The sequence below is a fragment of the Mya arenaria genome, chromosome 3 (assembly GCF_026914265.1).
Source record: "Mya arenaria isolate MELC-2E11 chromosome 3, ASM2691426v1".
Lineage (NCBI taxonomy): Eukaryota > Metazoa > Mollusca > Bivalvia > Myida > Myidae > Mya > Mya arenaria.
In genome coordinates this window covers 16403616-16521491 of record NC_069124.1, presented here as the reverse complement: position 1 = coordinate 16521491, position 117876 = coordinate 16403616, and the positions used below count along the sequence as shown (strand labels likewise).

At 35.7% G+C, this 117876-nt stretch overlaps 3 protein-coding genes across 16 annotated transcripts; 2 read left to right on the top strand and 1 right to left on the bottom strand.

The window, feature by feature from the left end:
• Positions 1 to 18818: 18818 nt before the first annotated feature.
• Positions 18819 to 34098, top strand: LOC128228153 (myocyte-specific enhancer factor 2-like). Of its 6 annotated transcripts, none has more exons than XM_052939306.1 (10): positions 18819 to 18944; positions 22524 to 22624; positions 23082 to 23285; positions 25065 to 25187; positions 25440 to 25611; positions 26220 to 26380; positions 29269 to 29353; positions 29944 to 30067; positions 30590 to 30791; positions 31154 to 34098. In XM_052939306.1, exons 2-10 carry the CDS (start codon positions 22571 to 22573, stop codon positions 31292 to 31294), a joined length of 1266 nt encoding a protein of 421 aa, XP_052795266.1. In that variant the 5' UTR covers positions 18819 to 18944; positions 22524 to 22570; the 3' UTR covers positions 31295 to 34098. The 6 variants fall into 6 exon arrangements, with proteins under 6 accessions (XP_052795266.1, XP_052795261.1, XP_052795263.1 ...); XM_052939301.1 differs by having other exon boundaries at positions 25410 to 25611; XM_052939303.1 differs by lacking the exon at positions 18819 to 18944 and adding an exon at positions 18997 to 19126 and having other exon boundaries at positions 25410 to 25611.
• Positions 34099 to 35141: 1043 nt separating this feature from the next.
• LOC128227171 (myocyte-specific enhancer factor 2C-like) lies at positions 35142 to 114709 on the bottom strand. Of its 9 annotated transcripts, none has more exons than XM_052937433.1 (13): positions 114611 to 114709; positions 102679 to 102738; positions 101961 to 102093; positions 96180 to 96248; positions 81753 to 81818; positions 78737 to 78875; positions 72517 to 72720; positions 54575 to 54718; positions 48701 to 48884; positions 46558 to 46745; positions 45411 to 45510; positions 41742 to 41892; positions 35142 to 41256 (listed from the first exon to the last, which is right to left on the bottom strand). In XM_052937433.1, coding segments are annotated over exons 5-13 (1536 nt in total). In that variant the 5' UTR covers positions 81755 to 81818; positions 96180 to 96248; positions 101961 to 102093; positions 102679 to 102738; positions 114611 to 114709; the 3' UTR covers positions 35142 to 40832. The 9 variants fall into 9 exon arrangements, with proteins under 9 accessions (XP_052793393.1, XP_052793394.1, XP_052793395.1 ...); XM_052937434.1 differs by lacking the exon at positions 114611 to 114709 and adding an exon at positions 104790 to 104913; XM_052937435.1 differs by lacking the exon at positions 81753 to 81818.
• Positions 109099 to 111605, top strand: LOC128225743 (uncharacterized). Its single transcript, XM_052935648.1, has 2 exons — positions 109099 to 109198; positions 110656 to 111605. The coding sequence occupies exons 1-2, from the start codon at positions 109099 to 109101 to the stop codon at positions 111603 to 111605; spliced, it is 1050 nt and encodes a 349-aa protein (XP_052791608.1).
• Positions 114710 to 117876: the final 3167 nt, after the last annotated feature.

Here is a 117876-nt window from a genome sequence, read left to right as displayed (position 1 = left end):
AACCAGTTTAAGTGCACAAACCTCTCTTATCCCAGCAATCCTAAATAAAGATAAAACGCAAAGGGTAAATCTTATCAAAGTATGCATTAACTTGAGGAAACTTAGCAATAAAACAAATAATAATAAACTTATAGGTAAACCCCAAGTACTTCTATGATTAGAGATCCCAACTCTATCTGCAGACGGAGGAATACAATTCAGAGCACCTATTGCAAAAAACTTTTCAAAGATACGATGCAGTCATTGTTTGAAACTATGAACATCACACACAGTCTGCCTAATAAAATAAAAGGTTTAAAACTGTGTGATCATAGAGTGTCATAATAAAAAAATAATTGTACTAAAACTGGGAACAAATAAAGAAAACATTATTAAAAATAAAAGCGACATGTATTAGCTAATCTTTCCTTCCAAATGATTTCAAAATGTAAAATATTTGAAGAAAATGAAGTCAGAAGCCAAAACACTCCGAGTCAGCCAAAAAAGTTTCAGCCAAAAAATGTTTTAAAGATAACATGAATTAGCAAAATCTTCATAAAATCAAAGGACTGAAAGCTTAGTTATGTAAGGATCTTATATTCAACCCTATATTTTGTTTCAGAAATTCATCTTCAAAAACTATAAGGCAAGTGCTCTTCAGAAGGCATCCACAACACAAATGTTAGATGACTATGTAAAGTACTAATATTGCATTATCAAAGGGCTATAGTCATTAAATTATTCAAGCATTATTCGTTTTTATTGTTAACTCGACTTCAGTGTCAGTGTCAACCCTAAACTAAAGTGCATAAACACAGCTTCCATGGCAGTGTTCTTGAAAGTCCAGAATTTCACGTGCAAATTGCTTCATCTTATCAAGATGGCCACCCACTTTACTAAGCCACACAACTTTATCTGCAGTCACTTCTATCACACTTTTGGTCGCAATCATTATTGTTCGCGGAGTTGTTTTATTAAAACAAGGTTTTCAACGACACCCGTGTTATTAGAATGAAGATGTCGTTGGATGGGCAAGCGAAAGTCTAACATAGGTTTCCGCCCAATGACATAGGTTTCCGTGCATTGCAGTTTAACTGAAAGTAAACAATTATTTTACTATAAAATCAGCTTTTCGCAGTTTCATAATGTTGGATGATAATTATTTATGCAATTGTTATTACATCCCTTAGATGAGCTCAGCCCGAGATTTATTTAAACTTAGTAAACAATCACATAATGATACTCAAATGAAGCATCTTCTTTAAATTTGTAATATTTTCTAATGTTATGATATTATATAAATTGATAGTATATCACAGCATTCAAACATGATGTATGTTAGTAGTATAGCTCTCCTTAATATACCCTCGACTATTATATTAAGAGTGAAATTTCTTAAGGATCTTTACTGATCTACTACTGAATGTTAATTAAATATTAATAAGACACGCTTATTCCAGCGTGAGCCATACAGTACAGTTTTTATTGCCATAATTATATGGTATGTTTTGAAGACAGGCTAACTGAATCATTTTCAACATAACATCAACAATGTAAAGTTTTTCATCAAGAACCCCTTCGGCGCGTTTCACACTTCTATCCAAAAAGACGTTAACACTAGCACTGATCGCCAAATCCACACACGAAAACATTTCCCTGGAGCCGATCTAGATTACCTCTGGCTGTTGTTTTATATTTTTTTCAAGGCCTTCACCAAGGAGGTGGCTTGGTTATGGACATTTTTCAACAAGCGCACACCTAAGCTGTCTCTTACGGTACCGACTACTAGTATACTCTAGTTTCACTGTATGGATGATGCCATAGTAGATGGTCTGAATCATGGACAAGCAATGCTTTGGGGAAAACTGCAACCTAACATAATGATGTGGTGGGCGTGATCGTATTCACATAGAAGAGGACGTGCACTGCACACAACTTGATGACATGTATAACTTCAATAATTGTACCTGCACAGCATATCTGCTGGAAGAATATGTTTATACAGCTGGTTGAGGGCAATATCCGAATAAGCTCGTTGGGCCAAGTGTCGTAGGTTATATCCCAAAATGGAAATGCTTTCACCACATGTACGACGTCGGCCTAAACTTAAGTAGCCAAAGGGTTTGGTGCCTACTTCCACCAAACCGGTCCGCAGCATAGAGAGGAAGAGCCTATATAGCCTCTTCTTTCATGTTTGGTCAAGGACATATATTGACCCTGGTGGCCAAGAGTCCGCAGCCTATGAGATCCATGCAAAATAAAATCATATTGACCGCCTTACAGAATTCAAATGTTCATCCTTGCCAGCCTGGCTTGTCAGCCTGAAAAGCACAGTTAAAAAAATAGTTTACCTAGGTCTAATGTTCCATGGGGAATGTTTAGTTATACTTACTCCTTCCTATATTCATCCATATATACGTATATACAGAAGACAGTCTGCTTAATCAGGAATTTGATATTGATATTGTATAGGTTGATATTTTCATTGCAATACTGTTGCAGTTATTCTGATCTGTAAATGTGTTCTTTTGGAGTTAAAAGCGTGCACGTAATTGTTTTGAAGCGCTTCACCTCGATAATGTGGGAGGATTGATCACCCCTCCGCGATTTGCTGTTTAAGTTGTACCGCCGAAGCCCGCTTGTGTTGTGCCGTAGTCCACAGTGCGGAAGCTAAAATATTGCATTGTTTTGATACACAAGCGTCAGCATTGGTACCAGATTTTTGTTTATAATCATACATGTATATTGTAAATGCATGTTATCAGATACAACATTATTTCCACTGACCCGTAGCCGTTCATCAATTTCCATGAAACCGAATCCGACGTCAACTCTCCATAAGCCCAGTTTGCAAATTAACTGCATGGTACGTTGGTGCAATGGCCGCACCCATGGTGTGAGCCATTAGATGGAGGGTTGAAAGTTAAGAAAATTTCCGGCTTTCACTAAGTCTAACTTCAAGCTTCCAGCCCTTTCTCCCTCAATTCAGTTGAATTATCAAATAATAATGCCATGATTTACCTTTCCTCCTCTGGATACCTGTACATAGTCCGGATAGTACACAAATCTCGTTCCAACTCAGGTGTTATCAAAACTAGCTGTCCTCTCTTCAACCCTTCTACAGAAGTTCATCTCTCCCACTCAAGCACAATTTCACCCCTGGTCTGACCAACAAAACATAGGGTATTCACTAGACATAGACCCCTGCCATCTGTCTGGCGTCTGGAGGCTTCATTACCAGTTTAAACGACTTCCGTCCTCCTCTACTGTACCAGACTTCCAAGCCGAAATTATTAATCCCCTAGCAACGACATCTTTAATCGACCCACAACCGTCACCAACCATCTCCACCACTCAGTCGTCTACATATGGCAAAACATTACCCATACATCAAACATCCACCAGCTACATCAAACGGTCTTCCATTACTGTTCCATCCATATTTAATATTTTCTTCCACAAAAGTCCAAATAGCCATCCCCTAAGAGGGTGTCACATGTACCAGTTCCCTCCCATGATGACATGAAGACACCTTCTCCGCTGTCCATTGGATCTACCAGACACGAAGATGGAGTACCCATTCTGTCATCATCAAACCTACCAACAACCTCTGCATCGCCACCATCCCGCATCGCGAATTCTGCAGCAGTATCAACATCCACAGCTTCATCATGAAACGTGAAAGGAAAACAAATATACGACATATATAATGAATAAGATTATGTGTGATTTAAACTACATTGTACTATGATAACTATTTAACACGTATCTTAGGTGTAAGTGTAAGTTGTTATCAAGGGCTATTTTATTCACCAGCTCTCACAGTGTTTTAGGATTTTTTTATCATAATATAGTGTTACCAAAGTTTATTTAAATTGAGGTATCAAATACCTAGGACGTGTGTTTTTCTACCCATCGGTTTGGTGCTTACATTTTTCTGAAAAGCAAATCACTGAAATACTTTATGGTGAAACAGATACATAGGTGGTATTATGATAACCTGCATTATATGACCACGGTGGAGAACCCACGTGACTTATTCAGGTCAAGTACACGGCAGCAGATGTTAACAAGTGTCGATTTAAGTTTTTTTTACTTTTTTACTTCGTGTACTTTATCAATTTGGTTTTTGTTCATTTTCACCTGTAAAATATCTATTAGAAATAAAACGATAGGCGCTGAAACCTATAAAATGCATACAATTTGCTTAAAATAAGATTATGATATAATTATTTACGAATTACAACAAGTTTAGTGATAGATTTGTCAAGAGCCGTGTACTTTGCCTAAATTTACTGCTCCGAGAAATCAGTTGGTGAAGATTTTCTGGAAAACTCTAGGATATTAGAGAAAGCTCTTTAAAACCGTGGAAAGTGCTCCTTATTGCAGTGTTTATGGTCTTTATTTCACAAAAGTTCTCCCAGTATTAAGAAAGTTATCTTTAAAAAACTTACCTGAATCGACACTTGTTGACATCTGCTGCCGTGCACTTGACCTGAATAAGTCACGTGGGTTCTCCACCGTGATGACTGTTCATTGGGATTATTTTTCGTTAATTGTTTATTCATTCTTATTGTCCTTACTAATTGTATGAAATGTCTAACAAATGCTTTCTACTCTATTGGATTAACTCGTAGTTTTGAGTGCCGGCATTTTGTAGGCTACAGCGAAGTAAATTATGCATATAAGTGACTCTAGTAATTTCCAAGATTCAAATGTGACATTATATTGTTTTAATATATACTACATTATTGTGTCAAATTCATATTAATGTGTCGTTTGTTATTGAATGTATCGCGTTAGATCTTCAATGCTGGGGAGCACTATTTCACTATTGTTCTTGCGGAATGCTGGTATAATGCTGGGCTCATTTATCTTGTAAGCATCACTGATTTACTTCAAAGTAGTTAATGTTACATAATTGGACTAGCTGCCAATTACTGATAAGCCCAACCCACTGTAGTAAAGGTGTATCGCCCACTAGCCAATAGCAGTCTCTCTGCTCAGAATACACTTGACCATTCATACATGTATGCACTCTGCTTGTAGCATCCATGCTGTTAAGAACTAATAAAATGTTGTCTTCTAACTGGAGTTAGTTGTTTACCTAAACCAGCCAACATACAAAACATGGTGTCAGAAGAAAAGTGACAATGACGTATAATTCGGATTAACGAAGTTCACTACATTCTGTGGACAATTGTCTTTGTGTTTTATGCCATTTTAAGAAGATGGATTCACAAAACAATCCTAGAATGGATTGGGAGTCAAAGGACTTGCCAAGTGCTTTTAGAAAGTTCAAGGAGCACGCAAACTTTATGTTTGGAGGACCTCTAAACAAAAAGTCTGAGGAAGCCCAGTGCAATTACTTAATGCTATGGGTTGGAGAAAAAGGAAGACAAATTTTCTCCACATGGAACTTAAGTGACGATGACAACAAGACACTTAAGAATTACTATGACGGATTTGAGAGCTACTGTGCCCCGAAGTCAAATCACATCTTCAGCCGTTACAAGTTTAAGTCACGCGCACAGGAAGATGGAGAACCATTCGAGTCGTTCGTCACGCAGCTGAAAATTCTTATAAAGGACTGTGGTTACCCAGTCGGGATTCAAGACGAGATGATCCGAGATCACATTGTGTTTGGGATTAAATCAAACAAAATCCGTGAAAAGCTAATCAATGAAGGATCAGAGCTCACACTGACAAAGTGTATAGACCTAGCTCGCACCCATGAGCTCAGCCAGTCCCAAGTGAAGGATATCACTGCAAATGGACAATTTGTAAATGCAGTCGGGAGTCGGAAACCAGGCAGGACCAAGCCGCCACAGAGGGAGACGTTCCACAGACAGCCTGAAGCCCAGAACTCCAAATATGGACATAGTGAAGCCCGGAGTTCCAAATATGGACAAAGTGCAAGGACTAACATTCAAATATGTGACAATTGTGGTAACAAACACCAAAGGAAAGACTACTGCCCTGCCAAGGGAAAAGTGTGTCTTTACTGCAATAGACTGAACCACTTCGCAAAAATGTGTCGCAAGAAGGACAATGACAGCAAGAAGGTCAATGAGGTAAACAATTTTGATATAAGATCTGATCTCGATTGTTACTCTCAGAATGATTTCTTTGTAAATAGCATTGAACATGACTCATTGTCAAACCAAGCATTTGCCAAAGTAAAAGTAGGCACATCCATAATAGACATGAAAATTGACACAGGTGCGCAAGTTAATGTCCTCCCAAAGTCACTGTACTTGAAACTAAGCTTAAAGGGTCCATTACGACAAGCTCAGAAACGCCTCACTGCTTATGATGGCAAACCACTATGCGTGGAAGGTTACATAACCATACCTTGTAAGTACAATGGTCAAACTTACAATGAAGAGTTTTACATAGTTAAATCAGGTTCAAGCCCCATATTAGGCTTACAGACATGTTTGAGAATGAATCTGATAAATCTTGTACTTGCAATGAATTCTAGTACCCCAAGCAAAGATAATGTAAATCACACACCTCTCACAAAGGATAAAGTCCTCTCGAAATACGCAGACGTTTTCGAAGGTATTGGTCAGTTGCCAGGTGAATGTGAAATTCACTTGCATGAAAACGTCTTACCTGTAGTTCACCCACCTCGCAAAGTCCCTGTCGCAATTAAAGACAAACTCAAGGTAGAACTTGATCGCATGGAACATCTAAATGTCACTTGCAAAGTCACTGAACCTACAGACTGGGTAAACAGTTTGGTCACTGTAGAAAAAGCAAACGGTTCTTTAAGGGATATGCTTAGATCCAAAAGACCTCAATGACGCAATCAAAAGACCACACTATCCAAACAAGACGCTTGATGACATATTGCCAGAGTTGTCAAATGCAACCATTTTCTCAAAGCTTGATGCTCGCAGTGGTTATTGGTCAATTAAGCTCACAGAAAAGGCTTCATACCTGACAACATTCAACAGCCCCTTTGGCAGGTATCGTTTCTTGCGGTTACCATTTGGCCTGAATAACGCAAATGATTTGTTCCAAGAAAAAATGGACCATTGTCTTGAAGATTTGCCAGGTGTTAGGACAATTGTTGACGATATTGTCGTTTTTGGTAAGGATCATGCAGATCACGACCGCAATTTTGACATGCTCATGACGAGATGTCGTGAAATGGGTATAAAACTTAATGCAGATAAGACCGATATAGGCAAGAGCGAAATCCCCTTCTTTGGTCACATTCTCAGCTCTGAGGGACTAAAAATGGATCCTGCAAAAGTCAAGGCCATACAGGACATGCCACCACCAAATTCAAAATCAGAACTACAAACTGTTTTGGGAATGGTCACATACCTTCAAAGGTTTGCACCCAAACTCTCTGAAATCACACTGCCCTTAAGGCAACTACTTTCTAAGGATGTAGAATTTGTATGGGATATGCCCCAACAGGAAGCATTTCAGAAAGTCAAGAATGTCATAACTCAGAGTCCAGGTCCTGTATTAGCTTACTTTGACCCCAAAAAGGAAATAACTCTACAGGTTGATGCTTCCAAATATGGCCTTGCTGCAGTTCTCATGCAAGATGAGAAACCAGTCAGTTTTGCTTCGAAATCTCTCACTAAAACAGAGGTTAACTATGCTCAGATAACGAAAGAGCTATATGCCATTTTCTTTGGTTGCAAAAGGTTTCACCAGTACGTATATGGTAAACGAATCAAATGTCAGAGCGATCATAAACCACTGTTGGCAATTTGGAAAAAAGGCTTGCATTGTGCACCCCCACGTTTGCAACGTTTGCTGTTACAGTTGCAGAAATACGATGTAGAATTGATATTTGTCCCAGGTAAACAAATTCCTCTAGCAGACACGCTGTCTCGCAAATATTTACCTGACACATACCCAGAAATTGCAGAAGGTTTAGACGTGCATGTACACGCTGTCATGTCAAATTTACCTGTAAGTGATCAGAAAATGGAGCTGATAAGGACTGCCACAGAGTCAGATTCTCAAATGCAATTACTTGCAAAGGTTATTCTTGAAGGATGGTCAAATGACAGACCACAATGCCCCAGCACGCTTCTTGAATTTTGGAACTTTAGGGATGAATTGTCAGTAGTTGATGGCATTATACTGAAAGGAAACAAAATCCTTATTCCCAAGGAAATCAGACCCTTAATGTTGGAAAAGATTCATGAAGGTCACTTTGGTGTAGAGAAATGCACACAACGCGCACGCGAGGTTCTGTTTTGGCCAAATATGTCTTCAGAGATAAAATCACTAGTGCTAAATTGCCCAATTTGCCTAGAACACAGGTGTTCAAATCAAGAGGAACCCCTGCAACCTAGCAAAGTGCCCGATAGTCCATGGCAAATCTGTGCCACAGATCTGTTCCACTGGAACAATTCTGATTATGTCTTGCTGGTAGATGCATACAGCAGATATTTTGAGGTTAGCATGCTCCCAAACTCAAGGTCAGTCACAGTGATTGATAAATTGAAAGGTTACTTCAGCCGTCACGGCATCCCAGAAGTTTTACAATCTGATAATGGACCATGCTATGACTCTTTAGAGTTCAACAAATTTGCAGAACAGTACGATTTCAAACACATAACATCTTCCCCAGGTCACTCCTCGGGTAATGGACTTGCTGAAATTACCGTCAAGACAATTAAGTCTCTGTTCACAAAAACAAAACAGGCAGGAAATGACCCATACCTAGCACTGTTAGAGTATCGCAATGCCCCATTACAATGTGGTCAATCCCCTGCACAGCTCTTAATGAGCAGACAGTTAAGGTCAACACTGCCATTAGTAGACAAACAGCTTAAGCCACGAGTACATGATATGCAGACTGTTAAAGACAAAATGCATATTTCCAAACAAAAGTCAAAGTTTTATCATGACCAGTCTGCTAAGCCACTCAGATCTCTTGAAATAGGTGAAAGTGTAAGGGTAAGGCAAGGCAAACGTTGGTTACCTGCTGTAGTAGAAAAAAGGGTTAACAATAGGTCATATGTTGTCAAAACAGAGAACGAAGGATTATACAGAAGAAACAGGCAACATCTTTTAAAAACTAATGAGAAACCTTTTCCCACCAATGGTCAATCTTATCAGTCAAATCCATCCACCTCTGATCTAAATCCTAGCCCAATACCTTGTCCTGCTACAGAAAAGTCATCTTCTCTAGGTAATACAGTACAGCCACAAGTATCAGAGGAAACATTTAATTCCCCTTCAGTTGAAATACCTGTCAACTCACAAGCACAGACCATTTCAGATAGCCATTGTCAGACATCTGATGATAGGGTTTATTATACAACGAGATCGGGTCGGAATGTCAAAATGCCTCAGAAACTTTCATTGTAAATACATGCTGTATTGACTATGTAAATAATGTTTTCAGGAACTACTTTTTCATGTTTATATGTTTAATTCTTGTTAGATTTTAGATATAATAGAGAGTGTTCTTACATTAGCAGAAAACCACAAGACATGTAATATAAACTATGCAGTCATAAAATGGATAAGTCAAGCTGTGCATTTGTTGACATAGGAACTTAGCAAATTACTACAAGCTGTGAACTCCAGTACTGACTGTGAGAACCCTACTTCAAAGAAAGAGAGATGTTACATAATTGGACTAGCTGCCAATTACTGATAAGCCCAACCCACTGTAGTAAAGGTGTATCGCCCACTAGCCAATAGCAGTCTCTCTGCTCAGAATACACTTGACCATTCATACATGTATGCACTCTGCTTGTAGCATCCATGCTGTTAAGAACTAATAAAATGTTGTCTTCTAACTGGAGTTAGTTGTTTACCTAAACCAGCAAACATACAAAACAGTTAATGCTGCATTAGTGTGTTAAAGAATCCATACAAAATATGAGCCGCAATACACAGCCAGCGTTTTTAGTGAAAATATTCGATTCTGATTGGTTGCCAGAAACGCCAGCAGCAGCAACCACTATTTAACGCGCTGCATCATGTTCCGAAAAATGGTGCATTTATGGCGTATTTAGTTACCCTTTTTCTCCTATATTAAGATAAAAAGCGACGATTTTCTAATCTAATTAGTTCGTCCTGGTTGAAAGGAGGAGTCATTTTCGTCTTGATGTTATGACCAGAACTGTACTTCTGACGTTAAAAGGCAGACCCAATGCATGCTTTAATAAATCGTCAATTTAAAAAAAACTCACATGTTTTATCATGCGATTTATTACTTTAAACATCTCTGATAAACAATCTCCGTAAGTGGAGAATGACCTCGATTCGGGTCATGGCACTTTAATTTTAAGGGCACTTTAGTAAACCGGCGATTGTTTCCAAAATTTTAATCAAAGTTTATATAGGTTAACGAAGCTACAAAATTAAAATCCCAACCAAATAAAGTATAATAACCTTTTCCCTAGTACATTGCAGTGTAAATTACACTGAATATAAGCTATTATTTTATAATGAATTAAGCTTTTGGCAATTTAAAACTGTTGGACGATAATTTTACTATGATTGTTTTTATCTCCCTTGGATGATCTTAGACAAAGATGTATTTAAACTTAGTAGTCAATTACATAAAAATACGTTTTTACACACCTTCTTTGTAATTATATGATTTTTTATTGTTATAATAGTTTAAAATTATAGTATATATATTTGCATTCAGCTATTTATAGTTCGAGTAGTAAAGCCTCCTTATTATACCCTCGACTATTATAATAAGAGTGAAATTTCTTAAGGATCTATTTAGATCTACCTGTTAATAATCTTGTTAGACCAATGGTCATTCAAGCGTGATCCATACAACAACAGAAGGCGCAAACACTATCAATTATGGTGTTGCCAAAACCACATATACGAAAACATTTTCCGGAAGCCTATCTAGATTGCATCTGACTTATTGTCTCGTTCCAGGTCTTCACTAAGGAGGTGGTTTGGGGATGGACATTTCTCAACAAGCACACGCTTAAGCCGCCTAGCTCTCACCTCTAATGTCAATATATGGATGATGTACGTGGCCTTATATTTGATTCATGAACTAGCAGAACTTTGGGGGAAACTGCAGCCTAGCTGATGTTATTTCGTGTTATTTTGTGGTGGGCGTGATTGTGTTAAAAAAAGCACTTATACATAAATATCTTCTCTACACGCAGCCTGTGATCAAGCTACTTCACCCATTTCTCAAGGCACAAAGTTTTCATCCACGCTGTCACGTTTTAGTACATAATCGGCAGTCTGATAACAGGAAATACAGCTTCAGACTTTCTCATGAACATAGACACGTGTATAGCGCAACATTTTTGCAGAACTGAGATAAGCTGAAATGCACAAGAACAGTGCATATATGGGCTATACATTGCTGTTAAAGTTCACCCAAACTGTTTCATCTAGTGCATTCCACAGTACACGTACAGTATTGTTTCTTCTTTTTTTTGTGAAACAATGAAATAAAAAAGTGTTTATTGTGATTATCATAGACATAATTCCTATTCAGAGTCTAAAATATCTTTGGGGCCAGACTAATAAAGTCAGGTCCTATAAATGGGATTAAAATTCGTCAATAAATAAATAGCACATATTGTATTACCCGATGTATTACTTTGAACATCTCTAACAAACAATCTCCGTTAGTGATGAGGCGGAGCTAGACCTCAATTTTTGTCGTGGCACTTTTATTTAAAAGGCGCTTTAGTTAACGTTGTTTCCAAAATTTGAATAAAAAACACCGCTCCCTCCCAGTCCCAGTTATAAAGTTAACAATCATTTTATTATAAAATCAACTTTTGGCAGTTTTATACAGTTGGATGATGAAATTATTTATGTAATTGTTATTATCTCCCTTTGATAATTTAAGCCCAATAATAATTAAAACTTAGTAGTCAGTTACATAAAAATACTTGCTTACATTAATTTTTGCAATTTCATATTTTTTTAATGTTAGGATAGTTAAAATATCATAATATATATTATTATTAAAGCTTCATAATCGTTAGTAGTATAGCTCTCCTTAATATACCCTCGACTATTATATTAAGAGTGAAATTTCTTAAAGATCTATTCAGATCTACCTGTAAATAATCTACGATTGGTTCTCCGTCAGTCTAGCCGGACCATTCAATCATTTCAACGATCGTTAGATTATACAATAGGCGCGTCCGTGGTATATACATGAAGTAGTAACACACTCGACTGTCAATCCAGTCGTATATTCGATTTCCCGCCGCACCACTAAAATACTTGAGAATCGTCTTTCGAGAGGGACGTTAATCGGGGTGGCGGGTGGTGGGTCATGTGTGACAGTGTATAAACTGGTGCACGTAAAAGAACCAAGGTATCTCTAACCAGGGTAACATTGTCTGTGTACTTTGCTCCAAAAACCTAAAATAACTAACAATCTTATCGGAGCTCTCACCGAATGGGCAAGGCCCGAGTGCGAGTATAAATAAGCGTACACACACTAGATATATAAAGTTCATTTAGTAAAGAATTAGCATGTTAAGTTTGCATTTCAGGATATACCCACCCCTGTGCTGGGTTACCCGCTTTGAGGGACAATAATACCTATTTCTAAGGAAGATACATATTAAAGTTTGCTAAATTACACACATGTATATTTAAAGGGACAAATTGTTCTTTTTACATCACATTATTTATATTAAATAAATACTCACATGAAAAAGATATTGATAAAAGGTACAAAATGGCAGTTGGTCATTTAAGCGTGATTCATACAACCACTGAAACAACGTTGAACCTTAATGTGGCCCTCTTGAGCGCGTTACAAACTATTGGTCAGAAGGCGCAAACACTATCAGTGATATTGTTGCTAAACCCAAACAAACGAAAACATTTTACATCACATGAAAAGACATTGATAAAAGGTACAAATGACAGTTGATCATTCAAGCGTTACCCATACAACCACTGAAACAACGTTAAACGTTCATGTGGCCCTCTTGAGCGCGTTTCACACTACTATTCAGAAGGCGCAAACACTATCAATTATGGTGTTGCCAAAAACGCATATACGAAAACATTTTCTGGAAGCCGATCTAGATTGCATCTGACTGTTTTTGTTCCGTTCCAGGTCTTTACTAAGGAGATGGCCTGGGGATGGACATTTCTCAACAAGCACAAGCTTAAGCTGTCTCTTACCTATCAGTGCCGTAGCCAGACTTAAAAAGACACCGAGGCAGAACGGTCTATGGGGGTCCAGGGGCATGCCCCCCACCACCCGGATTTTTTTATTGCAATAAGCGATTTTGGAGTATCTTTGCTCGATGGTTTGTGTACATTGAGGTAAATGAAGTAAGTCGAAAAAAGTTATTTTTAGAGCTATAGAAATTGTTATATGCCCCCAAAAACACCGAGGCAGGTGCCTCGGTGTGCCTCAGTGTAGCTACGGCACTGCCTATACATTAATGTCAATGTATGGATGGTGCCAGAGTACTTGGGACTAACTCATGGACAAGCAGAACTTCGGGGGAAACTGCAGCTTCATGTTATTTCGTGTAATGTTGTGGTGGGCGTGATCGTGTACACAAAGAAAAGCACTTATATAAATAATTAAATATCTTCTCTGCAAGCAGCTTGCGGTCAAGCTACTTCACCCAGTCCTCAAGGCACAAAGTTTGCATCCACACTGTCAAGTTTTAGAACTTAATCGGCAGCCTGATTATAGACTTTGCTATAAAGCATCTTTAAAATATCGCTTCAGACATTCTCATGAACATATAAACACGTCACGGCATTGCACAACATTTTTGCAGAACTGAGATTAGTTGAAATGCACAAGGACAGTACGTGGACTATACATTGCTGTAAACTGGCGTTCATTCAAACTGGTTCATCGAGTTAATCATACACAGTAATGTTTCTTGTTTTGTGAAACAATAAAATAAAAAAAAATGTTTATTGTGATTATCATAGATATAATTCCAATTTAAAGGCTAAAATATATAGGGGCCTGACTGTTAAAGTAAAGTCCAATAAATGGGATTAAAATTCGTCAATAAATAAAGAGCACATATTGTATTACCCGTTTATTACTTTGAACATCTCTAACAATCTCCGTAAGTGACGAGGTGGAGCTAGACCTCAATCTGTGTCGTGGCACTTCTATTTTAAAGGCGTTTTAGTTAACGTTGTTTCAAAAATTTGAATCAAAGAAAACCCTCCCTCCCTGTAATAATTTTATATAGGAACACGGAATTGTTGGGATAAGAGTGAGGTTTGTGCACATAAACTGGTTTAAACCCCCAGTAAATTTACATTTTACTGACCGTTCCAAGGCGGTACCTTACAATTCTTGATAAACATACCAATTATTTATATATATATAGTATTGATGCACTGTGTTGTGTGTAGAGTTTTGTGCTGTTGTATGTTTCTTGTTTGTGATTTTGTGTTCTATGCTACTGAGCATGTTTCTGTAGCTTTTTGCATATATATACGAACCTACAGTATAGAAAAAGACCCAAACATAATAATAATAATAATAATAATAATAATAATACCCATTTCCCCTAGAACATTGCAGTTTAACTGCAAATAAACATTTTTTTATTATAAAATCAACTTTTGGCAGTTTCATACTGTTGGATAATGTAATTATTTATGCAATTCTTGTTATTTCCCTTTGATGATTTTAGCTCAATTATAATTTAAACTTGGTAGCCAGTTACATAAAAATACTTGTTTACATTAGTTTTTATAAGATTATAATTTTTTAATGTTATGATAGTTTAAAACTCATAGTATATAATATTATTGAAACGCATTGTACGATAGTAGTATAGCTCTCCTTAATATACCCTCGACTATTATATTAAGAGTGAAATTTCTTAAGGATCTAATCAGATCTACCTGTTTTACAATTGGTTCTCGATCAGCGTAGCCGGACCATACTATGATCTTTAGAATATACATCAGGCGTATCCGTGGTATAGTGGTAATATACTCGACCGTTAATCCTGTCGCTGGTTAGATTACCCGCCGCACTACTAAATACTAATCGTTTTTTGGGAGGGACGTTAAACGGGGGTCCCATGTGACAGTGTACAAACTGGTGCACGTTAAAGAACCAAGGTATCTCTAACCAGGGTAATATTCTGTCTGTGCACTTTGCTCCAAAAACCTAAAATGACTAACACTCTTATCGAAACACTCACCGAATGGGCAAGGCCCGAATGCGAGTATAAATAAGCGTACACACACATTAGATATATAAAGTTCATTTAGTAAAGAATTAGCATGTTAAGTTTGCACTTCAGGATATACCCACCCCTGTGCAGGGTAACCCGCTTGGAGGGACAATAATACCTATTTCTAAGGAAAATACATATTAAAGTTTGCTAAATAACACACCTGTATATTCAAAGGGAATAATTGTTCTTTTACATTACATTATTTAGTTTAAATTAATACATCACATGAAAAAGATATTGATAAAAGGTACAAATGACAGTTGGTCATTCAAGCGCGATTCATACAACCACTGAAACAACGTTAAACTTTCATGTGGCCCTCTTGAGCGCATTTCAAACTACTATCCAAAACCCACACATACGAAAACATTTTCCGGAAGCCGATCTAGATTGCCTCTGACTGTTTTTGTTCCGCTCCAGGTCTTCACTAAGGAGGTGGTTTGGGGATGGACATTTCTAAAAAAGCACACGCTTAAGCCATCTCTTACCTATACTCTAATGTCAATGTATGCATGGTGCCAGAGTACTTGGCCTAACTCATGGACAAGCAGAACTATGGGGAAAACTGCAACTTCATGTTCTTTCGTGTAAAGTTGTGGTGGGCGTGATCGTGTCCACAAAGAAACGCACTTAAATAAATATCTTCTCTGCACGCAGCCTGCGATCAATTAAGCTACTTCACCCAGTGCTCAAGGCACAAAGTTAATTTGCATCTATGCTGTCACGTTTTAGTACTTAGTCGGCAGTCTGATAACAGACATTGCTCTAAAGCATCTTGGAAATACAGCTTCAGACTTTCTCATGAACATAAACACGTGTATTGCGCAACATGTTTGCAGAACTGAGATAAGTTGAAATGCACAAGAACAGTTGGCTATATGTTAAAGTTCATTCAAACTGTTTCATCGAGTTAATCATACACAGTATTGTTTCTTGTCTTGTGAAACAATAAAATAAAAAAAAGTTTATTGTGATTATCATAGGCATTATTCCTATTTAAAGGCTAAAATATCTTTGGGCCTGACTGTTAAAGTCAGGTAAAAAAATGGGATTAAAATTCGTCGATAAAAAATAGCACATATTCTATTACCCTATTTATTACTTTGAACATCTCTAAATATCTCCGCAGGTGACGATCGAGGTGGAGCTGGACTCAATTTGTGTCGTGGCACTTCTATTTTAAAGGGGCTTTAGTTAATGTTGTTTCAAAAAAATGAATCAAAGACACCCTCCCTCCCAGTTTTTATCTTATAAATAAAGAAACATGAACCTACAATATAGAAAAAGACCCAAACATATATAATAATAATACTACTACTACTACTAATAATAATAATAATAATAATACCCATTTCCCTTAGTTAACAATTATTTTATTATAAAATCAACTTTTGGCAATTTCATACTGTTGGATGATGTAATTATTTATGTAATTTTTATTATCTCCCTTTGATGATTTAAGCCCAATCATTATTTTAACTTAGTAGTCAGTCAAGTGAAAATACTGATTTACATAAGTTTTTGTAATTGTATATTTTTCTAATCTTATGATAGTAAAAAAAATCATAGTATATAATATTATTGAAACGCATTGCGCGTTAGTAGTATAGCTCTCCTTAATATACCCTCGACTATTATATTAAGAGTGAAATTTCTTAAGGATCTATTCAGATCTACCTGTATAACATCTACAATTGGTTCTCGGTCAGACTAGCCGAACCATACAATCGTTACAACTGTCATTAGAATGTACACTAGGCGGATCCGTGATTTAGTGGTAACACACTCGATTGTCAATCCAGTCGCAGGTTTAATTTCCCGCCGCACTACTAAAATACTAATCGTCTTTCGGGAGGGGGTCCCGTGTGACAATGCTATAAACTGGTGTATGCTAAAAAAAAATTAAGGAATCTCTAAAGAAAGCCTTTTCTTGAAGCCGATCTAGATTTCCTCTGACTGTTTTTGTCTTGTTTCAGGTATTCATAAAGGAGATGGCTTGGTGCTGAATTTAAGATTCAATCAGTTTGGATGATGCCAGAGTACATGGTCTAAATTATGGACAGCGGTGCTTTGTGAAGAGCTGCAGCCTCACGTTATTTCGAATAATGGCGTGGCAGGTGTGATTGTGTTCACATAGAAGAGGACGTGTATCTATTCTGCACGCAACTTGCAGTCAAGCTACTTCACCCAGACCCTCGAGGTACTAGGTATGCATCTACGGTGTAACGCTTTACATAGAAATTCAACAGCCTTATAACCGACATTGATCTTGGACGTAAAGCTTCAACCTATCTTTTGAACATTAACACGTGTTTTAAAATCGTTTTTTGCAATACCGAGATTTGTTGAAATGCTCAATGACAGGAGCTATATACATTGCTGTTAAATTTCATTTCAACTGTTTCAACGAGTTCAATCCACATTACTAGTTGTTTTCTTGTTTTGTGAAATCGTGGTATATGGCGCTTCGGGCGAAATGCTTGTTGTTGGTCATATAGACGTACTAGTTGATTGTGAAAGCGGCGTTTTCGCTTGAATCTGGTGACCTCGCACACTGCTTCCATCTTCCGATACATTACTCCACTGCTCCAGATAGCGCAGTTTTTACACGTGCGTCCAGCCCTGTGGCTGTGGATGAAACTGGCTCTTCGGTCATGACATTTGATGTTGATTTTTAAAATAGCAGATCAGGACGTGATATGTATATGGTATGGTTTAGAGATTGCTATATCACTGAAATACATTTATTTTTTTATTACGGTTGGCTTGTCGCCACTGTTGCAACATTTTCTGATCCCGAACAGACCTATGTATTTATCTTCTTAAATTAACGTCCAAAACATTTTGCAAAATTAAAAAAGAAACAAGAGATGGGTGGACACGGCCAAGTTAAGTCGCCTAAGCACCTATTTCCTAGGACCAATAAAAAAAACCTACACGTCATGGAACATTTCAACTGATATCCTATCGGAGCACCTAAGCCATTTTCCATCGAAAACCATGTCTATGTTCACGGACTTATTTACCTGGTTTCTGATACGTGCGCTATGTTCAAATTGATTTCCAGTGAAGTGCATAATTAAGATTTCTAAGAGAAAAGTCCTAGGGCTTAACTGCTTAATTGAAATAAATACGCAATCAATTGCATCGTAGTTAAATGTTAATAATTCTGACATTGTCAACGGTGAACCGTTCATGGCTCTTTTCTAGAGAAAATGGCGTTGTTGTTCATTGGTTTAGCGTCCATTGTAGTTTAGTGGTCTGTAACCTGTGTTAAATAACAGGTGCGCGCATCACATCACATGACATCTGTTTAAAAAATAAATAAATGTAAAAAGCATTGAATTATAATTTTTCTCCCAAAAATTTCAAAATAATATGTACGATGTATGTTTAATATCTGTAAACTTGTTTTAGTAAAAAAAAAAAAAAATTTATATTAGACTAACAAGGATATTCATACGAGTGGCGATATAGTTCCAATGTGTTCCTAGTTTTTTCAAACAATGGAACCATTATTATATATCATTTGGTGTATTATTTTCGAACTACAAGAAATAGTTAAAAAAACTACGATATTTAACGCTTGATTATCGAAACGGTGCAAAATATAATTTTGAGGACTACTTTCCTACGCAAGGATCATCATAGCTATTTTTACCGACGCAAATTTCCAAGCCTAAAATAGATCTTAGCCAAAGAGTTTGCTGACAGAATTGACTGGACAGTAAAAATAGCAACTGGGGGTATTTATACACATCATCCAGCTTAACTTTGGTAAGAAATGGCCCTTAATCATATTTGTTTATTATTTCAAACTGTTTGCATCCGAGTGTGTCCGCTGTCAAAACCAGGAAGAGAAATAAACCGCGTTGATAACGCCCAAACATGATCCACCGACCTGGGGATGTCGCTCATACGTGCCATTTTTGATTTCAGCACAGATTCTAAAATTAAATGTTTGTTTTGTTTTTATTTATAGTAAGTTTATTATAGATATTTCTGAGAGTTATACTATTTGAAATTGATAGAAAGTGATGCTAGTCTCAAACAACTCTGTGTATAGTGTAGGGAATAGATTGCAGTGTTTTGTGTTGATACACATTTGCAGACATGATGAGGTCAGCATTCCTGTGGTAACCATTTCCCGGGTAGAGCTGCTAGTTAAAAATCTCTTTGTGGTTTGACAATAATGAATGTTAATGTTGTGTTTATGTCTGTTAGCAATCTTTTGACTAATATAGTGATTTACCTACTTGTATGCAACAGTGTTGATAGTGCCAAATGGATTTACCATGTAATTAGTGCGACTGACAGCTTTTTTATTTGGTGTATCAAAAGGCACATATCAATGTTATAATTATAATTGAGTTAAAAGTATTGGTCGTGTTCAGGCCACCGAGGTGGAAGGGGGTTTGTGTCCTTTATAAAGTAAATGATTAGATGATGGTTGCCATTGACATGCAAGATTTGAGGGTGTAACTTCCTTTTTGGTATGCAGTACTTCTTTTTGGCTTTTAAAGAAGTACTCGTGTCTAGAGAGTAGCTCATGTTAGACAGATAATCTCAGTTTGGCATTATTCAGCACTCAGACTTGTCAAAATTATTTAATGTTATTTTCACACAGGATCCAGTTAGTAAATGAAAAGTACTTCATATACGCGATCAATTAAATTGGATAACATAAGAGTGCATGATACAAAAATTACCTTATATTAGTTTTAAAAAGCAAGGGTAGAAACAACCATGATTGAAGCAAATGTGAACACGAAAAGACCCTTTAAGCTGTGCCTAAAATATTGAAAGCCACAACTGTCTTTTGTTGTGCACCAGTCAATTGTAACCATGCCCCCCCCCCCCCAGGTCCGGGGGTATACCGGGGATAGCCGGGTTTTACCTGCCTTCTCTGCAGTGCCGGGTGAATGCGGTAGTTTTGTCTTCGCAAAAATATAGCGGGGATTGGGCCTAACCTAGGGTCCCTAGGGTGCGGGGGCATTTAGCGGGATTTTACCATCTGTTCATTCCCGCAGGGCGAGGATTTCACCCGGGGTTGGCTGGACCAAAAGTCAAAGTCCCCGCTATTCCCCGGACTTGGGGGGGGGGGCGTGGTTACAATTGACTGGTGCATTATGACATCTCATGCTATTATGTCTAGCTAGCATGTTATCTCATTAAACCTCACATAACTATTCATATTAAATTCCCATATACACGACATAAGCCAATCGGTACTGTTACCCAGACACTACTCTATTCAGCCAATGTGACCCTCGCATGGGTAAAAAAATAGACACTTGGAATTTCCAGTAGATGGAGTTCACATTTTTGCTGAAAATAAACTTTCGGACCAATACCTTAAACACTCTTGTGGAAAAAGAATGACTGTAAACTGATCTGACAAACTTGTTATTTGATGTTTCGTTTATTTCAAAACGAATGAAGTTACTCATTATGAGTTTGTTGAGTTTCTTTATAAATGTACCAGTAAATTTGTTGAAATGAAAACCTGTGTTAGAAGATCTAAAAATCTGTTGACATTGATGTTCTCAGGTTAACATTATGTGCTATCACCCTCCATGGCATCTGATATTTATATTATGTCTGTTCTTCTGGTTTGCCTTATCGGAGCCAACATACTAAATAGGGGCATACCCTATTTTTTGTTTTGATATGTAGTTTAAAAATCTTGTAAACGGATGATGAATTTTACGCCATTCCCCATTGATGACAATAACGTTATTCCATAAAGCCAACTGTAGTAAAAATAAAACCTTCCTGTTTTGGGGCAAGATTTAATCCTAACCATACAAGTTTTTTAAGGGTAAGGCCTGATACATAATAACATGTAGGTTAGACATAATAACACAAGATGTAACAACATGGCGTTCCACACTAACACATGCCCCAAAATGCCCTGTAATGATGAGGAATAATCGGTCAAGTTTGTTGTAGTTGGAATATTATTTGTCATACACACAAGGTCTTAAACTGTTTCCACAAAATATCTGTAAATCGCAAATAATTTCTTTGAAATTGTCTGGTTGAAATGAACTTCAAAACTTGAGACATAGTTGTATAGTCATAATTTGAAATATACTATAAGTGAGTGTGTATTATCATACATTTATCAAATAAAATATGGTCAGGTGACCCCTTTAAATTGAAAAATGCATATTTAAAAAATGACTACCATCCCTTTGGACAAAATATAATTTTTAACTTTAAAACATGTTTTTATGCCCCCTTTTGAAAAAAGTGGGGTATATTGTTTTGCACATGTCGGTCGGTCGGTCGGTCGGTCGGTCGGTCTGTCGGTCGGTCGGTCGGTCGGTCGGTAGGAATACCAAATGGTTTCCGATCAATAACTTGAGAACGCTTTGACCGAGGGACCTCATACTTGGTATGTGTATTGGTCATCACCAGCAGATGAACCCTATTGATTTTGAGGTCAGTGGGTCAAAGGTCAAGGTCAGTGTGACCTTTACATGAAAAACGGTTTCCGATCAATAACTTGAGAACGCTTTGACCCAGGAACCTCATACTTGGTATGTGTATTGGTCATCACCAGCAGATGAACCCTATTGATTTTGAGGTCAGTGGGTCAAAGGTCAAGGTCAGTGTGACCTTTACATGAAAAAACGGTTTCCGATCAATAACTTGAGAACGCTTTGACCCAGGAACCTCATACTTGGTAGGTGTATTGGTCATGACCAGCAGATGAACCCTATTGATTTTGAGGTCAGTGGGTCAAAGGTCAAGGTCAGTGTGACCTTAACATGAAAAACGGTTTCCGATCAATAACTTGAGAACGCTTTGACCCAGGGACCTCATACTAGGTAGGCTTATTGGTCATGACCAGCAGATGAACCCTATTGATTTTGAGGTCAGTGGGTCAAAGGTCAAGGTCAGTGTGACTGTAAGCTGAAAAAAGGTTTTCTGATTGTCCATATTTTATTTTCTTATATAGTAGACAGTAGAAATTTATATGTCACTAAATGCATGAGTTGAAGTATCAGTTTTCAGTGAACATCTAGTTTAATTATGCCCCCCTTCGAAGCAGAGGGGTTATATAATTGCTTTGCACATGTCGGTCGGTCTGTTGGAAGACCAAAGCTTGTCCGAGTGATAACTCAACAATTCCCGGACCTATGGTCATCAAACTTGACATGAAGATTAGGTATGACCAGTAGATGACCTGCCTCATATGCATCCAATGACAAATCAGCTGTCATTTCAGTCCATGCATATTTCATTCAATTGTCCAAATATTTCTGGCAACTTGGCGCTCAGGGGGCATAATGTTTGACAAACATCTCTTGTTATGAATTATTTTAAGTTGAGTATGTTTTGTTTCAGGTCTATTTTTGTTGTTATTGTGAATCCTAGTCTGAATCAACACAAGTATGGGAAGAAAAAAGATCTCCATCACTCGGATCAATGATGAGCGTAATAGACAGGTACCATGGCGCCGTTTGTTTATTATTAAGTTCATTGATTCAACAATTATTGTAAAGTGTTTTGTATTGATATTTTCTCAGAAACTGAAAGGCTGATGACAAAATGCATGTACCTGTAGTGTCAACAATCTTGTTATATTTATTCAGCTGTCTTTGATTAAATGGTATTTCATTTGACAAAGACAAAATCTGTCTGTAATTAATTTTGATTGATAATACATGTACAGAGATAACAATATTAGTTGAATAGATTATACATATAGTTACATGTATATCTCGTATTATTTTCTGTTCAAACAATGAACTGGGTATTATGTCATTGTTCTATGAAATCAGTCAGTTAAAAAATGCATGACACATGACCAGTCAGCATTTACGCTGCATGTATTACATATCATTGTATTGACTGTCATTCAAACTTACTAAAAATTTGAAATGTATTTTCATGCTCGTCTAGGTCACGTTCACAAAGCGCAAGTTTGGCCTGATGAAGAAAGCGTATGAGCTGAGCGTGTTGTGTGACTGTGAGATAGCGCTCATCATCTTCACATCAAACAACAAGCTGTACCAGTATGCAAGCTCAGATATGGACAAGGTGCTCCTCAAGTACACCGAGTACAACGACACCGTTGTCTCCCAGACCAACAAGGATATTGTTGAGGTGAGCTGTTATCCAGTTGCATGTGTACTGGTATGCTTTGACTTTCCAGATTGCCACTTGTGCTATAGATGTTGCTCAAAATATGGAGATGGTCTTCATTCAGTTTCCTGGAGACTGATGTGTATTGATTTTAGACACAAATTTTAATTTTTGGGGGCATATTTTTCAATTTTGGCTTGTTTAACCTTTCTCAAACTGATTCCCCTTCCCCCAAATCTGATGTTAAACACACAGTTGTTTTTGCTTTGACACCAGGGCAATAAAGAGGGTATGCATACGATAAATGTGAAGTAACAAGACAAATATTCCTTAAACTAGGCCTTTATGCAATTATATCGAAATTATTTTTATGTCAAATAAAGCTATTAACTTCCCTTCCTCCACAGGTGAACATGAGTTTTTAGACGGATGACATTATTACATGTATAAATGCATAACGACAATCTGTCACACACAGCATGTTGCAGTAAACCATACATCTCAAATCTATGGATATACTGGTATCTTGAAGTCCGTAACACTGTGTTAACCAACTTACAGTTGAAATATTGGTTAATGTTAGGACTCTAATAAGGCAAAGATTTTCTAAAAGTTCAATATATATTCAAACTTTTTAGAAAATCTTTGTCTTTTAAGAGACAATTCAAGTTAGAGTCCTAACATTAACCAATACTTTTTACAAGACTTATAATAATTGAATTATTAGGCCACAATTCATAAAGTTTGTTAAGCGTTTCTTTAGGTAATTCCTTAATGAAAAACGAAAAACAAACTATTTATTAATTGTGGCCTAATTATTCAATCAGTATAAGTCTTATAAAAAGCTATACTGGGTGAGTACCTAAATCGGAACACTTTTGGCACTATTTTTGAAATATTTTTAGTTAGACTTACACCACAACTACAAAATTTCCATCAGCATACTAGAATTCAAGACCAATTGGTTGATTTAAATGGCATTTTTCAGGATACAACCAAACTGCATGAAAAGTACTATATTAACCTCACAGTCAAGGACTGCCATTTTTGTCCTCGGAGTACCTAAATATGGAACGGTTTTAATTCATTATATATTTTTATGTATCCTTTAAAAATTCTTGCTACATGTTTTGTATTAGTAAATTAATAATTTACTTTATTTCCAAGTTGGTTTTTTGTCATTTTTGTCAGTAAAATTTGACGATTTCAGTAAAAAAAATGGACTGTACCAATATGCTGTGATTGTTGCAAGCAAGAACTCATTCCCCCGCATGCCATGTATTGACATTTGAACATGAAAACCTTTGAATGATAGCAGTATTTGAAATACTGGAGTAGCGTGTTCTTTGGAGCTTGTATCTAAGGCAAGCGTCTATATTGATTAAAATTGTGAATAAACCGATCGCAAAAACGCTTTTATAAGGGGTGTTCCATATTTAGGTACTGTTCCGATTTAGGTACTCACCCAGTATAGCTAAAAAGCGATATAAAATCTATGGGTCCCAAAGCAAAACTGATGACAGCCAAATGTCAGTTAGTAATAAACTTCATGTTACATTCATTGGCTTAGCAATGTCAAATCCCTTTAACAGTAGTCGAAATGAGCACAAGCCAGAATACACTGCTCTGGTAAAATGATTTTCGGGCTTGCTCAAATTCTGGATTTTTTACAGCAGGGCTTCTTCGAAAATATAATGCCAAGCAGTAGTATATAAATTCGGGCTTAATCATCCAAAAGATTTATTTCGTAGACTGCTTTAATGTGAAATAAATACAATTATGTCATTTCATTGTTTGAAGATGTTGACAAAGAAAGGCGATGAGAAAGGAGATATGGATGACGATGATTACACCCTCACGCCACAGACTGATGCCGCCTACAAGAAAATAGATGAGCAGTACGCCAAGGTCATGAGCGGTCAGGTAATACCATTCTCGAGTCCTGTTTGATATTATGCTTATAAATGGTTGTAGATCTAAATGCTTTTTGATGAAGTATATATTTATTACATATTGAGACGGAAAATATATTTAAGGAAACTGTAATATGTGCTATAACCTTTCTCTAAATAATCAATTAACCCAACATCAGTCCTCACTCTGGTTAAAGTCTGTGAGAAGAAGTCATTTTGAAATTTTCTTAAGAACGTGCAGTTTGGAGCTGTTCATCCGCAGACTGGTGTGATGCCCGTGTCCATGCCAGTACCCAACATGGCAGCGTTCACCCAGGGTCAGACGTTCTCGGGCGACCTCACAGGTGGGGGGGCATCAAACATTGTGCTCCTCCAGCCATCGGGGACCACCTCGCTACAGGCAACCCATGTCAGACCCTCACCTAGCCCGGATGGTAAAATCTGTTCATTTTAAAAAATATGTAGGGCCCTCCTTATAAAATGTTGATTCTCTTCCCATTCTCTATCCATACTTTGTATATTTGGAATTGCTTCTGCAGTGCTCCAGCCAGGATTTGAAAAGGGCAGGGTGCTAGGTCAGTAAGGGCACTTTTGAGCATAATAGGCCACTAAGTGCAAATTCTTATTGCATATGTGTTGTAACTGCTCTCAATTCTAATAGTCTGTTATAAATACCTTAGCTGTTATATTTACTCTTGTGTCAAAATTATTTTTATTTATTATTTTTATGCTTACTTCTAAAAATTGACTCAAACAAAAGGGCACAGCAAGGTGTAGTAACAATGCAGCAGGATGCTGGAAAAGGGTAACTGGGTGCCCCAACCTGCTATTTAGGCCTAGCTGGAGCACCGCTTCTTTATGAGATATATAAATAATAATAATAATATGAACTATATATACATGTAGGGTAATGTTTTTTGTTGCTTTTTTTTATTTAAAACATAAATTTGACCTTTTTTTGCAATGAAAAACCTTTTTTTGATTAAAAAAACTGATTTAATTGCAACTGCTGATCTTGATTACTGGTACGTTTATTTTGAAGTTGGCCAGGGGCATCCCAGTGTGTCCCCCACCCCCCAGTCTAGAAGCCCTGCCCCAACCCCCGTCATGCTACACCAGAACCGAACCAGCACCGACTCTGAACCATCGTCCAAGACCAGACCAGCACTGCGAGTTATCATACCACCTAAGGAGACCACTCAGGTAATGAATGTTGATAGTTTAAGCTCTCAGAGAAGGGAATGTTCAGGATTAATTCTTCAATCAAGATTGAGATATGTTAAGTTATAACCTTTGGGGACATAAAAAAATCATACTGTGCGTCCTTCTGTTTATTTTCATTTCATGTCCTGTCTGTAACTTTGTAATTGAACATTGCTTTTTTAAATAAACTTGTACAGATGTAAGCACACAAAGAGGACTTGTCTTCACAAGAACATGTCCCTACATTGAAGGTCAAGGTCACAATTAGAGGTGAATCAATGTGGTATTCTGCATTTATGCACATAGAGAATCAATGGTCGAGTTCTGGCCTTAAACTGTCATGCGCATGGGGATTTTCAATTAACATGCCAGGTTTGTTTGGCTCACAAAGTGGATGTCTCGGACTAAGGGGTTAATTATAATGGAATGCTGCATTTTAATGATATATATGCAATCAGGGCTGTAACTTTGTATTATAAGTGTGGAGTTTGAAATAATATTTCACAGATGTTAAGGACATAAATGTGACATGTTGGGTGCAAAAAGAAGGTCCTTATATATGGATGTGTCACATGCAAGTCCCTGGTCCCTGCCTCTGTGTTCATCACTCCCCCACACTTGAAGTCAGTTATTATGGGGTTCCGCATATATGTTCACAGTTTATATTCAATCTTCCTGAATGTTGGCATATTCCATTGATCTGTCTAACACTTTGGGGTCAAGTGTCACTTACAGTGATAGCCCTTGTTTGCTGGACATGTACATTAGAAATGGTAAAAAGTGCCTAGAAATTAGGGATGCAAACGAATATTCGAATATTCGATCGAAAGTTTAGTATTCGAATGTTAAAATCGGTATTCGAATATTCGATTATTTTTTTCAAAAAATAATGATATAAACCTTGAATCTTTAGGGCAGTTGTTGTGTTTAAAATTATATTGTCTTGTTTTTACAACAATACGCATCTTGTGCCTGAGGCGTTAACGAGATGACAATCGAGTGTGCGTCATGTGTCAATTAGGGATCGATCGTAGGGTACTATAAACAGTGTCCATAATTGTAAAATAACTGGCTATTAGGAAGTGACATCAAACAAGTTTAATTGATTTTTAGTTCTTTTAAATGACCATGCCAATTAAGAATTTAAGGAAGCGGCCTTCACACCCTCTTGTCAGTTTGCCTGCCAATTAAGCTGAGCAATATTGCTCAAATCGGTGATTGATATTATACGCTGAAAGTAGATACCACTTCATTCCTTCAGAATATATGTTCGCAAAACATTATAAGTTAAACTTATTATTATTATATATTAGATTTGTATTTCTTAACAACGTAAAAGATGCCAGCCACATCTGAAGTATGGACTTATTTCACGCGCTCTGTTGACAAGAAATCTGTCACGTGCAAACTATGCAGTGTGAGGTTGTCGTACATGGGCACGACGACTAATCTCTGGAATCACGTGAAGGCTAAGCATCCGAGTTCTCAAAGTGAAAGCAGTAAACAGCAATCAATGAAAAAGTTTACCGTTTCTGGTCTTAAACATGATTTGTGTTCTGGGTGCTTTGGGCAAACACTGCAGCTGGCCATCAAGCCGGCATTTGCTCTCCCTGATGTCAACAGGGTCGTCTCCAGATGTCGTAAGCTGGTCGGGCACATCAAACACTGGACTACATTGACGGCCGAAATGCGCAAGCGCCACATCCACCCTAGTCCTTGCCGCTCTATTGGACCCCCGCTAAAAAGACCTGGACTTCCTGTCAACGGAACAGCGGCGCTACACGGAAGACGCGCTCGAGAGTAGATTGGACGATGTTCCATTTCGGTTGCCAACCCCGACGAGAGTGCGTCAACACCCTCCAAACGACCCCGTCTTAGCTTCATGGTTCCAAAGACGACCAAGACGGCTAACGACGAGCTGCGTCGGTACCGGCACGAACCTTCCGACGAGGAGGCCACTCCACTTGCATGATGGAAAAAGAACGAGGGACGCTTTCCTCGCGTTGCACATGTTGCTCGCCAACTGCTTGGGATACCTGCGACATCTGTGCCATCAGAAAGAATTTTCTCATGCGCCGGACTCATTGTTAACAAACTTAGAAACAGACTGTCATGTGATCTTGTTGATAAGATAATATTTCTGAATAAGAACAAGGCCATCATATGTGATGATTTTATTGATGAGTGATTTCATTGAATGTTATGTGCTTGTTATGTGCTAGATATGTACTTCATATGTCGATGTAATAATATTTGACACGCTGCTATGTATTGTATTGTATTACGATAACACTGGAAACATTCGACAGATAAAGAAAAGGGTATCATGGTTTATAACTAAAATTAATAGATAACTATAACTTTTTAAAGATTCAATTTTTATCGAATATTCGAATATTCGATCGAAAGAATTACCGAATATTCGAATATCGATTTTGCCATTCGTTTGCATCCCTACTAGAAATGGATATAAATGCTTTTGAAAAACATTCAACAGACCTTTAACTCTGCTTCCACTCTAAATCCCTCATACTCAGACCCAATGTTCAGGATTTAGATTTTTAGGCAGTGATCATCCCTAAGCTCTTCTGTTGTTGAGTAAGAATGCTCTTTTTCAGGGCTTGTAGGGGCAGATTCATGTAAAAAAATTGAACTTTAACCATCAAGCAAAAAGTTTAAAAGCTGTTTAAATTATTACCATTAGTTATTTGCATTCTTCTGGTGCGATTCTTTTGATGCTGTTGTTCAGTGTTCTTAGGTGTGTCTATCATGCTTATAAAACTGGAACATTATAACCAAACTGTCAATTAAATTGTTCAACAACTTAGAATTTCATGATGAACTTTGCCAAACTCTTTTTTTCACAAAACTGCCTATTCCATTCACAGAAACAGCCCAACACAGCTTTAGAGACACCGGTAGTTTCAATGCAGACCCCCAGCGGAACAGGCATCCCATCAGCCCTTCTACAAAGTAGGTGGCTCAATTATTGACTAAAGATTCAAAAGCAGAATAACTCCGGTTTTCTTTTTTTCCTTAATTTTTTAAAATGAAAGAATATTAATGTAAGTCAATACTCTTTTCAATTAACATGTACATCTCTACAAGCAATGTATGAGTACATGGCCTCAAATCTGCCAATATGTTCATTGTTGTTATTGAAACAATTTTTAAATATAACAATATTAAACTGTATTATGTACTTACTGGGTACATGTAGCATTATAATGTCTATGCTTTGAGGTGTGTCAGCCTTAAGTATTTGAGAAAGTCCTAGTTTTGGTAGTTGAGCCTGGAGATGTCTGCATGTGGAAAGAAGAAACTACCCGTAGGACCCTTGTTGAATATGTTATCTGTGCATGTAGATTGGTAATCATTTTCCTGAACAAATTGATCATCATGTTTTATGTACAGATGGATTGAACATCATCTTTTCTATGCAGGTGGATCAAACATCATGTTTTCTATGCACTGCAGGTATATTACACATTTTCTATGCAGGTCGATTGATCATCATGTTTCATCTGCAGGTAGATTAAACATGTTTTCTATTTTCTATGCAGGTGGATTGAATACAGCGGATCTGGAAAGGTTAATGGAGCCGCTGATATCGCAGATGCAGATGTCTGGACAGATGAGTGTGGGGCCTCTCACTGCAGCTGTACAGGCGTCAGGGCTCTTCTCTAAGTATGCTTATTTGCCTTGCATTTGTTTTTTTTATACTTTATTCTAATCTTCATAGTTTATTTTTAGCTTGACAATTCGACTCACCCTTGCATCTGTGGTGGCTCACAGTCACATCTTGGTTAAGTTTTTGCCTGTAAGTAATATCTCGGCATATACATTATGTATTGCATTGAAACATGAGACGTGTTCCCAACTATGCAACCTACTTAATTAACGAGGTTAGATAACACTAATTTGAAAATAATGCTGAAATTGTGGTTAAGGTTTTGCATGTAAGCACACAAATGTTAATATCTCAGTATTTGAATGACTACTTTACACAATGATACTCAACCATCTAACCTACTTAAATAGTCAAGTTTGATGACTCTATTTTGCATAAAATCTTAATTATGGCCCTTTATTATTGAACTAAGGAGGTTTTGTTAAGGTTATGAATGTAACCATATATCATGTCAAGAGAAAATAGATTTTCATTTTACAATTTATAAGAACATGTATATATAATGTCCTTTTCTGTAGTGCTGGATTGACCCTGACGCCCAACAGTTCTGGTCAGCTTCAGTTCCCACTGATCAACCTGTCCAGTTTGAAAGGTCAGCTCGATAGAAACGTTAAGATGGAACCAACATCTGCGGACACTATGGGGGGAGGGACGGCCACGATCTTCTCCACGGCAGGGGCAATGGGCGTGCCCACATCTACTATAACCCTGCCAGCCTCGGTAAGATTTCAAATTTTAAAGTACAAAATATCTTTAAAAACTGTGTGTTATTTCTCTTCTTTCTGACAGTGTTTTTGTCTGATATTTTCTTTAATCTTGTTCAGTTGTTGTGAAACTGTGTTACAAATTGCTTTATCTTGTCTAAATGAAGTAATTATTGTTACCTGTTCATTTGTTGCAAAATAACTTGAGAAAGTTCACAAAACCTGTCGGATCTACCTGTCAAGTCATGTGAGTAGTAAATATTTACTCCAGAAAAAAAAAAGATGGAAAATGGTCCGGTAAAACCTTGAAGACTTTGATAATGTCTGCTTTGATAAATTGTTAATATTAAGAAGCTCAACTTTTTCTTTCTTATTCAGATGTTACAGGGAATGCAGGTCCCAGTTATGTTGTCCAATGCCCAGACAATCCAGCTAGCTACGAGTACGGATGCTAACACAGATGAACAAGATGACGAGCCGTCGCCGAAACGCCCACGCACCAGCCAGGGCGACACGTGATAAGACGCCCCAACCACTAAAATACATCAGCACTCATTGTACATAGTTCTCTTTCACTTACTCACACACTGTACATAGACGTTTTTTTATGAAGTGTATTTTACGATGCCATGTTACGATCTTAATATTTATGTGTCTTTGAACCATGACAAGCAGATATAGGTCTTAATAGTTCATTTTTCAGTTTATGCTTCACACCAGATATGGTTTACATATACTTTTGATTGTACCCATGACCTTAAAATGCTGTCACATTATTGGAAGCACCATTTAATTTTCAGTAACAGGCAATAATGACGTCATATTTACTGCTTATATAATAATTACAATAAGAAGGAGACCTATTTTTGCTTGTTGCGGTTTGTTTGTTAAGAGATCGTATAGGCCGATCTGACTCCAGGCCCATGTGTGTTTGACAATGAAATGTTGTGATTGGATCCAAATAGAAGGACTCTGAATCATTTTGTCATCATTTACCAAAAAGAGATGCACATGTTTTACTTACAATTTTATCTGCTTGATTTTAACTTGTTATCATTCATTGCTGTACACCTTATGAAAGGTTCTTAATAGCTAAAATGCCATAGATTTTCATTCCTCATTACATAAAAACCATGTGATTTTTTTGTACCATATTTACAATTGATATATATTTACTTCAATTAAAAACTTAATTATAGTCATTAACATGATATTCATACAATTTTTCAAATATTTGTCAAAGTGTAAGGGTTAGAGGTATTAGTTGTAGAATTGGCCTTTTACATTAATATAAGCCTTATGAAAATAAGTTTCAGGTATGGAAGTACACCTTGCAAGAAATTGCAAATATTTTGGAAACAACATTGCCACTGTTTTGCATCGCATGTTTAAATTGATCTGCATTTTTGTAATTACATTAAAGCACTATGAAATCCACTCATTTGAGAACTGAAATTCACATTGGGTCGGTCATTTTAGAGATTTGTTCAACTATGATTTTAGACTAATGATTTGTTAATGTCTTGTTGTTATGGATAGTTATGTATGATACATTTATCATGATTGTGTCTTTTAATGTTACGTTTTTTTATCAATTGAGAATGTTTTGAATTGTTGTATAGAAGTCACATTTATAAGACTGTCCAAATCATGTACATTGTAGGTGTTGAAAGAGTTGATCAAGACTCGCAGTAACACACTCGTTTACTTGAAACACTGTTGTATTATCATTGAAATGATTAAGTATTACTTGTCCAAATTAATTACTTGCATCAGTTCAATGATCATTTTCATTGGCTTGTTTATCCTTTATGCTTATATTACCAAGATAATTTGATGATTTTAATAATAACGTGGAAATCTGTGTAGTGTCCATGCCATTAAAATAGATTAGATTAAAAGTACAAGTCCTAACACTTACACCACTGCTGGGCATCATATAATCTAATAAGCCCCAGACATGTAGCAAGTTCAGAAAGGATTTTATTAGTGCAGATCTTAAAACCTTGTGCTTATTTCGTCTACTGGAGCCCCAAAAGCTCTTGTCATGCTGTATTAAAATAGGCATCATGTGATTTGCCATATAAGTACCATCAAAACAATCTACAGTTGTAACATTATGTATAGTCTGAAAGCTTGTTTTCGATAGCAAAGTCCACTTGTTAAAGCCCACTTACTATTAATTCACCAACATTTCACCAATGCAATACAAGACCTTTCTGCCTTATTTCATAGTTTGTTTCATGGTTTGTTGACATTTTTATTGTGGTTGATCTCTATGCATTTTGAGTGAGTCTTGGCCTTTATATTTGGCATCAGCTTTGGTATACTTAAAAAAAGAAATATGATAGGACATCACAACGATGTAACATAGTATGTGCATAGCATGGAGTTATCAGAAAATGTGCTTCATTCTCTGTTCTAAGAGAATGGCTGTAATGTTTGATGGCAATAGGACCATAAGCATTGCTGGAAGATGCTTGATCTCACACAAATCACTACATAGTACTCCTTAATAGTTTTGGTTTTTCTTGATTTCAACATGGTTTTTGTTTAATGAGTTGTGGGTTTAATTTACTGTGTGGTGTATTCTTACTCGAGTGTAAATTGTTCTGTATTTCTTTCACAAAAAAATGCTGCTCTACTTTTCAATCAAAGTAATTTATATGTGGTTTCTCTCTCACCTTGTTATGCCTGTTGTCAGTAAAAAGTACACTTAATGATTTAAAACAAGTATATTTGTGCATACTTTCATCCAGTGGTATACATATCCATATTTAAACTTGTCTGGAGGTTTTAAGAAAATGAGTGTAGGTATTATGATAGCCTTTGTTCAGTTGTCATTTTTATTTTACCTAAACCAGAAATTAGAGAGACCTGACTCACCATCTTGTAGGTTATTGTTGAAATCTTACCAAGAAAATCTATATGGTATGTTTTGTATGTTAGTATCGAAGTGCTTCATGATCATTGCACCAAAATTGTAAAACTAATATAGGAAAAGCCTCTATCTGAATGATGACGGTAAAGTCTATTATACATTTCTCATCTATGACATCAAGGGCTGATTGTTCAGAACTTTATTACTATTGTTAATATATTTCTGAACATTCGGCCCAATATGAAAGTGCTTTAATCAATGTCATAAACATTCACACAATTGTACATTGATTTTCTGTATTCAAACTTTCTACAGCATCCAAGATTAATTATGTTTTTGAATGGATTGGTCTGTAATATAACATTTTTATCTGTACATTTTGACTGTTTTGTATATTTTATTTTTATGTAGATTCATATCATATTAAATTCTTGAGAAAGTTGAAATTCTTTCTTATATATAACAACATGCTTTTGTACCAGAGTTTACATGCTGATTTATTTGAGTTTTAGCTGAGTCTGTTTTTAGAAGAAAGAATGTTTGAAATTTTATCATAGCCCTGGTGTCATCGTTGACGGCAGAATCATGCCCACATTTTAACCTTTGATATTGCTTTAAACCATTCCAATGTAAGGTCCATCCCCTAGTTTAGAGATGCCCCTTTGCCTTAAGCCAACACCTTTTATAAGAAAACATTTTAAGTACATGTATTTTGTAAGGTCAATTCAAACTTCTCACGGGCACAATTTATCTGCATTTATGCATATTGTCTGAGGAGCATCATATTCAGTTCCAGTGTCTGCATGTGTTATTTTAAGACGAGAACTGCACTGAACAGTGGATTTCACATACATGGCAAGAGTGGCAACACAAACTGAAGTTTAATAGAAAAACTTTCCTCTAGTAATGGAGCAGACAAGATTCGGTCCATAGACAGGCCATTAACATATATGCCCCTATGGCCTGGGTAGCATGGCAGACACAGGGATATCATCTACGTCACACTTTACTAGAAAAATTACGGGAATTTTTGTCACTTGTCAATATAATTTTAATGACTTGCTGTAAAGTTCACAAACTTGGTATGTACATTGGCCAAGGTCGGCATTCACCGTCATCTCTTGAATTTGGTGTAAAAAGGTCAAGGTTTTATGACTTCCTAGAAAAATTATGGCCAATTCTGACAAGGGACTCATCCATTATGCAAATTTCAAGTTTTAAAACGGGATGTTTTCCATGTTTTCTCTTGACTAACAGTACTGCAGTTGTTTCAAATTTCTCATGAAGAGTGCAAGACAAAGTCAGCCCCCCCAGGCCAGAAATTGTGCCATTTTATATAGACCCATGAAACTTAGTACACCTGTTACCGAAAGCAATACACATAATTATGACTTTGAGAAGGAAGACCCATCACTTAGTCAAGCCTTTATATATCCATGTGCTGTAGCCTTGTTTACAACTTAAGAATATAAAACAATACTGAACTACTTTACCACAGACTTTATTTACCAATTCAGTACACATGTTGAAAACATTATATGATGAAATAATAAGCACACTTTGAAAAAATATATAAACATTTTCCAGTTTACAGCATGTGCATACAAACAGTTAATGACACCTAATTATAACAACAAAACAACAATTAAATCTTTGTTGTTTGTAAGTAAATAATTCTTACAAACAACTCCTATACAAGGCAGCTATGATTTAAACCTTTACTAATTAATACAATCTAATACGTGGATTTTTATGCGAGGTCAAAATGACCACAATTTCTTTAAAATAATGGACTTTATTCAGAAATTATGCATTCTGGGTTTCCGTGAATTCAGCATGTGCCATCACTTAAACATGTGTGTTTATTGATTTTTTTCAAACAATAAAAGTTAATTGAACTTGGAAACACCCATTATGCTTAAGTTCTCAAAAGTCCATTGTAGTCGGATGAAATAGAAAGCCTTGGTTTACCGATTATTTCTTGGGTTGCAGTTTTACTCTAACAACTTGCAATATTATTATAATATGCCTGATAAGTTATGGGTGATAAAAATTTGTGACAAACAAACGTTTTCTACTGTCTTGTAAGATAACAAGTTAAAATACTAAATTTTGCAATCAAACTTAGCAAAACATGCTTATCAATAAGGTTAAACTAATAACAATCTTAGTGCCTTGTAACATCCCAAAAACGACTCAAAATATCTAGTTTCAACACTTAATAATTTGTTTTTGCAGACAATTCTTGGAAGCCTTAATTTAACCAACAATTCATTTGGCTGGTTGGAATGAAACCAATGCAAACTGTTCATGTACGCATTGTGCGGGAATGAGGCCGCCTCTTCAGTAAGTAGTTCCACGTAATACATTAAAGTATACAACAGAACGTTGACAATAACAGTCAGTTTCTTTAATAAATGTGAAAAATGATCAACAACATAAATTTTGCACTCGATTTGAAATTCACTTGATGGATTTGGGCGGGTTGATTAAATGCTTCAAAAACTTGAAATGCTGAGTTGATTTGCAAACAGTAGTTAGATTCCAACTTCAAGACAAAAATATCCTGAAGTTCAAACACATAACAATCATTGAACATCGTTAAAACCTTACTATTAAGCAAACATCATTAACAGTAATAATATAACACCTAACCAATGTGCAATGGCGAACGTGAAAAACACTAAAAATGCAGAATAAACATGTTAAATATACAATATGAGAAAATGATTTACAAGATAAAACTTGGTGGAGCCAAGACAGTGTTATAAGATAAAATGCTATTTTGTCTAAAAAACATACAGTTATAATTTAAAATATATGTATTAAAAATGTAAAGTTAAAACCACCTTAATCTAAAAATGTGTTCATATGATTTTGGCCACAAAAAATATAGAGTGATTGGGTTTTCCATTTCATTTCCTATATAATTAATATTTAGAATGGTTATCATTAACTGTTCTCACTTCTACATGTAAGATAAACGAAATACATGTTCGATACAAAGCATTCATTTTATATACCTGTTTCAGTCTCCGAGAAGTTGATGGAGACATATAATCACATGTTTTCCCCTTGTTTGATGGCTTCACATGGAAGTGATTTTAGCCTCTCTTTTTTTTAAGTGAAAAATAGGAGTGGCTTAATTGTTTAAAAAAAATGAAATTTTAAATCATCTTGCAATTTCTGAAAAATAAGAGAGATTAATCCTAAAAATGAAACGTCATTTAGTTGTGGCCTGTGGATTAAAACAACCATTTTAGTTCTGCCAATATGTGTTGCATGAACGGCCATTTGTAACAGCCAGGAAGTTAGAATACATCTTTACATGTATAAAAGAAGCATTTTTGTAACATAAATATTTAGAATGCCACTCTAAAATATACAATTATGTAAATGTAATCATTAAAATGGAACAATTACAGAGAATACTAGAAATACACGCATTGAGATCATTATGCTGTTCAGACATTCTATACATGTGCACAACTTTATTTTACAAGCAAGGCGTGAAACATTTCTGACTATTATTACTTTGTTTTTAAATTAAGATCTACATTCATTTTTGGGGGGTCTCCATTAAAATGATGGACATAAAATCTTAAGTCATCAAATTTCACCAGAAATCAGATTAATTAAGACTACATTTCAATTATTTTCTATCATAAAAATACTGTATTTATATATCAGCAGTAAAAGAAAATTTTGTAAAAGTTAATATTTTGCCATTATTTTGACTTTCAATGCCTAAGCTAAAATGAACGTTACAAAATTCTCACTCTTCATGTAAGTTTAAAAACTGTCTTGAGAATGTGTTAAAATTAAGGTATTATAGACTATATTGCACAAGAAGTATGTTACAGAAATGTTATCTTACAGTTTAAACAAATGAATGAATAAATATATCATTTCTTAGAAATTCTGAGTACCTGATTGATCATACCTGACAAAAGAGTTAAGACATCTGAGTACATCTGAGTGCAAAGACTAGCTATTATATGTATGTTTACAGAATTTTGAAGAGAATTATGGTATTAAAACAAAATTGCAAAATGCATCAAATTTCAATATGTGCACGAAATATAAGTCCAGTAGAAAGCAAAGATCATTCATCCAATTTAATAATAGCCGAGTCCACAAATAATAGAATGTGTGCAAATATGAGACCTGTGTTTCCATTACAATATATTATTGTAAAAATGCCTTACAATGTTTTGAATTATTTTATGAGAACCATGTACCGGTATGTTGAAATGTCTATCGGTCGATATTTTTTAAAATGTAGATCAGGACGATGAAATGTTTTAAATGTTTTAACGATGCATTTTAAAATGTCAATAAGAACGATGTACTTTAAAATGTCGATCAAAACAGTGTATTTCAAAATGTGTTTCAGAACAATGTACTTTCAAGTATCAACTTAAAAGTTGTATTTTGAAATATCTATCAGAACTGTGTATTTTAAAATGTTTATCAAAATTACGTATTTTAAAACATTTGTCTTAACGTTTTATATTAAAATGTTGACTTGAATGTTGTACTTAAAAATGTCCATAAAAATGACGTAACTATGTTCACTGCACTTTGATGTAACAACTAGTTTAGCTTGCAGTGCAATGAAAATCTGTTGCCATTACGAGAAATTGAACATGAAACTGAAGCGTCTGAATGAACAGGATTCAATACATTTATGGAAGCATAGACCTGCCCTATCATAATTCAAGGATACTTAAAGTTACCCAAGTCATTTGTACAAAATTGGATATTCCTAAAAATATAGTTCCAGAACAACCCAATTTATATCTGTACGATTAGTTTGATTGCTAGTATGTTGCTGTCGTAAAATCACTCACATACATCACACTTAAATTGAGCTTTCATTTTTTCATGAATAAAAGACCAATAACATGTCTGTACAAATAAAATCATTCCAATTAACAAAACTTCCCAATTCCATTTAAACTTTACGTTTCAAATAAACAGATTAAAAATACAAAGCAATTTGCTGATAAACCACGAAACTATAAGCTGCCTCAATCTCATTATCATTAACAATGTCTATACTTTTCACAGCACTTTTACAAATAAAAGATCTAACAACAGACTATTTACAGGGGAATAAAATTGTCTTTTAACACAATGCAACCATATCATATATGAATTTTTTATCAGTACTTTGCAAAACCACATATGTATTATCACTCAAAAATGAGAATGCATTTCGATGTTCAATAAATTAAGACACATTTACTTGAAATGTCTTTGAGAAATATTTTATCTATGGAAGTACAACTAGGTTATTTTCCTAATAGTTATTCCTTTTATACAATTTAAAGCCCATCTCAAAACCAAGAGCACCAAAGCCAGATGCCAACACTCGTCTGGTGTTGTTGTTGTTGTTGTTAATTTTTCAAAGGGGCATAACTCAACAACTACTATAGACAGAGTTACGGACCTTGTAACACATGTATTAATGGTCTCTAGCAACCTGGTTGCCAAGTTTCATTGGAATGGGCTGAACCTTGTTTAAGGTTATGTCGAAGGTGTTTGGACCATATGCCACAGACGACAACAACCAACACAAAGGCTATCACAATACCTCAACTCTTTTTTTTCTTAAAAGCTAAAAACCTAATCTCAAACTATTATAACTATTATAAAACAAATTAAGTCCTGTAATTCATCATTCCATATTCACTTAGAGCTTACAATTAATGAACCAAAGCTTTACTTCTCTAGTAGCAGAAACTCTCATTTTAATTCAAATATTGATGCGCAAAATCAGTATTAAAAGCTTCTCTTTTTTGTGAAGACTATGGTACTGAACTCAGTACTTACAAAAAATATCAATCTGACTAAGACACAAAGATTAACAGGATCAAAAAATAACATTTGTGCTTATTTCTTAAAATAGATAAGCAGACGTAACACTTCCAAAACTCTAACATGTAAAAGATGTAACAAGTTAACAACAAGGCACAGGGCAAAAACAATCGTGTTGTAACAAACACAACGAGGAAAGAGGAACATAACACAACAGTGACACCATGGAAACAGCCACAAACATCTGGGGGCCAGTTTCATCAAGAAAACTCGGAGATTCCTTTAACACTTGTACTGCACTGTTAAAAATAACTTGTATATTTCTTAAAACAATTGGTGTTAAGAAACCGGAACTATTTTTCTTATTATCTTTCTTAATATTGTTATAAAAGCCCGAAATTCAAAATGTTTCAAACCTATATACATTGAGTTAGCATTTGTGTGCTGGCCCGAATTTCTCGAAACTTCTTAAAATAAACAGGCTTAAGTAGCTTTTTTCAATTAGCCAAAATAAATACCTAAAATTGCATTTTCAAAATTGAAGAATGGTTTATATTGTGATAATCAGTATTATAAAGATAATTCCTATCTTAAGTATAAAAACTCTTAAAGAAGTAGATATTAAACAAATTATTGAAAAACAAAAATAGTGAGTTTAGCTTAATCCTGTTATAAGGAATTAATGAAGTTTTGAGAAACTTGGGCCTGATGTGTTGGCCTTTACTCTTAAGACAGTGTCACTGTCAAAAGAGAAACGAGTGTAGTTGGCACAAACTCTCCTATGAGCAAAACAAATAACTCTCTAGCTATTTACATATGATATGAAAGCCTCCAAATTCAAGATGAAAAACAATTGTGAACAATTTCATAAGCATTATAACAAAACATGACCAAACAAAATAACATAATAATTAAATAATGCAGTGCAACGTCACAAATAACTTAATAAACAACAATCTTTAATCAATAGCCGTGGTAGACTTCTTGCGTAGTAAAGTGATCAATGGAAATAATAATCAATGAAGCTTATGTATAGATGATAACCAGAAACAATTTTTAAAGACAAAAAACCAAAACAAATTCAATGTTTCAAAAGTTTTTCACAACAACTAGAAATCATAAGCCGCCATTTTTAACCAATCAAGGGCAGCAACTCTTAACTACTTCACCTGAACTTAATTCTCACTGACTTCCCTTCCCACAGCACATCACCATTCCTCCCATTTCTGTTTCCACAGTTAAAAGTATAAAAGCACTTTCTAAGCTCACACTGGAATAGTATCTCCCACAAACTCTTCAATGTGTTTATCTACAGACACGAGACCAGACAGGAACACGAGGCACACACAAACACTATGTTGTCCAGCCCTCTAATCGAGCCCGTTTCATCATTGGGCCACCACTGTCGTAGTCCGGCAGCCCGCATCCGCCATTCATCCCCCCATGCTGCTGGTGCTGATCATGTGTTGTCATGGTAACAGGGGGTCCCCCAGGGGGCTGGACGGGGTTCTGCTGGTGAGGAGGGTGGCCCCCATGTTGCTGGAGTCCGGGGGTGGGGGATGAACAGTTACTGTGAGAGGCGTTAAGATGTGGAGACATGTGACCAGGGGAGTACTGGCCTGGGTTCTGTGAGGGCGGGCGCAGACCCATGTTGGGCGTGTTCGAGTCTCTAGTGGGTGACAAGGGCTCACTCTTTATATTCAGTCTTTGATTCATTGTGTTTATAAGTAATGGGGACACATGATTACCACTCGCACTGCCTATGTTCTGTCCTGATCTGAAATTCACAAAATATAAGAATAAGATGATATCAAACATAAATTAAATCCCCATTTATTTTTATTTTTTTTCTTCCAAACTCTCAATTACAATGAAGCAAAATTGGTATAAAAAAAGCAATCAAAAAAACACATTTCAATTAATCTGTATTTTACAAATGAGACCAGATGCTAGTAAAGTATTCCTTTCATTCATTCACAATGACCATTCAGGATTTGCTTCTAGGTAGAGATTATTCTAGAAACCACTAGAAAATGACACTGCATATATTCAGTAGGGGGCACCGTAGCTCAATCCTGGTGGGGCATTTTAGACTCGGACAAGAGAAATATTGGATATTTAAAACAATCGCATGTTAACACCAGTACAATTTGCATACTATTTTTTGGGCTTCCTTCAACTACTTTGCTAGACAGTTTTAAATGTTAAGTGGTTCGGGCGAGTGATATCATGTGGCGACATGATAAAAGATTCAGTACATACCCTTGTAGATGGTGCATGTTTCCCCCAGGGGGTATACCGGAGGTAAGGGAGCCCTGACTCCAGTGGTGGGGGCTGGGCTGAGGGGAGTAACCCTGCCCCATCCCACCTCCCCCACCTACCATCCCGTCACCAGAACCACCAAGGTACTCATCTGGAACAGAAAGGAGAATCAACAATATAAAACATGCTTATTTGCCAACAACTTACTGCTTTGTTCAATACAGAAAATTTTAATACAATTCTGATACCAGGGAGCTATGGGATCGTTTAATAAAAGCTCCTATTTTTTTCTCTTACTCCTAGGAACAAATTTGTGACTAGGATGGATATGAAACAGTACAGTTCTACCATCAAAATTTCTCATAGGTAAGATATTACTCTTAGCATGCTTGTAAATGGCCACACACAGTGTCGAAAATCCCACCTAGGTACCAAAACGCTCAAAGGACTCTTGATGAAACAGCTCCAAGAATAGTACTGTTGAAAATCACTCCTAGGTATAAAACTGCTCAAAGGATTCTTGACCAGTTATCAAGTTGAGTTATGGCCAAGGTCAGAGATTTTGTACAATGACGTCATTCCCATTTACGCCTCCGTACAGGACACCAAGGCTTTCAAAATACTTTTATGCTTTTCCAATTTTAGATATGAAGAGAAAACCTAAACCTAAAAAACTCATTATCTGTATACTTGCATGTTACATGCTAAAATTTCAGCCTAGGATGAGCCCTGATGTATATGTATAGTTTTATCAATTTCCATATAACTTTAAAAATCTTATTTCAAGGTCTGCTCTCCATTACGAAAACCCCAAATAATTTGAAAAATCAAGCTCCCAGACAACTAAACATGTGTTATTGGATACAGATTTTATGTCTGCCCTCGGCATAAAATCAGATTGAGGAAAGCATGATTTTCCTATCGGGCACAAGATGATTTTTTTTATTAAAGGCATGTTTAAATCAAAGAAATAAAGAATGGGTCTTGTTTTTATTTGCATGCATTTGAGAAAATGAATCTGCATTTGATTTACAGCTTTCTTATCATACTAAAGCACTAGGCAACTTGACAAAAACTTGTTTTTATTTTTTTTTTCTCTACTATCAAATAATACAGTAAATCATAATTAATTTTGCACCATCGGATATCAATGTACACATTTATAAAAATTTTTTTGGCTAATAATGCTATTTTGGTACAAAATTAGGGGTTCTAAGATATGATAATTGTTAATCCTGAAAAATAGCCGGGTGGGGGGGGGGGTGTCTGTTTGAGCATGAGGGATTCCTGCCTAAAGCAGGGTAAAGGGAGCTTAGATCCCCGAAGTCATGTATATTCATTTCAAGATACTTCCTACTCTTTTTGATCCAAACATTCAAGAAAGCAAAACCTTACAGTAGTCTGAAGCAAAGAGCTCTCAATCCTGATTCAACCCCCCCCCTACAAAATTACCATGATTAATTTCAATGGATATAGAACCCTTCTCCCCACCATTTTAACATTTGTTCCTTTAGTTAGCTAAAATGATCATGAATTGCGACAGAAATTGGCAAAAACTGTTCAAATTTGACATCGATTTTTTATTTTTTAATATAAATAGTAAAATTAAAAAAGTTAAACTCAAGCTGCTCCTATTTCAAGTCATGAAAGAAATGGAGAGGCTTTGAAATGTGGATTGTAAGTCTTTGGCTACTTTCAATATGATTATTCTTTACTTTTGAAACAAACACCATGTTGACATCAAAGTCTATTCTCAAGGTTATCACTGTCATGAGCTAAATGTCTGATGTATAAACCATAGCCTCAAGTCCTTATGCAAACCACAGTTATGAAGAAACAACATAATAATTAAAGAAATGCATGGTTGTGAAAAGCGTAATTGCAATGTTATTTTGGTGCATTTTTTAATTGTGTTGGTTGTTTTTAATTAGTAGTATGTTTTTAAAATAAATATGATATGATCAAGTTCTCTTTACAGAATTTTTTTATAACATTCACGGCAGATGAAATTTTAAACTATTTTATAATTAACAAGCTACAAGAAAAGTAATGTCTTTCAGTTAAACAGCACTTAATAAAATCATATTTTTGCGATTTGTTTTAAAACAATCTACTAAATAAAAATAATCAGCACAACTTAAAACAAGAGCAGTTGTAGGATAGTGCACTGGACTATACGCACCTTTGTCTTAGAAAAGAATACAATAGTGATGTAATATTATGTGCTTGTCAAAAGCATTAAAAACAGCAAATTAAAAAATTCTGCAAAACCATGTGGCAAAACCAGATTTTTCAATGATTTACAGAAAAACTTCAGCCTTCGTTGTGAGATTCAGATTTAACTGGGTTTTAACTGTTTTTTTAGTAATTCAGTCATAAAATGTCTCCATAAACTGGTCCTATATAGCTGTTTGGTAGCAGTATGTCAACCCTAACTAAATTTATTCAGTACCAACCATTTTACAGTAACAGCAACCTTGACCTTGATCCCAGCGGCCCTAAAGGCAATCCCATGAAAGGTCTTCATAAACTCTTCCTTTATACCAAGTTTGTTTACTATATGCCAAACATAACTAGAAATACTCTATACCAAAGGTGATTTTGGCCAGCCAGCCCACTCAAACACGACAATTTCAATACCATGCATTGCTGTCTTCAATATTTCAAACGCATATGCAGGTTTTTTCATTGAATTAATGTTACACAATAGCACAGTGTGAAATGCAATTTCAATATGCAGATTTTAGCTGCGAACATTTTATGTCATGTCAAGAAATAATATGATAATGATTAGAAAGGAATGAAGGCAGTTAAAATGATAATCATTAGTTACTTAATAATTTTCTTCTAAAAACAACTGATTTTTATTCTATTGAAGCATTTAGTGTTATTAGTTTCTCAATGTATCAGATATTAGAGCAATATAGCTGTAATTCCTTCAATTTTTAAATGAAGTTACATTCAGCCCGCGCTTAGCCCCCAGGGGGTCTTTTAATAAAGGATTTTAGTTGTAATTTTAATTATCTTAAAAAACGTATAAACGTCACAAATTGCAATTATTTTTTTGACTTCTTCAACTTTGAGTGCTCTTTCAATGTGGGCTGAAATTCAGTTCACACAAATATGTGGCAAAATAATGAAACTATGGCACTAATTAAGAAAATTTCAATGTATGACTAAAACCAACTAAAATCTTTATTGAAACAGCTGCCAGACTGTCTTTTTCCAGATTCACTTGCAGATCATGCGTCAGCCATGAACAATTTGAATGTCATGTGTCGGTAACATACAAAGCTCAGCAGGAAATTCAAATGTAGGCACACAGTAGGTTGTTACTGTTTTTTATTGCATGATAAAAATGAACTAATCTGAAAACTGTGACAGTGGAAATATACAAGAACCCTATCAGAAACTTTAACAAAAAGTTTGCAGAAATGCATTTCAAATGGAAAATCTAAAGTTTCTTTTTGACCTCCTCTCCACAAAAAATATGGTTGTTTGTAACCTTAAACCATTCCAAGTGCTGAGCAAAGGAGCCACAGAAACTGAGTTTTATATTTTCTTGGGTATAACACAGTTGCACTTGAAATTGAAAAGAAGATCAGAAACACATGGAGATAACCAGTTGATCTACCACTGAGCTATCTGGACATAGGCGTGGCTACTTACTGTTGTGATATGAAGGAAGGGGGGAGTGATAGCCAGTCCCCTGGGAAATACTCGGAGTTGAGATCGACACGGCTGGAACACCCGGAGAATGCTGCTGCATCTAAAAATATAAAATATGGGAATTAAGTACAAGTAAAACTAATTCCACTTGAATGAGTACATGCAAAATTATTCTCGAAACATAATCACTAACATCGGGGGCCATGATTACAAACAGTCTCAAGTCCTTTTTATAAAATTACAAAGAATTATCTTTATTCCATTTGTTTTACAAAATTAAATTTGAATAATTTCACAATTTCGAACAGTTATAAAATTCTGCAAAATTTTATCATCAATACTAGACAAGAAGGAGTTTCAATGAAATGAAGATTTACAGTTTAGCTAGTTGAGTCAGAACTCAGACATGAGACTGTTTGTAATCACGGCCTTTGGCGCTCAGAAATGCATATTTTTAAAAGTAATGAAAAATATATTTTTTTTTATTTTTTTTATAAATGGCTTGTAATAAATCATTGTTAAAACCCGTTAATTGGTCATTTTCAGCTTTTTTTTCTACAAATGCTTTAGAAGTAACAATATTACAATAATAAAGACTTTGCTCAATCGAGTCTGAAACTCAGATTCAAGACGTTTGTGAATATGGGCCCAGGCAAGTCAGTTGATTCCATTTTTCAAGTATCCATAAATAGAAAATTTTACAAAATTAATGCCCATTGCATAAGACAGCCATGGTGTCGTGAGTTATGTGTCTGCCGTTCATCCAAGACCAGTCCTAATGTCTCGTCCTCCAAGTATAAAGGACACTTTTACTAAAAAGGTATTGCTGACAAGGTTTATAACAAAAAAAAGAGCCCTGTGCAGCGAACACCCACATAAGTCTGGGTTGATTTTTAGGCCAATCAAGGGGCATAATTTACAATAAATCAAGCCAGAGTTGTGGGCTATAAATGTGAACATTTTCTCTGGCAACAGGTGTTCCAAGTTTCATTTGAATATCTTGACAAGCTAAAAGGATCAACGTTTTTCAATACATACATCAGTGGACCATATCAATTGATAAACCAATCAAATGTGTTACCCTATCAAAATAAAGTTGTTATTACAATTACTATTATTTATATTATTATTACTACAATTATTATACCTCTGAATTCATCATGTTGTTTCTGGCATCAGGGACCATAAGTCTGGGTGGGCCTGGATGCCCAGGGGGTGGGGCTCGGTTGTGGAGGGGTGGGGACTTACCCCCAGGGATCATCCCTGGGGAGGAACATGGCGACACACGATGGTAGCCATTGGGCGTCGGCGATTGGCTCATCTCAACCATGTGACCTAGAAATGTACCAATTGTTTAAAAATCAAGTTCATTAAATAGCCCATACTTTAAAATTGCACACCATACAAATTGTTTTTCAAATAAATTTTGGAGTAAGCCATTTGAAAATTGACTATTTTACGATTTAGTTAACAACTTAATAATATAATAAAGCAAAAAAACTTTTATTGAATGTTTAACCACTGGATGACACCACAAATACAATAAAGACTGTCAAATAATTTACAACAATATCAATACATCAAGATGAACCAAAAATAGAAATAACTTACTATATTTAGAAAACGCACAGTTATAAATCATGTCAGTTGTAGTTTAACAATGATGTACAAACACAAGTCATTATTTCCTTAACTCATTCATAACAATTTCATGACACATTTCTGCAAAAGCGAAATTACTTACCAGAAAATATATGCAAAATAAATTGTTTGTACATAAAACTTAGTAATTCATATTAAGGAGCATCCAGGGCAAATTACACTTATTCGAAGGTGCCTTCTCATTGTTACATGCCTTATTTATTTTAATTGACACATGACAGTAAATCACAGCATGATTATAACATTTTGCCACATTTATAGGTTTTGAAGCTGAATGGTTGTGATTTCAAAAACATGCTGAACATGCCGGATCTAATTGATCTACTCGTTTTTGAACTTTTTCACTGAATACACAGTGGTTACATTCAACTAATTTTTATTTTTCATACAGATAAGTGTAACTTTGATTCTAACATGGTTTAAAATTTAGTTCACATGTGGAACTTTCTCCCCATATATGGTGGGGTCATGAAGCACTATAAATAAGTGTTATTTTGTGAGCAAACTGGTCAATTGTCTATACTTAGAATATAATATAGGGAATTTATTTAGTAGTCTGTGACCTCTATAATGGAAATGTAACACAATACAGAGTACTTTTCATAAAGACATCAAAAGAGGACATGACCAAAATAATCCCACAATATTTCAGTTCATGGAACAAATGTACCAAGAAATTGACCATGCCCTACTTGGAAAGCAGCCAAGATTAAGGACCAATCCTTTCACTTAATATCACAAGCAAGACATTTTCCCCCATGACAAAATCTCTGGAATTATCCCTGGTCAATACTGTCTCCAGTTAAGAAATTTCAGATTTTATCCCCTTCCCAATGGTGAAGCTAGACAAGTTTATCAACCCATTCTTCCCTCATCGCCTGTGTGAAATCTAATGAGGGAACAACACTGGCGCTGGATGCCTAGACTGGCACTGACAGCGGGTAACGTTCAGGCAGTGATGAATTGAAGACGGCAATGTTCCGAGGCAATATCATGTGTTTTCATACTGTCAAAACTGTCATAATGTTACAGAAATGATATGATGTACAGAGTCAATTGTAATCAATACAATGGAATGCTTAAGAGCAGGACATCACTGGTTGTGTGACGAAAGTCCGTATTTTCCGATGAAATCAGTACTCTGTTTGCCCAAGCTCAAAGACCACATTGATGACTTGCACCATTGGCAATAGCACAACATTTCTATTCAATACCTGCATGTTATATAGTCTGATTCTCAAACCATTCAGTTTTCATACAAATACGCTATTTGATGACAGTTTTGAGACTTAAGTAATAAATTGTCCTGACATTTTCCCTTAAAAATTACAATGAAGCAGGACATATTGGAAAACAAATTTAAAAAAAAGAGGCCACTGTGACATTGGCACCAGAAACCTCTCAAACTGCAAAATACTGCATGGACTTAAAAGGCAAGGGATCAAGGTAGCAGGGCCAGATGGGGGCAGTGAGAGCTCTGGGCTACTAATCGGCTCCTTTAAGCCTCTCAGGGTTGGGGCTTACCTGTAGAGTTTGGTCTTGGGCTCAAGCTACCTGGACCAGGTGGGGGCTGTAAGAGCCCTGGGCTACTTATGGCTCCAATGAGCCACTCAGGGTTTTGGGCTTACCTGTAGAGTTGGGTCTTGGGCTCAAGCTGCCTGGACCAGGTGGGGGCTGTAAGAGCCCTGGGCTGCTGATGGCGGGGCTGTGTTGGCCCATGTGACCCTGTAGTGAGTGGTTCATGTAGGGTGAGTTGTGCATCGGCATTGCTCCAGGAGATAACCCTCCAGGGGGATATGGAGACATAGGTGCCTGAAAAATAGAGAGGGAAAACATATTAGCATATCATCAGATAAAAACACTGAAAATGTTGCCAAGCCTCAATTTATTGTATCAGATAAGGTACATCATATTGATTTTCTCTTTTATTGTTGTTCACTGCAAGTTTCTTGGAAAATTAAGTCAATAATCCCACACTTAAGGATGACACCATAATAAAATTCAAAGCTTTCCATCAAAATTGTGCTCAGGTGGCGAGAATGACATGATGAAAACTGAAACTTTTCAAGACTGACTTTCACACAAACACTCCACTATTGGTGTTCCAGTCAATGTCATTAAAGTTTCATGGAGTATTGACCACATTTCAGTCTCCGCCATACATTAGACATGAAGGAATCTCTAAAGCACACATCTGACATAATAATTGTCACCACAGGATAAACTAATTGAGTTTCCACCACAGAATTTTCTTCAAGAGATTGGAGCAAGGTTGGGGGGATAGATGCTGGATCATTTCTCCTGAAATATGAAACTGTCATGATAATGGCAAAACATCTTTCCTTACATAAAAACATCATTTCCTTTCACATTTTATTGCCACAAAGAGCCAATCAAAGCCAAGAATTCTGTGCACTTTATTTTGTTTAGCAGCCTTTATGACTGTGTTGATCAATATATTTGGAAGTGATGTCACACCATATGTTAATGCCTTGGAATTAATGAAGTATTTTCACAATCACCCTTTACTTAATTTTTTTCTGCATGAAAATTATTAAGTTGCTTTAAGATTTGCTCAGTAAAATCTGACCTAAGTTCATGTTTTACAATTTCGCATTTAATTCTTTTCTAAGAAAAAACAACAACATTTTAACAGAGACCGTCTCCTTGCATCACTCAGAGCCATGCTGTTAACACTTTCGACGCCATAGTAAACTAGAACTGTAAGCCAAAGGCTAACGAATACCCCCCAACCCTTCCCTGTCTAGGTTGTTTGCCCTGGCCTTAGTTATGGTATCATTAGAAAGCACAAGGCAATACATTTATTTAGTTTATTTAGAATACCTATTACTGAATCAGGGACTGCCATGGCACTGCAGCAGAGATCACAAAATGGTCACTATAGTTTGTCCCACCCACCTCAGGGGAGATAACAAACCTGTTTCTCTCATTTTCACCATAAAGGGGTCATGATGAAAAATGACAAAGGAGTAGGCCACCAAAGCGAATATTACCCCACTCCCACCCACCTCAGGGGAGATAACAAACCTGTTTCTCTCATTTTCACCATAAAGGGGTCATGACTCCTGACAGGATATTCCAAAATGAAGGTGGACGGGTGAATTTGACAGTCTGCCAACCCAATTTCTGTTTACCCACCCCCACCACCTCCCCCCCACACATGAGTACCAAGGAAATAATACAGGTGCACAAAATCACATATACAAAGGTTCACATCATGGTCATGGATAGCTGAAAGTTTGAGAAAAATATATTGAAAAATGACAAAGGAGTAGGCCACCAAAGCGAATATTGTAACAAATTTAAGGCCTGTATGCACCTAACTTCAGGACTTTTGATGGTCTTTTTAAGGACAAAATCAATTAAAGGTCTTTTTAAGGCCATGCAAACATTCTGATTAATACAGGTGCACCAAATCACATATTCAACAGTTCATATCATGGTCATTGACATCTGAAAGTTTGAAAAAGATTTATAGAAAAAATGAGAAAAAATGACCAAGGATTAGGCTAGACAAAGCTGTATAATTTTTGCCTATTTTAACTTATTCAGGGGCCATAATTGGAGACATGATCATGTGATTCCAACCACAATCACAGGGGCAAATGTTCTCACCATGGCTAAAAGTGACGAAGGAGTAGGACGAACAAAACTAATTTTACCCAATTTAACTCATTAAGGGGCCACAACTCCACTCAGGATCATGTGACTCCCACCAAATTCATGGAGGCAAAGGTTTACATCATGGCCATTAATATTTGAAAGTTTGAAAAAGATTTGCTCAATAGCTTCAAAGAAGAATCCTGGACAAAGCTAATTTTGCCCAATTTAACTCATTAAGGGGCCACAACTCCACTCAGGATCATGCGACTCTGACCAAATCCACGGAGGCACAGGTTTACATCATGGTCATTAATATTTGAAAGTTTGAAAAAGATTTGTTCAATAACGACAAAGATGAATCCCGGACAAAAAAAAAACGGACGGACAGACGGACAGACGGACTGACGGACAGACAGACAGACAGACAGACGGACAGACGGACAACCCGATTCCAGTATACCCCCCCCCAAACTTTGTTTTGGGGGGTATAAAAATACAAAGGTGACGGCCAGGGGCCGTCACCCAAAATCACCTGAGCAATGTATAATTTAACCCTTTCCTGAACCTCAGTGGGAAAAATGTGACAGCCTTGGAGAGGACCATAACATCACATTATTGCAACATAAAACAGTATAGTTTGTACTTTTAATTATACATCTGGTGCCGTAAAGGGTTTATGGACATGGCATAGAGTAATTCTTATATTGGTTAATTTTCACGCAGGTAAAATATGGACACAAAATGGAATTTTGCCATGGCATACATAAAATAAATACACTGATATTAATAACCTTAAAGCTGCACTCTCACAGATTGTCAGGTATGACCATTCTTTTATTTTTTTGTTTCAGAATCAGCTGATCTGGGTATCAATGCCTTCAATTCAGTCATATAAGATAACTCACATATAGATCCGATATCAATTGATTGGAAAACTGCCAAAAAGCTTGAATTTTATAAGTGTTAGAAATGCTTTTATAATAGCCATAAAAAATCAGTTTTCGAATGATTATACTAAAAAAACGGATCTGATCTTTTGTCAGCAGTCTTATATCACTGTTTTCCAGACATTTAAGAATAATTGGCTCATTCCAAGACAAAAAATAAAGAACTTGTCATAACAGTCAATTTGTGAGAGAGCAGCTTTAAGGGAATTATTATTGCCCATTCTCAAGGCTCACTGTATATATATAAGATACTGCAGATTCTAAGAAATCATTAAATGCAAAAAAACAACAACAGCAACATAATTCTCCCATCGCGATAAAAAAAGTTTTAAATAAGTTGACAAAACAAAGCTTGCTAGAATGTAATTGTTATATTGCAATTGTAATAGTTTTTTTCTTTGTAATTATCAAAACACTCGATATTGCCACAGCCAGATAACAAACCATGACGTCATGTCAAAGAATTTTGAATTGTCAGTTTTCACTTTTTTCTTTTACACAATGAAACACGAAATGTCCATTTAGTCTCCCGATGCCAAGACCTATTTATGGCTTATGTGACAGACCAAACTCCACCGATCCATTATTTCTAATCTTAATTTCCAAGAATGTCACGAAACAGCTTAACCTTTAAACACATAAGATGGTTGATTTACCTTTTTTGACAAATTTAATCGGTATTATCACGCTGAATGAATACAGCATGTGTTGCAGCTAAGAGCTGTCAGCAGTTACATTCTAGACGATAATTTTATTTGACGAAGATTCAACCCAGTTCTCTATTTTTTTCTGACCAATTTAAGGTCAAAATTGCCTTAATTTCTAAAATGCTGAACATTATTCTTTTCCCAAAACATAGAAATTAAATTCCCAATATTATTCAATGTTAAAAAAAAATAAAATATTCTTTAGCAAAGAAATTTGTCCTCAAACCGTTTTGGTATTGAATAACAGAAGCAAACTTAATCATATTCTTCAATCATTTCTGTCTATCGCTTAAAGCTTTCTTGTTCATTATTCTAGGAAAAATCTGAATTCCCAATTTAAGTGAAAATGATGCATTGTTCCTAATCTGAGTCTAAGCCAAATCCAGATTCACAAACTGGTGGGACTTAAACACTGCAGTGTTGCCTAAGTTCATTATTTCCATGTCTTAATAATGCACTTACATTTTCTTATTCTTCAATATATGCACACTCAATAAAACAGTAACTGGAACACCAAACATGAAGGTAATGATGGTTCGTTTTTCAATGCACAACACCCAAAAAGTTACAATGCACAACACCCAAAAAGTTACAAGGCATTAGAAATTACATGGTATTTCAAAGTGCTATGCAAATATCTTTGACGTGTTATTCATCAGTGGCAGATATATGTGTTTGTAGGAGAGAATCTGAAGGCAATGACACCTGACTGTGACAATATTTCCACAGTTTTGTTATAAAAGAAACAAACCGTGAACATATGCTTGTTATAAGGTGTTTACTCTGCCAGCCACTGGACTTTTCAAGGGTGTCGGGGTGTCAGCCTCAATGTCAGTATCAATTCTGAACAGTTGTTGGGTATAGTGCATGGACAGACTGTGACCCATGGGCAATAATTCCAATTAAGCCTCTTTGGATCTGCTCTTGCAATGGGCAGTCGATTGTTTGCTGCGTTTATATGCCCACCATTTGCCCCAAGGTATTTTTGGATGCAATCAATAATATTTTTTTTACTAATATGCTAAATAGTTTTTATTGAAAAATACATAAAACATACTGATATTTGCAAAACTATAATACTTATTAAATGATAAAAAAGATCTGTATATTTAACACTAATATTATTTGCTATGTGCTTTAATGTTTTAATAATTACAGGACAGTCATATAAAAATTCATGTAAAAATTGAACTTATTCCGCATCAATTAAACATTGAACCAGCCGCCATTTTGTTCCTGGCACACCTGCCAAAATATTGGAAACAACCCACTACCCTATTGTACTAAAGTTGTTTACACAAAACTAGCAATGTAAATTGCAATGGGTTAATTAAATAATTATGTTTAAAAGCCGAAAGGGACTCAATAGCACCCAATAGCAATTGTCCGATACAAATTAAACATAAATTTGTAATTTTTAGCCTAATACAAATCATTGGTAATTTGAGTTACTTCACCTTTTCAGCTAAATAGAGCTTTATTCAATATCTGTTCATAAATAAGCTCTTATTAGATCTTGCGATAATGTTTATCCTTGAAACAAGCATTTTGTTCACATTTCACACAAATTTTAATATTTTTGACGTGTGACACACTACAACGTGAACTTAAGTGAGACCCTCTAACCAGCTGGTTTTGATTGCTAATTCCTGACAACCTCTAATCCTCAACATCAATTGTATACAAATGAAACCTGTTCATTAACATTAAAGCTCATGTGTTAGATGATAGAACTGAATTGTCAGCCATTTATTAAATGTCAGGTATTGACACTGTCACTATGGAACCTTTTTCAATCACAGAGACTTCCTTTCAAAAACTCATTTACACAAGGAAAACAACTGGTTTTGAGATAAGATTGATAAAATTCTGTGAGGGTTTATTTTCGGTTGTCTTTCTGGCCCCAATTTCTCAAAACTTCTTAAGCTTAACAGGCTTAAGTCGCTTATTTCAATTAGCCAAAATACATACCAAAAATGGATTTTGATAAATGAAAAATGGTTTATTCTGATGTTCATACAGATTATTCCTACATAATTTCTAAAAAGTATTGAAGAAGTTAATATAACACATTTTATAGAACAACAAAAAAAGTGAGATTAGCTTAATCCTGTTATAAGGGACTTGAGAAGTTTTGAGAAATTGGGCCCTGATGATTAAATAATGAATTGAAAATTGATTTGGATAAATACAATAGTAATTAAACTCTGATTTAAAACTATACCCTCATCTGATTCTGCTGCTGCAGAACGCGCTGATAGTCCTCGTTCATACGGTTGTATTTCTCCTCGAACGATATCGTGTTCATGTATGGATCGCATTCCGGGTCCGGACTTTCGCAGCCTTTGTGCTCTTTCTTGTTTAACGACTGAAACATAAGAGAAGTCAAATTTATTTAAGTTAAGCCAGGCTTATGTTGCAAAACTTGTGTTAGTTAAGCCATGGTTGAATTAGTTCATAATGCTTAAGGGCGACACAGGGTAACAATAATTCTTAGTAAAGTGAACATATGATTAAGGTTCTCTATAAACTTCTATATACAAAATTATTAATAGTACTTGAAAAGGAAAGAATATACAGTTATAAAACAGTGAAAAGTATATAGAAAAATAATCAGTTGCTTTAATAATGCAAGTGTTCAAACAAATTGTAAAAAAAATGTCAATATGTCAGGAAAAATATCATTGTATGTGATGGAAAGTCAGTGATAACAAGTTGGTTCACTGGCAACATCTTGCATGGCATCTTGTAGGATTCACATCAAACATATATTTGCATTCAAGATAACTTTGATCATAAAAATAATATTACATACTGTCAAAATTGGACCCCTTCTTCATCCCACACTATCCCAACCCCCAAACCCCAAAACCTGAACCCTCTTCAACACCCCAATCCCATTTCTTTGCCTGTCTGCTAGTGAAACCACTGATGTAAATTACTTGAAGACAAATTTATATATTCTGTCCATACAGATAAACATCATCAATATGTTGCAAGAAATGTGTCACCTTCATGATAATCTAAAAACAGTTACAGCTCCTCCGTCTAGGTCATACGACACCTTGTCTTATGTATATCTAATATATATACATTGAAATTTCAAGTGCAAGAGCATTATCCAAAAACGACACATACTTATAATACTTCTCGGAAGTTAATGTCCACTATAAATGAAACTATTTTTAAAAACATGTGGTGTTTTTGAGTTTCATCTGAAATGTCTTCCTTTGGGTTAATAAAGCAAATACCAAGCTTACATCAGCTGTAAGTTGTCCTTCTATTGGGTCAAAGAATTGCAATTTACTTGGCTAAAAGTGACACCTGAACTGCAAGTGCCAGCATGTTAGCCTAGCAAGGTATTGATTCTCTAGATTTGCAAATTTCTGATCCATTAAGTTCACCAGCAATATGGTGACAATAGTCTTCAACAGATTAACATTATTTCTTTCCCTTAAATGGAATGTATTTCCAACCCAAGGGCAAATTGCAAGACATTTCATTCTGCAAAAAGACTGTGCCGGGGAGACTATGTACATCTGTTATTGTTGTTCATTAGACAATGATTAAATACAGAGTTATGGGCCTTGCTACACATGTGTATATTGTCAATGATACCCATGTGTACAATGTATAATTGTGAATATCTTTGAGCAGTTATTGATTAATTATGGCCAAGTTGAAAATTTTGCATGACCATTTTAAGACTATCAAGGGGCATAATCTAAAATTATAAAAGCCATCATTACTGTCCTTGCTACATAATGGGTATTGTAACTGTTAACATGTGTACAGAGCTTCATGTGAATATATTTATTGGCTTTTTAGCATTTAACCAATGTCCACTTGGTACCAATGGTGCTGACAACATCGACGACAACACCAAGGATATAATAATAACCATTTTTTAATGAAAACAGACGAGCTTAAAATAGCAACGAAGTAATTTTATTGTAAAAATACAACATTCAACACTTTTCAATACTATTAAATCTAACTGTTTCTATAAGATTACAACACTGGCAATCATTTCACTCTGTTTTTGCACAAAGTCAGCTTATTTGTATTGACCAAATTGCTTGGTAAGCACAGAACGCAGTCAAGCTGTTCAAGGAATGAAATCAAATATGGGCTACTATCGGTTATTCATTACGGGTATTGACTAACCGCAAAATCAACTTAATTACCGTCATTATCATTCATTGACCAAGCAGCGCGATAATTAATGGGAAAATGACACAATGATACTGGAAACACAACTCTATTTGAAGTATGTGTCCATAAACCCTTTAAGTCAGCACCGAGGAAAATTGATAGATTTTGTCTCTAACCTCATATGTCCTTACAGACAAGCATCGCCTAACAGACGCACTCAGGACTTTTCATGGGTGTTTTCACTGATTCTGTTGCCTATTTAATTCCAGACATTTTCATGGGTGTTTTCCCTGATTCTGTTGCCTATTAAATTTGAGACCTTCCAAGGAGATGCATCAAAAGGTTTAGACTTGTAAGTTGCTTAAAACTTTGATTTGTTTTTGTCTAGCACTATTTCCGACTTAAAGACAAGACAAGACATTTATCTGCATTTTTTATTTATGCTTTCAGCCACAGAGTCACAAAACTGTGACAGCCTTGGAAACCACAGAGTCGCATTATTGTGGCACGGAATGTTGTATGTACTTTTAAAAACACATTTGGTGCCTTATGGGTTTATATTATACGGTATAATGCATTTTACAATCAGCGTTTGCATGTCAAAATTAATGATCCCACAAAAAATGCAAGAATATGAATCAAATACACGAAAAAACTGTCAGAGAAAAACCAAACAGTTGTTGTAATGTCAAACACAAAACATCAATATTTCTGTCGCTAATGCACATTCAATGTGACAATGAGTACATCAAGATAACTACAAGCCTGTGTTATATTTCCCTAATGAGAACAATAATCTAACATAGATTGTGAGACAGTCTGAAAGAGACAGATGATTTTAGTTGATTTCCTGGAAATTTGACCTACATTCAAACATGTAACCTACGTTCAAATTCAAACATGTAACCTGCATTCAAATTCAAACATGTAACCTGCATTCAAACATGTCATCCAAATTCTTACACAAAACCCACATTAAACAAGAGCTGTCACAGTATGTGACGAATGCCCCCGAATGTGACATTGACCTACGAACAAGGTCAGTGCATGAAAAGTTGATCTTGCCTTTACGTGTCAATTCATATGGCAAGTTATTTCAAATTGCCTCTGAACATAAAAAAATACCACCCATACTTGACAACCTACACTGTTTTGTCCTTATATTCAGAATTCCCTTGTGAATAAACACTTAGTGTATCTTTCACCTTAGAGGTAGGGACATGGGTCTTGCACACGACACGTCATCTTCGTATGTGGAACACATGTAGCAAGTTATTTTAAAATCTGTCCATACAAGAGAAAGTTACAGCCCGGACACGACAACCTATACCCTATGTCCTTGTATGCAGCACTCCATTGTGAATAAACACTAAGTGTGACCTTGACCTTTGAGGTAGGGACACGGGTCTTGCACGCGACACGTCGTCTTGGGATGTGGAACACATGTGGCAAGTTATTTTAAAATCTGTCTATACAAGGGAAAGTTACAGTCCGGACACGACAACCTATACTCTATGTCCTTATATGCAGCACTCCATTGTGAATAAACACTATGTGTGACCTTGACCTTTGAGGCAGGGACTTGGGTCTTGCACACGACACGTCGTCTTGGTATGTGGAACACATGTGGCAAGTTATTTTAAAATCTGTCCATACAAGGGAAAGTTACAGCCCGGACACGACAACCTATACTCTATGTCCTTATATGCAGCACTCCATTGTGAATAAACACTAAGTGTGACCTTGACCTTTGAGGTAGGGACACGGGTCTTGCACGCGACACGTCGTCTTGGTATGTGGAACACATGTGGCAAGTTATTTTAAAATCTGTCCATACAAGAGAAAGTTACAGCCCGGACACGACAACCTATACTCTATGCCCTTATATGCAGCACTCCATTGTGAATAAACACTAAGTGTGACCTTGACCTTTGAGGTAGGGACACGGGTCTTGCACACGACACGTCGTCATGGTATGTGGAACACATGTGGCAAGTTATTTAAAAATCTGTCCATACAAGGGAAAGTTACAGCCCGGACACGACAACCTATACTCTATGTCCTTATATGCAGCACTCGATTGTGAATAAACACTAAGTGTGACCTTGACCTTTGAGGTAGGGACACGGATCTTGCACGCGACACGTCGTCTTGGTATGTGGTACACATGTGGCAAGTTATTTTAAAATCTGTCCATACAAGAGAAAGTTACAGCCCGGACACGACAACCTATACTCTATGTCCTTATATGCAGCACTCCATTGTGAATAAACACTAAGTGTGACCTTGACCTTTGAGGTAGGGACACGAGTCTTGCACGCCACACGTCGTCTTGGTATGTGGAACACATGTGGCAAGTTATTTTAAAATCTGTCCATACAAGGGAAAGTTACAGAGCCGGACGGACGGACGGACGGACGGTGCGATTTTAATATGCCCACCTTCGGGGGCATAAAAATGTAACCTTCATTCATACAGGTAACCATAATTCATACATGTAACCCACATCCAAACATTTAACCTATGTAAACATTCAAACATATAACTTTCATTCTAGCATGTAACCCTCAATCATACATGTGACCTTTATTCATACATGTTACCTACTTAACTATCATACATTTAACATACATGCATAAATGTAACCCCAAATTAAAAGTTTATTCCAGAAAAATATATGTTTTTGCTAACATGTTATGCAGCAGTTAATTGTAACCACGGCCCCCCTTTTCGGTCCAGCCAAGCCCAGGTAAAATCCCCGTCCTGCGGGGACAAACTGCTGGTTAAATCCCCGCCAAATGCCCCCGCACCCTAGGGACCCTAGGTAAGGCCCATTCCCTGCTATATTTGGCGCAAAGACAAAACCACCGCATTCATCTGGCACTGCGGGGCCACCTGGAAGGTATAAACACGGCCCATTTCCTCCGCTATCCCTGGTATATCCCCGGACCTGGAGGGGCCGTGGTTACAATTGACAGGTGCATTATAGTTCATATAAGCATGACAGATATTTCTGATATGTGATCAATCCTGCAAATAGAATGGCCCCGATAATAAAACATATTGCATGAAAATAATTGAAGAATGACTTTGACCTTGGACTTGTAAACTTGATTGAAGGGTAAACCAATTATGTTCATCTGTAAAGCATTTAATTGTTAATGAATTAGAGAAACAAGCAAAGGCAGTCTATGACCTTGACATGCAAAAGAGACCTTGACCTTGAAAACGATCACATGTTGAATCGGATTAAAATGGAAATGCAACCAGTTAAAATGTAAGACCTCCACTGCACCCCATAAGTGACAATGACTGCATTAATCTATTGGACAGATGGTTCAAAGTGAAATAAAAGACAGCTAACTATCACAAAATCGCCCGTCCTATTAAGAACACCAATTTGGTGACTCGAGTGCCTCAAGCAATTTGGCTAGTTTATAACAAACTTGCCCAAGATATTATGCCCATACACATTATGACCAAATTTGGTGATGATTGGACGATGGCTTCTAAAGTTATTGATCGGACAAGACTGAGTTAAGGTAATTTCTATAATTAAAGGAAGATAACTTTCAAGTTGCACAATGATACAGCTATTATCAAATCTAGACATTCCATTATTATATAACATACTTTTTTATTTTGCAATTTTGAAATCCTTCATCTCGGTTATGAGAATTGTCATCAACCAAGAGGTCTTGGAAGTTCAACATGTCAAGACAGTACTAAGTTTTATGATAAATGTCCGTGAGGTGAATAAATAATGTGTGTCTGAAACTGAACCAACTTGACCCACAATAACCTGGTCATTGACCGAGTGTGGGGGGGTGGAGGTCACTGTCAAATAACATTGATGGACAACAAGTCATAAATCATGCGAACATGCGCAAAGTAGAATGACATAAGACAATTATTAGACAATTATGATTATGACCATCACTGAATATCTTGCATAGATGGGCACTTAACATAAACAACACATTTAACAACATTTTTGTACACAATTGAGGTACTTAAACTTCGCCAACAACAATCACACAAAGGCTGACTATTATACTTGACTTTACTTCTTTAAGAAAACAGAGCTAAATATATAGTATTCTTAAGTATTCTTAAGGCAATGTCAAAAACAAATACATATGTTAAAAATTTTGGTAGAAATTTTGGAATCTTTAAAAAGAGTGCCTTTTTCCCTAGAATATAGACACAAAGCAACAAACACCATTTTCGTGTCATTTCCAGATCATAAAGTAGGATATTTCACATCAGGATTCCATCAAAAAACAATATTTTATCGTCCAACGTCCCTGACCATATTACTGACCCCTACATCGAGTCTTGCAACGACAGCCCGCCATAAACCCGCACTTTAACCAGCAAGCCTTCACGGGGTTACAGAACATCACTGTCAAGAGCGTCATCGTTATTTACTTAATAAATGTCTCAGTAAAATTACAAGTCATATATTTTTTTTCAACTGATTGTATATCACTGTGTGAAGTAGTGTTACTATCAGGCAAGCACAGAGTATGCTGATATATGGATCCTTGTCATGCATCCTTGTATTTCATGAAGAAGTTGTATCCTACTCCACTCTAGGTTATCATCAACTAAATTGCCCTTTTCCTTTCAAACCATACTTGAGATTAGTTCCTTTATTTTTGTAGTTTTAGTAGTTGATATTTTTTCAATTTTTTTCATAAGCACCAAATTCATATGCAAGTAAATAAATAATATTAGTATAATATGCAGATTTAATCAAAGTAATAAAAAAGCAGCAGAAAAATCGCAGTAGATTATTACATATAATTTTAATTAACCTAGAAGTTTTTAACAGATCTTAGATCTTACACTTAACTCCCTGTCACACCTAGCCTCTGTGATTGTTAAACTCCCAGAGTGCAATGAGATTGCAGGACAAATTGATATTTTTTCACGAAGATAACGCTGTCAGGGCATTCTCACAGTGACCTTGACATTTCTACAGAGCTCCATGGCATTCTACTGTGTTCCTTCAGAGTACTAGTAGTCTGTGCTCTTTTGGCACTATTATGGCGCTTCGACTGCATGCATCAAGTTGCCACAGCGCTCGCACTGCATGTGCACTGCGCTGACAGCGAGTTGCTTTGCACTACCTACAAAAAGCGATTTCTCAATTCTTCATTCTTCTATTTGTTCTCGATTGGTTGACACCATGCTATGACTGTCTGCCTTCGTTTTGCCATGGTCAAACCCAAAGCCTCCTACATATTAGGGCCCTCTTTCGTTGTCATCTCAGAATGAGATCCACAGAAACTGCATCATCCAGAATCTGCAGGACCAGCATATAGGCAAGCAGTAGCCCAGCTTGCTGTTGCAAATCAGTCATGGTAAAAATGAATGTTTATTTGCATACATCATTCCTTAATACTTTTTTGTTTGGTTGATTAATTGCCATGCCAACGCCGAATAATGTAGAAGCACATTAGGAGTGCTATGATTGCTTTGGCTCTGTTATAGTGTTGTTAGAGCCCAGTAAGAAAAATAAAACTTGTAAGCTCTGTAGACACCCCGTTCAAATGTGATAAAGATGCAGTGTCAACTCAAAGAACGCCGTACGATCGCAGAGCAAGCACAACTCATAACCATTGTGTTTGCACTGGGACTTCTGTGCGTGCCTGCAGCGATTCTGTGGCGTTATAGGGGACACCACTGCGCTCTTTTCAGAACGTGGAGCGACGTTTGTTTTGGGCATAATCAAAGGGCACACCATCGCTCAGCATTCTATACGATCCCACTGCGTTCACTGGTGATTGCACCCTGAGTTGCAACAGAAATGCTTGCAATTCCACTGCCTTGATAGGTGTACTTGATTTTTCTTGGACGCTGTGGGAACGCAGCCCTAGTGTGACAGGGTTTTTAATTTTTGGCCTAAAAAAGGGTTTAATTTTGGTTTCCAGTTAGTACGGATTTTTTTCAAATACATTGCAAACATTACCTTTTAACTACATGAATGCTCCTATTCCAGGTTATATTAACATTGTTTTTTGGTATCTTGGCTGCAAATCCATTTGAACCCATTTTGATCATTATTTTATTATAAAATAACAAAATTGGTTTTTGGTAAAAAGTCGATCAACAACAAACTCTTTCTTAGGCCATAATAGGTGAAAGTCAAAGTGCTGGGAAGAAATATCACCAGCAGGCAAGGCTAGACCACTGTTTTATCAAGGCAATGTCACCGAAGTACAATTGCTTTTTGTTGGTGGTGTAAATGCACCACTTAACTCACCACATAACCTTGAAGACAATGTACAACATTAATTATTCACTATTTCGGTCAAAAACAGAGTATAAACTGTCAACTGTCTGATGTACAGTGTAGCAGTAACAATGGGGCATAATAAATAACAAGCTATTCTCTCAGGATTTTAAATCCTAATAGTGTATTAAGGAACTGGCCAGACACCACAACAACAGTATAAAATGGTGTCCTCAGTGAACTTGAGGCAAAAGGTCCATCAAACTGAATTTGCTAATGATAAGATTGTTTGTTCATTTAAGTTATTAACATATCTGAAATCAAAGTAATTGTTAAAGAAGTTTTAAAGTAAGCAGCTACTGGCACTAACTCTCCAATAAAAAGGAAAACGATTCAGGAACTCTTAAACACATAATTTTTTGTATGATCACCAACTCAAAACCCATAAACCTGCTACATTAAGCCCCCGTCACACCCCGCTGCATTGCCACTGCGTTTGCACGGTTTTGTTAAATTTCCCAGAGCACCGTAAAAAATTATAATTTTCACTAAGACAGCTATGTCATGGAGTTCTTAACGCGACCTTGGCGTTTCCATTGAACTCCATGGTGTGTCACAGTGTTCCTACGGAGCTCTAGTTGGTGATTGTCTGCACTCTCATGACGCTATCACTTCACTTCCAAGGTGTGCATCAAGTTGTCACGTCGCTCGCACTGCATGTGCACTGCGCTACTCACACTGCACTAATAGCATGTTGTTTAGCACTACCTACAAAAACGATATCTCCATGAGTTCTCCATTCTTCCAATTGCTCTTGAACACTTGAGACCATTTCGCATCCTTCTGCCTTCATCCTGCCATGGTCTAACCTGAAGCCTCCTACGCCTTGGGGCCCTCCTCCGTTGTTGTCTCAGAATGTGATCCAAAGCATCTGCATCGTACTGGATGTGCTCGACCTGTATATATAGGCAAGCAATAGCCCTGCTTGCTGTTGCACATCAGTCATGGTGAAATGAATGTTTATTTGCATATAATTATCACTCCATTACGTGGTAGAAGCTCATTGGGAGTGCAATTATTGCCATAGCGGCTCCCTAGAAATAAAACTCATTGTAAGCATTGTAGATGCGCCGTAAAAGCAGAATAGGGACGCAGTGTCATCTCAGAGAACATCATACCATCACGGGACAAGTGCCACCAATAACCATTGCGTTCACACTGTGACTTCTGTGTGTGCCTGCAGCAATCCTGTGGCGTTGTAGGAGACCTAACTGCCCTGCTTCAGCGAACTCACGGTGATCCCACTGCGTCTTATCAGAATGCCGAGTGACGGCATTTGTTTTAGGCATGGTCAAACTGTGCACCTTTGCTCAGCGTTCTATGCAATCCCACCCCGTTCACAGGCAATGCCACTGAATTCCACTGTGCCCAAATCGGCATATGTTATTTTTCTTTGACGCCGTAGGAACGTTGCCCTAGTGTGACAGGGGTTTAAGGTATGCAATACCTTTAAGATTCATGAACCTGTTTCCATGGTCACTCGCTTTGAAACACATGGACCTGTTTTATAAAGGGGCAACAACTCTTGAAAGTGTTACTGCAGACTATTACTCTCAAACACATGAACCAGCTAATAGGGGCAACTAGCCTAAAACACATGAACCTGCTACTAGGGCCAGTAACTCTTACACATATGCACTTGTATTATGTAAGGGCAACAACTCACCAAACTATTACATTGGCAACAATTACTCTCACACATATGAACATTTCAAGGGTCACTTACCTTAAAACGCCTGAACTTGCTACTTAAGGGACACTTGCTACTCTGTAACCCACACTTATAACTAGAGGGCATTAACTCTGCAATGCATATCAGGTTTTTAAGGCAATAGCTCAAATGGAGAGCTGTTTCTTTACCAGCTTTATGTTTTGAAACCATTCTTTCATCCTTTCTGAAAACATTGACCCTTTGCACTTATTAACTGCATCAAATCAAGGGATGTTTTTAAACCAAACCCGTTTCCAAGACATCTTGTGAATTTCATGGGTGAAAGTTAGAAATCTTGAGAATCCTGAAAATTTAGCTGGTGGGTTCAGGGCAAAGCCCTGGTAGGGGGCCCAGGGGGGCGAAGCCCCCTGGAAGCTCCTGTGAATTAGTGGTTTTCAGTGCTTGTACAGCGCTTTTCCAGGATTATATGATTGCCAAAGAAACTGACTTATTATCATGCAGAAAATGCATGATTGGTTTTTACAGTCTTTTTGTTCCTCTGGTGGGTTGGGTCTTCTGCGTGTTTCTTGATGTCTTTTTTACCACCCCGCCATACTTCAACAGTTTAGCACAACATTTACAATATGCAAATCCCGCAATGTCTGGGTTTTTTTAACCAAATCCCCCATTTCTCACCATCAGTGTCACATTCAGCCATGCCCATCTCAATTTGTTAGTTTGTCTACTTTCTAAGTCCTTAGTGTTGTACGCTGGGGGTAGAAACTTTATTTTCAATATTTTTTGCAACTATCTTTTATCACAAGAATATTGTTGTTGTTTTTTGAAAGAATCACCTAATCGCAAAAGACCAGCTATTTTATTGGACTACAGCGTACAACGAGCCAATCAGAATTGTCGTATTATATCGTAATTCACCGCTACCTAGGCGTTTAAAAAGCGTCTGCAATATCTTGATGATCGCGAACATTCCCGATTGGGAGCGATTGGCATTCCCGTTTGGAACTTATTGGCGGAAACAGTCAAACCCAGCTAGTCTATTTACAGCCATAGCCGAATGCGCTCTGGGCTATCTTCGTAAAAACCCTTAAGCGAGCACCTTGCAATGACGAATCGTTACTAAAAATAAATCGCAAAACAGATCGAGTCACTGGAATTTACTTCTGTGTTCCTTTCAACAATTTGAAAGTCGAAGTCAGGGTTGAGGTAGGCCTATACCCCCTACCCCCCTCTGAAATCTCAACGGATTTACACGATTTGGAAAAGTGATCCCTGAGGACATCGAAAATCCAGAACTTCCGGAGCAGTCCGGAAAACTTTTACCCATGGAATTGTTTGTTCAAAGGATGTCCTCAGAGATGCCCAGGGATGAGTGTTGGGAATCGAACAGAAAAATTAATATATTAATTATTAATCGATTTAATCATTATTTGATTATCTTTTGTTATCATATTTAAGGCATACAGATGCAGTGCAAGTACCAGTTTTAACCACCAATGTTCCCTTACAATAGTGTTTGTACATTTATTTGTATAAATAACATATTTTATTCAGAACGCGACTATCTTTAAGTGTTTACAAGTAACTATTACAGAACATGAGACCAAAGGCTCTCATTATTGTCTTACATTTAGTATTGTATACATGTGTAAAATAAACACAAAGAAAGATTTCAATTTCTTTTCAATAATCAGTCAGTAACATTAGTACAACAAGCAGTTGAATGTTCTATATGTTTTACAGGAACAGTTTCTTTCAGGAAACTGAGAAAAGTAAGTTCTTACATGTTTACATGGTAAGAAATAAACCGAACCATGTTCTAAAAATCACTTTTAAACCACAAACATGAGAAGTTGAGAACCAATCCTTTAGGTTTAAAATTACAAAGAAAAATTGTAATAAGATACTGTAGTGACTTTCTGACTTGATAAGAATATGACTAGATATTTAACTTAACATAGTAACATCTTAACATTTCAACATTAAACAGCATAAACCAGAAAAAGAAGTTAGCGGTTACGTCCCTTGTTTCTATAATCGATTGTTCAAATTTCACTATTGATTGTCGCCGACGTAAGCCTTTCCGATCAATTGTCGATTATAATCGATCATCGGCACAACACTACTATGTACAAACACTTTCATTAACACTCAACCTCCGGAACAATCTATATTAACAACAGTGAACAAACACGTAGAAATGTAGAAAAAAACACGGCTAAAAACAAACGTTCAACAAGTACAACACATTATATAAATAACAATCCCTGTCATCATCAGAACTACACTTTGTATCAAACTGTTGTCAACTCACGGATGTTTTGGAAGACAGTGCTAATACATACTTAACAATTTCTTAAAATAGTCTTTTAATTGTCAAAGCCCATTATTTTAAACATTCTGGTTTTCCCCAGCAAATCCGACAGAACAAACAAAATTTTATTATTTCAATAAACACACTTACTTCAGAAATAATAGAATCATTGATCTGAATTTCAATAGCCTGAATATAATTAGAAATTTGAATTCCGGGTTACATCATTCTGTATGTGCAAAAATAAGCTTTATAGTGTGTTATATATCATTCTTTTCACAACTATCCTCTGATTTTCATTAACACATTGGTTTTAGATTCCTTTTTCTTTGCAAAACTGTTACCTTTGTATATAGTGTAATGGTTAAAGATTATATGGTACATTTAAAGCTGCACTCTCACAGATTGAATGTTTTGTCAACTTTTTTTTGTCTTGGAACAAGCCAATTTTTGCGAAAATTCATGGAAACCAGTTATATAAGACTGCTGACAAAAAAATAGATTGCATATTTTTATATTTAAGGTCAAAAAATCATGTTTTATGCATTTTTCTAAAACGGTTAGTAATGGTTTAAGCCATAAAACAGTAATTTTCGAACGGAAATATGAAATTCTACGATCGGATTGTTGTCAGCAATCTTATATCATTGGCTTGCAGATATTTATGCATAAATTTGCTCTTTCAAACACAAAAAATAAAAATGTTGTAAAAATGGTATATCTGTTAGAGTGCAGCTTTAAATAGAGGCTTAGCCAGTAGACAAAATATAACCACGACCACTAAGCTGGATAAAGGTTTAAAAGTATGTTTTTAACAAAATAAATGGTTAAATGGTATAATGCTATAAAACATGTCGCATAACTATTTATTTTGGTAAAAGCATAATAATAATAATAACCCTTTAATAACTCAGTGGACAAGATAGTATTTTGTCTAATAGCCCAGCCTCTGCTTAAATCTTTCGCTTCACCTGATTAAAATCAATAACGGCTGACTTGTTGATTTTACAAAATTGTTGAAAGACGCTAAACACTACAAAGCTACATTTTACATAAATCAGTTTTATAAAGCAGTTTCGCACTGTGTGAAATAAATACATTTGTTCTAACATTTAGAAATATACCCTCTTTTTTTTAAGCCTTACTTATCCATTAATAAGGCTGTATATAAGGCTAAATATACCAATGTTTTTAAAGCAAAAATAAACAACAATTCTTACTTAACAAAAGGCCATAGGTGAATTCATAATTCTGCTGTCGAAATTATTACCTTCATTCAATCAATACCACAACAGGCAAGGAAAAGTAATTAATAATCTTAATATTATAGTAAAAAATATTTTCATATGTCAGCAAATCTCACAAAAGCATACATCTATCAGAGAGAGAGAAATAATATCAAAAACTGTGCCATATAATAGAGCGATTGATGTATTTGTTGATGGACATGAGTCATGATGATGCTATTTTCGACTACCTCGGCTCCAAAATTAGGTTTGGCACCATGTCAGGAGCCAGATTTAGCACCAGGTACTGTATATTGTTACTGTGTGCAATAGTTCCCATGCTTTCTCATCATCATTTTTTGTTTAGACAGAGTTGAGAATATTAACTTGGAAAAACGTAAAAAAATAAATAGAAATAGATATGTAAACACACTTAATATTCTACAGTTCAAAATTGTTTAATGTTTTTCAATTTCATGTATTAAAATGATGAACAGAGATTTGTATCAATGAATTAAAAATTGCAGCCATATTAAACATCAATGGAAAACTGTTTGCGTTGTAATAAATACCCACTTATGAAAACACGCTTGGAAACATAACAATGCATTGTAAAATATCATAAAAGCTAATAGAAGAGCATTTACCGCCATTTAATTTTGCTGCAAATGTAATAAAAGAAGTCATTATGGAAGAGGAAGACAAAATAAATTCAAAAGTTCTCAATTTGAGAAAATTACTCCTAGTTTTTTCCAAGGACAAGTATATTTTTGTTATTAATACAAAGATATTTTATTTTATTTTTAAGGCCATTTTCTTCGGGGGGGGGGGGGGGGAAGCAATATTCAAGAGTTTTGTTGCTTATGTTCAACAAACTAATCTTGCCATTAATTCTGTCTGGCAGAGCTCTCAAGGCTGGGACTGAAATTGACGCATGGACCCTTCAAATAACCTAACTTTACCATATCACTAGTCATTTACAAATAATCAAATTAATCTAATCACCAAATTACTTGCATATATCGTTAAAGCTTGGCACAATGACGTCAGAGAAATCAATCGATTGACTGAAATTCCAAACAAATATGATTTTAATTTGTCTAGCCCTCACTGGGAAAATCAACATGCAAAGAAAATATCTTGCTAGTCTGAAATAAATCAGAGTAGGCAATGGAGAGCTCTAACCACTAAATCAGAGAGTAACAAAGGATGAAATGTATTTGCTAATGCAATTGGTGTCAATCAAAAGTTACAGGGTTACATGCCTCCCATTAGTTTATTTGGGGATAAAATTGTTGCTACAAAAAAAGAGTTAAAATCTGATCAAAAATGCTGAAACAAATTTATGCATGCAAGATTATGTAATTGAATGATTTTGGAGAATGCTTTCTTTGTTATGGTCTATACATGAACTCCCATATCAGAATGGTAACAAGTAGGCGGAGCTAAACCATGTTATAAATAGCATGCAGATAAATTACAATGGGATTAACTTATACGAATGCTCGTTACTGAGCAATGTTCTTGACAATGAGGTATTAGATCACCCCAAACCCTTCGGATTTAAAATAAACTACTTGCTCATATAACCAAATTGATGTTTCCTTGTATGGCTAACATTATCGTTCAGAAAGTACTATAAAAATATTTCCATTAAAGGACTGACCCTATTTTCGACTCAAATCAGAAAATGAAAAACAAGGCTTTCATTATAAAGCCATGTTTCATTAAAAATTCAAATGATGTTATATTGTTTACGTGACAACTTCCGGAAGATTGAAAAGGTATATAAATAGAATATTGTGTGGGGTATTGCCTTGAACTTGCACTTAGAAGAGAGAATAATGTTGTTGTAATAAGTATTATCATAAGATATATAACAAGGAAAAAATGTTTTCACTTTCCCCGACTCATGTTAATAAGGCCAAAATCTGTAGATTAAAATATGAAGGCCCCAAGTGCAGTAACTATTACAGGATTGTGTTGCAGTCCGAATAATTCACAAAAATGCTTTTAGAGTATAAGAATTGCAAAATTATGCATACATCAATAAATTTTGTAACTATCACAATTGTAGTCAAAGCCAGACTTCCTGACAATTTTTTTTTTTCAAACTCATAAAAGTAGCAAAATATGAAATATGAAAGATATTTTAAATTTAAGAGAGCTCTGTTCTATGTTAGCTTATAATGTTTCAAACATTCTTCTACCTTGACCTACACAGGAATATATGTTGGCAATGGACTACAGTTTGGTATACATCCATGCCAAGAAGTTGAAAAGCTGACTCATCCAGCGTTTTTGAACAGAGAGATTTAGTACTGTTGGAGAATGTTCAGCTCATTTTCTGCACTGGTATCTTCCTTTATACATCCACCTGTCCTGACAAAAACATGCAGTATCCCCACTGCACTGACTGTGATATAAATTATGGAGAAACTGGTACATAAATGTTTGGTAGGAAATCTGGATATGGCTTTATATGATCGTATACTTGATATAATTATTATTTTTGAATTTTTTTAGAAATGTCGTCAAATTACAAATGCCTCCTCCTCCCCTCCATTTCCCCCTCAAGCTCATTGTCATTATCAATAGAAGCATCAGAAGAAGTGGTGATAACTTCAGCAGCAGTGGTGATGATGGCAGCAGCAGCGGCAATAGTGGTGATAACAGCACCAGTGGAGGTGATAGCAGCAGCAATAGTTCTGATAGCAGCAGAGGTGGTGACAGCAGCAGCATGCAGCAGTAAAAGTGATGTAGTGGTGATAACTTCAGCAGCAGTGGTGATGATGGCAGCAGCAGCGGCAATAGTGGTGATAACAACAGAGGTGGTGACAGCAGCAGCATGCAGCAGTAAAAGTGATGTAGTGGTGATAAAGCAGTAGTGGTAGCAGAATAGGTAGTGGTGATGTCAGCAGCATTAGTGGTGATTGCAGCAGTAGTGTTGATAGCAGCAGCAGCAGCAGTAGTGACAGCAGCAGGGGTGCTAGCAGCATCATCAATAGTGATGACAGCAGCAGAAGTGGCATCAGCACAACATTATTACAACTTGGGGGCATCATTATGAACACCAGATCATAAAACAAATGTTACAGGTAATGAAATCTTGTATAACAAGAAAACTACATGTGACCCAGACATGTTTTTTTCCACAACACATAAACTTAACAGGTTAAAGACTTCCAATTTTCATGGTTTATTACATCAAAATCAAACAGGAGCCAAGAACCTTTCAAACTGTGTTAACATGATACAAGGCTTTGATCTGGTCGTTTTATTTGCCTACAATTTGTTTACTTAGTTTCATATAGTGCCAAAAATCTGCTTATTTAAATGCCTTAACTGAATGCCTTCTACAAGTTAGCCCTTCGTTTAATGTTTTACTATAAACTTAAGGTGAACAAGTCTGCCAAACAAATCATAACACTTCAATAATTCTTCATACCTCTAAGCCAATTTCTCTCTCTCAAATAATATTTCTAACGATTGGCTGCCTTTCTTTTTTCCTTGCCAATAAAACAGAATTTAGCTATTGTTTCCAAGCAATCTGATTTTAAACACACAACAATATTAATGCTGATGTAATGAAACAAGAATAAATGAGAACTCTGTCAGTTTCTTGTATGCCTTCACTAGAAAAAGATTGATCAATTCTTATCAACAATGAAACATTATGTAAATTTTGCTCACTTCAATCAAATTATTTCTCATAATAAAAAAATGTAGCAAGCAACATGCTATCTTTTCTGGAAGCCACGAATGATGGATATGGTATATATGTTTTACATTTTAAAATAGGTGGACACATGGCTAACTTCATGTGTTACTTTACAACTAAATGGACAAAACACATATCGATGGAAAGGATGACATTATAATGTCAATCCAGTAATTTTCTATTTTCTTTTCCAACATTTAAAATACATTCAAGACCAGTAAAGAGGAGTAAAAGGCACATTTTTTCCATCATTTTAAACGGTCAAATTAGGATCTACTGAAAGAATTAAATATTCCAGCTTTACAAAAACCAACAAAGTCATGTCAAGTAAATTTGCAAGCTAGACCGTCTTTCATGCTTGTGAACCCTTCCACCAGCCATAACAAAACAGTGCCCAGGATTTCTGTTTATAAACCCCTACCAAACATCCCTGTCATAACCTTACAGAGCCCAGGTTTGTTCCTTGTGAAACCCTTACAAACGTCCCAGTCATGTTACAAACACGACCTGTTTTTGATTCTTATAAACCTTACCAAACGCACTTGTCATAATTGAACAGGGCCCATGTTTGATGCTTATTAACCCTTACAATACAAACCTGTCATAACTGAACAGGGCCCTCACTTGATGCTAATAAACCCTTACCAAACGTTACAGTCATAACCTAACAGAGCATGTGTTTGATGTTTGTTTTATAAACCCATACAAATCACAGTCATAAATACACAGGGCACATTTTTTTCATATTCCATTTTGTATTATACATGTATATCTACTCACATCGATGATGTCTTTGTTGGTTCGACTCTCGTGAGGTTCGTTATATTCCGTGTATTTAAGGAGGACTTTATCCATGTCCGTGCTCGCATATTGGAACAGTTTGTTAGCACTGTTGAAGATGATGAGCGCTATCTCACAGTCACACAACACGCTCAGCTCATACGCTTTCTTCATCAGGCCAAACTTACGCTTCGTGAACGTGACCTGAAAGAATAGAAAGAAAATAAACATTGTACTGGATTTATGACTCTGAAATAGTATTCTTTCTATTTTGTTTTATATCAACATATACAATATGTAGCTAGACAAGTTTGATAAAGATTGGATAAGATATACTCAAGTTAAGGAGCAGACAAAACCATTTTGTCATTTTTTTTACAATAAAAGTGCTAGAATGGTAGTGATCGAACTCGGTCAAGACATTATGCCGATAAACATCCCGGACAACGTGATCTCCACATGCATGCCATGCAATGCACCTGACATTATAAATGTATGTCAGAAAGGGATAGTTGTGCACAAGTTTGACTGCAGAGTGATAATCATTCACATATGATCATTTCCCCCATTTCAAAACTTGGAACAACTGTGAGTTGGCAAAAATAGCACCACAAAACCTTCCTATATTTAAGATATCAGGTCCCAGATGGACATATAAGCCAGAGCTCATTTGGTAATTTGTTTAAATTATGTCAGAGGGGTCTAGTATAAAGATTTCCCAGCAATTATAATATACATGACAGAAGTGGGGCATATTATTCAATAATTACTTTTAAGCCACCTTATTTCATATGCTCATGGGTGCTTTTGCACAATATACATATGGGTAGAACAACCCAAAATTACCCAAATTTTTAACCAACCACATCAAAGTAAGTGCCAATATTTTTTGGATGTCAAGAGTTGTCTCCCCTAGTTAAGTCAAATCCTGGATTTGCTCCTCTTTTCACACCAACTTTTATTTTACAATTACAAATTAAAACCTTGCATGACGATCAATACTTAAATAAGACTACCATGAAAATTCACACATCTATCGCGACTTGACAATAAAACAGTGAAGCGGCCATCAGCAAATGGCATTTCATAGAAACCAGTCATCTCAGGGGGACCCTTCTTCTATACAGCAACTAGTCGCATTATGTCTAACGCCACTCAACCCTGACATAGCACATCTTGATTCTATGTGACATCACGCCTACTCACTTCTGTGACACAAGTACAGCAGCGATGGCGGCGGAGAATATTGACTCGCAAAACCTTGCAACCGGAGGCTGGAGAGTTGTAAATCAGGAATTGCTTAATGTCTTGCTTAATTGGTAATCAATGTTCAGTCCCACTTGCGTTACCATATGAAATATTAAATCTTATTAGACTGTTTTTATTTCTTTTCTTCTCATTTTTTTGCACCTTCATAATGTATTAATGAAGCAAATCAGAGTAGAAAAAAGAGGACCAGTGCTATATACCTCCTTTATTGTGGTTCGTTATTTTTTCCAGCCACAAAGCTGCAGGGTTCGTAACAGGAAACATTAATTATTTAACAAACGCATGCATGCAATGTCCGTCAACAAAAGGTAACAATATATGAAAGCTGTTTTGCACTATTATGATTGTGCTCAGCCAGAAAACTATTGTTGACAAAATTGATTATATCATTTAAGTAGTAATGATTGTAACTAACTGGGCAAGCTGTTTATTGTTCAGCATTTTTTTCTTATCGTTCATCTGTGTGTGAAACATTGATTAAAAAGGTCAACTTCAGAGAGTAAAACAATACTATGTAACTAAACAATGAAACTCTGTAGTCTTTCATGATGACTTAAGTTTCACGGCAGTAATATCTAATTTGAAGAGACACATTAATGTTCTCTGCCATTACTGGTCATTGAACTGAAAGCTAAAATGCATTATGATCTATCATGTTTCCTTGTGGTCTGAACTCTCCATCAAAGGGATCGCTGTAAGGATTCTGATTTAATTGTTTAGCTTCTGACCAAAAATGGCAACTTAAACTTCCATTTAGTGATTAATTGGTTTTATTAACTGTGTTGCTCATTATCTGGCTAATATAGAGATATTTGGTGCCTAACACTAGAACAGTTATTACTTACTTTTGGTCTTCTATATCAATAAGTTAATCAGCTCCAGGCTGCGCTTAACTGCTAACTTATGATTAAGAAGACCAAAGATGTATAATAACTATTACATATAGACCCTTCAAAAAACTAATGAATAGAAAACATCCTTTTAAAAATGTCAGCCACCTGGTTTAACCACAACATGTCATAAATGTTAAAAAAAAACTAGGACATGAAAACGCCAATACGCCCCAGTTTTGAAAAAAGGACCTAGATTTAACAGACAAGGAGACAAAATTCTTCATGGGAAGTGCCACATGGCAAGTGGCCAGCAGAGGGAACTGTACTCATCTTCAGATATATGCTGTGATAAGCTCCAAACCTCACAATCCCTCATGGTTCTTATCTTATTTCTTCCATCAACATTATCATCCATTTCCTTCTGATAGCTGGGACAACCTGTATGTGCAACTGATCTTGTATTGTTGGTGCTGGTTTTTAATTTGTCCATATGGCCAAAAAATGAGTATAAAGACCATTAAACACCATTTAAAACAAGGGAAATGTACATTTGTTCAGCCAGTTTGTTTTTCAAGGTACAAAATAGAGTTATTGTGAAAGCTTTACTGCTGTCATCTTAATCATGAGCACTATCCTTTGGTATGCCAAAAATATTTTCCCTGCTATGGCAATTAATCAAAAACTCTTCAAAGCATTCAAATGGAAATATTTACACCTGGTACCAGCAGCAATATGCACAGTTGCAGAAGGATCCATAACTCTGGCCTTAACAATTTAATTGTCCAGTTATGCCCCTTGTAAGATGAACATTTACATCTGCATGCGGTACACTTGCGTTTACAACTGTACTTTTCCCAGTTTGGTGCCATTCGAATAATTTTAGCAACTCGATCATGCACTGATTAAAATCGCACTATAGGCTGAATGTAAAAACTTAGAAATTAGTAAAATGTTAATATTCCTATGAAATAAAAATTGAACAGTAGGGCTTGTGTAGTATGTGGTACATATCATACGAATATAGAAATAAGGAGTGAAGTTTTCCTAAGACTGCAAGTCATGCAAATAAGGCCGTTTTCATGTCATTATAGAATTATATCATATCACAGTCGTATCAGTCTTCTAGTAAGAATGATGAATTCGTCATTCCGTATTCAGCATTCAATGCATTCTCTCTAGATATGCATTACATAAAATTGATAACATTTCGACATACACAAAACATAAACAGGAAATATGCCACAATTATTTGAAAATGCAGAAAAATATGCACACCCTCTGCTGTGAAAAGTAAGCCAATTAAATTCTTATTTTTTTTTTAAATTGCATTGCTTATTTTTAAGTCAATCATTTACCCAATGGTTTTAATTTTGCATCATAATATATCCATCAAATAAAAAATTTAGCAACATTAACAACTTTTTAAAGTATCATTGTGTGAGATCCAAATGTTCACACGTCAAATGTGCGCCAACGATTCATAACATTATGACTTACATTTCCAAGGTCTATAAAGGAGATTTCCATGTTTTGAAATGTAGGAAAAAATTCCAAATACTACCTTAATTACTCATGTTCACATATTTTGAAAATTAATGTATGTATTGTTTAATGTTGGTATGGGTCAATGGCCTAAATATATGTAGCAAATAAAATGCATGCTTGTACTCTCAGTACCTGTATGCTTGTACTCACAATACCTGTATGCTTGTACTCTCACAGTACCTGTATGCTTGTACTCACACAGTACCTGTATGCTTGTACTCACACAGCTTGTATGCTTGTACTCACACAGTACCTGTATGCTTGTACTCACACAGTACCTGTATGCTTGTACTCACACAGCTTGTATGCTTGTACTCACACAGTACCTGTATGCTTGTACTCACAATACCTGTATGCTTGTACTCACACAGTACCTGTATGCTTGTACTCACAGCGCCTGTATGCTTGTAGTCATAATACCTGTATGCTTGTACTCACAATACCTGTATGCTTGTACTCACAATACCTGTATGCTTGTACTCACACAGTACCTGTATGCATGTACTCACAGCGCCTGTATGCTTGTACTCACAGTACCTGTATGCTTGTACTCACACAGTACCTGTATGCTTGTACTCACACAGTACCTGTATGCATGTACTCACAGTACCTGTATGCTTGTACTCACAGTACCTGTATGCTTGTACTCACACAGTACCTGTATGCATGTACTCATGCAGTACCTGTATGCTTGTATTCACACAGTACCTGTATGTTTGTAGTCATAATACCTGTATGTTTGTACTCACAGCGCCTGTGTGATTGTACTCACAGTAGCTGTATGCTTGTACTCACACAGTACCTGTATGCTTGTACTCACACAGTACCTGTATGCTTGTACTCACAGTACCTGTATGCTTGTACTCACAGTACCTGTATGCTTGTACTCACACAGTACCTGTATGCATGTACTCACAGTACCTGTATGCTTGTACTCACAGTACCTGTATGCTTGTACTCACAGTACCTGTATGCTTGTACTCACACAGTACCTGTATGCATGTACTCACAGTACCTGTATGCTTGTACTCACAGTACCTGTATGCTTGTACTCACACAGTACCTGTATGCATGTACTCACAGCGCCTGTATGCTTGTAGTCACAATACCTGTATGCTTGTACTCACACAGTACCTGTATGCTTGTACTCACAGTACCTGTATGCTTGTACTCACACAGTACCTGTATGCTTGTACTCACAGTACCTGTATGCTTGTACTCACACAGTACCTGTATGCATGTACTCACAGCGCCTGTATGCTTGTACTCACAATACCTGTATGCTTGTACTCACACAGTACCTATATGCTTGTACTCACAGTACCTGTATGCTTGTACTCACACAGTACCTGTATGCATGTACTCACAGCGCCTGTATGCTTGTACTCACAATACCTGTATGCTTGTACTCACACAGTACCTGTATGCTTGTACTCACAGTACCTGTATGCTTGTACTCACACAGTACCTGTATGCATGTACTCACAGCGCCTGTATGCTTGTAGTCATAATACCTGTATGCTTGTACTCACACAGCTTGTATGCTTGTACTCACGCAGTACCTGTATGCTTGTACTCACACAGTACCTGTATGCTTGAACTCACAGCGCCTGTATGCTTGTAGTCATAATACCTGTATGCTTGTACTCACAGCGCCTGTATGTTTGTAGTCATAATACCTGCTTGCTTGTACTCACACAGCTTGTATGCTTGTACTCATGCAGTACCTGTATGCTTGTATTCACACAGTACCTGTATGTTTGTAGTCATAATACCTGTATGTTTGTACTCACAGCGCCTGTGTGATTGTACTCACAGTAGCTGTATGCTTGTACTCACACAGTACCTGTATGCATGTACTCACAGTGCCTGTATGCTTGTACTCACAGCGCCTGTATGTTTGTACTCACAGTGCCTGTATGTTTGTACTCACAGCGCCTGTGTGCTTGTACTCACAGCGCCTGTATGCTTGTACTCACAGTGCCTGTCTGTTTGTACTCACAGCGCCTGTGTGCTTGTACTCACAGCGCCTGTGTGCTTGCACTCACAGTGCCTGTATGTTTGTACTCACAGTGCATGTGTGCTTGTACTCACAGCGCCTGTATGCTTGTAGTCATAATACCTGTATGCTTGTACTCACAGTGCCTGTATGTTTGTACTCACAGCGCCTGTATGCTTGTAGTCATAATACCTGTGTGCTTGCACTCACAGTGCCTGTATGTTTGTACTCACAGTGCCTGTGTGCTTGTACTCACAGCGCCTGTATGCTTGTACTCACACAGTACCTGTATGCTTGTACTCACAGCGCCTGTATGCTTGTACTCACAGTACCTGTATGCTTGTACTCACAGCGCCTGTATGCTTGTAGTCATAATACCTGTATGCTTGTACTCACAGTACCTGTATGCTTGTACTCACAGTGCCTGTATGCTTGTAGTCATAATACCTGTATGTTTGTACTTGAAGTACCTGTGCTTATTGCATTAAATGCATTAAAGACTTATAATGCATTTTTAATGACAACATACCTTTTCCCACAAATTTCAACCCACAAATATCTCCATAATGCGTACCTGTCTGTTTCTCTCATCTGCAATGCGGGAGATTTGTATTTTCTTTCTCCCCATTCTCTTCGTAGGAACGTCGGCCCCGGCTCCGATGGCCTGTTCTTGTACCTGAGCCACTATTGTAGATTTTTTGGAACTAACAATCCTGAAATGATACAAGAAAATGCAGCCATTAAGCAGGGTTGTTGGTCATGATATTTTTAACTCATTAACCTGTCAACCCCTTGAGCATTGGGAGTCTTATAATGGATAGTATATGCTTCGCTGTTTTAAGAGCTAACAATCCTAAACAATACAATTAATAAAGTGAGTATGTATAACCATAAATACCACTATTGTAGATAATCTTATAAATATCAATCCTGAAACAACACAAGAACATAGATATATTGAAACATTATAGATATTTAATACCCAAACATCCTCAAATGACAAAAGACTGAAGTGCAACCATTAACCGGAGTTATTTGCCTTGCTCATGCAAATTCACTGATTGTTCCATCCCAAAAACAAACCACTGATATACTCACTGTCAGGAGTAACAAAACAGTTGGGACTCATATCACAGAAAGATGTTCTACGGTAATCTACAGACTTAACATCTCTGTGACCTTACTTTGATGTTGTGAACAGATGTCACCACAATTATACTGCTATTATGTAACTGACATAACTGCAACAGCAAGAGAATAACTTAAATAAAGTATATTAAGTAATTACAGTGCTCTACGGTCACAAAGACACATCAACTCAATAGAATGGTAGGCCCAATTGCAAAGGAACCTGTGAAAACATGATTCCTGACAGGGGAACTATAACCTTGTACTCTTAATGCAGAAAAGGGCCTCTTGTACAGGCTACAGACACATCTTTGACTAACAAGAAATCTGTGGAGCTTGTCTGCTGTTGATATTTTTTTTTGTTAAACAAGGGGCACAAATTGGTAAGTTATGTACCAGAGACTTATAGGTCTTGTACCAAAATTATTTGAATATCTTGAACAGTTCTTGAGTATTTGCCAACACCATCGCTGATGACAATGGCACCAATTATAGGCACCAGCCCACTGTGAGTTCCTACCTTCCTATAGTTTTCAAGTTCAGGGGATAATTCAATCATGCAGATGATTTGTTTATTATATATCTATTATGATTTCCAATGACAACTTACAAACAATAATCATAAAAAGAATGTCTGAAGCACTAGTAAACCATTATAATTATTTTAATTCACTCTTAAAAGTAATACCAGAGATGTAGGTTAATTTTCATGAACATTTTTGGAACGATTTAGAACAAAGGCTTTATTAAGTAAACATTCTTTGAATAATGAACGAAGATTGTAACAGATGATGTTATTAAAAAAACGCATGTAAACATATGAAAGTTACTAACAGAGATCTAAGGAAACACCAGCTTTACTTTGATAATGAGAGGTAATTTCTTAAAATTTGCAGACAATTTTCTTTTAAATTGCTCTCGTTGTGACGTCTGTGAAATATTTTCGAGTTCATTATGTGAAATTCTCAAGTTTTCTGGGACCTAGACCTACTATTCTTAACCTATTCGATGTTGCAGATAATTTTCTGGGGATAAAATGTTTTCAGGAAGTAAATTTATTTCAGCTGCTTTAAAAGTAAAAATTCAAAATAATTATATCTGCATTTTAAAATAATTGTGGAACAGACATTAATAGCATTATTTTGATGTTTTAAAAGGAAGAAAAGATTAGTGAGATAGAATTTGCTGATATCGCTGAAATGGATTTAAGCTTAATTTTCTTAAAATTGATGTGCTTTAATTTTAGCTAGGAAATGGAAAGTCATTTACATTTTTGCATGTCAGAGGAGCCTTGAATTAAAGTGACAGTTGAAGTAGAATCAAGTAAGTCGAAAATTAGATGTAAATAAAACTTATTATGACATGCATAAAATAGAGGGGAAATACTTCAAAAGGAAAGTACAGAGAGAATTTAGCACCAATGCACAGATTACAGATGCACTATTACTCCCAAATAAGACTTACCACAATTAATTCAATTGTTTTATTATACTAATAAGGATGACTAAAAGCTAAAAGTCAAAAACAATATGGTCCTTATAAAGGATACCGAGTTTAATTTGAAAAAAAGGTGCAGAAAACACTGTAAGACGGTAGTAGATCAAGTAAATCTTTTAACACTCACCAATCATTTAATATTTTTGCGTTTTCAGCTGTTAAATACACAGTTACAATCTTGTTATCAGTAATTAATATTTTCCATAAATGTATTATTTAGTAAGTTGTTAAAGGTTCATCACTCAAAATCTATGTTTGAAATACATGTGTATGCATTTATTTTAAATTAAGAGTGTCTCTTTTAATGTAATATGGCAAAATAAAAGTTATATTTGGAGACATTTCATCTTTTTTCTTATGAGATATTTTTTTAACACTAATACTGCAAGCTGTTTAAAATCCTAATCCTAGGAACACAATTCCTACTAAGGGATTCTAGATACCCCCCCCCCCCCCCCTTAAACCCCCTTCAGCCATTTTCCCTATTTAATTATCTCACTGATATAATTATTAGATGATTTCTGGAAATTTATTACTCTAATTAAAATGCACTCTTTTATGTTAAAAAATCCTTTTAGACTTCTTTTGATTATACAAAAATGGCATATATATATATATATATATATATAAGATAGGAAATGTCTTAAGGTGTTTTAAGAATTCCAGTCCATGAAAAAGCCCAAATCAAACAGTAAATATTGCAAATGTAATATGTCAATTTGTCAGATCTCATACATGGAATAAGCTTACGATTAATGACTAGACTTATTCTATTTCCTTGGTTGTCCATTAATGGACCCATATTTCATTGCCAATGTCATTTCGATGGAAATTTACTGGTCCTTTTTTCGAACACTACCGAAGTAAATGTCTTTCATGTATACCGAAGTAGAAATTTACAATAAGGTAATAAATGTCCTAAAACAAATACACAAGCATAGTAAAAACAAAGTGTGTTTACATACATTGTGCCTGATTTAGCTACGTCCACCTTTGGATACGTTTTTCTCCAAATACAGCCAAGTGCTAATCTAAAAGCAGAAATCTCAACCGTTTAAAGCACAGTCCAAAACAAAAGTGTAATATCACACTCAAATAAAATCCAAGATCTGACGAAATTTTTAAAATCATGAACTGTTTCCAAATACGGCTGAAATCGTTACTTCAAAACTGGACATGTGACTATAGTTAAGATGGGAAAGTAACAGGTTTTCGATCACGTGAAAGGACTCTTATATACCGATACAATCGGTTCATATCTCAAACCACAGTGCCAAAGAGTCTTTTGAATACTGATAACGGTTCAATCCTATCAGCAGCTTGCAAGTATCTTTAATCCACTTCCTAAGTTTGTTAATCTTGCAGAAATGAAGATTAATAAGTACACGACCAATTGACAAAATCCCGATATTAAATGGACTAATGTACAAACGCATGGAAAGGACAATAGAGATTAGGAAACGGAGAAACTGTCCCATGCAGTCGAACAAGAAGAAAGTGCATTCAGTAGGATAAAACCTGTAAAAGGATGAATTGAAATTTGATGGAACATGGATTTGTGCAAAGAGGAATAGAAATTTTAATGGATAAAGGAATTTTGCAAACTGGTATCAATTTTTTTTGGGAACATGGAATTGTGCAAAATCATTGGTATTGATTTTTAATGGAACATGGAATTGTGCAAACTGGTGTTGAAATAATATTGCCGGAACATGGAATTGTGCAAAATCATTGGTATTGATTTTTAATGGAACATGGAATTGTGCAAACTGGTGTTGAAATAATATTGCCGGAACATGGAATTGTGCATAATCATTGGTATTGATTTTTAATGGAACATGGAATTGTGCAAACTGGTGTTGAAATAATATTGCCGGAACATGGAATTGTGCAAAATCATTGGTATTGATTTTTAATGGTATACAAAATTGTGGGAACTGCAGGTATTGAAATAATTGGAACATGGAATTGTGCAAACTGGTATTGAAATTTTATTGGAACATTGAATTGTGAAAACTGGTATTGAAATTTTATTGGAACATGGAATTGTGCAAACTGGTATAGAAATTTTAATGGAACATGGAATTGTGCATACTGATATTGAAATTTAATTGGAACATGGAATTCTGCATACTGATATATTGCAAGGAACGTGATGGAACAGGGTATTGTGCAAACTGAGACACTTTTATTACCATGGAAATAATTAAAATGACAAACATAGATGATAAAACTGACAAGAAAGAAAAAACACCATGTTTTACAATAAATGAACTATTTAGTTAGCAAGTTAAAGTGTGGAGAAATATATATATTGCAGTAGTCATTGAAGACTGACATAATTTCAGAAATGTCACATTAGGCAATTCTTCAAGCACAACTAGTATAATGGTGAAAAATTTCCATGAAATTTTCCAGCTTTTAATAATAATATCCTGCTTTACAATCATAAATCATTCATTTGAAATTCTGTTATAATATTTATCTACTAAACCACAGGAGCTTTACTGTGTTGCATCAGTACATTTAAGGGCAAATCTAAGTAGGAAGTAGCCATTTGGAAAAAAAAACGCTGTTGCATTCTTTATAAACTGAACTGTGTTTAGTGTTTATGGTCATGCCTCAGCCAATGGGATTGCTGTATTTATTCCCTTTTACATTAAGAAAGCTTCCGGTGAAGAATATAACCAACAAAATTTGTTTAAGCGATTAAATATTTTTAATGAGTGGTACATGGCTGTTTGCACATGTGTGCTGGCTAGAATAGAGGCAATCTCTGCTTCACTAAACAATAACATCAGTAGCTTGGCTATTCCCAGCTTAAATGCCAATTATAAGTACACAAGAACTATAACTCAATGTTTACAACTATTTTAAGCAAAAAAGATGACTCAGGGCCGAAAATAGCATGATGCAAGAAACTATATCTTCTTGTAGAATGGCAGACTCAAACCGATGACACTTCATTCTGTTACTGAAACAAGAAACAGCTAGCATACATACTAGTCTAAAATAATAGACGTGTTATACGGGATTCTTCCAATCCCTAACGTCTAAACGGGAATGTGCAAAAAACGGGGGTGTTTTAAAAATATTGAAATTATTTTAAGTGAAGTATTTTATGGTTGAAATTGATCATAAAGAGTTATATTCATATTTTACCATGTAAGTGAAATGTTATTTTGCACTTAACAAGCATTTAATGCATTAAAACAAGTTGTTTACCTTTCCAATAAAACGAAAGTTGACTGACACAGAAAACAATTATGCGAAGGGGAACAACTCGATACAATCGTAATAACTCGACCTCCTCCGACAAAGCTTCGTGATAGACCTTGTTGCACAACCGTAACAACTCAGCCATGGCCGAAATGTTCCGAGCGATTTAAAACTGTGCCCTGAAGCCTTGCAGGTGCCCTTCATGTATATATCGTTATGTTTTGACAGAATGAAATGAAGAAAAGCCGTCAAACTCATAATTATAAGTTGGATATTTATTTTTTGTGTACGGAACTAATGTAAAATAACATTATCTGGTAATATTTCTTGTTTTTATGATATTTTATAGACGCTTTTGCATCCAGACGGCACAGATTTTTTTTCCTGCTTGAAAAGATTTCGAAATAACTTTTGTATCGTATGAGGTAGCTACTTTTAAGGTCAAGGTCACACTTAAAGGTCAAGTATCAGAACAGTCTGCATAAAGTTACTAACTTCACACCACTAGAGTGGGTGGGGCTGCTTTAGGAAAGTGAAATTTGAGAGCAAAACAATAGTTCAAGTGGTGCTACACATCTGAGTCATCCTATAAAGCTCAGCTTTTTAGTTTACTTCTAAATGTAAGAGATAATTATCTTCTCAAAGTTTTGCCACAAAATTATGACAATTTTGGATCCAGTTCAAAACAAAATATCTCAACCTTGAAACACAATCCAAACTGCACAATTTCAAACCCTTGTAATGTATTTCATAATTATGTAAATAACTTCATGATGGTATTTATACTTCATAGACGTGAAAAGCTGAAATATGAATATATATTTAATATATTTCAAAGCTTGAAAGTCATTTACTCAATGTAAACATATTAATGAGATTAATTTTGTATACCTTTTTATATCTCAAGAAAGTCCATTTCCATCAATAAATTGTCTATGCATAACCAATAAAACAAGTAATTTAACACTGTACTCCGATCATTTCATAATTTCAATACATGATCAACTAACTCTTATGACACTTGATTTCATCCATACAGTTTAAGCGGCTTAATGTTTGAACATGCTAAAAAAATCATCCCACGCAGGTACAACTTCATAATACTCCATTACAAAACTTCCTATGTTGAAACTTCACAGGGCTTGTTTTTCATGCAATTATCGCCAGATCTTCTTCTGCTTGTGGTACGTGTGTTTAATGGCCCATGTATACCTTGTATATTATGTTGTATAATGTTTACATCATGATACCTACCTAGCCAGCCTATCTGAGTCTTTGAATATAACAATAATCCATGAAATGTACCGTGTCCTAAAAACATGTAATACTGTATATTTTTTTTTTAAATCTCATACATGTACAATGGTGAAGGTTTATTTTTACAAATTTTGGATCATGAATCTGCATATCACTGATGTAACATATATTATTCACTTTTGAACATGTATAAGGTAAAAAAATGTTACCTTATTACACTCTGCCAAATTCATGGATTTATTACAAAAAAATAAACAATTATTGACTATATTACATGGTAAGTAAAAATGTTGACATACTTTTATGAAATAAAGTGAATGCTTTATGGTTCAAAATCTAATAAATCTTCTTTTTTAAAATTTGTTCAACTCCTTACTACCCACAAACATGTCACCAAGAAATTGTTTGTTTTACTCACATAAAAAAGATTGTTCCTCAAAACTAAACAAAACATGATTTTCAAACGTTTCAATTTTTGGCCTTCCCCACCCACTTTTGCCCTGTGGCCGGCCCTAAATAAAGTTAACTTGAAATAGTTAAAAAAAATACATGATAAAATAGTATTATTTATTATTATTATGAGACTTTTTCAGCTTTTCAATTATTTCTGAGCCAATTTCTATTCTTCTTCATCACTGCTTCATGGTTCATACATTATTTAAATATGGAGAGAAATTCATTGAATTATAACATTATAATGGTTAAACACATCACTGCCACCTGAAATCAATTGCATAATAATTACAGAGGACACATTTAGTTAATAGCTAGCAAAATAATCTAATCATCACCTTCTATTTTAATGCACAGCTCTACCATAAAAAAACACCTCGAAAAATAAAATATTGGTATGGCCTTAGCAATAACAAGGCATTCGGAGAATTCCAGTAATGATTAACATTTGCTTGACATACAACAGATAAGAAAGAAATTCCACCAGTTTTACAGTAGGAAAATCTTTCAACTGCATTTTGTTAATTGACATGTGCAAATGATTCACATTATTGACAACATTTTTAACATCCCTTTGCAACTTAAAACTATTTAGCCATCAAGAATTGTTTTACTAAATGTGTTAAACTATTAGATATTTGACCAAAACATAAGTTTTGAAGCAAGGATTCCTTGTGCAGCATAACCATTTAGCACCATGAACTCTTGACTGCAACACGAACCAACTGCAGAATGAACCCTCTACAGCATGAGCACTCTACAACATGAACCCTCTAAAACATGAGCCCTCTACAGCATGAACCCTCTACAGCATGAGCCCTCTACAACATGAACCCTCTACAGCATGAGCCCTCTACAGCATGAGCCCTGACTGCAGCATGAGCCCTCTACAGCATGAGCCCTCTACAGCATGAACCCTCTACAACATGAACCCTCTACAGCATGAGCCCTCTACAGCATGAGCCCTGACTGCAGCATGAGCCCTCTACAGCATGAGCCCTCTACAGAATGAACTCTCTACAGCATGAACCCTCTGCATCATGATCCCTCTGCAGAATGAACCCTCTGCAGCATGATCCATCTGCAGCATGAACCCTCTGCAGAAAGAACCCTCTGCAGCATAAACCCTCTCCAGCATTAACCTTCTACAGCATGAATCCTCTACAGCATGAACCCTCTAAAGTATGAATCCTCTACAGCATGAACCCTCTAAAGCATGAATCATCTACAGCATGAACCCTCTAAAGCAGGAATCATCTACAGCATGAACCCTCTACAAAATGAACTCACTACAGCATGACCCCTCTGCAGAATGAACTCTCTACAGCATGAATCCTCTACAGCATGAATCCTTCTCAGCATGAACCCTTTACAGCATTACCTCTCTGCAGCATGAACCTTCTGCAGCATGGTCCCTCACTCTACAGCATGATCTTCTTGAGCATAAACCCTCTGCGGCATAAACCATCTGCAGCATGAGCCCTCTGCAGCATGAGCTCTACATCACAAATTATCTGCAGCATGAACCCTCTACAGCATGAACTTTACAGCTTGAACCCTCTGCAGCATGAACTCTACATCACAAATTATCTGCAGCATGAACCCTCTACAGCGTAAACTTTACAGCATGAGCCCTCTGCAGCATGAGCTCTACATCACAAATTATCTGCAGTATGAACCCTCTACAGCATGAACTTTACAGCATGAACCCTCTGCAGCATGAACTCTACATCACAAATTCTCTACAGCATGAACCATCTGCAGCAAGAACTTTACAGCATGAGCCCTCTACAGCATGAATCCTCTACAGCATGAATCCTCTACAGCATGAATCCTCCTCAGCATGAACCCTTTACAGCATGAACCCTCTTTAGCATGAACCATCTACAGCATTAACCCTATGCAGCATGAAATCGAAATCACAAACTCTCTGCATCACAAACTCTCTGCATTATGAACCCTCTACAGCATGAACCCTCTGCAGCATGAACCCTCTTCAGCATGAACCCTCTACAGCATGAACCCTCTGCAGCATGGCCCCTGACTCTACAGCATGAACTTCTTGAGCATAAACCCTCTGCAGCATAAACCCTCTGCAGCATGAGCCCTTTGCAGCATGAGCTCTACATCACAAATTATCTGCAGTATGGACCCTCTACAGCATGAACTTTACAGCATGAACCCTCTGCAGCATGAACTCTACATCACAAATTCTCTGCAGCATGAACCATCGGCGGCATGAACTTTACATCACAAATTCACTGAAGCATGAAATTTACAGCATGAACCCTCTGCAGCATGATCTCTGCAGCATGAAATTTACAGCATAAACCCTCTGCAGCATGAACCCGCTACAGCATGAACTATACATCACAAACTCTCTGCAATATGAACCCTCTGCAGCATGAACTGATCTACATCACAAACTCTCTGCAGCATGAACTCTCTGCAGCATGAACTCCTGCAGCATGAGCTCTGCATCACAAACTCTGCAACATGAACTCTACATCACAAACTCTCTGCATCACAAACTCTCTGCATCACAAACTCTATGCAGCATGAACTCCTGCAGTATGAGCTCTGCATCACAAACTCTGCAACATGAACTCTACATCACAAACTCTTTGCAGCATGATCTCTACATCACAAACTCTTTGCAGCATGATCTCTACATCACAAACTCTGTAGCATGAACTCTACATCACAAACTCTTTGCAGCATGATCTCCACATCACAAACTCTTTGCAGCATGAACTCTACATCACAAACTCTTTGCAGCATGATCTCTACATCACAAACTCTTTGCAGCATGAACTCTACATCACAAACTCTTTGCAGCATGATCTCTACATCACAAACTCTTTGCAGCATGAACTCTACATCACAAACTCTTTGCAGCATGATCTCTACATCACAAACTGTAGCATGAACTCTATGTTATGAACCCTCTTCAGCATGAACCCTATAAAGTGCACCACCATAATTATTTAAAAGTTCATTAAACAATTAACTTAAGTTACTATGAAGGAGTATTGATGTTTTTCTTTCGAGAGAGAAAATGGAAGCCGCTCAGTTAATTACATCCATGAATTTTGTATAACATGGTGTCTGCTTGTGGTTATTTTTCAGTCTGTTCCCTGTTTTATTTTCTTGATGAGCTCATCTGAGTAGCTGCTGTTGTGTTTACAAGATATTTTTGAAGGACAAACAATATGCAACATAAATAAGTCTAGTTATTCCAATGGTCTGAACATGGTGCATATGATTACATGACAGTTACTCACAGATAGAAACAGTCAGAAGCACTGATGGTGCAAAGTAATGTACTTCAATGGAAAAAAGTGAGATAAAATCGAAATGTTGTAGATTTTTCATCACTATATTTTTCCATTTTTTACCAAAGATATTCATTACCGATGTTCCCAAATATATGTTAATCATCCTAAAACATGAAGAAAAAACATGCTATTACAATCACTTATAATAGTGAGGATACAACACATTATTAAGCTATTTTGTACCAACTTTGTTTTACAGTGTTTACATTGTTTATTCACTGTTTTAGTCTGTATCAAAATGATAGCAAGAAGGCGGAGCTTATTATAGTCATTCTGCAACTAGAATGCATTAATATTATGATGTTGTTCATTGATACCCCATGCTAGTTATTGAACATAGTCCTTGACAACTTGTCACAAAACAGTCTAGCCTAAATTTAACATTCGTGCTTTAAATTAAGCACTCAGGAGTATAATTTCAATAACTCGGTTTGTGGGTGCAGTATAACTATTTACTTATTCCCTTTTTGAACCTAAGAAATATCATGCATCAAATATAATGAATTTCAAAAAAGTATGGTTTAATTATCTGCAGTATTTATCTTCATAATGGAAAGATATACCATGCTGTAATGAACACCAGGATATAACTTTCACACATTATTATGAAGGTCTTTTACATTTTATCATAATTATGATCAGGTTTCAGTTGATAAATCTTACTGTGCATCTGCAGCACTCTGGCAAATTAAAGCAACATTCTCACAGATTGATAGTTTTGACAGGTTTTTTTTAGTTTTTGTCTCAGAATCAGCTGATTTTGGCATCAATGCCTTCATTTCATTCATATAAGATAACTTCGTTACAATAGAACAGATCTCAAAGATTTAGGAAACTGCGGAAAATCTCATTTTTCTTAAAGAGTTATAAAATATCCTCCTTTGAACGTAAATATGAAAAACTGCGATCTGATCCTTAGTGTCAGCATTGTATCATGGGTTTCCAGACATTTATGCAAAAATTGACTCATTCCAAGACAAAAGTAAAATAATTAAGTTGTCAAAAGCACCAATCATTGAGAATGCAGCTAAAGAAAAAATATTGTTATTATTTAATCCCTCATAACAATAAACTTTCACTCATGGTCAAATAAATAGGCCAAACACAAACAATGTTTCGGTAACTGCATGTAATATGCTGACAAAACACTATATATAAGGCTTTATTATATGGTTTCTGGTTGTTTATAGAGATTTATCAGTGAAATAAAATGTATATTTCACTGTTTCAAACGTCTGGGCGCTCTGACAGTTCCAAATAAAACGCAAGCGCCCTCAGGGCTGCGACACAATTTCAACGACTTCATTCACGAAATGACATTACGTGCGCATACAAATTTGTAATTTTTCCCCAAAAAGGTAATTAAATGTCTTTTAACTCAAATTTTAGGTGTTTAATAAAAAGAAATTGTAACCTGGTGAAATATATTACAATCTTTAACACTGTGACAAACAATTATCCTCTATATATATATATACACATGTATAAGGTATGAAAATCATTTCATTTTGGAAAATTTAAGTTTTGTTTTATGAAGTCTGTATATTGTTGAAATACATTTTGACATTAATGTTGCCAAGAAAGTCACAAAATATAAATGGGTTATTGTTCATTTGGGGGTCTTTAGGGAAATTAAACGTTCATGTTGAGACACTGCAGCAACGAACGAAGGCAAACGTTTAATTTCATAAAGACCTCCAAATAAACTATGCTGTATACAATGGTTGAAATCATTTTATTTCCTGACAGTAAACGATGCACTCTTACTCCCATATAAGATTTACCACAATTATTACATTTGTTCAAAAAGGATAAATAAATGTCAATAACTATGGTTCTTATGAAGAATACCAAGTTTAATTTGAAAGAAAGGTGCAGAAAACACAGTATTTCTACTCTCTGCGACAACAGTAAACAATGTATTGACTTTAAATAAGAGTGTCATTTAAAGGCAAAGTTACTTTTCAATCAAGCATCTTTTCGCACCAACCACTGAAATATGAGTGCTTAAGAAACTGAAGCACTATGAAATCATGCATGACAGTCACTAGGAGTATAATGTTTTGATGTTTCACCATGTCTAGTTTTGATGTATTGTTTTCTTCTTTGTTAATTAAGCTGAAATAAATTGTCATTGAAATAAGTTTTCAAATAAAAATTTCTAAACCACATTCAAGATTGTGGTGTCATTGTTTGTGTGTTGTATACTCAAGGACTTTTTTCCATGTGAGCAGTACAGTGACTTGTTCATATCTTATGAAAAGATGATGCATTTACATCACTTTTCAATGTGTGACCTTGATCTTAGAGGTGGGAACACAGATTGTGCACGCAACATGTCGTCTTGGTATGTCAAACACATGTGGCAAGTTATTTTTAAAAATTTCCATGCAAGAGAAAGTACCAGCCCAGTCACAACCACCTATACTCAATAAGACTATGTCTTTATGTGCAGCATTCCATAGTTAACAAACACTAAGTGTGACCTTGGCCTTAGAGGTAGGGACATGGGTCATGCATGCAACACGTCGTCTTGGTACTTCACCATGTGGCAAGTTATTTTAAAATCTGTCCATGCAAGAGAAAGTAACAGCCCGGACAGAACCACCTAAACTCTATGTCCATATATGCAGCATTCCATAGTTAACAAACACTTAGTGTGACCTTGACCTTAGAGGTAGGGACACGGGTCATGCATGCAACACGTCATCTTGGTACTTCACCATGTGGCAAGTTATTTTAAAATCTGTCCTGGAAAAGAAAGTCTGGACACTAGAATTTGAGCTGGACGCACAGACGGTCTGACAGCTGACAGACGGTCTAACAGCTGAAAGATGGTGCAATTCTTATATGCCCACCCTTGAGGTCATAATAATTGTGTTTTGTGTCTTAAAATATTGCGAAAATTATCATGCAGAAACGCATTTTGGCAAATACCTGCTTACTTCTTACAGCACTGTAATAGAAACACTAAGGTCATAAAATATTCAGCAAAACTAATTATTTTCAGGTTTAATGTGAATGGCAAGCTTATAATTCAACCAATCAGTGAGGCACATAAAAAATTATCAATACGGAATTAAAGCATCAATGTTTTGAAAAATATTGTCATCACATTGGTCAAAAAAAGAGTTCAACCATAATATGTGGTACCAATAACAGTGCCACAAGGTTCATAATTTTTTTTATTTAACTATCATTCCTTATTTTTATTTATTTTTGATAAACATATCTAACAAATCAGGGTAGGGACTTAAACATCGGGTTGATTTGGTATGAGGAACCACAACATTACTTTTGTTTGGCCTAAGGTAATACTTTTTTTTGCAGGATTATTTTCACCTACTTCTGATAAATTAATTTCATGATTTTAAGCATATTAATGTCTAAATTATTCAATTACAGACTAGAATTGAAGGTTTATGTAACATTTGGTAACAATCATGCACAATGCACAATAAATATTTATCGGGTACACTCACTTGGTCACAAAAAATCATTAATGGCTGATAAATCATTCTGAGCTTTATCGAATCATTATACAATGGACCTAGTATTGAGATCGACCAAATAATCATTTTCCGTTTAACATGAACCCAATTCAATAGAAAGTAATAAATCATCTTGATGTTTACTTCATACCATTAAATCTACAATATCAGGAGTAAATTTGAATTTTCTTTCACAATCAAAAAGGCAAACAATCTTTTGAAAATATGTTGTGTCATATTAAACAAGATTTCACAGTTAGAAGTGATTTGTATTTTGAGCCGCTATTCAAAGGAAAATACATGATCTTCAGAGCTTAACGAATTCTTTTATTAAATAAAATGCGGAAAAAGAGCAAATTTCAAAATCTGCATAAAAAAATCTCTCATTTTTTTATTTTATTTCTACAACATGTTCAAACAGCTGAAGTTTGTTGAAATTATCAAACATTTTTTTTTTTTTTTTAAATCGTACCTGCTTTCATCATTTATACTAATCCTCATCCTCTCAAAACACAATTTTGGCAAAAGAAGTTCCAATACTACCAACGCGAAATGCAGTGGTAGTACACCAGACAAGAGTATTTTTCAGAGTATACTAATATTACAATAGTAATAATAACAGTAACAGTATTCAACTTGTTCCCAGCCAATGTCAATATCCCACCCATCAGCTTAATCCCTATGCACAGTAACAAAGTCTCAAAAGTTTCAAATTTTATCTCTTCAGCTGATATTTCCATTTGCACTTAACAATGATTGAAACTTTGATTCCTGATTTTTACTATCTCTGAGAGCACTACCACTGATGTACGACAATAAAGGAGAGTTGTAATGATTTATTAAGGCATTGCCCTCTCCTTGGTTTATTTACTCACTTAAACGCTTTTAAGTAAACTTACTTCAAATGTGCAAAATCATCGAACACTTTTTAAGGACTATAAAAACCTTTCAAAAATTCAGAAATATTAAATATAGAAATCATGTTAAATTTCAATAAATATTATTTGCCAGTAGTCATATTTGTACAAGCTCAATATCATTTTCAAAATTTCCTGAGGAAATTTAAAAACATGAAATTCACTTCCTTCTCAACAAACATTTAAATGACTAACTACTTGTAATTAACATACCTTTTAACATACCTTTTCAGACGATTCTATTTTTACATGAAGTTCCTAAAATATCCTTTAAATATCAAAATAACTCCTCCACCGCTCATTCTATATAGGGCGTCAAATCGGAAATAACATTTAATAAACCTATTGTCATGGTTCAGTGATCAGCGAGCAATAACATTTCATATATTATCATAATGTCATCTTAAGACAACTGCCCAATGTGACATTCATGCATTTATAGGTTTCCGGAGTAATTAAGGCCAATAATATTATATATCTTAGGATAATAATATGTTATGAAATTATTGACAATTAAGTGGGCCGCAATAAGATGCCCAACACTTAATTGTTAATTGTTTCCACAGCATATTTCAGAGGACTCTATTTTTTTTTCATTCTAGCAGTATAATACCTCGCTTGCTAGAACTAACTGCACATATTCACCATGTACACCAACATACCAAGATGCATGTTAATGTTAACAGTTTTCAAGATACAACAAACATATGTACTGGGCCACAATGAGGGAAAAACAATGCATTAACAATTAAATGAATGTGTTGTATGACTTTTCCTCTAAAAAGAACACTGTCAACCTTGATTTACATTTGAAAAACAACTTCTGAAAGTTAGTATACACACAAACAGCAAAAAGCCAACCCTGAATTAATGAATTTCCTGTGTCGAAATGACAAGATTTCAAGGTTGTCTGCCTTTTCAGAATTCTAATTAGCAATTTGAATATTCATATTTAATATCAAACACAGGATATAAAAACAAAACCTTATATACAATTGAATAAACCAGGACACTGGCGTTCCCAGAACAGTACTTCCTTTGTGATGTCATGATAAAGAACTTCATTATTCAATTAAAGGTATTAAAGGGACTAGACACCAAATGGTCCCAAAATTGGCAAATACAATATTTCCTCAAAACAAGCCTAGAATATCAATGTGAACTAGAATAAGGCCTATTATACATCATTTTACATGATAGAAAGTCAACCGTCTCCGTGGCCTAGTGGATAAGCGTCCGCTTACGGAGCGGGAGGTCGTGGGTTCGATCCCTGGCCGCGTCATACCAAAAGACGTTAAAAGTTGGTACAAGTAACTCCCTTGCCTGGCGCTTGGCATTTAAAGGGTAGTGCTTGGAAAAGTGGTGTACTCAGTACTGGTTTAACCCAGGAAAGTTGTACCCCGTGTATCGGTGCTTTACACCGAGCACGTAAAAGAACCAAGGGGTCTCTTCGAAAAAGAGCTAGGGTCTCGCACCTGGACTTCCTTGTATCCCACCACTGTCTCTTCAGCGTGCTGTCCCTTCAGCAAAAACAAAGGACCCCGTTGGAAATAAGTGCTTGCACTTTCACGGGTTATCCTTGATCGCAAGGTCTAAAGAAATACAAAGAATATCACATCACTGTCTCAGCTGAGTTTACCCATTTAAAAATATCATATAATGGTTTCCCAGTTTGTGGTGTGTATATCTAGCATGTGAAAGTCACGTAATTTGTACAGATACATTTACCACGGCCATTTTTAAATTAACTGGGATTTACTTATTAGACAAACCTAGTAAATTTTGAAATGGACAAATACGCAAAAAACTGCAAAAACAAGATACATATGTTGTTAGCAATGTGATAGATCAGTAAGTCAGATTCAATGTGTTGTACACAATGTTATCAATTTTATGTAAGTTTTCGACAATTTTCTTTTTTTAGCAATAGTACCATCTGGTGTCTTGTCCCTTTAACATAAACCTTGATGAAGGCCTTGTGAGGGTAGAAATTTTGAGGTTAATTAAAAAGTTAAACACAACCAATTATCAAATTAAGACTTTAAGATGAACAAGCCCTTATTCTTGTGTTATATGGCTCTGCTATATTCAATCAAGTATCCCAGAAAGCAATTTACCAGTGCAGCGGGCTTCTAATTTTGACCACTGCACAGTTGTTGTTGTGCAAACTATTCAAACCCATGTCAATACTCCTCTAGCGTGAATAATAATAGTTACATTAACACATAATTGCTCAAATACAAAAACAGCTTGAAGCTGGTTATAAATTATAGATCAAATCAATTCCGGGCTAAAAACTAAGCTTGAGTACACTTTGAAAGTCAACAAGAAAGTGCCCATGATTGGGGCTCAAACCAATCAATTCTTTGGTGACAGATAAACAGTTATCATTCAATCATGAATTTATGTTACCTTATATATCATTTTAACTATCCGTGATGCGAGTAGGGGGCAGAATAGAATTTGATGTAAGAGGGGGCGGGCGCTGCACCATGGGATCCCAAAAACTGAAAAGCCCAGGCTGCAAATGTGGCACGGACGTTTCTGGTGCACCTCCACCAAGACAATTGAGGCTAATTATAGTCTAAAATGGTGCATTCAGGTGTATTTTATGCATCACTTTTCCATAATACTGACATAACAAATTCAAATGGACAATTTAAAGAGGGATGCACACTGGGTGCGCCCCCTCCCCTGAATCAACAGCCCTCACTTACCTAATAAGTTACAATCATTTATGGCGGTCATCCGTTGCTGTCAGGTGTCTACATGGGAATTATCTTTTCCTGAAAAACACAAACATACAAGTAAACCTACCGGTCAAGATAATGTTTGGTTAATGAGGCGATAATGAGCAAGTAACATGTATATGCAGATATTACAGTGGTAACAATGGCAGAACATTCATCATGGACAGTTTTCCGAGAACAAGCCAGCAACACTATCGATAGTCTTATATAGCATTCTGAACACCTCGGCCATTTTCCATCCAAAACAAACTTGGATGTATGCCGGTTCATCAGAATAAGTAGTTAGAAAATATTTAAATAATAGAATTAATCAATTGTAGTGTTTTGACACGTATTTTTTATTAGTAATTTCAGTTTAAATTGATTGCCAGTGAAGTGTATTATTTCATAATAAAAATTACTGTGCGAACTAATTGCACCGTAGTGTCTGATTCCGATTTTTGTTCCAATTCAAGAAGCATGAAACAGAACGGCCTTGAAAATACATGTTTATAATATCACTTTTTTCACATATGTAAACACCGTTCAGTTTGGCAATCATTAATTAACATGTTTTCTTTTGATCTGAACATATCTTAAACTAAATAACACTTACTGTTGTTTTTTAATGTAAGTAACACCTCCCATGAAGAATAATAATGTTAAAATATACTGTTAATTATATGCAGATATTAATTATTCAATATTGCCTCACATCTATTTCCACTTCATCAAACAAAACAATGCATAAACAATGACTGCCTTCATTATAAACTCATAGCTGAAAACAGGATTTTAACAAGGCTAGCTGCTGATGCAACTTCAAGCAATTTGGTAAAATAGCTATAAATGGCTGATTATGAGGAGGGTATGGTCTGTTTCGGGTCGCAGTTTGTATTTGTGTATACGATGTTTAAAAGTATGTTGTGTCTATAGTTCATTGACATCAGTGGGCCCTTCCCTTGTGCCACTTAACAGGATTTATTTTTTGAATTTTTCGACAACTGGGCTTGTCCCTGTATTTTTCATTGTATTATTGATGGAGTTAAAACTGACACAAATTAGACAAGGGAAGTAACTCATTAACTTTTATTACATAAAAAATGAAAGATCACATTCAATGCGCCTCCAGAATACCAAAGTTATGTTTCTAACAAATAACTTTCTTTAAATTATCCAAGTATAGTTTTATTCTATGTCTTTCTATATTGCGACTGTGAATTTAATTACAGAATAAAGAGCAAATTTTTCTGTTGTTGTTATTTTAGATGAACAATTAATTATTCATCCAGAGTCCTCGGCCATTTTAATAACTTGAACAATTTAGAGTTATGGCTAAGGTTGTTGCATGACAGCAAACATCATGCGCCTGTCATGCAACAAGAGTTAAGTTTGAAATATACCAAATTGTTTCATATTGACCTCAATCTGATGATACTGGATCTTTACATTGATAAATTACACACCAAAGACATACAATACACGATAATTTATATTCTACGAAAACATTTTAATGCAACAAAAAGGTTTTGACTTGATCGTGATGTAATCTGAATCAATTTTTATAATGTTTCCAATGTCAATGAAAACAATTGAACATGAACGAACTGCTTGTTTTTCGAGTAGCTAAACACCCACTGTTTTTCAAGTGGGCAATCCATATTATGTTGCGCCATGTTGTCACAAACATTGACACGGCCTAATCAAAATGTTCACATCCTGTCAAATACAGGCTTCCGAAAGCACTTCACTGGACAGATAATTTTCGTTTCAAAATCACCCTCTCTTAACCAAACTGATATTATAACAGATACTGAACTTTATACTAAGTACGCATAATAGTAAACAAATTTGACAGTTAAATCCTTTGATAATAAAGACTGCTAACTGATCACTACTCTTTCCTTTCGGCCTCATTTAAAATGCCCATTAAGTACATTTATGAACTAATTAAATACAAAAAAAAAATCAAAGATTATTAAACGGCCATTTAAGTACATTTATGAACTTATCAAATACAAATAAAAATATAAGTTCATTAAACGCCTATTAAGTACATTTATGAACTCATCAAGTACATCAAAAATCAAAGTGTTGAACAACATAAATTTATACCAGCACGAAGTTTTGAAATAAAATTTATTCCATAACCATAAAAATAAGAAAAGTGTATTTTAAGAGCAGGATTCAAACCGCCTGACCTGTGGATCCCGAGACCAAAAATGTTACTACTGTACCACACTGGCCTTTAACGCAGCCAGTTATTACTTTATTTATTTGTGAACATAAACAAATATAATGACTTAAGCTGAGAATGTGTTTTTAAGAGTTATATATATATAATTGCACAAAATATGTTTAAAATAATGTGAAAAACAAGACTGCATAAGTGTCCCATCCTTCAGTTGACAGAAAATTGATACATTTCCTATTTTTGCATGTAAACTGATACACACTAATTACAACACTACAATAACATGTTTCCTATATTTCTAATTTAACATGACAAACAAGAAAACCGAGGAGCAAAGCCAACTCTCATCTGTTGTTTTTTCTCAATTAAAGAAGCTAAGGGGCATAACTCAACATATTTTAAGCCTTACTTTACATGATTGCAACATGTATACCAAGTTTGATATGAATACCTCGAACATTTTTTGAGCTATGACCAAGTTTCAAATCTTTGCAAAACGATGACTACAAAACAAGAGCGGTTGGGGGAGGGGAGATCCAAGGCTGTGACAAAACCACGCCTTTTTAACTTCAAGCTTAAGCTCCATATGCTGCACTGTTTTAATTTTGCAAGCAAAGAACAGGAAAACGAAACTTAAAACAAATTGAGATAAACAACCAATTAATAACTTATTGTCATACAGGACCTTAAAGGAATACATTCTAGCGCTAATCTGATCCATTTTACAATGTACTCTCTCACGAAGTTTAATTAAATTTCCACATCCTGTCATCAAAGAATATCGATAATTTCTGCGTATGTTCATTTTAAACGAACATCCTGCAACCGTCATCAATTTTTCTGTCGATTCAATTACACAGGCAATGAATTAGATTGTGTCATAAATGGCCAATCATTATTTGAAATGTATCCCAATTTCCATTCTGTCACTTAATTAGGGAAACAAGTTTTCATTTTCACGATACTTTGAGCATTTGAGGTCAATATTATAGAGAAAAAATATCATGGTGCGACTAATACAAATGTGCTTTTATCATTTTAAGTGTTCAAAATTATTTTTTGTCCAATAATTCAAATATTTTTGGTCTCTGACGCACAAGGTCCATTTAGTTTCGTAAATACATCGATACTATTGACCTTTACCGTATACTTAAAAACTTAAGAAACAAACTACCAATAATATCAAATATGAAGAAAGTGACCTTTTTACTTCAGGAATTATTTTTATTAATCATATTAGTTCAATAAAGCCCTCGAAATGACCTCAAAATATACTTTTATTAGCAAATTAACAGGAAATTCAATCTAAATTGCCAAAGCTCAAATTTCTGATAAAGTCTGAATTAAACCAAGGGTGAGATTTGTGAAAGTTAAGATATGGGCTTAAAATTGATGCATAATCACTGAATTTTATGCAGTTACCATGATTAACTTGATAAATGGCTTATTGGCGTATTATTGTGCTAAGTTCAATTGTTAATTAAGTGCTTTAAGGGGGTGAATGTGAAAAGGTTCTAAGTGACATTAAATAAAGAAGAAGATAAAACCTTTTTGCTTTCACCCCTGGATTTATTTTGCTGTCAAATTTGTTGTTAAATTCAAAATCTTAACCCCTAAATTTACACATGTGTTTACTGATTTTCTTATGACCATTTCATATAATTAAATCTAATAATAATTATATTTTATCTATTTAAAACTCAAATTCTATAGAAAATTAAATGTTACAAAAATTAGAAAATTCAATTTCCATTTCATCGAAATTGTAACTAGTATCAATGCTCAACTTAAAATATAAAGAGTTTAAAGTCTGTAAAATGTCACATAGTCTGTTTCAAACTTAACTGTTTTATCACAATAACAATCTTACCTTAACCCCATTTTTAATCTAAGTTAAATTTTTCTTAACGTCCAAAAATACTCCTTATTATCAGAGGTAATTCTATTTCCACTCTTCCGAACACTTGAAACAGACTATAAATATTCTATATTGATCTGAAGATTTGTTTCTAAATACTGAAAACTTCTTAAAATAAAATGTCGAAAATATCTCTTTATTTTCAGAGAGAAATCCTTTTTATATAGCCGCACAAGTTGTTTCCAAATATAATCACATAGGACATATAATGGAAATTTCAATTCTCCCGATGCACACAATAGAACTGATAGCTCAAGACTGTGGTAGCTGCAAGGAACCTTGTGCCTTGATTAACTGAAAATGCCAATAAATTGCGGACTTAAGTTACAAAAGTGCGGTTTCAGTAATTTACTATTGGAGGCGATTAAAGTCAACTTTTCCATGAACTGACTCTAGCACTTGGCTGATGGAGAAAATCTAGTCATGCACACTTAAGACGGGAAAACATGGCTGTTTGGTAAATAGTGAAAATATTGAAGTGGTTACCATGGAAACATGCTGTCAACGAAGGTAGGCAACAGTATGCTTATGACAGGTATGTGTAAATTTGTACAGGAAAACATGTACATACCAACACAGTGGAAAACAATAGACATTATCGTCTTCTTGTTTAAAATGCGAAAGAAATGCTTTCACAGCTAAAACCATCCTATTTATGCATATATATATACATGTATTATTGAATGATTGCATAAAGAAAAATACACTTTTCTTCTATCCAATATAGTTATAAAATGTAAGGAATGATCAGAGAATAATGTTTTCAAGCACTTAAATAAACAAGTTTCTACTACAGCTGATTCCCATCTGAATCATTACTGTAATGAAAATTTAAAATGCGAAGTTAAATATAAACAAGGAAAATAACTCTCATTTTAGTACTGTTGTCAATGTTGTCAATGTGTTTTTGATTGTTTTGTATGTGCCTCACTTGTTTATAAAACATGATATTTTCAGAGTTCAAAATCATTTTTTAGCTGTAATTATTTATATTAATTCAAAAATGAAACATGATTTGTAGATGACAATTGAAGCGGTTGTTGACTGTGATTGTCTGTCACATCTGTTATTGAAGATCTGTATATTTATTGTTTTAATATGTTTTAATCAATAAATTTTTAATCAAATTTTCCTAGGGCAATGTCACTTAATACATATTGTATTTCTAAATACATTGAACTATGGATTTATACCAAGGAAACTTCATTTCCAAAGGTAATTTAGGTGATGAAATTGCCCATCAGCATACATAAAATACTTACAGCGTACATTAAATTAAAAAACAAAACATTATGAGTTGACATACTTTTGTACTGTGTTTTATTTTTCACCAGTAAATATGTATAACAGAAAAGCTGGCTTGCTCTGCCCTAGTGTCTAAATCATTTAGATTTTACTGAATATATGCTCTAAAATACTTGTTGCAAGGTGATTTAGTACAAATAATAGTACAAAATAATCAACTTTGTATACATATGAATTAAACCATCCTAATGAAAATGTAACATACCGAAAAATTCCAAATTTGTAACCAGAAGTATCCGAGCAACACTAGCATACTAGGTACTGCCACTTTTGGAAATGTGGAACCAAATATAGTAAACCTGCAGTGTCCCACATCCACAGGTCTTTAAAAATGTTGTGCCAAAAGTTTTACCTCCAGAAATTCAGCAGGTGGAACTTGAGCACCAAGGGGACCAAGATCACAGACTGTCCAAGCTTCTGATAACACTGATCATCTCAATCAAACAGGTACCAGTCTGGCAGCCACAGATGGGCTGAAACTATTTCTGGAAAATTTAAAGGAAAACAATGACCAAATATGCATATATTTAGAATCACATTATGACAAGCATTGTTCCAATGTTGCATTGCCATTTCTCATTGCAGGGTCCAGCCCTTTGATGTGTTGCATCATGGCTTTCCCTCCAAAACTTCTGCAGGTGCCTGTCTCCAAGATGCAGGGAATCAAAGAGTCTTTGATTGGAAATTAATAATGCTATGCAAGTCCCTGCATTCAATTAAAAGATCAAAGGGTCATGTGCCAAATATGGGAATGTTCTACAAGTATTGGTGACCCCTTCACCCCTTGTCAGCATCAGTCACTCTGATATGGGGGGACATTGGATTGGATAGTGGATGAGGGACTAGCTGTTATAAATCTTCTCAAAGGTATTCTCAAATTCCAAGACATTTATTATTTACAGACTAAAACATTAACAGAATGACAGCAGAGTGGATACAATAAAGACATAATTCATGTCATAAAAGTGTTACACAGAAAATATGACTTTTTATTGTCCTTTTTACAAGTTAGATCCATGGTCAAATCTTAAGTTTTATAACCATTAGGTTATAACTAAAATTACACTGACCTTAGCAAATCTTACGAGGTCTTGACCGAAGGCTCTATGGTCACATAACCCCAGCTCAATCTGAAAATAAATCACATCAATATTATAAAATAAAGCTTTAAAAATTCAAGTATGCATCTGTCAAATGGTTTAATTGCCACAATAATACATAAATTATCAACCGTAATAATCACATACTTAACATTTAATATTTCTGCTCTCAAGGGAGAATAATAAGTTAAATGAGCAACACAAAGTAAATCTTCAGTTTAAAGCCTTTAATCTTTTAATTTGCTACTCGGCTACCCTATCAATCTCTTACTAATTTTCCCCCGCCTCCTGTCCATTATAAGTTGAAGAAGCCGTAGCGGTAACTTTAATGACTTAAACCCTGCGCGTGCCAGCAGTTAAGGGACAGGTGACAATGGTGACAGTCGAGATGACCACTAATAGTCAATGATCAGAGAAAGGGCAAATAATGGATAACGGAATTCTTTTCATCTTTAGTACAAGGGGTACTGGACAATTGGTTCTCTTTGGAGTCTGGACTTTCTCTCTGCATCCTTATGCAAATGAATTCAAAAACCACTACAAAGCATTTGGAACTTACACAAATGTTGAACTCTGTTGATCTAAGAAAAACGAACAGTCACTTAGAATACAACCTACATTTTAAGCCAATGAAATTGCAGATAGGCATTCATTATTAGTACTAGACTTACTTAAATCACAAAGAATTTCAACTTTCACGGGTCCGCCTACTGCCACTCATCCGATACACACTCCTTAAATCGGAGTTGACAATGTCAGCCAATAAGGTTGTATTTTAAGTCAGTTAGATGACCGGATGTAATATCTGAATGATTAAGAAGGGCTTGTTCACCACCCTTGCTACGTTCATTCTTAATCATTAAGAATTTACTTCATGTCATCTGACTATTACTTAAACAACTGACCAGTCACCAAAGCACTTATTGCTAACAGTTTGCCCATCTCTCTTTTCGCCAATGAAATCGCATTGAAATTTGAAAATTATTTCTCATAAAATATGCCCATGCTGCCATTTCATTATTGAGAAAATTAGTCATTAGTTTTTTTGCTATATCTGATGTACATGATAAAAACTCATTAACGGGCACATTGCGTACATGACAAAAAAGGGCGACAATCAAACTGTAAATTTGTTATTGTCATATCATGGCGTTCACTTCACTCGCTGCTGATATATTTCAGAAAATTCAAAATATGAACGATTATAAAAATAATACTTGTTGATTTCAGAGTTTTGGACTGATTGCTTGACTGGCAACTGGCAATTGGCAAATGGTCAACTGTCTTTATTCTCTGAACGTTACTGAATGAATTATGTGATAGGATTTATTTTATAAATATAACATCGAAATGAACACTTCTCTGAAAGACCAAACTTATCGGACCACAATTTCACTACTTTTAGCAACTATATGGTACCATTAATAATCTTTTTAATACTTTATACCTGAAAAATTAAAATACAAAATCTTAATCCTTCACAGATGTGAAACCAAGAAATCCAAACGACAAAAGTTACCAAGGTGACATTTTCACACTTAAAGACATCTATTTTCTAACTATTTCGGTGATTCACTAATGGAGTTTATTACGTCCAAACACCAGATAAGTGGACTTCATGTATAAAAGATGCAGACCACATAAAAGCCTTTAGATTCTAAAAAGCTTTAACACCTACACTTATTTTCCGTGTCAGATTTTACATTACATGACATGAGAATATTACATTTGTAAACAAAGGTTAAAGCTGCACTCTCACAGATTTATTGTTTCAACATTTATTTATATTTTCTCTTGGAATAACCCAAATTTTACATAAATATCTTAAACCAGTGACATGTAAGACTGCTGAAAAACTATCAGATCGCTTTTTGTCATATTTACTTTCGAAAATTAATGATTTAAGAAAAATGCATAAAACATCAATTTTTGAACATAAATATGAATTCCTGCAATCTGATTTTTTGTCAGCAGTCACTGGTTTCCATGCATTTTGGCCAAAATTGGCTCGTTCCAAGAACTTTTTTAAGTTGTCGAAAACATTCAATCTGTGACAGTGCAGCTTTAAAGCAATGATTTACCTAACTGTTAAGATGTCCTTCCTTTCAGTACCAAAACTTCCTTATAAATTTCCAAAAAGATTAAAGAAAAATCAACCAGTCTTTAAACATCAATTAAAACATGTGGTTAAACTCAAAAGTTAAATGACTTGATATAAAAAAATCATCAATTATATATACTTTATTAATATAAGTAACATATTTACTAAGAAAACCCCCAACGTGTGTTTGACATACAATAAGTTTCTCAAATGTACCTAATCAAGCGGATGTGCTTATATAACTACAGAAAGTTTCTACGTACCCATTCATGGATGGGTGGACAATAGGATGTGCTTATATAATTTTTAGGCGAGAGTTTTTTTATTTTTTGTTTCACAAACTTTAAGACAAGAGGAGGGGTTTTAAAGCAAATAAAATCGACACTCTTCGATTTGTTACATTTTACTTTTCAATATGAGCTTTAGTGTCGAGCAATTTTGTTCAAATTTAACTTAAATCGGAAAATTATTAACAAAAAACAAAATGCGAAAAAACATGGTAAGCTGGTTTATAACAGTAACCAAAAACAAAACACTCCGCCTTAGCATGAGTATTTTAAAAATGAAATACCCCAGATCTGTCATCAATGCCCAAAGGTGTCATAAAAAGGTGATTTAAGATTGTCAATAAATTTTATCTTAAACCAAACAACTAATCTACTTTGTAAATGCAGAATTTTAATTTTTTTTTGGTAAAAAACCTTTATAAAATTTCAAACACTGTGTGAATGGCTATATTACTACGTGATTATAGGGTATTTATCATATCAAAAGATGATCAGATGTTACAATTAAGAGAAGAACAATTTTAGTTACTGTGTTTCATTCAATCAAATTCAACTTTCCAACCACAATCGACCAATCATACAAGTGCACTAGAGTAAAAAGGTTTTTCAAGTTCTAGATTTCAGTTTTGATTTGTAACCATTACAAATAAATCTGGTCATTATTTAGTCACACGAATAAAGTACAAGTAAATGTTCGATTCTTCTGAACCTTTGTAAGTTTTAAATGTACCCATAATTATACAGAAGCTATTATGCGACAAAGAAATTTTAAAGGACGAAAACTAGTGTACTTGGATTATCATGAATAACTTTGTTCAGGTCAGGAGAGTTTGCGGTTGCTTCTGCGACCAAACAGAAGTGTTTGCACATGTAACAAAACGCAAATATTGACTTCTCTGCTGATTTCCGAAAAGTGAAATATAATGTACTTGTCTTTTGATAAATTTCCTTCGATCTTTAATGCAAGACACTGCTTGTCTGGTAGTGAAAAGACATTATAGTACTGTGGTCTTCATACATTAATATTTGCCATTGAAATTCCATAAGGTTATTGTTGACTACAAAGGAAATTGATTAAAAAGAAGTTTTGCTTTAAATAGAGTTAAATCTATCTCTGTAATTTCAAAATCATAATTCATTCATCATGATATATGACACACCTTATATTAAGGCATTAACTGCCAAACTTGTTGTAATATATATTGTATGAGAATATTAATTTAAAAGGCTTCTTCTGTTACAAATATCTCTATGACTCATACATTTCAAATGTTTTTTAACAACAGCTCTGCTACAGAGAAAAAATATGATTCCTGGAAGCCAGGTACTAGCTTCAAGTTCATGTTCGTGTAAATTTGAACAGCTCGTTAAGTTTTAATGGGAACTTATAATTTGCTTCCAAGAAAAATGCATAACTTAAATATCAAGTTTGGAACAGCTCGATGCATCAATTTGAATTTAATCCATCATCTGCCAGGCAAAAGTTGTATTCAAATATGATCCTTATGCATTTTATGTACCTTTAAAAATAAAAAGTGAAACCTCCATTTTCCATTATTCTATACTGAAAAAATAAACCAAAGTAATTTAAAGTATTAATAAAACTGTTTTAGGCTAAGAGGTTATCTCATCCGTAAGGTAAATAAAACCAGCCTTCTATAATTGTTTTTATATTTTACATAAAAATATAGAATTTATTTATTTCAGCTTGAAAACTTAAGCAATGAGTTCATTAAGAGCATAAGTATGCACTGCTTCGACTAAGTTGCCACGGTCAAGGACAGTATGTTTTTTGAAGGTACTGGTACTTTTTTTGTTAGCTATATGTTTCCAACATTCCTATAAAATGCGCTCTGCGTACTGTGCCAAAAACCATAAATGTCTGATGGAGAAAATCAAGCAACGACATGAAGTGTATTTTAACTGTATAACAAGATTTCGTGCAAGACAGCTAGATTATAAGCAGGCTTTATGCATGCTTACATTGCCATCAAGTACAATGTCTGCATTCTAGTCGGTTAGCAACCTATCAAATCTGCATCTGAAACCATTACACTATTACATTGTATGTTATGCATTATGTGAGCTCCGCCATCAGCCAATAAAGAGATTAGACATGGATACCAATGTCTGTCACAGCTTCGCCCTGAAGAACATTTCATTTCCGACTTAAGACAACGGCTGTCAACGATACCTTTAATGGCTTACATGCTGAGCATGACCAGAATATAATGGCATCAATCACTCTTCCTAGGCTGCAAAATTATGGTGACTTATTGTGTACTACATGTAGTTTGGCAAAAAAATAAGCACAAAAATGTTGCTATTAAAGATGCTCTCTTACTCCCAAATAAGATTTACAGCAATTAATATAATTGTTTAAATATACCAAAAAGGACAAACTAATGTCAAAAACAATGGTTCTTATGAAGGATACTGAGTTTAACTTGAAAGAAAGGTGCAGAATTATTGTTTATCAGTCAAAATTGATGTTTGTTATACATGTGGTATGTATTTATTTTGAATTAGAGTGTCACTTTTAATAAAAGACATATTTTGTACATTGAAAAATTGCACGAAAGACCAACAGTTCCAAAAACTCCTCATCTCTCCACGATCAAGCAAGCCAATCAGCAAACGCCCACTGATGACTGCAATCAGCAGGTCCCTGAGACTTGCCTGCCAATATAACCATTGTCTGTACATAATATAGCGTTCCCTAATTTGGTTCTGCACTTTTAACTGCGATTTGATGCGGGCCTGACAGACGTTAATGAAGTAAAACAGCGAAGGCAGGGGGTACAGTCTAACATAATCTCAATTTCTAATTATTACAATGGTTCAAATGATATTGATATCTTAGCAATATGCAGTAGATGTTTATATACATTTTTTACACACACAAAAAAAAATTGTGCCTAATATGAAATAACATCAAGCCTTTCCATATCTAGTATATCTCTATGAATAATTAACAGTACATATCTATCTCTCTTTCTCTCTATATGTGTATATATATATGTTATTTATACATGCATGTATATTTGAATATTTAAAACACCTGACCGATGAAAACTGTGAGTTTGATTATCAGAACTTGTATCTACGAACTCTGCAACCCCCCATCCCTTCCCAAAACTTTGATTATCACAACTTGTATCTACGCACTCTGCAACCCCCATCCCTTCCCAAAACTTTGATTATCACAACTTGTATCTACCCACTCTGCAACCCCCCATCCCTTCCCAAAACAATGACTCCAAAAATTAAGCATTGTCACTAAAGAAATAGTACAGTAAACAAAGTCACATGGGCATAGTTCTAAGGCAGAAGCTGACAACCTTTGTCGTGTGGCAATGTTGATGTACCCAAACCTACATATTTAGGTGTGAGTAGGTAGGTAGATTAATGTTGTTTAACTTCCTAGCTAACCCCTTAATTTTGTAACAAAAACAAAATGAAAATGGAGAAGCTTAAAATCTTACAGATTTATCTAGTATTTCCATAAGTTGGTCATAAAACGCCAATCAAACTATTTATTCATTTTGGCCTTTAAGCAGACAACTCTGTAGTCGTCAGAGAGGAATCTTTGAACCATCTTGATGCTGTAAGTAATCCAATTGTGCATTTGAAAAGCCTTGATGAGAAGGAATCAATATGGTCGCTTTCACGGCCATGCACACAATATACATCTAAGATCTGATATAACATATTTACATGTTGGTGTGAGTCATTTCAATGGTGTCTCAAAAGCAATGAAATTTACAGTCACATTCTCTGGTTGAATATAATAATTTCTATACTTTCAAATAATGGAATGGTTCAGATTATAACACTCTATGAATACAAATTAAATAACAACAATGGTAAGCAAAGATTTAAACAGATTCATTTCAAAGACAGCCCTCAGAGCAAAGAACAAAGTTTGAATTATGCACCAGTTAATTGTAACCAAGGCCCCCCTACTCCAGGTCTTGGGGTATACGGGGTATAGCTTGGGAAATGGGCCGTGTTTTTACCTTCCAGGTGGGCCCGCAGTACCGGCTGAATGCGGTGGTTTGCCTTCGCGCCAAAAACAGCGGAGAATGGCCATTTGGAATGGGTTAGATATTCTTGTATGTAATTATTAAATGGGCACTGTGCAAGTCATTTCAAAGATATATACTAACATAACCTTAAAAACTTTTTATAATGATATAAACCAGAGTCCTATTCAAACTTGAATATTCCAGGTATACATTATGGTAAGTAAATTTCAATCAGATATAACTGGTACATACTGTACTCTGCTTAATAACAATAAAACTAGAACATAATTATACACACTTAATTTAATGTCCCCTTAGAACCTTGCCATTATCAAATGTGACAATAGTAAAGGATCAAATAAAATTCTGAAATGAGAGAACACACTGGAAATTGCTTGGAAACATGAAGATGGTGGCCATAAATTGGAGGATATAAACACTTGGTAACTTTATTGGCTCTCTTGTTTACTAAAATCAATAAGTGGCTGGGTTTTTCCCAGTTGGCCTAGCCTGATGATGGTAACTGTAGCCAGGCACCGGGGAACGACCATACGTAACCTTAGCGATACAGTTTCCACTTATAACTTACCATTACCATTCCGTGACATCAGTCTGACGTATACACTTTGAACTTCAGGCCTAGTGTATCCGAAATAACATGAATTATATATGAGCGCGCTCCAATTCTTGTACCAGAATTTTGTCACTGAAGTATACAACCCTTGTGTGAGTGCAGACAATTAGCATTGATTATTCCTTGCTTTACCCATCTATCAGATAATTAACGCACAAATTTTGCTACTGGCTGTTTACCACTCTACGAGTTTAATTCGCAAAAATTCCTTTCTTCGTTATAGGCATTACTTTCTAGTCAAAAATACCTAGCACCTTTAAGCAAAATGTAAGTAGAATGTCCAATAAGATTACTTTGCAAATACCTCAAGGATATCATGAACTGACATTAAATATGCACGAATGAGGGCACCTCCATTATTTCCAAGAAAAAAAGTTTATTCTGTGGGTTTGCATGGGCCGGTTGGAATAAAAGACTTTCGGGTCAATCACTAAGTGAACTTGATTTCCTATTAGTTTTCATACTCAAAATGAAGAAAAAGTATAAAATTTAATGTTTTATATACGTAAGAAGTATTATGTTTAAATTTCACAAACTTCCTGAACAAACCCCCACATCTTCAATTAAGTCAATGAAAATATAAGTTATTATATGATATATGACCAATAAGATACATAGATTAGAAAATGAATACAGTGTTGAATACCATCCCTTATTTTATATATAAATACATCTAAATGTAAATACAATCATACAGACATCACTGGCAGTAAATATATTCATGTTTGATATTGAATGACAAACTCTCATCACTACCAAAACAACGAAAAATTTATATGTGATTATAACTAGACAGCATTCAAAATCAAAATTCTGTCATTGATATTAAAGCATACATGTGTTGAACTATTGAAAGACTACCCCTGAACCCCCCCTCCCCCCCCCCAACAATATCAGGAAGGAATAACCCCCTCCCATCCCCTGCTGTCACTTTCCCCAACCACTCCTGTCACCCTTTTCAACCAACCCACTCCTGTTGCCCTCACCAACACACTCCCATCACCATCCCCTCCCATCACCCTCCGAACTCATTCCCGTCACCCTTCTTAACCAACTCCCAACACCCTCCCAACGTACTCCCATCACCGCCCCCACCCTATCCTGTCACCCTTTTCAACAAACCGGCTCCTGTTGCCCTCATCAACACACTCCCATCACCGTCCCCCACCCTATCCTGTCATCCTCTCAACCCACTCCCGTCACCCTCCCAACCCGATCCCATCACCCTCCCCAACCCACTCCTGTCACCCTCCCCAACCTACCACCGTCACCCTACCAACCCACTACCGTCACCTTCCACAACCCACTCATGTCCCCCTCCCAAATCCACCAACGTCATCCTCCCAAACCCACTCCCGTCCCCCTCTCCCATCCACTCATGTCAGCCTCCCCAACCCAATCCTGTCAACCTCCCCAACCAACTCACGTCTACCTCCCCAACCCACATTTGTCACCCTCCCCAACCCATTCCTATCACCCTCCCCAACCCACCACCGTCACCCTCCCAACCCAATCCCGTCAACCTCCCCAACCCACTCATGTCACCCTTCCCAACCCACCACCGTCACCCTCCCAACCCACTCCCATCACCCTTCCCATCCCACTCATGTCACCCTCCCGAACCCACCCCCGTCACCCTCCCAAACCCACTCACGTCATCCTCCCCAACCCACTCCCATCACCCTCCCCAACCCACTCCCATCACCCTCCCCAACCCACTCCCATCACCCTTCAAACCCACTCACGTTACCCTCCCCAATCATCTCCCGTCACCCACTCCAACCCACTCCTGTCCACTCTCCCCAACCCTCCTTATTCAACTCCTGTTACCCTCCCCAACCCACTAATGTCACCCTCCCTAAACCACTTCTGTTACCCTCCCTAACACACTCCCAACACCCTCCTCAACCCACTCCCATCACCCTCCCAACCCACTCCTGTAACCCACCCCAACTCTGCATGTCACCCACCAATCCACTCCCACACCCTACCAACCCACTCCTGTAACCCTCCCCAACTCTGCATGTCACCCACCAACCCACTTCCATCACCCTCCCAACCCACTCCTGTAACCCACCCCAAGTCTGCATGTCACCCACCAACCCACTCCCATCACCCTACCAACCCACTCCTGTAACCCTCCCCAAGTCTGCATGTCACCCACCAACCCACTCCCATCACCCTACCAACCCACTCCTGTAACCATCCCCAGGTCTGCATGTCACCCACCTACCCACTCCCATCACCCTACCAACCCACTCCTGTAACCCTCCCAAACTCTGCATGTCACCTACCATACCCACTCCTGTCAGTCCCTCCCCAACTCTGCATGTCACCCACCAACCCACTCCCATCACCCTCCTCAACCCTCTCCTGTACACCAAAACATTCTACCAACTATGATGGTCTACACATCATTGATCATGAACTCAATGACGTTTCCAAGAAGACAGATCTTAATTTTTTTCTAATGGTGTTCATTGTTTTAACAACTCCTATATACTCTTGTCATGTCACGATCAGACAATGATAATTGTCAGATTGTTGATTTACAAGTCATCTCACACATTTCTGTGAAGTAAAGTGAGTTTCAGGAATCTATTGAAACAATGGATCACTAAGAGGTTATTACTTACTGGTAGTATGTATGTCTTTTGATCTCTTTTTCCAATCATTATTTTTTTGTAATAAGGATATCTATTTTAAACTAATTGTTGAAATTAGGTCTTGAAATATAAAAAAGTATTACATATATTATTTACTTTTTAGTCCATCAAGGCAGTGTTCAAATTAAGTCACGAATGCAAATGGGGATATTTCCATATGTTGTAATTCAAATCTGAAAAACTTTGTTTTAATTGCAATAAACACAATTTGAATGTACAAGTTCCATTGTTTCAATTCATGTTCGTAATGTTCCTTGAATTTTTTAATATCATTCGGACACATTTTTCAAGACTTGTTCATTTTTGGTGTAAGCTGGTTACCTGATACCGATGATTTTTAAACGAATTAATTAATTTATTGTGTAAATAAACCATTAAAATGGCACAATTAAAAAATGTCTGAATATGCCATCAACCCCAATGAATATGTTCCAACAATTCAGTCCTTTTGGGCTGCCTGACATTTGAAATACAAAATTGTTTTTACTTATTTTAATCAACTCTTGACCAAGAGGTTCTGGTCTTCATACCTGTTGTAGCAACTGAAGTGGGTTTTTAGCTAATTGGTATGCCAGGGTACCAGTACGAATTCTTGCTCAAATTTTGCTGACTTAATTTAATCAATCTTAACTTTTGGATATTATTCCCATTTTGATTCAATACTGAAATGGCTCTACACAAAATTCTTGAGATGTTGAAAAAAACAAATGACCAGACTGGGAACCTGGAAGAAAATGAGACTGAAAGGTGGAATAGCTAGGAAGCCAACAGAAAATTAGAATCAAGAAAATTATAAATATTATTATCAGATAAAACAAGTCAAAATACATTATTTTAAACTTTATTTGCATTCATCAGCTTAACAATTTCTTCGCATGTTAATGAAGTGTAAATGAGAATGATATATGCTATTTTCACAATATTTATTTTGGGACAACGGGTACATTACAATTGAGATTTCAAATTTAAGAAGCCCTTACTCCGGTATATTAGTAAGATCTATTACATTAAACTTTCTATCTGGAAAATTCTCAAGCAAAATGAATGATGATTGATGAAACATTAAATTAATTTATCTTGTTGCCCCCCCCCCCACCCCATCTAAAAAAATGTGTGCCGCTTAAATATCAAATCTAAGAGGATTATCATTTGTTGTTTGTAATTTGTAATTACTTGTCAAGTTAAAATAATGTATAATCAGAGATGACATAACTTTCATCATACTTTCACTTTCACTTGAGATAAGTAAAGCCCAGTCTTCTTTCACCATGTAACAGAACTTAATTTCCTATTAAACCCCAGTGTAATTCTTTTGATCAGTAAAAGGCACAGTTAAAGGAGATTTACTGTAGAAAACTGTGTAATATACAATAGTTAATTGACACTGGAAGCAAATTATCTAAGAAATGTCTGGATATGTTTTTTTCTGTTTAGTAGTTACCTAGTAACACTATAGAATAACATTACAACTATTTATTTTTTGTTCAAATAAATGTACACAATTGCTTAATTTGGTTAAAAATGACAAAATGTGTATGTGCAAATAAATGTGTATGTGCAAATTTAACAGACTAAGTCTTGAAAATCATATACTACTTGGCAGTACATGTACACACTGTATTTTTCTCACAGCAAAAGATTAAAGATTAAATTCCTATCAAGATAAACTGCAGATTGTTTGGTCACAAAAAGTGAAACCTGCATGATTAAGAAAAAAATTGAAAAGTTAAAAAAAAAACCTATAAATTCTATCCAAAAACTGAAGATTATTACAAATAAAACTATATGTATAATCTCATAGAAATAAAATAAACTTCGAAACATGCATGACGTGCAATGCACGTTTTATCCGTGCCATGTTTCAATACCGACTTACTAATGCTCTAATTTAAATATCAATTTATAATTGTACGTGATATTAAATTTTAAGACAAACCACAACCACGATTGATTAAAGATAGAGCACTGATCTTAAGAATTAAATAGGTACATATATAAAGGTGTTAATAAAATACAACTATTACAAGGTATTAAATGTATGAACATAGAACATTCTTTTGCAGTATCATCTTGACCTAATTGGAAAGTAATTGGGCACCGACTTCCTATCAATGTATTCCCCCACTGCCTCGTATTTACTACAAAATTTCATAGTAGCTAAACAAAAAATATGTCACATTCCTTACCCGAATTAAATCCTCAATCGCACCAAAATAACTTATCCGTTTCTATTTTAGTGCCTATCAGATACGAAAACTGCAGTCGTCTGTCTATTTTTGGAAAACAACTTCTATTACGTCGATTAACGTGCAAATGTATTCACACGCGATGGTGTGAATTTGAATTTAAAAATAATGTATTTTTTTGTTTAAAACAATGCTTCAAAAAGAGTTGATATAACGAAAGAAGTGTTCAATAGGTTCCATTTTTTACAATATTAAAACACTTACAGTATGAAACAGATATATGTTGAGAACTACTTTTTAGGAGGCATATTGATGCACTATCGGTATCTATGCAATGCGCCCACGTGCGTCATAGATGACCCAATTTTACTTCCTGGCCAGACTTCAGATATTGACAAGTTAAAGCTTCTGATTAATCAATCAAATAATTGGCAAATTTAATTTTACATCAACAAAGAAAGACCATTTTTCCAACTTCTCAATATTCGCTTGAATCCTGGTACCAATAATAAAGAGCATACTGCACTCAGAAGTCTAACTTATAGTAATTGGCAAAGGGAAATAACTGTGCATAGCTGTCAACTTTTCCCGCCATATGTCACATACGAGATGGAGGTCATGGCGATTGTTTTGAGTCAACGTTTAATCCATTTAACTTGAGTGAACAAATAAATGATGAAATGATAGTAAAAATCCCAGTGTTTACTTTGAACGTAAATATCGTTGCAAGGACAGCTAGAGATCAATGATCAAAAGTCGGAGGCGTAAATTAGCGAATACCTACCTCCACCGAATCAAAATACATGTATTCTGGTTTCTCCTTTGGTCTAAACTATCACTTAAGCAGGTTTCTTGATAACTATCACAATGAATTTAGTATTGTGATGACACTGAACCTTTCATAAGAAGATAAGAAAGATGAATAAATTGCACCAGAATGAACGATTTAAGACTGAAACTAACCAGAAATGTCCCGGGGGGGGGACTTTTATCCACTCCCCATATCGCGCTTGGGGCCTAATTTTTGGTTTTGAGGGAAAGTCAAATCTTTGATCCGTCTCTGAGAGCAATAAGTGTGTCACAGTATGCACAATATATACTAGATAGATAGATAATTCTTTATTTCCTCCTTTGAAGAAGAGATTGAACATTGCATTACATACATATACATAAACATAATTATAAGTGAGCATGTACATATACACGTGGAACATAGTTGTATGACTCAATTACATGTGATTTATAAGACAATGGAAATGGAACTTCAATGTCTATAAGTAAATATATCTATAATTAAATACATACATGTATGTACAAGTACTTATGATTTAACAATACTATACACATTAAAAGAAAATAATTGCGATAGTTAATTTGTGTTGCAATGGTCTAGGTAAAGAGTTCGACACAACTCGACCGGCTGTTGTTGTTGTTGTTGTTGTTGTTGAGTTTATAAAAGTCTGCCCGCACTCTATATAGTTGCTTCATTATGGCTTGACCCGTCACATCCCCAAGTGTGATTAAAGCATATATTTTTGAGGCCAAAGGGGGAGTTTTATTCCCATCGTCTTGTGGGATATTCGCCAAACGCGTAATTTTGAACCCAAAATTGCCGCAGGCCCAACGATGAATGACATCTAGAGTGGCCAGTCCCACGGCTCTGACTATTGGATATGGTTTTATTTCTTTGGTCTTAACTTGTTGTAATTTAAAAATTGGATAGCACGCGTGTCTTAAAAATCTTTGACTAATGTAAGTATGGTATATTTTAAAGGATGAGCAAGACTCGCGGACAAGTTCATTGAAGAAACAAAAACTCGACCGGCTTCTGGTCTCTCTTCTTTTCCAGAATGTCATGCATCGTTAAGTATCGCGCGACCAAGGGCGAGGGTAGCTCCCTCCACCTCCAGACATTATAACACCGTACAGGGAGCATGTAAAAGTTCCGCCATAATGCAGCAACTCGGTGCTGTCAGGGACTACTAGACTAAATAGTTTTTAAAACGTTAACGATTCCCAAAATTTGGGCGTCTACACGACCCACATCTTCTTATGTCGATTATGTAGGGGAATGGAAGATTTTACCGAAATGCCCCATATTTTGGGGTCTAGTTTCAAGGAATTAATTATTATTGCATTCGTTTGTTTGTTTTTTGCTCTCGCTTTCATGAGTCAACTTGATACTCGCCTATTGATATTGAAATGCTCCATACTTGGGCTTTTTGTTTCAAGGAATACAATATAATTGCATTAGATTGTTGTTGTTTTTTGTTGTTTTTCTTCTCCCTTTTATGAGCCAACGTAATACTTGCCTAATTTTTAATTTCACGGGTGTTGTAAATTGTAAACCAGCACATAAAGATTGCTTTTTTCTTTTAGTTGAATTTAAATTAAATAAATAAACTACACCCAACAAGACAATGGTTGTTATACATTATTCATGCACAGAGAAAAATATATACATTTGTATTTACTTTCGACGTTTTTCGTATGTTTAAAAGTATAATAAGTCTCTCATTTCACATCCTAATTATTCCATTGCTGTACTCCTCTTGTACTGTTTTATATTTTTGCAAGATCTTATTTTTTTAGCGATTTATAGACTTAAACTGAAGTTCTTTTATACATAATGTATATGTATAAGAATGAATTAGATATTTTTAATATATATATTTATATGTATTGTCTCCTATAACTCAAGTTTGAGTTTCAGTTTAATCTTTGATGTCCATTGATGAGACTAAAATAAACTATAAAACTGCATTGAATAATTTGATGAAAAGTAGATTGCATTTAAAATATTCGTAGCAAAAGTAAGAAATATGTATTAAGTCGAAAATGTTCACTAAAATTTTGTATGAATACGTCCCCATGTATGGCAACCCCATGATCCCTACGTCATTTGAAATTGCTTATCAGTATGTTGACGTAATGAAACAAGCACTATGACGGCATAGAACGGGTACATTTACTATGTTTATTTTTTAAAGCCACTTCGTCGCATTTATGTCATATCCAAGAGCTTCTAAATAAATTACTAAATTTAACCAGTTAATATAAATGGAAATTTGGCGGTTGTTTTCGTTACTAAAGAGAAATATGGCGGTTGTTATCTGCTTAATTGATTTTTGGTTGTCAGGGCTCTTCTGAATGATTAAAATCGAACCTGTTTGTCGATCCCATTGACGAAAGCATGTAATTATAGTTATATGCACTGGTGCTTTCCCTAGTCAAGGGTAAACCTGCTGTACAGGTTATCATGCTTT

What these genes read in the sequence shown, in the direction of transcription:
- LOC128227171 (XM_052937432.1), bottom strand. Translation starts at nt 93,046, where the DNA reads ATGAGGATTAGTATAAATGATGAAAGCAG. An exon ending in CCTTCCTTCATATCACAACA is followed by an intron (nt 41,893 to 45,410) that starts GTAAGTAGCCAC and finishes TTTCTGTTCCAG; the next exon opens with ATGAGTACCTTGGTGGTTCT. An exon ending in AACATGCACCATCTACAAGG is followed by an intron (nt 41,257 to 41,741) that starts GTATGTACTGAA and finishes TGTGAATTTCAG; the next exon opens with ATCAGGACAGAACATAGGCA.
- LOC128228153 (XM_052939301.1), top strand. Translation starts at nt 22,571, where the DNA reads ATGGGAAGAAAAAAGATCTCCATCACTCGGATCAATGATGAGCGTAAT. An exon ending in ATGATGAGCGTAATAGACAG is followed by an intron (nt 22,625 to 23,081) that starts GTACCATGGCGC and finishes ATGCTCGTCTAG; the next exon opens with GTCACGTTCACAAAGCGCAA. An exon ending in CCAACAAGGATATTGTTGAG is followed by an intron (nt 23,286 to 25,064) that starts GTGAGCTGTTAT and finishes CATTGTTTGAAG; the next exon opens with ATGTTGACAAAGAAAGGCGA.
- LOC128225743 (XM_052935648.1), top strand. Translation starts at nt 109,099, where the DNA reads ATGGGCCGTGTTTTTACCTTCCAGGTGGGCCCGCAGTACCGGCTGAAT. An exon ending in AGAATGGCCATTTGGAATGG is followed by an intron (nt 109,199 to 110,655) that starts GTTAGATATTCT and finishes CAACAATATCAG; the next exon opens with GAAGGAATAACCCCCTCCCA.